This window comes from Triticum aestivum, chromosome 2B (genome assembly GCF_018294505.1).
Source record: "Triticum aestivum cultivar Chinese Spring chromosome 2B, IWGSC CS RefSeq v2.1, whole genome shotgun sequence".
In the NCBI taxonomy this organism is placed as follows: domain Eukaryota; kingdom Viridiplantae; phylum Streptophyta; class Magnoliopsida; order Poales; family Poaceae; genus Triticum; species Triticum aestivum.
The window spans coordinates 377,830-521,270 of record NC_057798.1 but is presented as its reverse complement, the minus strand read 5'-3'; the positions used below and the strand labels follow the sequence as shown (position 1 = coordinate 521,270).

The 143,441-nt window shown below is 45.6% G+C and overlaps 7 protein-coding genes, 2 long non-coding RNA genes, 2 other non-coding genes and 1 pseudogene across 16 annotated transcripts; 7 read left to right on the top strand and 5 right to left on the bottom strand.

The window, feature by feature from the left end:
- Nucleotides 1-405: 405 nt before the first annotated feature.
- LOC123039797 (eukaryotic initiation factor 4A-III homolog B-like) lies at nucleotides 406-1,784 on the top strand. Its single transcript, XM_044462802.1, has 2 exons — nucleotides 406-890; nucleotides 1,620-1,784. Exons 1-2 carry the CDS (start codon nucleotides 637-639, stop codon nucleotides 1,630-1,632), a joined length of 267 nt encoding a protein of 88 aa, XP_044318737.1. The 5' UTR covers nucleotides 406-636; the 3' UTR covers nucleotides 1,633-1,784.
- Nucleotides 1,785-3,244: 1,460 nt separating this feature from the next.
- Nucleotides 3,245-5,293, top strand: LOC123039796 (uncharacterized). 2 transcript variants are annotated; one of them, XR_006417982.1, is made up of 6 exons: nucleotides 3,245-3,553; nucleotides 3,928-3,934; nucleotides 4,026-4,090; nucleotides 4,159-4,209; nucleotides 5,084-5,182; nucleotides 5,279-5,293. It is a non-coding gene; the product is annotated as an uncharacterized lncRNA (long non-coding RNA). The 2 variants fall into 2 exon arrangements; XR_006417983.1 differs by lacking the exons at nucleotides 5,084-5,182; nucleotides 5,279-5,293 and adding an exon at nucleotides 4,919-4,992 and having other exon boundaries at nucleotides 3,246-3,553.
- LOC123047893 (small nucleolar RNA snoR35) lies at nucleotides 5,105-5,182 on the bottom strand. The gene has a single exon (XR_006423207.1). It is a non-coding gene; the product is annotated as a small nucleolar RNA snoR35 (small nucleolar RNA).
- A 34,304-nt stretch (nucleotides 5,294-39,597) lies between the features above and the next one.
- On the top strand, nucleotides 39,598-55,392 carry LOC123039795 (uncharacterized). Its single transcript, XR_006417981.1, has 3 exons — nucleotides 39,598-39,681; nucleotides 39,838-39,943; nucleotides 55,234-55,392. It is a non-coding gene; the product is annotated as an uncharacterized lncRNA (long non-coding RNA).
- A 4,160-nt stretch (nucleotides 55,393-59,552) lies between these two features.
- Nucleotides 59,553-62,024, top strand: LOC123046165 (probable RNA 3'-terminal phosphate cyclase-like protein). Its single transcript, XM_044469462.1, has 7 exons — nucleotides 59,553-59,751; nucleotides 59,830-59,971; nucleotides 60,813-61,002; nucleotides 61,080-61,261; nucleotides 61,351-61,533; nucleotides 61,616-61,675; nucleotides 61,964-62,024. Exons 1-7 carry the CDS (start codon nucleotides 59,553-59,555, stop codon nucleotides 62,022-62,024), a joined length of 1,017 nt encoding a protein of 338 aa, XP_044325397.1.
- Nucleotides 62,025-77,740: 15,716 nt separating this feature from the next.
- On the top strand, nucleotides 77,741-107,892 carry LOC123045693 (bifunctional L-3-cyanoalanine synthase/cysteine synthase, mitochondrial-like; annotated as a pseudogene).
- Nucleotides 85,452-105,068, top strand: LOC123043021 (uncharacterized). The gene is made up of 5 exons (XM_044465355.1): nucleotides 85,452-85,558; nucleotides 85,729-85,827; nucleotides 85,921-86,002; nucleotides 86,168-86,290; nucleotides 103,295-105,068. Exons 4-5 carry the CDS (start codon nucleotides 86,279-86,281, stop codon nucleotides 104,903-104,905), a joined length of 1,623 nt encoding a protein of 540 aa, XP_044321290.1. The 5' UTR covers nucleotides 85,452-85,558; nucleotides 85,729-85,827; nucleotides 85,921-86,002; nucleotides 86,168-86,278; the 3' UTR covers nucleotides 104,906-105,068.
- On the bottom strand, nucleotides 86,789-86,983 carry LOC123047688 (U2 spliceosomal RNA). The gene has a single exon (XR_006423076.1). It is a non-coding gene; the product is annotated as a U2 spliceosomal RNA (small nuclear RNA).
- On the bottom strand, nucleotides 107,723-110,541 carry LOC123043022 (mitochondrial inner membrane protease subunit 2). Its single transcript, XM_044465357.1, has 4 exons — nucleotides 110,247-110,541; nucleotides 110,042-110,114; nucleotides 109,789-109,954; nucleotides 107,723-108,193 (listed from the first exon to the last, which is right to left on the bottom strand). Exons 1-4 carry the CDS (start codon nucleotides 110,386-110,388, stop codon nucleotides 108,074-108,076), a joined length of 501 nt encoding a protein of 166 aa, XP_044321292.1. The 5' UTR covers nucleotides 110,389-110,541; the 3' UTR covers nucleotides 107,723-108,073.
- Nucleotides 110,542-112,792: 2,251 nt separating this feature from the next.
- LOC123043020 (ATG8-interacting protein 1) lies at nucleotides 112,793-117,085 on the top strand. Of its 2 annotated transcripts, none has more exons than XM_044465353.1 (3): nucleotides 112,793-113,030; nucleotides 114,008-114,713; nucleotides 116,725-117,085. In XM_044465353.1, the coding sequence occupies exons 2-3, from the start codon at nucleotides 114,019-114,021 to the stop codon at nucleotides 116,726-116,728; spliced, it is 699 nt and encodes a 232-aa protein (XP_044321288.1). In that variant the 5' UTR covers nucleotides 112,793-113,030; nucleotides 114,008-114,018; the 3' UTR covers nucleotides 116,729-117,085. The 2 variants fall into 2 exon arrangements, with proteins under 2 accessions (XP_044321288.1, XP_044321289.1); XM_044465354.1 differs by having other exon boundaries at nucleotides 112,799-113,025.
- A 464-nt stretch (nucleotides 117,086-117,549) lies between these two features.
- LOC123043018 (protein YIF1B-B) lies at nucleotides 117,550-120,314 on the bottom strand. 4 transcript variants are annotated; one of them, XM_044465350.1, is made up of 5 exons: nucleotides 120,069-120,314; nucleotides 118,716-118,894; nucleotides 118,527-118,625; nucleotides 118,279-118,430; nucleotides 117,550-118,191 (listed from the first exon to the last, which is right to left on the bottom strand). In XM_044465350.1, the coding sequence occupies exons 2-5, from the start codon at nucleotides 118,890-118,892 to the stop codon at nucleotides 117,810-117,812; spliced, it is 810 nt and encodes a 269-aa protein (XP_044321285.1). In that variant the 5' UTR covers nucleotides 118,893-118,894; nucleotides 120,069-120,314; the 3' UTR covers nucleotides 117,550-117,809. The 4 variants fall into 4 exon arrangements, with proteins under 4 accessions (XP_044321285.1, XP_044321284.1, XP_044321286.1 ...); XM_044465349.1 differs by having other exon boundaries at nucleotides 119,802-120,275; XM_044465351.1 differs by lacking the exon at nucleotides 120,069-120,314 and adding an exon at nucleotides 119,788-120,053.
- Nucleotides 120,315-136,140: 15,826 nt separating this feature from the next.
- Nucleotides 136,141-139,832, bottom strand: LOC123039794 (uncharacterized). The gene is made up of 2 exons (XM_044462801.1): nucleotides 136,779-139,832; nucleotides 136,141-136,499 (listed from the first exon to the last, which is right to left on the bottom strand). Exon 1 carries the CDS (start codon nucleotides 139,830-139,832, stop codon nucleotides 136,797-136,799), a length of 3,036 nt encoding a protein of 1,011 aa, XP_044318736.1. The 3' UTR covers nucleotides 136,141-136,499; nucleotides 136,779-136,796.
- Nucleotides 139,833-143,441: the final 3,609 nt, after the last annotated feature.

Here is a 143,441-nt window from a genome sequence, read left to right as displayed (position 1 = left end):
TTATCTGGGCTTTGGTTTGTGTACTACACGATTAGAATCCATTTTGGGCTGACTTATTAATTAAGTTGCCATTAGCTCCGGCCAATTAGCACATGTATTAGCCTGTAGTCTCTACTCCTAATCTCTCAGTTGGTAGGTCGCGTTTCGGGTTTTATTTTCGTCCCACCATTTTCGTCCGGTTTTTTTTTCGTCCTCCTCTTCCACCACGCTATTACACCTTGGTTTTTTTACATCCTTTCCCACGCATGCGCACAAAAAAACCCCCGAGTGACCCATCTGCCTTATCCCTAACCCCCTCTCGTCTCCCTCCCTAGGACGCAGCCGCCCATCGAATCAAATCTCGTCGCCGGGCTCGTCTGCCTCGCCGTGGCCGATGAATGCGTCGGCTGCGGCCATGCCCCCTCTCCAAACGGCGGCGATGACGGAGGGAGCAGCTCACGCTGGCCAGGCTCCCGACCGAACGCGTCGAGTCATCTCTCCTCGGGGCCAACCCCTCCTATTCATCGCATCTCTCCCTGACTCCGTCTCCTCCACGAGATGTAGCACCACCCCACGCCATGGACGCCCTTGCCGGCTGCATCTCTCCATGCGCCGCCACTCCTATGACACCGCCGCCCGGCAGTCTCCACCAGCACCATGACGGGCGTGGCCTCTGCACGCGCCGTCACCTCCCCTCCAGATCCGGCCGTCGTCGAGGGCATATCCATCCAGCAGTGCGCCGTCACCTCCCCTCCAGATCCAGCCGTCGTCAATGGCGTATCCATCCAGCAGCACGCCGTCATCCCAATCATCACCGTCCACGGCGTCATCGCCCAGGCCCAGTCAGGGGCCGGCAAGACCTCCATGATCTCCCTCTTCGTCTGCCAGGTCATTGAGACCAACGTCCACGAGTAAGATGCCCAGCCCTCCCCCTCTGCTACCATTGCTGGATTTGTCAGATTGATTTTTTGGGCAAAGAATCTGATTTTAGGGTTAACCTGCTATGTGTACAGGTGATTTCCACATAGCTTTTATGTATGACGGCTGGAGGACCAACTCAGACCTCGTTTGCCCCAGGGTCAGGAGGTCCAAGGCGCCACAACCAACTGCCTCTGCATCCATATGCTGGCAATTTAATTTGATTGTTAGTCTTTGACCATGAGCAAGAATCTGTCAATTAATTTGATGCTTCAGTTAACATGTAATTTGCTGAATTACTATTGGTTAAGCACCGTGCAGGTCTTTGTTTGATTGTTAGTCGGTGACAATTAGCAAGAAGTTGTAGGAGGTTAAAATCATCTGCCAATTCTCTTTTAAAAACTGCCAACTTAATTAATGAATCATGTCGAATTGTAGACGCAGTGAACAGATAATGCAAAGTTCCTGCAATGACTAATTTGAGAACTACCGGTGTTACATATTTCTAAGACTATATGTGTACACGTCTAATGCCCTTTCTGATGTTTCTCACTATCCAGATTACGCTTTTAAAAAAGTGTTTGTTATGTTTAGTGTCAATCTAGAACAAAATCTGTTTTGACTCCACTCTGGACAATCTTCAAAGAGATGCTAATTCTTCATGATTATTAACTTGACGCCTGAAATATTAATTTCGTCTGTCCTATTTTGGTTTATTTCAGTTCAGTGTGGTAATCTACAGCAATCAAGTTAACAAATCTGAAGCATTTTAGCAAGGCAACGGTGCAAGTGCTCTTTTGGTGGAAGATGAAGCTTTTGTTGGGCTTGTGATGTTTTTCTGAAGAAGACTGACGATGAACTCAAAAGACAGATATAGTACTAAATGATTCAGGACTGCTGCAGCTCTAGAAAGGATGGCACTCTTCATATTGTGATGCAACGTCATAATACTAGATTGTTTCTATTTGTTCTGATGCAACTTCTATAATTGCAGGTTGCTACTACGGGAATACCTGATGTCGCTTCATGTCAGTTATATCTTCCAATATTTACAGAAACTTCCGAAACTGGCACCAGGTCAGGACATGCTGATGATAACCTTCCAGTTTTGCTAAATCATAGTTACTTGAGTAATCTCTACTCCTAAAGTGTTCTTCGAAGGTGCTCATCATCTGTCGATACACAACACCGCAGTTATTGGTGGTTTACACAGGATAGTTTCCAGACCTTTATCGCAAGATGGACGAACTTGGCATCTCAGCCAGTACTCTGCCTCATCAACAGTTTGATGTCCATTTGCATGAAGTTAGGCCAGCATCAGAATATCCGTAGCCTTTTTGAGGAGATGAAGGTGAAGAATATTAAGCCGGATAACCTCACATGTTTCCTTCCAATGACCAGCCGTGTGGCATTGAACAAGATAAATGTTGTTGGAGAAGTTTTAGAAGAAATGCAAGAAAAGGATGTAGTTCTAGGGTGGTATGCATATAGCATGGTTTCTATCTACCTGAGTGCTGGTTTGGTTTTAAAAAACAGTCCGCTCTCAAGAAACTCGAGGGCCTTGATTTTAGAAGGTAACATAAATATCTAGATTGATCGTTCATGGTCCTGGGGCTCCTTGTTACAGTGAGGAGCGCCGTTAGGGCGTGCCCTGAATCGAGAGGAACAAGTATGTTCACTTTCTGTTCGCTTTGTGTTTGCTTTCTGTAATCTCAAAGCAGAGCAATGGTCACTGCAAATTTTATCAGAGAATGTGCAACAAAAGCACGTTCAGAAGTTCCTGTGAGCCCTAATTATTTCTTGAGAAAGCAAACTTATTTATCCTTGCTCTATTTTTTGTGTACTAAGATTGTTCGTTTGTACCCAGCATGTGTACGTGATGTGCCCTGCCGCTGTGTGTGCTTCCTGCTAATGTGTGTGCTTCCTGACGCTGTTGAGCATGCGTGTGTGTGTTCGCTGTCGCTGTTTATTAACATTGTCATGCTCTCCTTACTTTTTGCTTAACAATTCATGATCAATACTGAACATTATTTTTTGAATAGATGCCACTTGAACTTAGTTTTAGCTCTCATGTTGTTCAATGAATCGTCAAGTAATGTTTTGCATGGATTTTATAACTGACACAATGTTTCTGATTTAATGAGAGCCAACCATGCGTTCCTGGCTTCCCCGGCGATGCCAACATGGCAGGGCAGGACCCAGTGGCCATCTTCGGCGCCTTCATGGACTTCTTCAGTGCCGACCTCTGCTTCATCATCTACGGCCACGACCCCTTTGCCGTCGGCATCATCTGGCACCTCGGAATGCAAATTAAATGTGTTCATGGAGTGGGGTGTAATTGTGATTTGTGCAATGGTTTCAGAGTGGAAGGGGATGTCATTCTTGTTTAGCAGGGGCTGCAAGTTCTATCGCTATAAGCCTGACTTGCAGCGGCAACAACAGATTCAGATGTGGTAAGCTCATTCATTCATTCTCTCAGGAGAAGAGGACCAAATTGATTCAAATTTTGTGTTCTGATCTTAATGTTGCGAGGTTTGCGATCGCATGTATGGTCGGGACTGCGTGGGTCCGGCGACCAATTGTTTGCATCTCTTGCTGTATGGTGATGATGACCGGCTCCTGTTAAATCCAATACGACTGCACTTCTTCGCTTCAGGTGGCCGTGAAGCTCTGACTCCATCCTCACGACACTCAAACCTGTCTTGATGATTGCATCAGATTGCAACTCTATTATCTTTTCATACCATGATATGCGTGCATGTCTCTTCGGTTCTCAAACAAGAAATACTTTTCTTTCAGTTTGCTTTGTAGGTAACATGCAGTGTACAGTTGGTAGCAGATTATGATGCAAGTTTGTTTGTTTTCACTCCAAGCATGATTTTTATGATACATGACGCTACTCTGAGGCTGCTCCTCACTACCAGTCACAACAAGATGGAGCCCCTGGTGGTCCTCTGAAATTTGATTCTCTCGATGGCCGAGGATCGTTTTGCTATGAAGTCTGATGTACATTTTTTTAATCTCATGTAGGAAGAAGGTATCCCCCCTATACGCAGATTTCTAGCTTGCCTATGTGTTGATAAGTGCATTCGGCCAAACAATTTGCGGACCAAATAAACTTGTTGCAGATACAGAAGAACAAGGCTGCACACAAGGAGTTGCCTGAATTGCAGTGGCAGCGGTGTTGTAATATGTAATGTTTTCCATCAACTTGGTCTATATTCTATCCATAAGTCTAATGAATTGGCCCTTGTTTATCAGGAATCAAGCTTGTGAAGAAAAATTTTGTTACTTTAATGACACACACTTGCAGTAAGTCATTCAGAGATATATTCAGTACATGCCAGGTTGCCAAGCTCAGAGCCACCTGTTGTCTCCATAAATTCGCTGAAAGCAAAAATCAATTGTCCATAGTCATGTGAAACCTTCTAGAATTCTTTTTAGTATTTTGCATTGCTTGTGCATTTCTTTTTTTATCACTTCTAATAACCTCATTGATTAATTTTTCCTATCGTCATGTCAGTCCTTGCTCTAAATTTTTTGTTAATATGTTGCACTTCTTGTGCATTTCCATTTTTATCACTTCTAATAATCTCATTGACTGTTTACATCTCACCGTGTTTACCAAGAACACGAGTGATAATTTTGTTTTATAATAATACAATAGTGACAATTTTATTTTATTTTATTTTCTGACATAGTTCTCAATTAGGCTTACAAATATTTTACATTGGCAGTAGTTCTGTCATCAAGCTTATGTGTAATGTATTCCTTAGAATGGTGTTTCAGCCATTTCTATGTAGGTGGCATGTGTGATGGCACGTATTTCAGCCATATCGACTTAGGTGGCATGTGTGCTGGCGCAAGAAAAGGAAGGCCCTGAACTGAAAGGAGCAACATATATTAATGAAATGCCCTGAATTAAGTGAGAGAGAGAGAGAGAGTTCAATTTAATTTGTCTGGTTTAAATATTTATGAGTAATTTAATTTGTTTGACCTTGAGTGTTGACTTGCTTTTTAGTTGTCAACAATGTCCGTTTTGCTGAATGTACTTGCTTATCCTTCTACTGGACTACCATTGATTCACTGTGCACATACACTTTCCAATTCTGTCTGTTTACTATCTTTTGTTATTATTTGTCTTGATAACTTGATGCTTTCTTCCTTGGTAGTTTAATCTTAACAGTTCCACATCCCACATCGAACCTTCCAGACTCATCCAAGTGACCATTTGCAACATCCTTTTCCGGTCAATCTGGATTATTTCAAGGTTTTCATCACTCTGGTGAGCATATGGTGCGCTAACTCGGTTAGCGCATTGACATAGTGCAACGCCCATTGATTAAACATTTTTATCTCTTATCATTTTCTGCATTTTCAGGTCTGCACAACATTCATGGAAATTATAGTCTTCCAAAATATTCCCGGATCACTTGCAAAAAGGAATGCTGTGAAGAGTAGCGTTTCATCATCTAGGGTCCAACAACCCAGAGGGAGCATTTCTCGGAGATTTGCTGCAAACAGCCTTCCTGTTGTCATTCTCAGGTTCGAATGCCCACCTTTGTGGAGGTTTGCGGCATTGTTATTATTATACGTTCAACATCATGAATATGCATGTTAATTGGTTTGCAATCTAAGGAACAATTTTGTTGGCTTGATAAATTATAACATACTCTTGCTTTGGTTTCATGTGGAGGATGATGATTTTTACTTTTTTGGTATTATTTTTTCTTTTGCAGATTCCTCATGCACATTCAGGTGTCAGTGGTAGAGTAATGAATGTTGGTGGAGGTCAAGCATTTAGAAGTGGAATGAATATGGGTGGTACCATTCAAGGTTTATCCTCAAACTTGGCCACTAGTGGTAATCGAAATTATGTTCCTAGAAACCCAGCTTTGGGTCCACGTATTACAAACATTGTGCGCAGAAGTAACATTGGAATAAATATAAGCTCTCGTGGGTTGTCGGTGCCGATTATCTCATCACACATCGATTTTAGGGTCAATGCTGCAAGTGGAAGACTAAATGTGCAAGGATCCAACAGGATGATGAATGGCCTTATTCTGCAAGGTAGTTTAATTAACCATAGCTTGAATTTATTACTTAGTAGATTTATGTTAAGCTTCATGTTTTAGCTTGAAATACGAGTACTATTTATAGCATGTTTAACTATTGCTATTTTAGTGCTCTGTTCAGCGTGTACTTACCATATCTCCTGCTTTGAGCTGTCCCCTCACCCCTTGACTTTATCTTACCAAAAAAAGGGCATATGAAATACTTAGTGAACATACCGTATGATGAGAGATTTTCTTGGGAAACACACTAGGTAGCCTTGATGTTAGTGCTCCATAAACTATGAATGAACCATGTGGTGCTGGAGTGTACTATAGAATTCATTTTTTTAAGCTACACTATCTGAATACTTAGACATTTTTATCTATGTAAAATAAGAGCCAACTTATAGAATTTTGACCTTAAACATTGAAGTCCAACATAATATTATACTGCTGAATTTCTGTCATATCGATATTCTTCCTTTTGCAGGCATACATTGAATATATATGTTCTTGCTTTTCTTAGTGATCGTTACTGTACCTATTTTGATTTCCTAGCCGCGCCTGTTGCTCTGCTCTGATGGTGGTAGCGCAAATGTGATAGTAAATTCCATTACAATAAATATTTGTTGATTTATATGTATGGTTAGAAAATCATGCAGCTCTTTTGTGAAGAGTAGAACCTTTTATTCTATTCAGGGGTTTCTTAAAATTTGTGTTACAACATATAAGCTTGCATCTGAATCGGGGCAATGCTGTAGGTATGCCTGATGGAGCGATTGGGTTGATGCTGAAGCTGATATACTCCCCTAAGTTGCTCCAATCGGGAATGCAGATATACTTCCGTGAGTTGCTCCCCAAAACCAATCCCTTGCTCTTCTTTGCACCAATCGGACAAGAGATGCGAGCCATCCTTTTTACTGGATGTTCTCTTGATCGTTTCTTCCTATGGATTTTGTGGTTGCCAGATGTTCTCTCGCTGTGGATTGGTAAAAAGACTAACTCTTAATCAGGGCGCGCGATTTTGATGAAGGTTGTAAAACATTTTCATTGGGCATCAATTTTATTGCTGGTGCTTGTCTGGCTGTAAAATCTGCTCAATATGTATATTTTCCTTTCGTCCGTGTCCCTTTTCCGATATAATACTGAACCTTTTGGAATATCTCTGTACATAAAAAAATTGTGTTCTGTCTGCCGATTGAAATGGACCTAAATATGAATACGAACCAGTAATTGTTTTGTGTTTTTATCACCATGTACATCAATAAATTTACCGCTGCTGCTGCATCTATCTCGGTTGTTGTCGCACATCGCCATTGAGGGATCCACGTGCCTCCTGCACACTGCCCTAAAGCCCCCTTTGCCATAAACACACGTCCATTGAGTCCTCCGTACATTGGAATGCACATGTTTGAACATGATAAAAGGTAGAAGCATCAGGGAATGTACACTCTCCAGCTCTGAACTGCTCGGTAATGCAAGTTTGATCTCATTTAGCTTATCGTTGATCCTGGTGTTAGTTAACTTGTGAATTTATGTGCAGAAGTATGGCACTATCATTTAGGTTTTTAGTCCTATGTGTATGAATTAGATGATTAAATTCATACAAAATTAGGAGCATAAGAAATCTATTATTGAAATTTATGGGTGGCATTCCTATGATACCTTTTTGACTATTTGAGCCGTAATAGAATCATATGAATATGTACAATCCAAAAAAGATGCATACAAAAGAAAGACAGATGAACCATCACAAGTCACATAATCATCTGTTCCTGGTTTATGGCAAGGGGTAGTACAGACGTTAGGAGGAAGGAGAGATGAGGTCACTTTCTTAATTCGAAGCATCACAAAAGGTTAGCATTACTATTCCATGGGATAACGAATTAAGGTTAATTTCATTTTAGAGGATAAAAGCAACCCGTGGACGCACATACACTCTGACGATTTTTTTGGAAGTGTTTAACATCCCCTTGCGCTTGGCAAGTGTGCCATGTGGTGATCGAGCTAATTATCGTGGGATTGAGCACATTCGAAGGCGTTATGATCAAGTAAACACCACCACCATTAGTGAGGGTGAGAAAGAGGATAAGTGGTGATACTTTTTCTTGAGTCGTGCTTATTGGCTAAGGGTTTGGTTACATTTCTTTCTCCTGTTGCAATGCACAGAAATTATACGCTGGCTCGGCCCCTGCTCCGTCCTCTGTTGGAAATAATCATGATTAGGTGTCCCTGTCCCGTACGGATCTGTAGCGTTAGCCGAATCAGCTCTGTACTACTTAGATAGATCAAGCACTATAATAATAATAATAATAATAATAATAATAATAATAATAATAATAATGCCGACATACTATGTTTGTACCCCTAGAGATATTACAGTCATCGAATCAATCATGTCTGCCCCCAAGAAAACCATATTCGTGGACATTGTAGATGCCTTGTTATCAAACGACGATCTGCAATGTCTTATGAAGGATGATGTGTTCTTACACGATGGTGTAAGCCCAATTGCATAAAATTTGTGATTATTAATATAAAAAATATATAATATCGCGTAAAACATAGATATAATCCATACGTGGAATTGCAGGTGATAAAATGCTTACATATATTGCATGCTGGCTCACGACCATCTACGAGACAGGGCGGGTGGAAAGGTACATATTATTAGCACGTTCGTTTCTGGCCAAATATAAGATGGAGAAAGAGACATAGACCCATCAAAATATCGCCGCATCATACATCATGTTAATACTTATGTACAAAAAGATATGGTTAGTCTCGCCTCATCATCCATGCTTATCATGGTGTATTTTTTTAATTAATCCATGCGTATAATGATTTGTTATAATTTATATCTAATTACGACTACAACTTATATGATTTTTACACCAGCTATTCATTCCGATTAACATTGAGCGGAGTCATTGGCATCTGGCAGTCATCAATGCCCAAAAACGTGAGATTCAAGTATTGGACTCGCTTGGTTCTCGGATCAATCGGAGTGACCTTACTCTTACGGTAACTACTATTCTTTTTTGGTACTCTTGACATATGTTTGTTTGCCTTAACCTACTTTCCATATATAAAATAGTTACTAGGACTTGAGAATCGTTTGAAACTTGGAGAACAAAGTCTGGAGTTTAATAAAGATCATGAGTGGTCTGATCTCAATGTTACAAAATGGAATGTCGTAGAACAGTTCCTAGAGGCAAAACAAACGGATGGGTAAGCACTTGTCACAAATTGAAAATTATTTTCTTTGGTACTCATAAACATAAAAATATGATATAGTATAACATATTGATAGTAAAATGTCGCACTGTATCTATTAGTTGATTCAAGCCATGTGGGTATAATGAACACAATTTTTTTTGGAATGGTCTATTTATTTGATTCAGATGTGTCATATTCTGAAGTATTTTTTATGATATTATAGCACATCTTGTGGACTGTTTATGCTAAATTTTATGGAATATTGGACAACAGATGTATTAATAGATCAGTTCACCCAGGTATTTCCTTTTATACATTATCTCATTATTTTATTGGAATAATGTTATATCGATTTTTTGTATATCTTGCAGGAGGATATCAAGCACTTTCGACGAAAATTAGTTGTCATTTTGCTCGATTCAGAACTGAATAAGCTAAAATGATGTCCGATATACCATCAACCAGACATTAAAGACAAACGTCCTAGCCCAATCCCCAGCATGCCCACGGATCAATGTGAATTGCTTGTCGGCCTTTGCAACTATATCATGTCCATTGATGATGCCAAGTGTTTGGAGTAAGTATTATTTATCAATATGTAAGGTGCCAGTATACACTGTTGTTATTCTTACCATCCAATTATTAGAAAAGAATGGGACCGAAGCTCGACACCCTGTCCAATGGGCTTAAGTCTACAAAGCATACTTAACATGGAGCAGTCTATGGACAATGATTGTTTCCATATTGCTGTTCGTATTCTGGCATGTGACGAGGGAGTATTGTTCACAGACCCTCCAATACACTACATGGATCTACAATTTTGTGTAAGTTATCATAATTCTTCATTCAACATCATTAGTATGAACATTTTTTTAAATAGTATTTTTTTACTCGGTCCATGCTGTGGGATTCAACACGAGATCAAAAGTTTTTGCGATAAGGAAACTATTCAGAAGTTGGCAACTTTGTTTGATAGCTGGCATGGGATAGACAACAACAAAATATCGTGCAACATGGTAAGTAAGGTATTTTTTCCATTGTTTGTCATGGTTTGTTGTTGTCTGTAATACCTACCACTTGTAGATTTATCTTCCATATGAATCCATCGGTCGATACATCTTGTACGTCATCGACAAATAGGCATGTCATGTATCTATTCTGGATCATATTCATACAATACAAACGACGGAGATGAAAATTTTGAGGCACTTAGTGAAATTAAAAAGTTTTGCGAGGGAATTCAAAGAAGCACTCGAAATAAAGCAACGAGGTTGACATTCTGATATATCAAAATGCGAACGTGTATTTCCTAATGGTATTCCAACGAGCATAGACGGGTAATAAATTTATCATACAAACATTTATTTTTATTATCACCATATTTAATACAATAACAATTTAGTAAATTGCAGGGATTTGTTAGGTTTTTATGTCTTTCATTTTATGCTCTGGTGAAACGGTAAAGACCTTGTGCAACCGGTTTGTGCGGTGAGTATTGTGCGTTACACATATTTTTAAATCTTCCATGTGAAGTATTCGTCCTAACTACGTATATTGCTTTTGCAGGACGGGTATGAGTTGAGGAAGCGGTTTTTATTATACTTGCTCAAACATCGTGTGAATGAAGCTAAAGACAACTTGCCTGATATTATACGAGAATTTCTTAAGCGCATCAAGTAGATCTCAATATTCTGTAATATATTTTTATTTGGATCATTACTTTATGCGTATACGTTCTCAATTTGATATCTTGTTATGAGTTTACATTACAAGTGAATTGGACTTCAATTGTTATGCAATTGTGATCGTTTTATATTGTCTCTACCCGCGATATTTAGCATGCATTATCTTTATGTGACTTCAACAAACTATTTTAGAAGCCCGTGGCAACGCACGGGCACTCTACTAGTACTACTAGTATGCCACGTGACACATTGAGGGGGGCCGATCGTTGGGGGGCTCTAGCCCCTGCTCGCCCCCTGTCTCCGCCCCTGGATCGACCGGTTAAAGGTTTCTCCTAAGTGTTTGAGCACCCTACCTAATCCTGACACTGATGAGGACGAGGAGACGGATGTCACATATGATGGTCCGCTTCTCTCCCATTTACTTGGAGTGGTTACCGAGGTAGGATTGGATGAAGCAAGACCTGGGTCAATCTATTGTGACTTCACAGTATCTTCGTGTAAATCAAAATATCATTCATCAAAAAAGAAATAATAACCCCACGAGAAGGCGGGGAAGTCCACCCCGACCCGAGTTTTCACATGACAGACATGTTTTGTAATAGCCAAGGTTTTTCAGACTTGGCTAAACATAAACACGTCGGTGATTGTGTGCGAGAACATGGGTTGGATTTCGTGGCGATCTCCGAGGCTGGTAATGTGATTTATGTGCGCATGTCCTAGATCACTTATCTGGTGATTTTGACTTCACATGGCATAATCTATCAGCACATGGAAGGTCCAGAGAAATCTTAGTTGGGGTACAAACCACAACCATGGAGCCAGGTGAATTTCACATCAAACCACTTGTTAGCCTTTTTGACGGGTGAATTTCACATCAAATTTCACCTTCGAAACAGAGCTGATAATTTTACATGGAGCCAGGTTGCAGTAATGGTGTTGCCCAAGATGATAATAAGTCTGCTTTCCTTCGGGAATTGGTGAACCTGGCTAAGGATAACCTAAATCGAATGCTTATTGGAGGGTACTTTAATATCCTTAGGTACGAGGAAGAGAAAAATAATAACCTCTTTGACACTCACTGGCCTTTCCTATTCAATGTTATGATTGACAGTTTGAATCTTCGGGAAGCGAGTATGTCGAGGAGGCAATTCACTTGGGCCAATAGTTGTTCCATGTCGTACATACGAGAAGCTTGATACGGTACTCATGGATACCGAAATGGGAGTTAAAATTTCCTATCGTAACCGTGCGGGCCCTAGAGCGTATTAACACACTATTGGATCATGCATCCATCATTCTTGATTCTAACACTAGTAGAAAAAGGGTCAAACGTGAAGCACATTAGTGCCGGTTTGTATTAGAGCCAGCACTAATGTATACATTAGTGCCGGTTCCAACGGCTAGCCGGGCCGCTCTCATTAGTACCGGTTCGTGGCTAACCTTTAGCACCGGTTCGTGCCACGGACCGGTACTAATGAGGGTGGTGGCAGGATGTTGTCAGTCTGGGCCCCCTCCAGCACCTTTAGTACCGGTTCGTGCCACGAACCGGTACTATATGTCCTCCTGCATATAAACCCTTCGTCCAGCTTGCTCTGTTCTTCCCCCTTTCCCCTCTCCTCTCCTCTCTGTTCTTCCTCTTCCCCTCGAGCTCACCACAAATTTTGCCCAAAATTTGTCAAGATTTGAAGGCCCCCATCCATTCAAATGATCACAAAGGTTAGCAACTTTGTCCTTTCATCTCTCATTGCTAGATTAGCTCTTGCAATGCTTTATATAGTTACTAATTCGTGAGTTTAGTAATTTGGGAGGAAATATATATATATGTGCTAGTATTTGATTTATATGCAATTTGAGGTCAAAAATAACACTTAGTTTGCATATGTAGGTGTGGTTTACTTAGTGCCTTCTAAATCTCTGTCGTAACCACCGTCGATCGCCCGCACCGTCCCGTCACCGGCACCACCTTGTGGTGAGCCTCTTGTTCATGTAATTTTATATAAAAAATTGATGTTTGTGTGATTTGGATATATAGTTAATCATGTAATAATTATCTTACCCGTACGTTGTTTGTTATACATAGTGCCATGGTTTTGATATCCGTCCCCGTCGGCCCTCGTCCTTGTTATGATTCGGATGTGGTATATTCTCTTTTAAAACTATTAGTTGCATTTCGTGTTTATGACAAATTATGCCCATCAAGTTGACATAGATATTTTTATCTAGGAGGTATGTGAACCGGAAATTCCAACCGACCCTATGTCGAGAGGTTAAATTTAGTTGAAAGAGAAAACGAGTACTTGAAAGAAAAATTGAAAAGAATTGAGGGGGAGAAGATGGAATTGGAGTTGCATGTTGCCGATGTCGTCGATGATCACAAGATCAAGATGGAGAAAATGCGCTTGAAGAATAGAAAGATTAGAAAATATGCCATTGATAGTGAGGCTTGGTATCATTATGCTGTTGGATCAATTGTTACCTTAGTTGCGATCTTGATCGCATTTGTTGTTGCATTTAAATGCTTTAGCTAGAGAGTTATTTGTTTGTTGCATTTAAGTGTTGTATGAACTTTATGTATGAACTTGTATTAATTTGATCTATTCGGTGTTGTGTAATGAAGATGAGCCGGTAATGGATGTACGATGACCGATGCTCACCCCAGTTCGTTGAGGGCGTGCATACTTTTCTGCTTGCTGCTGAGGCAAACAAGCGGGCGGATGGTTTTATGCCTTGTCCATGTGGTGTCTGTAAGAATGGTCACAATTACTCTACGTCAAGAACCATTCACGTCCACCTGTTTGAGTCCGGTTTCATGCCCCACTATAATGTTTGGACCAAGCACGGAGAAAGAGGGGTTATGATGGAAGACAATGAAGAAGAAGAGGACGACGACAGCTATCCTGGCCATGGGTTCCCTGAATACGATGATACAACAATGGGGGAAGAAGCTGAGCCGGCAATGCGGGAAGAAGCTGAAGAAGAGGCATCAGATGAGCCCGTTGATGATCTAGGTCGGGCCATTGCCGATGCAAAGAGAAACTGCGCAAGTGATTTGGAGAAGAAGAAGTTGCAGCGCATGTTAGAGGATCACAAAAAATTGTTGTACCCGAATTGCGTAGGTGACAAGAAAAAGCTGGGCACCACACTAGAATTGCTGCAATGGAAGGCAGAGAATGGTGTATCTGACAAGGGATTTGGAAAGTTGCTGGTAATGATAAAGGATATGCTTCCAAAGGACAACGAATTGCCCGAGAGTATGTACGAAGCAAAGAAGGCTGTCTGCCCTCTAGGGTTAGAGGTGCAAAAGATACATGCATGCCCTAATGATTGCATCCTGTACCGCGGTGAGTATGAGGATTTGAACGCTTGCCCGGTATGTGGTGCATTGCGCTATAAGATCAGCCGCGATGAGCCTGGTGATGTCGAGGGCGAGCGCCCCAGGAAGAAGATTCCTGCCAGGGTGATGTGGTATTCTCCTATAATACCACAGTTGAAACGTTTGTTCCAAAACAAAGAGCATGCCAAGGCGATGAGATGGCACAGAGAAGACCGTAAGAAAGACGGAAAGTTGAGAGTACCCGCTGACGGGTCGCAGTGGAGAAAAATCGAAAGAAAGTACGGGAAGGAGTTTGCAGATGACGCAAGGAGCGTATGGTTTGGTCTAAGCGCAGATGGCATTAATCCTTTTGGGGAGCAGAGCAGCAACCATAGCACCTGGCCTATGACTCTATGTTTGTATAACCTTCCTCCTTGGTTGTGCATGAAGCGGAAGTTCATTATGATGCCAGTGCTCATCCAAGGCCCTAAGCAACCCGGCAACGACATTGATGTGTACCTAAGGCCATTAGTTGAAGAACTCTTACAGCTGTGGAATGGAACAGGTGTACGTGCGTGGGATGAGCACATGGGGGAAGAATTTGACCTCAAGGCGTTGCTGTTCGTGACCATCAATGATTGGCCTGCTCTCAGTAACCTTTCAGGACAGACAAACAAGGGATACCGCGGATGCACGCACTGTTTGGATGATACCGACAGTATATATTTGAATAGTTGTAAGAAGAATGTGTACCTAGGACATCGTCGATTTCTTCCGAGCAGGCATCCCGTAAGAAAGAAAGGCAAGCATTTCAAAGGTGAGGTGGATCACCGGACGAAGCCTCGCCATCGTACTGGTGCTGATGTACATGATATGGTCAAGGATTTGAAGGTGATATTTGGAAAGGGTCCTGGCGGACAACCTGTTTCGAAGGACGCGGACGGACGCGCACCCATGTGGAAGAAGAAATCTATATTTTGGGACCTGCCATATTGGAAAGACCTAGAGGTCCGCTCCGCAATCAACGTGATGCACGTCACGAAGAATCTTTGCGTGACCCTGCTTGGCTTCTTGGGCGTGTATGGGAAGACAAAAGATACACCTGAGGCACGGGAGGACCAGCAACGTATGCACGGAGAAGACGGCATACATTAGGGTCATGCAAGCTACGCTCTTACCAAAGAAGAGAAGGAAATCTTCTTTGAATGCCTGCTCAGTATTAAGGTACCGTCTGGCTTCTCGTCGAATATAAAGGGAATAATAAACATGGCAGAGGAAAAGTTCCAGAACCTAAAGTCTCATGACTGCCACGTGATTATGACGCAACTGCTTCCGGTTGCATTGAGGGGGCTTCTACCAGAAAATGTTCGATTAGCCATTGTGAAGCTATGTGCATTTCTCAATGCAATCTCTTAGAAGGTAATCGATCCAGAAATCATACCAAGGTTACAGAATGATTTGGTGCAATGTCTTGTCAGTTTCGAGTTGGTGTTCCCACCATCCTTCTTCAACATCATGACGCACGTCCTAGTTCACCTATGCGAAGAGATTAACATTTTGGGTCCTGTATTTCTACACAATATGTTCCCCTTTGAGAGGTTCATGGGAGTCTTAAAGAAATATGTTCATAACCGTGCTAGGCCAGAAGGAAGCATCTCCAAGGGCCATCAAAATGAGGAGGTCATTGAGTTTTGTATTGACTTTATTCCTGACCTTAAGCCAATTGGTGTTCCTGAATCGCGGCATAAGGGCAGACTGGATGGAAAAGGCACGCTAGGAGGGGAACAAATAATATGTATGGACGGAGATTCTCTCACTGAAGCACACTACACAGTTCTACAGAATTCCACCTTGGTGGCTCCGTATATGGATGAACACAAGAATTTGCTACGCTCCAAACACCCGGAGCGGTCTGATGAGTGGATTACACGTGAACAAACCAGGAGTTTCGCCAACTGGTTGCAGACACGTACCATGCATGCCACCTCTATTGAAGATGACCTGTACTTGCTGTCCCAGTTACCATCTTCGAATATAATGACTTTCAAAGGGTACGAGATAAATGGTAATACATTTTACACGATTGCCCAAGATAAGAAGAGCACCAACCAAAACAGTGGTGTCCGCTTTGATGCAGAAACCAAGACGGGAAAGGAAACATATTATGGTTATATACAGGACATATGGGAACTTGACTATCGACGTGGTTTAAAGGTCCCTTTGTTTCGGTGCAAATGGGTCAATATGACACGAGGCGGGGTAACGGAAGACCCGCAGTACGGAATGACAATAGTGGATCTCAACAATCTTGCGTATGCAGACGAACCATTCGTCCTAGCCAATGATGTGGCACAGGTTTTCTATGTGAAGGACATGTCTACCAAGCAAAGAAAAAGAAAAGATAAGGAAGCGAATGCATCGTACGATGAGCCAAAGCGGCACATAGTTCTTTCTGGGAAGAGAAACATCGTGGGAGTGGATGACAAGACAGACAAGTCAGAAGATTATGAAAAGTTTGATGAAATTGCTCCATTCACAGTGAATATTGACCCGAGCATCCCGTTAAATGATGAAGATTTTCCATGGTTACGGCGCAAAGGGACACACGCGAAGAAAAAGTTTCACACGCAAAGATCTGGGATGTGATCGGCTTCACTATCATCACTTTCTTTTGTGTTTCACACCCAAGAGGGAATGTCTGTAATAGTTAGGATAGTTATGTGTTTTGGCATTTGAAACGCGAAGAAATTTTATGTGCAAACAAATTCTTTTCATGCATTTACTGATTTTTTCCAGCTAAATGACCCTGAAATTGAAAAGCAATTCAAATGAACTCAGAAAAGGTTGAAAGTTGGCATGGTATCATAATTTCATACAAATAGCATGTGCAAGAAAGTAGAGAGGGTTACGGCAAAAACTGGATGCACTTCGTGTACAAAATGGACAATCACTTTCGAAGTATCAGGGTTTCCGACGAAAACTGAACTGTTACAAAGGCATTTCATTTTTTAAATAACCTAAGCATTACTAAATTGAATATAATGATAAAACACACTAATATTGAACATAAGAAAAAAGAATCACTGGAAAAACTTTTTTCAAAGTTAAGTTATTCACAAACTAGTGATTCACACAAATTTCAAATAATTCAAAATTTAAACTATTCAAATTTGAAATCTACCGGCACTAGGAGAAAGTTTGTAATTTTTTGTACCTAAAGCAAAAATATTCACAAAGAAACTCTAAATACAACAAAAAACAGCTCAAAAATAAATAAAACAAAAAAAATAAAGCAAAAAAAGCCCGCCTACTGGGCCAAAGCGGCCTGCATACGACTAGCGACACAACCTTTCACTGGGCCAGGATGCAGGCCCGCGAAGGCCCAGTAGGCCCACAAGGCGAGGAGGACATGTAGGCCCAGTAGGCCTGATTAGGAGAGGAGCTCGAGAGTGCTACCGCACTGGGGCTTATAAACCAGTGCGGTAGCCCTCGACTAGCGAGGTGGGACTAAACTTCCGCACCGCACCTGCGCCAGCGCACCCTTTTAGTACCGGGTCGTGGCACAAACCGGTACTAAAGGGGGGGCCTTTAGTACCGGTTTGTGCCACCACCCGGTACTAAAGGGGGTCGCTTCCCGCCGCTTGGCCTGGCCAAAACAGACCTTTAGTACCGGTTGGTGGCTCCAACCGGTACTAAAGGTGCCTTCTATATAACTAAACACTTCAAAATTTCGTCAGTTTCTCATCTCCCTCTGCTTCTTCTCCTCTGCACCGTCGCCTCCCCCGTCGCCGCCCCGTCCCCGTCGTCGCCGCCCCGTCCCCGTCGTCGCCACCCCGTCCCCGTCGTCGCCGCCCCGTCGCCACCCCCCGTCGCCGCCCCGGCCCGTACGTCCCTGTCCCCGTCGTCGCCGCCCCGTCGTCGCCGCGCCCGTCGCCGTCCCCATTGCCGCGCGCCCTCCGTCGCCTCTCGCCTAACCGGCCGGTGAGCGCGCACACACACACATACATTGTTAGACATTTTTCTGTTTTTTAGAAATAGTTAGAAATGTTAGAATTGTTAGATTTGCTAGAAATGTTTGAAATTGTAGAAATTTTTCTGTTTTTTAGTTATAGAAATATATAGTTATAAAAAAGTTAGAATTGTTAGAAATTTTTCTGTTTTTTAGTTATAGAAATAGTTATAAAAATTTTAGTTATATATATAGAAATGTTATAATTTTTTTCTGTTTTTTAGTTCTAAAATATTAGAAATGTTATAGAAATGTTAGTTATATATAGCATTGTTAGAAATGTTAGTTATATATATAGAAATGTTAGAAATTTTAGTTATCAAAATCCAATCATTAAAAAAATGTTACTTTTTGCGGGCATATAGCTAGTTTTTGTTCTCGACGATGCCCGGCCCGCATCCTCGCCGTCGACCCTGATCTCGTTTGGTGGCGTTCGCGTGGGCGAGTTTCGGTGCGGAGGGACCCGACCCCGCCGGAGGTGGTACGTCGCCATGTCAGGGAGGAGGACGAGCACGTCCATCGCTACATGGTTGCGTTAGAGGGCGGCAGGTTCTCCAATACGTGGCAGTATCTTCGGGGATCTCACTTCAGCTATGATCCTGTGAGGGTTCCTTCTCTTTGGGTGTCCACTGCCCGCGCCGGAGGAACCGCGAGTGTCCTAGATTCTTCTGTAGTATTCGATCTTTATTAGCTAATAGCCAGTGATGTACTATTCAATATTATATATTATTCGAGACGATGTATTCAAGATTATATCTATTATTCTGGACGATGTATTCGAGATTATATCTATTATTCTGGACGATGTATTCGAGATTATATCTATTATTCTGGACGATGTATTCGAGATTATATCTATTATTCTGGACGATGTATTCGAGATTATATCTATTATTCGAGATTTGAATACTAAATTGTTTTATATTTCTTTTGGATTAGTTAAACAAAAGCTATGGCAGACAATACCGACAGAGAGGGAGAACAGACCATGTTCGATATGATACGCAGGGCAGATGATAATCAAAATGAAGAAGATTATGACGGCTCCGAATTTCTAAACAACACCGGAGAGGGTGATATGATATTCGATCATGACGAAGTCATGAATGATTATGACGATGACGAAGAACATGATCCTGAAACAACAAACACCGACGAGGTATATATATTTATATAAGCAGGCATCTGGTGATCATCACATGTTTTAAATGACTTGAAGATATATTAACGAATCGATCTTTGTTCTTTCAGCCATCCGGATCGAGCAAATCTTCAGAAAAAAGGACGAAACGAGGCCCGAACAAAAAGTTGAAGCCGGGCGTAAAGTACAATATCGAGGCATGCGGCCCTACTGGCAAACCAATAGCGCCTAAGAAGATTGCAGACAAGTTCGTTCGTCAGTGCGGAGTTCTTGTGAAGGACCAACTCCCGATCAAACTTCAAGAATGGAGAGCGCCAGCAAAGCCACGTCCAGATGTTACTTATGTCGACAAGAATCAAAAAGATCTGCTTTGGGATACTCTCATGGAACATTTCACCCTACCAGATCATTTCACAGAAGCAGATGTGCAGAAAGTCAAAGAGGCTGCTCTTAAGATGATGGTGACTGCATTCAAGAACTACAAGAATGGTGAATGGAACAAGTACGTCAGCGGAGGAAGGAAGACTCTAGTATTCAAGGGAACACTGGAGAACCAACGTGATCATTGGGCCGATTTCATGAAATTCAAGGATTCGGAATTAGCTAAGGAACGGTCGAGAATAAACAAGAAGAATGCCGAAAAAAAGGATAAGTTCCATAAGCTGGGGCCAGGTGGCTATGCGGTGGCAATGCCTAAGTGGGATAAGTCTGAGAAAGAGATGGAAGATGCAGGTGTCACTCCGGCTACTAAGAGCTGGCCCGCCAGGGTCAGGACTTGGTTCTATGCGCATGGGGGGGAGTTGGACCGGGAGACAGGAAATGTTTCGACGAGGGCAAGTCTGAAGGGAGCCGACGATGCGATACTTGTTGCAATAGAAGAGGCACGAACGGGGGTGTTCCAGCCCAACAGAGAGAACGACGAGCTTACGCGTGCCCTGGGAAATCATGAACACCCGGGAAGAACACGAGGCAAGGGCGCTATTCCGTGGTATGAGGGGTTTTCAGACTGGAACACCGACTACAGAACCCGTGCGAGAAAGAAGATTGCGGAGGAGAAGAAGAGGAAGATGGAGGAGGAGCAGAGGAAGCGGGACTATGAACGCCTTCAAGGCCTAGAAGCAAGTCAAGCGGAATTGGCAGTCAAATTCCAGCGGCAGCAGGAGCAGATCGACTCACTTACCCATCAAAGGGGGTCTCAGCAGCTGCAGCAGCTAGCGGATGATCCAGCATTGGATAGCACCGGCCCATCCATGCCGAGAAGCAGCATGGGTTCCGTCCCGGACGACCCAATGCTGGGTAGATACCCCATGGATGACATCACGGAGAACACTAACTACGAGCTACACTACAAAATGAAGAACATATCCATGAAGGTGGCGGACGGCTGTGCTTTCACAAATCCCCCCGAGGCAACCTTCCATTGCAACCCGATTCCAGCGGGCTTTGCTCGTGTCGTGGTTGATGAGGTGCTGGACCCATATTCGGGGCTACAGCTTGACATTGCTGGAGGTGACGGCGAGCGCTTTCTCGGAGAGGCCAAACATCGTATCATCCTATGGAAAAAGGATTGCATCATCTTTCCAAGGCCACCCACACCGCGTCACCCGAGTCCTCGTCGAAGTCCGCCACCGAGTCAGCAGACTCCCGCTCCTCCAAGTCCGGCAAAGTGTCAGGACAATCCTCCTCCTCCAAGTCCGGCAAAGTGTCAGGACAATCCTCCTCCTCCAAGTCCGCCACAGCGTCAGACGTCCACTCCTCCTCCAAGTCTGGCACAACCTCAGGCCACTCCTCCTCGTCCAACTCAGTCCCGTCAGCCATCTCCGCCGCCTCAGCAATATCGAAGGCCGAGGTGCCCCGCAGCTCTGGTGCGTAGCCGTACGAGTCGAGGTAGTACAGGAAGTACAGGCGGAGGCAAGCGGTATAAATATGGTCCAAGCCTGAAGCCTCTTCCGCAGAGGTCTTATGACAAGTCCGAGGAGGAAATCACAGCCATATCGAAGGCCGAGGTGGAAGCCCATTTTGCACCGAAACCGCCACCGCCGCCAAGGGAGAAAGTGCCTGAGGAAACGATTGACCACTTCATTCGTATGGCTCAACCACCAGCTTCCAAGCCTGTTGACACAGACTATGAGCGCCACATCAGGAAGTTAAATCGAGCACGTCTACAAAGGGAGGCGAGCACATCTACATCGGGATCGAGCAAACAAGAAGCAGCTGCCAAAAAATGCGGGAAAACCATTCCCCAGCTGGGAGAACAGGCGGCGCAATCGATCCCCTCGCTTGTTGTGCCAACAACAGGTGACAGTACGCGCCCCCAATATTATTGTGGGCAAACAGTGCATGTTCCCGAGGTGGGCAATGTGGTAATAACGGAGGAGCATATAATGCAGGCTGAAGTTCTCAACATCACTGTTGGACAACTCCTCAAGATCGAGCCCATGCCTTTGCTTAGAGAGGATGAAGTAAAACGGCAATATGTCCGGGGCCAACCTTTGGTCGCGCCAGACAAGGTCAAGAACCTCCCAACGAGAATGTATGAATTGCATCAATGGTACATGAACATTACCAAGATTTCAGATCGAGTGTCCCTCATGGTGAATGTCAAGGAGGACCATTACTACCATGAGAAAGCTGGGTCCGTTGAGTATTTAGAACTGTTTCAGTTATACAATAAGGAAGCACTCGACAAATCTATCGTCAGTTGCTATTGTCTGTAAGTGATTTCTTTCTATAATTTAAGTCTCAAGCTAGCTGTAGTGATCCTTTTGAGATCAATCATTACCTGTAATTATCCTCACTATATATATTCTTTTCTATGGTATTATACAGGATGAAGATATATGAAATGAGAAAAGGTGGACGCTATGGCATTGGGTTCATTGACCCAAACACCGTTAATGAATTCACATGGAAGATAAATGAACATCATGCAAAGGAAGTAGAAAGCAGCATGCTAGAGTTCTTGAAGCGCCTCAAATACAATGAAGATATACTACTTCCTTACCACTTTGGGTGAATCACACTGTCTTGTACTACAAATTCTCTGTTTTTGCCTACTAGCTATAGCTACATGTTTTTGCTAACATATGCCCGCTTAATTAAGACATGTAAACGTGTGTGCATATGCAGATTTCACTGGGTCTTGTGTATCATTAAAGTTGACGACGGAACAGTTGAAGTACTCGACTCACTAGTCTCAAAAAACACTGACTTTAACATCTTGTATGGGATAGTCAACAGGTAATTTCAATCATTATTAACTATATATCTCGGCCTATTTAGTTCGTCATTTCATGATATGAACTATTTAATAACCCCTTTATTCATTTTCTTTGTCGGCGGGCAGGGCTTGGGCAAGATTCATCAGCGTCACGCCCGGCCCGTGGAAACAAAAGCTTGAATGGTTTCGACCCAAGGTAAGTAATTAAGTAGTACTAGCTAGCTAGCTAGCTAGCTGCCATCTCTTTAATTATCATGCTTGATTAATTTTTATCTGATCAAATTCCATTCTCGTAAAGGCCCTGAAGCAGGTGCAGGGTACTGATCTGTGTGCATTCTGCGTTTGCGAGAATATTCGCATGATGGCGTCCAAAAGGAGCAGATCTCAAAGACAGCAATGGGTACGCTTGTCAGAACACTATTCACAATTTTTACACCATTATCGATATCTAGCTAGTCACACAACTAATACACATGCATATTGATCTCCTTCTTAACAGTCAAAGAGGTGCGGGAGAAGCTCATAGAAACGGAGCGCGTAGAAGCACTTCAAGAGAAAATAGCGGGATTTTTGCTCGACCAGGTCATAAATCCGAATGGAGAATTCTATTACCCGCTACCGCCCCAATGAAAACTACTTTCAATTGTCATCGTGCTCCGAAGGCACCAATTAGACTGGCTCCGAAGGCAACATTCATATGTAGGAGAAATTGTATATATCTGTACATGTGTGTATGTGTGAATTAATTAATATGGTGGTTTAATTTGTGAGACATTGATGTGATATATATATGCATGATTGGTTCTACTAGAAATTATATATATATATATATATATATATATATATATATATATATATATATATATATATATATATATAATGTGTACAATGTGTAGTATCGTAAAATACCAGCAAACGAAAAAGAATTAAAATGGAAACACAAAATTAAATGAAAAAGAAATCATAAAACTAAAAACCCTCCAAACCTTATAGTACCGGTTGGTCTTACAAACCGGTACTAAAGGGCTCCAGGTCCCCGGAGCTGGCTCGTGCCACGTGGTCGCCCTTTAGCACCGGTTCGTGCTGAACCGGTGCTAAGGGGGGGGGGGCTTTAGTGACCGCTAATTACTGCCGGTTATGTAACCGGCACTATAGGGCCTTACGAACCGGTGCTAATGCCCGGTTCCGCACTAGTGTAAATGTACAAGCCCATCTGTTCGCCACCCTTTCAAGTTTGAATTGGGATGGCTGCACCGGGAAGGCTTTGCAGACATAATCAAGGAAGTATGGGAGAGGCCCACCGTTGGTCGTACACCTATACAGAGATGAAACTGTAAAATAAGGGCCATAAGGCAATACATCTCTTGATGGGCGAAACACACCAATGAGTTGTACAAAAAAGAAAAACAAGGCCTCTCAACTATTATTGACAACCTCGATAAATTCGTAGAAACTCGCATCTTATCTCAACAAGAGATTGAATTGAAAAAATCAATCCAATGAGAAAATTGCATGTCTTATGCATGAAGAGGAAATCAAATATTACCAAAGATCCAAAGCCGACTTCATCTTGAAGGGAGATAGAATACACGATATTTCCAATTGGTCGCCAACGTTCGGCATAGGAAGCAGTGTAATTTTAGTCTTCAACCAGACGAGGGGAGGATCAAAGGTCAGGCAGAGCTCAAAAGTTATATCACTAAATTAGTCATCGGCCATTCATGGCATTACTGTTATACTCATGTGTGTGTTAAATGAGTATCCACTATCAGTTGATGCTACAAACCGCTTTTGGTCCCATGATTGGAACCAATTGATGTTGACTTCACATGTTTATTTTAGTTGTGTTTAACCTGGCCATGATTTAGGTGTTGCTATCCTAAAGGTTGTTTACTACCGCCGTGTCTACAATATCATGCTCTAGAGGTTGCCGCTGATCATTGCGCACAATTTGCCTGTGGCGGGATTTGTGCGCGGCGGTACCATTGCTGATTAATCAGGGCTACTCCAGAAGTTGCTGAGCTTGGTGCCCTATACAATAGCCGAGCGTCATCTGTGGGGTGACATGGCAAGATTGAACTTTGAGGTGTTTAATGTTTTCATATCCTTGGAGGCAATGCAGAAGAATGACGCTAAAGGACTAATCAGGATGCTGCAAGTGATCTCTTCACACTTGCTTGGGTGGAACCTCCGCACTCCACATACCCTACACTACTAGGGAAAAGCCTAGCAGCAGCGCGGGTTTTAGGCCTATCAGTAGCGCGGGAAGGAGCGCTACTGATAAGGCGCTACAGCTAAAGCTTAGCAATAGCGCACCTAGATCCACGCTACTGCTAAATTGACTTAGTAGTAGCGCTTCTTCAGAACAGCGCTACTGGTAATTAGTAGTAGCGCTTCTCCTTTCCCGCGCTACTACTATTATTTAGTATTTTATTTCTTTTTTATTTCATGTTGTATTCATACACCTTTACACAAGTTTTCATACAACAGGAATTTAGAGGTTGTTTTTACATCATAATGAGTTATTACATCACGGGGTGAAAAAACTGTGGACTAGTTTCAAGTGGATGTCCATCCACTTGGAACTAATCCGCGGTTCTTTCACCCAATGATATAATAATATCATCATCATCATCATATCATTAACAACTTATCATCATAATACATCATTGTCATATAACACCTCCTCAAGATCATCGTTTTCATCAGTGACATCACATAGCAAATTGGTCCGTAATCACAAGTACTCCTCATTATCAACTCTAACAATTACCACATAATAAACATATTGTACCTCATAGGACCTACTACATTCGATTAAGACCTACTACATTTTCTAAGGTAAAATAGCAAAAAACAAGATAGCCCCTGACTCTCCATTATGGAGAATGGAGATCAGCCTGTCTCCAATTCTTGCGTTTTGCTGAATGTTACTTCCAAGAACCTCCTTGCGAATGTCCATACATTTCTTCCATTCTTTGATGAACATGTGTTCACCGGTTTTAGAAATCCGATATGCACAGGTGAGCTCCCTAGATTTACCCGGCAGTATGTTCAGAACTGAGAGGCGATCATTCAGAGACATCAGCTGAGGCACACAATCCATCGGGAGTTTCTATTGAAAAACATAATAATAACTTCGTAGTTAGCAATGATGTACTAGTTTTAGAAGTATGCAAAAGATGCACGGATGTCGTAATAGTAAAAAATCTTACCAGGGTATCTCCAGAGAAGTTACCGTGGTTCAACACATGCACTAGTGGCACGTATTCACCATAATTTGGAGGAGTTCGATAATAGTTATTGTAATTCTCAAGAAGAGTACAAAATGCGATCAAATGATTTTTCTCCTTATACGTTAATTCGGTGCCATCGGTGTAGTGGGTTTTATCTACCATCTTCCGCACAGTCTTTGAAGAATCAAAATAAGCTGACAATGGAAATAAGCTATCAACTATTTTGAAATAAACAATATAAATTACTTAATAACTATGTTTGAGAAACTCACATAGAGGTACAATCGGAAGCGTATCAACAAGCACCCAAATGTCCATATTGTCTTGCTCGATGTCAGGATCACCAAGATCCATGGTGACAATCATACCCTCATAAAAACCATACATTTTGCAAAGTGCTTCCCAATTTTGGCAACCAAAATGGGTTACGCTCTGAGCATTGCACAGATTTACTTCAAAATCCATATCATGATGGGTCCTTAGGTGTATTTTCTTTGTTTCAAAATTTTCATGGTCTTCAAAACCCATCCTCTTGCATGGCATGGGATAAGCTAGTCGAATTGTAAAATATGAAAATTAGACATTGAAATAGTTGAAGTCATGCTTAATTACGAAAAAAACACTTGTCGTTCTTGCGTACCGTTTCACAATCGAAGGTCTCCTCGAACTTAATGCTGAAGCCCGATCTTCGTCTAGCTCAACGAACCTATCGCACATACCTCGATCGTCATGGCACCAGCTGCGCTCCCCCGGGAGCCTGTCATCGTCCGAGTACGACATTTCCTACGTTCATAATTCAAAGATTAAACTTGTACATATTCTAGCACAAGTCATGCCAGAATTCACGAAAAAATCCGGCATGACCTTTGCTAAAAAAGAACATATCGAGCGCCTGAAATTTGCCGGAACGGAAATTAATCAACACTCCGGCAAAACATAGGCCACTCAGAGATGTAAACTAAACATGAACGGCCACTTGGGCAACCACATATCCTATTTGAGCAACAACACAAGATATACAAGTATATTTGGCTGGTCTCACCTCGATGTCGGAGGGGGTCGGTGACTGGGACGACAGCGGGGATGTCAGAGGGGGTCGGTGAAGGGGACGACGGTGGTCACCTGAAACCGTATAAGTTATCACTAATACATCCCGAATAATTGCTTAAACTAAAAAATAACAACAAATATGACATGCTCAACTACTTTTATTAATTCAACTAGTTCTTACTAAATATAAGTTTACTATAAATAGAAAAAAAACTAGTTCTTTCTAAAAAATAAAGTAGTTCAACTAGTTATATTAATTATATTACTAAAAATATATTAGTTCTATTAATTCAACTAGTTCAACTAGTTTATTAATTTACTTACTAAACTAGTTCAACTACAACTAAAGTAGTTCAACTACAACTACTATTAATCATACTGCCCTAGTTAACTAGTACCATCACTACTAGTAATTAACATCTACTACTACTAAAAATCTAGTACTAACTAAGCAACATCTAGTACTAGCTATGAACCCTAAATTAACATCTACTACTACTAAATCTAGTACTAACTAGTGGCAGGGGGTGGGGGCGACGGAGAGGTAGCTAGGGGCGGCGAGGTCGAGGGCGGTGGGAGGAGGGCTGCCGGCGGAGGAGGGAGGAGGGGCGGCCGCAGGCGGAGGGAGGAGGGCGGCGGCGGAGGAGGAAGGGGCGGCCGCAGGCGGAGGGAGGATGTGTGAGGAGGAGGGAGGAGGGACGGAAGGAGGGGAGTACCTCAGCGACGGACGGACGAAGGCGGCGGCGGCGACGCACGATGACGGTTATCGGCACGCGGGCGAGAGTGAGAGTGTGAGTGAAAGAGAGGGTCGGTCGTGCGCGTGGGGATAAGGTAGGGATAGTTGTAGCGCGTTTGCCAAAACGCGCTACAGCTAATCTGAATAGTAGTAGCGCTTTGCATATAAACCGCTACTGCTAAGTGTAACTATACAAAAATACGTCAATGCAAAAATACATTGGCCATCAATGATCTTTTTGTGTACAATCTGAATTGTCAATACGAGTCCTCTCCGGTAGGAACCGGAGAGGACTCATATTGCGGCCACAAATTTTACACATAGAGTTCAGTGAAGACCAACTGGTTGTGGTAGTTTCAGAAATAACATATTTAAGGTGGTAAACACCCTGGTCACGAAGCGAGGTGGGACTAAACTTGTGGGCTGATCTTAGCAGTAGCAGTTTTCTTCGAAGCACGCTGCTGCTAATTTCTATAGCAGTAGCGCGGTTCAGTATAGGGCGCTACTGCTATAACTAGCGGGGGGGGGGGGGGGAGGTCATGGAAATTATAGCAGTAGCGCGGTTTGTGGTGGACGCGCTACTGCTATTTTCCTTTCAGCAGCGCGTTTTGATATAACGCGCTGCTGCTAAATAGCAGTAGCGTGGTATTTTAAGGAGCGCTGCTGGTAAGATTCTGTGTATAGGCTTTTCCCTGATAGTGCTAGCTCACCAGGCAACGCCATTATACCTCGCGCCATGTTCCGGCCACCCGGTGATCCTGTGCCCTCCCTGCATCCTCCCTCACCCACTAGTAGTAGTGGCACAATAGGACAGGGGAGGGGAAGATAATATCTAGATTCAAAGAGATCAATCTTGGGAATGCAAATTTATACGAAACATCCACATTGATTTAGTTTATTAGACTACTAGCAAAACAGCCTGTGCGTTGCAACGGGAGAACAAAAAGTCGTAATCTTCAATGGCCATGACCACATTTTACTGCATCACCGAGATACACTATCACTCTCATTTTCGTGAAATCGAGAACAATTTTTGAAAACCATGAACATTTTTTTAAACACATGAGTATATCTAAAATCGTGAACATTTTTCAAATTCTTGAACATTTTTATAGATTGCGAACATTTTCTAGAATCATGATATTTTTTGAATTCGTGAACATTTTATACTATTTCAAAAATAGAATAAATTGTGAACATTTTTTAAAACATTTTCCTTGACGGGACGAACATTTCTAGAATCGACAAACATTTTTTGGAAGTTGGTGGAATATTTTTTGTAATTCACGAACATTGTTTTGTTTTACCAAACATTTCTTGAAATGCATGAACAATTTTTGAATCAGCAAACATTTTATGAATCAATAAACAATTTGCAAGTCACAAACAGTTTTTTAATATTTATAATATTTTTTAGTTCGTGAATATTACTTGAATTAAAGAAATTCTGTCCTATTCATTAACATTTTTAATACACATCTTTTCAAAAAATAACATGACAATTTTTTTTATTTCCCAAACAGTTTTTCAAAATTGCTAACATTTTCTTAATTTGCAGTTTTTTCCTAAACTCCCGAACATTTTTTTTATTCCACAAACATTTTATTTAAAATTTTGTATTTCTCTTAATTTTTGGAACTTTTTTGAAGTCCCAAATTATAAAAAGTAGAAAAAAAAGATGGAAAAGGAAAACCAAGCAAAGAACATTAGAAAACAGGCCGTCGGAGATGGACCGGCCGAAATAGGCGCGCTATGTCTTCTTTGAGCGCGCAGACCGCAGTATAGAATGTTCCTACTACATGGGCTGGCCCTTGCGGGAATTAACCTGTGTGAAATATTTTTTTATCACTTATAAGTAGCGTTGGTAGGTAATATTTCATAACTTTTGTGGATGCCCGTGCGTTGCAACTGGAGAGATATTTTTTTTGCGAGAAGCAATGGGAAAGATAATTAATGTGTCATCCAAGAAAGGGTCTCCATAATGATAAGCGACAAAGCAAGGAGTTATGATCTTCTTGCTAGACACGTTTGACACGCGAAATCTTGATAGTGATGGGGTTGGTCGGCGTGGTGGCGAGCATCGAACTCATGATTTTTTTTCTCCGGGCCCGCCTCCATCTTGGGGTTGTGCCCGCCTCCTCATTTGGTGGCTGCGCGGCGACCTTTGGGACACGGTTGCTTTGTCCACTCTATTCTACCACGGCGTAACTTGGTGGATTATTAATTGCAGCGCATAAATCCCATTTCATTAGCATAATCAGGTATGAATGTTCCTTCTTTTTACGGTTTATTCTCTTTGATTATTTTAGTGCTCAAGTGCCCATAATTTTGCTTCAATTAAACCCAAACAACATATTCTCTTTTATTGGCATGTGTCCATAATTTCTTTTATTTATAGTCAACCAAGATAAAACAAACGCGCACCGCTAACCAATGGCCAGCGCGAATATTTAAGAAAATACTATAGCATCAGATTATTATTATTTTTGTTTTTTTAACATTGAACAAAAAATGAATTGGGAAATATTCTTGGAAGCGTGAACAATTTCATAAATTCCGAAAAAATTTCATAAAATGTGAACATTTGTTTTTTGAAAATTCCATTTTTTTTGGAAAAACACGAACATAATTAGAAACATGAATAGTTTTTGTAATTCACAAACATCATTTAAAAACATGAATTTTTATAAAAACATAAAAAAAATCAAATTTTAATTTGTTTTAAGGGGAGCACTATAAACAATTTTAGAAAATATTTTTTTAGACGTAAATATTATTTTGTATTTCTGAAAATTTCACGAAAACAAGAATATTTTAAAATATAGAACATTTTATAAAGTATAATTTTTATAAAAAAATCACGAATAAATTTTCAAAACACCAACATTTTTTGAATGTTGAGAAACATTGGAAACAGGAAATTTTAAACTTTCGAACATTTTTCTAAACAGGAAGAAAATATTGGAATTCTGACAATTTATTGTATATGTAAACCGAAATAGAAATTCTGAAGAATTTTTGTAATTTTTTACTTTACACAAAAAAGAAATGTACGGAAGGAAAAAAGGAAAAAGAAATAGAAAAAATTAAAAGAAATGAGCAGAAAAAGGAAATTAGAAATAGAACGACGAAAAAGGGAAACGGGCCGGCATAGGCACCTGTGGGACGCTTGAACTATTTCTTGGTCCATGCGACAAATAAGGTCTTCCCAAATGTGTAGGCAATAATAAGTGGGTTGGCTTTGTTGGGCCGGAGCGCGCGCAGCCCAATTATGGAATTCTGGCAAACCTTTTTTTCTTTTCTAGCGGATTGACGCACAAAAGTTTAGTACCACCTTGGATAGAAAAAATAAAATTTGACGGTGAACGGATGAAAATTTTGGAGAAACACACCTTGCTTTATTAGTAGAGATAGAAGAGATAAGATATAGATATAGATATAGATAATATAAATATATTTTTATAGTTTTAGAAGGAGTACTATAGGAATACCTCCCCCATCAAAAAGAAGCTATGTACACTTTCCAATATGGTATCATGTACATGAACTTTAGTTGTGGGGCCTCTGCAATTTTCCAAAATAACAGAGCTCAAGAATCTTGTATGAGATTGCTTTTTTTAAAAGGAGGATATTGTATTAGATTGCTTCGAAGGCGTGGAAAAGGAAATATGTGTAGTTCACAGTTTACATAAAGTTTTAGAACATTGCACTTACCACCTTTATACAAGTAATGAAATGGGAGTAAAATTTAGTAACATGCAACCAGGCTATTGGCTTCACATTATTGTCACTGGCAAAAAATTATTTATTTTGCAGCGGCATGAACGCCGAGAGGTTTTCATCGACTCAGAAGTGGAGGATGCAGTCCAGCATTACAAGAAAAGTCCCCTTCTACATCTAGTCCCCTACGACCGTCTCTTTTCTCCGAGGCTGACTTACCCACACTTCACGAAGGACGATGGGAACCAGTTCATTCTGCCAGGGATCCACCTGATTGACGACGCGCATGGTTGGGGACTTTTCATGAAAGGCCTCTTCATGAGGGAAAAAATACTGTGTTGCTGCCCCGACGAATGGTGGTTGGCTTCAAAGAGTTGAATGACAGTGGAATGATCATGCCTGGTGGGGGCAAAACAGTCGTCTGTCAAAAATTGGGCGGAGAACTTCAAAGAGTATGTTGTCTTTCTCGAGGATCTTATTGACAGTTCTCAGGGTCCGGTGGCAGGGCATCTTATGCCCCCCTACTCCAGGGCATCAAGCATCTAGCAGATGAGATGCTCACCAACGAGAAGATTGTGGAGGTCCTTTGGTGGGGCGACATGGCCATATTGAATCTTGAGGTCTTCAACATTTTCATGTTCATGACAGCATTGAAGAAAATTTATACTAAACTTTTACACTCTGATTTAGTTTATTAAACTATAATATAAATATTTATTTTTTATATTTTTAGTTTAATTGTTAAATACTTACTCAATGGTAATTTTGTTGTATTATACTCTTGTATATGGGTTAAATATCCAATGTTCAAAAGTAATAATTTGCACCATGCTTCCAACATTATAAAAAATATGTGTATTTCTATTTGTGTTTGTGGATAATTTAATATCCTTAAATATTTGAACTCGGATTCCCAAAACATGCAACGTAAAAAATGTCCCAATACATTGTTGCTTGCGGATATTTAGATATAAGCAAATAGAAAATTCTAGTGTTTATGACATGTTTATGCGGATATAATATTTTTGACTAATGCATTTGGCTTTGTGTGTGGTGAGAAAACAGGGCTGGGAAGGCGGTTGCGAGAGGCTCAGAAAGTATTCCAACGATCTAACCAAAAGAATGTGGAAAAGCCATCTCCTGTCCTAACCTGAGAGATCTCTCATAGTGTATGTAGATGCTTGAAGATAGCCTTGCCGAGGAAGGAGGCATTTTTTTCCTAGACCTATATGTAGTGGGGAGTGGTTTATAATCCAGTCCTTCCAAGGCAAAGGGGGGAGTGTAGGAATTTGAATGCAAATTTCAACATAAGGCAAAAAAAAAATTTGTGCTCGTAAGTTTTTAACGCCTAGACCACCTGCCTGGTTAGGCATACACACACGATCCCACGCAACCAAGAACTTAGCCTCTGATTATCGATTTCCTCCAGAAGGCTTATGGGGAGGGAGAAGCACATCATATGCACAAGACTTTCTCCCTTCGTTTCATGTTTCATGCATGTATCATATGGAATTAACATTTACTTTAAGATCACTGGACTCGAAACAGTCCTATAGGGGGTGTACATGCACAGTAGCAAGTTTGTCATTTCCTAAGCTTTTTTTCTTATCCCATTTCATTTATCCTGCTACATGTGCATTCCATTTCCATGTCATGTTCTGATCTTATTAACATAAGTTGCATCATTCCGTGCTCCATGTAGGATTGGTGGTAGCAAACACAGCGGCGAAGTCTTGATGCTCTCAGTTGTTGCTGTTGTTCCCGCAACAGTACAGGAGTTTTCTTACAAAGATTGTGTATGTTGGTGTGTTTGTCGAAGAATAAATTCATACCGAAAAAGGCTTTCGCCCCGCTTTATAGATAAAGCAAACCGCCACAAAGCAAACAACCCCAACAGGTTCAGACACACACACCCAAGTAGCACAACAAAGTCATAAGGTACTGCTGAGGGCACAGCTCAACAAGCCCAAAGAAACAGAAAAAGAGACCGGGCGAGAGACCCACGCAGGGGACTAGTCAGGCTCCGGCGGAGGAGGCGGCGGCGGCGGCGACAGGCGGACGGCCATCGAGCGGAGGTCGGCGATGAAGGCGGAGATGGCGTCGCGCTCCAGGAGACGGCTAAGCGGCCGCCAAAGCTGCAGGAAACCCGAGAATTTGTAGAGAGCGTCAGTAGCACGACGAAGCGGAGAGCGCTCGATCACAAGCTTATTACGAACGGTCCAAAGAGTCCAGGCTAGGGTCCCAACCTCCAGCCACCTAATGTGGCGGGAGGACGGGGGGGGGGGGGGGGGACGCTTGGAGTTCAGCAAAAAGGTCGGGGAAGTTGGTGTGAGTCCAATTTCCGCCGACAAGCTCGCGAAAACAACTCCAGAGGAACTGGGCAGAGGTGCAAGAGAAGAAGATGTGATTAGAGTCCTCGGGAACGGCACAGAGGGGGCAGAGACCAGAACCCGGGCCATTACGCTTGCGGACCTCCACACCGGAGGGGATCCGTCCCCGGATCCACTGCCACATGAAGATACGGATCTTCGGAGGGAGGCGGACGTACCAAACCATTGAGAGGGGGGGAGGGGCGGCGGAGGGGGCAATGGCCGCATAGAGCGATTTGGTAGAGAATTGGCCAGACGGCTCCAAATGCCATCGAACACGGTCTTGGACGCCGTCAACCAGCGGCTCATGAAGAGCGACGCACTCAAGAAGCTCACGCCAGGAGGCGGATTCCGCAGGCCCAAATGGCCGACGGAAAGCGAGGCGCCCTAGGTCAAATAGGGCCCTATCAACAGAGATCATGGGGTCGACAGAGATAGCAAAGAGAATGGGGAAGCGAGCCGCAAAGGGGGCGTCACCGGCCCAACGGTCATACCAGAATAACGTGGAGCGGCCAGATCCTACCGAGATAGAGGAACCAATGCGGAGCACCGGGAGGAGCTGGACAAGGGACTGCCAGAACTGAGAGCCACCCGACTTCTGGCAGAAGGCAAGGGGTTGGCCGCGCAGGTATTTATTCCGGATAATGTCCAGCCAGAGGCCCCCATGTCCCTGCGAGATGCGCCACAGCCAACGGGAGAGGAGGGCTATATTCATCCGTTTGGAGCACATGATCCCCAAACCCCCCTGCTCCCTCGGCTTGCAGATGTCAGGCAAGCTGACCATGTGATACTTCTGCTTGCCATGCTCCCCAGCCCAATAGAAGCGGGACTGGATTTTGGCGATCTCCTTATGAAGAGATTCGTGAAGGCTGTAGAAACTCATAAGAAATAAGAGGAGACTGGAGAGGGAGGAGTTGATAAGAATAGTCCTGGCCGCCTTGGACAGCCACCTCCCCTGCCAAGGCTCACATCTAGTCTAGAGCTTGGTCACGGAGGGGCGAAGATCGGCGGCCAAGAGGCGCGAGTGACTGATGGGCGTCCCCAGATAGGTAGAGGGGAACGAGCCCAAGCGGCAATTGAGTCTATTGGCAATGGCCACTGACTCCTCGGGAGAGTACCCCATCACCATAACATCGCTCTTATCAAAGTTGATCTTGAGGCCCGACATCTGCTGAAAGCAAAGGAGGAGGAATTTGAGATTGGCGATGTCCATCTCCGAGCCTTCGACCATGATGATCGTGTCGTCCGCATACTGGAGGATGGAGATCCCCGCGTCCCCGGAGAGATGGGGGGCGATGCCTCGGAGGTGGCCCGCAGCTTTCGCCTTATCGAGAATGGAGGCCAAAGCGTCCACGACCATGTTGAAGAGGAACGGGGAGAAGGGGTCGCCTTGGCGCACCCCACAGAGGGTAGGGAAGAAGGGACCAATTTCGCCATTAATATTGACCGCCGTGCGACTGCAAGAGACCATTTGCATGACTCTCGTGATCCACCGGTCGTCAAATCCCTTGCGCAGAAGGACTTCCCGAAGGAAGTGCCAGCTAACCGTATCATAAGCTTTGTGAAAATCGATCTTCAGAAAGACCGCCTTCAGGTGCTTGACCCGGACCTCATGAAGAACCTCGTGCAGGACCAAGACCCCATCAAGGATGAACCGGCCCTTAATGAACGCCGACTGATTAGGGTGAGTGATCCGGTCGGCCAGCAGGGTCACCCTATTGGCGTACCCTTTGGCCAAGATCCGGAAGATCACGTTAATGACCGTAATCGGGCGGAACTGGCGAATGCCAGTCGCCCCCGGGACCTTGGGAATGAGGGAGATGGTCCCAAAGTTGAGGCGGGCCAGGTCGATCGAGCCCACGAAGAATTCCTCGAAAATGGCCATGATCTCGGGTTTGACCACGCTCCAGAAGGTTTGGAAGAAGAGAACCGGGAGGCCGTCCGGGCCCGGCGCCGAGGAGGGATTCATACCCTTGATAGCCTCCCAGACCTCTTGTTCTGAGAAGGGGGCCGTCAAGGCGGCATTGTCTTCGTTAGAGACTAGACGGTCGCCAGTCCAGCAGTCAACGGCGAGAGAGATGCCGCTCCGAGGAGCGGGGGAGAAGAGGGAGCGGTAGAAGCTATCAACATGGGCGCGAATATCTCGGGGATCCTGAAGGAGAGTGGCTCCCTCCCAAAGGGAGGAGATGGTGTTGCGTCTACGGCGCCCATTCGCGATCGCCTGGAAGTAGGCCGTATTCGCATCCCCCTTCAAGACCCAACGCTGGGCGCCCCGAATGCGCCAATAAGCTTCCTCATCAGAGTAAATCACGGAGAGCTGGTCTTCGAGGTCATAACGGGACAACCACTCGTCAGGAGAGAGACCGATCGCATCAGCCCTGAAGTCGAGGGCCTGGATCGCCGACAGGAGAGCCTTCTTCCGCTCCCTGGAGTCTCTGCCCAGGTTGGCTCCCCAACCCTTCATAAATTGGCGGGCACGCTTCGCACAGAAGTGCCACGCGTCTATGGTGGAAGGAGGGCGGGGGTGGGGATGGCCACGAGCCTCGATCCAACGAGCACTGACGGCGTCGGAGAATCCGGCCTGGGAGAGCCAGAAAGCCTCAAAACGGAACCGGGGTGGGATCGGGGGGCGCTCATCCGCGGAGGAGAGGAGCAGGGGAACGTGGTCAGACCCAATCCGGGTGATGGCACGAAGAGAGGCTAAGGGGCACCGGAGGTCCCACTCGGGGGAAACTAGGACCCTGTCCAAGACGGAGAGGGTCGGGGAGGCTTGGCGGTTGGTCCAAGTAAAACGAGCCCCAACCCGATCGAGCTCCCTGAGGGCGAGGTCGGCAATGAAGTCGTTAAACATGTCCATCCGGGCCAAATTAACATTGCCATTGTTCTTGTCTTCCGCACAACGCAACAGGTTGAAGTCCCCCCCGACAACTACGGGGAGGGAGGCGGCCGAGATTTTCCGGTGAAGTTCCTCCAGGAAGGAGGCCGACCTACTATGGTCAGCCGGACCATAGACGATGATGATCTCCCATTTGAAATTGAGAGATCTCTCAAAGACCTCCATGCTGACGAAGAATTCGCCCTGGTCCATGCTGCCCACCTCAAAGGTGGCATCCTTCACGCCTAGGAGGATGCCACCCGAGTGGCCTGCACTCCCACTAGAAGGGAGCCAGTGCCACGCAAATAGGTGAGAGCTCAGCCGGTCGAGCTCAGGGAGCGCAAAGTCCCGGCGCATGGTCTCCTGCACAGCCACTAGGTCGATGTGTTCATCTCGCATGTACTCCACTAACTGGCGGCGTCGGCCATCATGGCCGAAGCCGCGGATGTTCCAGAATAGGGCATGCATCAAGGAGCCATTGGGGGGCTGCTTGACCCCAAGACACGAGACGCGCTGAGAGCGCGGAGGACCGCCGTGCGGGAGCGGGTGCGACCCCGGATCACCAGCTCGGCCCCCGAAGGGCGGGGGGCCGTCTGCCGCGTCCGAGGAGGGGGGGAGGGGTCTCTAGGGGGCGCCTGGGCCGGGGGAGGGGGAGCCGCAAGGGCCGCTCGGGCCTCTGCCAGTTTCCCATCCAGAATCTCCCGGGCCCGAATGGCCTCAATTTGGGCGAGGGGGGGACCCACCTCCCCACGGAAGATGATCGCGGAATCAGCGGCCACTTGGGCGAGATGACCCAAAGGGACAGACTCAAGAGCAGAAAAGGAGCAAGACAAAGCAGAAGTAGAAGGGGGGCGGAGGGCGTACCTGGCTCCAAGTTGCGGGCGGCAGCGCGAAGCTCAGCCCGCTCGGAGATGGGGAGCGCCGGGCTGCCCTCGGGGTGAGCGGCGTCCAACCGGGCACTCCTGCGTCCGGCGACCACCGGGGAAGAGGCCGACCGGCCGCGGCGGGAGAAGGCGGCGGACCGAGGAGGGGGAGGCTGGGCCGCCAGGGGGGTGATGATCCGGGCCGCCACCTCCCCAGAGGGCGATGAAGGGGAGGCCACCAATCCCGGCCCAGCACAGCCGGCGGGGCTCACCGTCAAGGGGGTGGGAGCGACCCGAGGGGGGGAGATCGCACCCGAGGCCGCAGAGCAAGGCGGGGCCGAGGAGGCGTCAGGCGGCGAGGTGATGATGGAGGCTGGGGGAGGCGAGGCCGGAGGGGGGGGGGGGCGTCCGCAGGAGAAGGCGACCCACCCTTAGGGGCCGCCGGCGCGGCGAGGATGGGGCCGCCGGTCGGGACGACAGGAGCCACCTCCGGAGCCGGGGGAGAGACGGGGAAGAATAAATTCATACTAGCTCGATGTTGTGGGTGTGTGCATGCATCTGCTCAACATTTGTTTGTGGTGCGATCCTTCTTTCACATCTTACTGCCATCGACTGTTGCTGTTGCCACAATGGTGGTTCAAGGGTTTGCTTCGCAGATTGTGGTTGGTGTGTTTTCCCAAGAATAAATTTGTGGGTAACTCTCGCGACGGCGCCGGGCAGAGTACTCTGTTCCCAGCTCCACACATGATACACGAACTGAGTGGAGCTACGTATCTCGTATTCATTCATGAATTGTTGTACTAGGCCGGCCCTAGCCTGTCCATGCTTTATTCAAAGAAAAAGGTGAAAGAAGCAAAGAATTTTTTTTTCTTTTGCGAAATAAAAGAAGCAAAAATTCTATTTTTAATTTGCTCTTTGCTTGGCTCAAACATCAAGCCAAGAATCTGCGTCTTTGGAAAAAGCAAATTAACCCAAATGTACACAAGCCCTGCACTCAATATCATTTTTTCAATAAAAGGAATATATTAATATCGCGAAGATACCAATTACACCTAGCCTCTCTACCAACAAGATGTCCAAAGACATCAAGGATACACACAGCCAAAAAAGAAAATAAAAAAACAGAAGAAAAAAGATTCTGCCACAGTGACCAATCACTAGCAACAACAGCATGCACTCTGACAACCACCGAAAGACAACACCCGGATTGCAAAAAAGGTTCTCCAAAAGCAACGCCTTCAAGAATGAAACAATGCACAAGTGTTGTCACCCTGGAGAAAGTCTGAAATCACCCAAAAACAATGCCTTCAAAAAGGCCATTGCCAGGTACAACCAATAAAGGACAAACCTTGGGTTTTCACCTTGGAAATCGAGACTCGGTACTCGAGGAGTATCAGCAAAATTGCAGTCCTCCGGTGCTGCCGCCCCCGCTTGTCGAGACCGCTGTTGCAAGTCAGCAAACACCTAGCACGCAGTCTTCATCACATCCAATACACATTTCCGTCAATGCTTCAAGATCTTCAATCGCAGCCGCCATGACTTTTTCCGCCTCTATCGATGCTTTGGGAATCTTGATTTAGACTTTGGTGTGATGTTACGCTTTGGTGCGATGTTTGTTTGGTATTAGGCTCGGACATTCGGCACCCCTTCATCAAGGGAATAGGAGTAGCAACAGGTTTTGCCTGGATGGTGGCTTCAGGCATACTGATGTATTACTTTGTAAAGTCTTTGTCAATAATTAATAAAATGGCTGCATGCATCGTCTAGATGCAGAGACTGGGGGTACATCATCCTTTAAAAAAAAGATTAATTATTGTAGCATGTTAACGGGCGTACAGTCTCCAATTCAGATTTTACTACAATTTTTTCGCAGAAAGAAGAGTGGTAATATGCAGAGTTGAATGTTTTGTACAAAATGACATCATGTTTTCCTGATTTGCACCAGGAAACAATGGAATGTGATCAAAGTTGTAGGCCCTGCCCATGCTTTATTCAAAGAGAAGGAAAAGGAGGAAGAGTTAACCATCTTTGTTCTTAGGTACTTTGCTCCAGCCCCAAGCAAAGAATTAACCAGCTATGGACAGATGGATGCTTTAGCAAAAGCAAAGCCAAACACAAGCCTAGCACTACAGTCTCCAATATCCCCCATTAGCATTCCTTCATTGCTCCTCCTCCATTTCTTCTGTTGGCACAATTCTTCTGCAGTTTCCATACATTCTTGCACACATCAGTAGACATATACTAATTCTTGTGTTATTCATCATCAATCGGCACACAAGATCCTGCCGAGTAAGGTACTACTACTACTAAGATGTTTTTAATTGTTCTTCTCTAATTGCACCCACTTTAGTTTGTTTCCAAAATATAAAGTGTATTGATTATGCATCAGCTGACAGTGTTTTTCTATGCACAAACATAACCAATTCCTACTGATCTCTTACGGTAACTAGGCGCGTAATAATTCATCTGGAGGTGCAGATCGATGGGTTAGATTTCTGGATCTTCTTGTCTTTGCCGGGCCTTTATTGAAATATATCAGTCATCATGCCTCGAGAGGTATTAATTTGTCTGAATACATACACATGCATGTTATTCTCACAATGTAGAATGTGTAGTGCTTTTCTCACATGTATTGGATTGTATCTTGAATAGTAGCGTTACGTTCATGATTTGAAAAGAACCTACTCCACCGAGGCTTGCATTGCATACATGTTTAGTTAGCTACAAATTCGATACATAACCGAAAAAGGCCCGCGCCCCGCTTTATAGATAAAGCCAATGCCAAAGCCAACATCCACAAGGTTCACACAAACACAAGGTCCACACGTACACAAAGTCCAAACACAAGAAAGCAACAAGGGTTACTGCTGAGGGCACAGCTCAACAAGCCCAACACACACAGCCAAAAAGGCACACGCGCCAGGAGTGAAACATCCACTAGTCGGGCTCCGGGGGTGGCGGTGGGAGCGGAGGTGCCAGGCGGAAGGCCAACGAACGGAGGTCGGTGAGGAGTCTGTCGATGGCGTCCCGGTCCGGAGGGCGGCTAAGCGGCCGCCAGAGCTGCAAGTAACCACACATTTTAAAGATGGAGTCAGTCGCACGTCGAAGGGGCACCTTCTGAATCACAAGCCTATTGCGAACCGTCCACAAGGTCTAGGCCAGCACCCCGACGCACAGCCGTCTAATATGTCTGTAGCGAGGGGGGAGGCCTGAATTTCGGCAAGCAAGTCAGGGAAGTTGGTATTGCACCACTGTCCGCCAACCGTTTCACGGAAACAAGACCAAAGGAACTGTGTCGTGCAGCACGAGAAGAAGATGTGATTAGCATCCTCAACCGTGGCACACAGGGGGCACATTCCATCACCAGGACCATGGCGCCTGAGGACCTCCACGCCGGTCGGGAGGCGGCCGCGGATCCACTGCCACAGAAATATCCGGATCTTAAGTGGGAGGCGAATGTCCCAGATAAGGCCGAAGGGCTCCGGAGCTGACGAGGGGGCAATAGCCGCGTAGAGGGATTTGGTGGAAAAGCGGCCGGAGGGATCTAGGCGCCAGGAGATGGCATCCGGAGCGTCTGCCACGTCCATAGGCAGCAGGGCGATGTCCTAGAGGAGGTCATCCCAGGCAGCCACCTCGGCAGGTCCAAAACGGCGGCGGAACGCGAGGCCCCCTAAGTCAATAAGGGCCGCCTCGACAGAGACCCGGGGGTCAACTACAATATCGAAGAGGATGGGGAACCGGGCGGCTAGAGGGCAGTCCCCAAGCCATCTATCCAGCCAGAACAAGGTCGAGGCGCCAGAGCCCACAGAGATGGAAGTGCCTATACGCAGCACCGGAAGTAGCTGGACGACGGCCTGCCAAAACTGGGAGCCGCCCGAGCGTTGGCAGAACGCCAGAGGCTGTCCACGTAGGTACTTGTTCTGGATGATAGTTAGCCAGAGGCCTCCCTCTCCATTGGCAATGCGCCATAGCCAGCGGGTCAAGAGGGCGATGTTCATGTGCCGAGAGGACAGAATCCCAAGACCGCCCTGGTCTTTGGTTTTGCAAATATCTGGCCAGCTGACCATGTGATATTTCTTCTTGCCCTCCTCCCCCGCCCAGAAGAATCTGGACTGGTATTTGGCGATCTCCTGGTGAAGCGTCTCATGAAGGCTGTAGAAGCTCATGAGGAACCACAGGAGGCTGGCCAGCGAAGAGTTGATAAGAATCATGCGGGCCGCCTTCGACAGCCAACGCCCTTTCCAGGGCTCTACGCGATGCTGCATATGGGTCACCGTGGGGCGGAGGTCCGCCACGGTGAGGCGCGAGTCACTAATGGGGATCCCCAGATAAGTCGTGGGGAAAGAACCCAGCCGACAGTTAAGCCGATCGGCAATGGACTGAGCTTCCTCAGCGGGGTAACCGAGCACCATCACTTCGCTCTTGTCAAAGTTGATGGTAAGGCCCGACATTTGCTGGAAGCACAGAAGGAGGAACTTCAGGTTGGAAATCTCAAGGGCGGATCCCTCGACCATAACAATGGTGTCATCCGTGTATTGGAGAAGGGAGACCCCTCCCCCTCCAACAAGGTGTGGGACCAATCCTCTAATATGTCCCGCAGCCTTGGCCTTATCTAGGATGGCAGCCAGGGCATCCACAACCATGTTGAACAAGAACGGCGAGAAGGGGTCCCCCTGCCGGACCCCACAGAGGGTAGGGAAGAAGGGCCCGATGTCGCCATTGATGTTCACTGCCGTCCGGCCACAGGAGACGAGCTGCATGACGTGGTCACCCAACGGTCGTCAAAGCCCTTGCGAAGCAGGACTTCCCTCAGGAACGGCCAGTGGACCGTGTCGTAGGCTTTGTGGAAGTCCAACTTCAGGAAGACCGCCCGATGGCGCTTCAGACGGACCTCGTGGAGCACCTCGTGGAACACCAACACCCCATCTAGGATAAATCGGCCTTGAATGAAGGCGGATTGGTTCGGGTGGGTGATAGTATCCGCAAGGAGGGTCACCCTATTGGCGTATCCCTTCGCCAGGATCCTAAAAATCACATTAATCACTGTGATGGGGCGGAACTGGCGAATATCGGAGGCGCCCGGGACCTTGGGGATGAGGGTCACCACCCCATAGTTGAGGCACCCCAAATCCATGGAACCCGAGTAGAATTCCTCAAAGAGCGCCATGACCTCGAGCTTGATGGTAGGCCAGAACATCTTGAAGAAAGCTACTGGGAGACCGTCCGGTCCCGGGGCCGAGGAGGAGTTCATCCCCTTAACGGCAGCGAGGACCTCGTCCTCGCTGAAGGGGGCAACCAGAGTTGCATTGGCTGCATCCGAAACTCCTAACGCGCCCAACCAAATGTCGAGGGCGAGGCTAGCCCCACCACGCGGGGTGGGGGTAAATAAAGCCCTATAGAAGCCATCCACGTGGAGGCGGATGGCCTCGGGCCGCACTAGCTGCGCGCCTCCATCCCACAGGCAGTGGATGGAGTTGCGGCGACGCCGGCCGTTTGCGACCGCCTGGAAGTAGGCGGTGTTGGCATCGCCCTGTAGCACCCACCTCTGAGTACCCCTCACGCGCCAGTAAGCCTCCTCATCCGAGTAGATGATGGAGAGCTGATCCTCCAGGTCGTATCGAAGCAGCCACTCGTTCGAGGAGAGCCCAGTCGAGTCCGCACGCGCATCCAGAGCTTGAATAGCTATCAAGATGGACTTCTTGCGCTCTCTCAGGTCCCGGCCTAAATTAGCCCCCCAACCCTTCATGAACTGGCGGGCTAGCTTGGCACAAAAGTGCCATGAGTCGACCGCAGACATGGAGCGGTGGGGTGCCGACCTAGCGGAGACCCAGCGGGCGACGACGGCCTCCCGGAAGCCAGTCTGGTTGAGCCAGAAGAGCTCGAACCGGAACCGCAGCAGGGAGGGAGGGCGCTTGTCAGCGGTGGAGAGGAGAAGGGGGACATGGTCGGAACCAATCCGGGTAACCGCCCGGAGCGACGCCAGGGGGCATCGCAATTCCCACTCCGGGGAAACTAGGACACGATCCAGCACGGATTGTGTTGGGACAGCTTGCCGGTTGGTCCAGGTGAATCTGGCACCTGTCCGGTCAAGCTCACGGAGCCCCAGCTCCGCAATCCAATCGTTGAATAGTTGCATCCGGGGAAAATTAATCCGGGAATTATTCTTCTCCTCCGGGGATCGGATGAGATTGAAGTCACCCCCCACCAAAACAGGGAGTGGGGAGTTGGAGATCTTCAGATGCAGCTCGACAAGGAAGGCCGGGGAGCGGCGGTGATCCGCCGGTCCGTAGACAACAATGACCTCCCATTTGAAATTCAGAGCCCGCTCGAAGATCTCCATGCTAACGAAAAAATCCCCTCGGTCCATGCCGCCCACCTCAAATGTGGCATCCTTAACCCCAAGGAGGATGCCACCCGAGTGGCCTGAGGTCCCACTAGAAGGGAGCCAGTGCCACGCGAAAAGGTGGGGGCTCAGATGCTCAAGCTCTTGAAGGGTGAACTCGGATCGAAGGGTTTCTTGGATGGCTACAATGTCAATATGTTCATCCCGGATGTACTCGATGAGCTGGCGGCGACAACCGTCATGGCCGAAGCCGCGGAGGTTCCAGAAAAGGGCCCTCATCTAAACCCCCATCGGGGGGCTGCTTGACCCCAGGACACGAGAGGCGCTTTGAGCGCGAAGGGCGGCCGTGCAAGACCGAGTGCGGCCACGAATAATCCCGTCGGCCACCGGAGGAGTCGAAACCTGGGGCCGGAGCAGGCGGGCTCGAGTCTCAGCCAGCCTGCCGTCGAGGATCTCTCGGGCCCTAATGGCCTCAATCTGATCTAAGGGGGGACCGACCTCCCCCGTGAAGACGATGGCCGAGTCATTGGCCACCTTAGCGAGGTGGCCGAGGGGAGCGGCCTCGAGAGCAGAGAAGGAGCAACGAGAAGAACTGGGAAGGTCGGGGTCCGCACCTGACTCGAGGTTCCGGACCGCGGCGTGGAGCTCCGCCCGCTCGGCGACGGAAGGCGCAGGAGAGTCGCCCGGCCGCGACGCCTCCAGGCGGGCGCTGCGGCGGGAGGACGTCACCGGCGTCAAGGTGGACCGAAGCCTCCTGGCGTACGCCACCGTCGGAGGGGGGTGCGCGGAGGCCGGGGAGGCGACATCTGAAGGAAATATGCCCTAGAGGCAATAATAAAGTTATTATTTATTTCCTTATTTCATGATAAATGTTTATTATTCATGCTAGAATTGTATTAACCGGAAACATGATACATGTGTGAATACATAGACAAAACTATAGTCACTAGTATGCCTCTACTTGACTAGCTCATTAATCAAAGATGGTCATGTTTCCTGACCATAGACATGTGTTGTCATTTGATTAGTGGGATCACATCATTAGAAGAATGATGTGATTGACATGACCCATTTTGTTATCCTAGCACTTGATCGTTTAGTATACTGCTATTGCTTTCTTCATGACTTATACAAAGTTCCTGTAACTATGAGATTGTGCAACTCGCGTGTACCGGAAGAACACTTTGTGTGCTACCAAACGTCACAACGTAACTGGGTGATTATAAAGGTGCTCTACAGGTGTTTCCGAAGGTTCATGTTGAGTTGGCATAATTCGAGATTAGGATTTGTCACTCCGATTGTCGGAGAGGTATCTCTGGGCCCTCTCGGTAATACTCATCACTTAAGCCTTGCAAGCATATAACTAATGAGTTAGTTATGAGATGACGTATTACAGAACGAGTAAAGAGACTTGCCGGTAACGAGATTGAACTAGGTATTGCATACCGACGATCAAATCTCGGGCAAGTAACATACCGATGACAAAGGGAACAAAGTATGTTGTTATGCGGTTTGACCGATAAAGACCTTCGTAGAATATGTAGGAACCAATATGGGCATCCAGGTCCCGCTATTGGTTATTGACCAGAGACATGTCTCGGTCATGTCTACATTGTTCTCGAACCGTAGGGTCCGCACGCTTAAGGTTTCGATGACAATTATATCATGAGTTTATGTATTTTGATGTACCGAAGTTTGTTCGGAGTCCCGGATATGATCACGAACATGACGAGGAGTCTCAAAATGGTCGAGACATAAAGATTGATATATTGGACGGATATATTTGGACACCGAAAAGGTTCCGGAGAAGTTTGGAGCTCCGGGAGGTTACCGGAACCCCCCGGGAGGTATATGGGCCTTATTGGGCCCATGTAGGAGGAAGGAAGAAGGAGCAAGGGAAGGGGGCGCGCCCCCCCAAGCCCAATCCGAATTGGGGAGGGGGGCCGGCCCCCCCTTTCCTTTCTCCTTCCCCCTCTTCCTATTCCTACTACTAGTACTACTTCCTAATACTAGTACTCCTTCCTTCCCCCTCCAAACAAGATTAGGAAAAAGGGGGGAAACCTACTTGGAGTAGGTTTCCCCCTCCCTATGGCGCGCCCCCCCTTGGGCCGACCACCTCCTCCCTCCCTCCTTTATATACGGGGGTAGGGGGGCACCCTAGAACACACAAGTTGATCATTGATCGTTCCTTAGCCGTGTGCGGTGCCCCCCTCCACGATATTACACCTCGATCATATTGTAGCGGTGCTTAGGCGAAGCCCTGCGACAGGAGAACATCAAGATCGTCACCATGCCGTCGTGCTGACGGAACTCCCCCTCGGAGCCTCTACTGGATTGGAGATCGAGGGTGCGTCATCGAGCTGTACGCGTGTCAAGAACTCGGAGGTGCCGGAGTAACGGTGCTTGGATCGGTCGGACCGGGAGGACGTACGACTACTTCCTCTACATTGCGCAACGCTTCCGCTTCGGTCTACGAGGGTACGTAGACAACACTCTCCCCTCGTTGCTGTATCATCACCATGATCTTGCGTGTGCGTAGGAAAATTTTGAAATTACTACGTTCCCCAACAGTGGCATCCGAGCCTAGGTTTTATGCGTTGATGTTATATGCACGAGTAGAACACAAGTGAGTTGTGGACGATATAAGTCATACTGCCTACCAGCATGTCATACTTTGGTTCGGCGGTATTGTTGGATGAAGCGGCCCGGACCGACATTACACGTACGCTTACGCGAGACTGGTTCTACCGACGTGCTTTGCACACAGGTGGCTGGCGGGTGTCAGTTTCTCCAACTTTAGTTGAACCGAGTGTGACTACGCCCGGTCCTTGCGAAGGTTAAAACGGAGTCTATTTGACAAACTATCGTTGTGGTTTTGATGCGTAGGTGAGAACGGTTCTTGCTCAGCCCATAGCAGCCACGTAAAATTTGCAACAACAAAGTAGAGGACGTCTAACTTGTTTTTGCAGGGCATGTTGTGATGTGATATGGCCAAGACGTGATGCTATATTTTATTGTATGAGATGATCATGTTTTGTAACCGAAGTAATCGGCAACTGGCAGGAGCCATATGGTTGTTGCTTTATTGTATGAAATGCAAACGCCCTGTAATTGCTTTACTTTATCACTAAGCGGTAGCGATAGTCGTAGAAGCAATAGATGGCGTAAACGACAACGATACTACGATGGAGATCAAGGTGTCGCGCCGGTGACGATGGTGATCACGACGGTGCTTCGGAGATGGAGATCACAAGCACAAGATGATGGCCATATCATATCACTTATATTGATTGCATGTGATGTTTATCCTTTATGCATCTTATCTTGCTTTGATTGACGGTAGCATTTTAATATGATCTCTCACTAAAATTATCAAGTAGTGTTCTCCCTGAGTATGCACCGTTGCCAAAGTTCGTCGTGCCCAGACACCACGTGATGATCGGGTGTGATAAGCTCTACGTCCATCTACAACGGGTGCAAGCCAGTTTTGCACACGCGGAATACTCAGGTTAAACTTGACGAGCCTAGCATATGCAGATATGGCCTCGGAGCACGGAGACCGAAAGGTCGAGCGTGAATCATATAGTAGATATGATCAACATAGTGATGTTCACCATTGAAAACTACTCCATCTCACGTGATGATCGGTCATGGTTTAGTTGATTTGGATCACGTGATCACTTAGATGACTAGAGAGATGTCTGTCTAAGTGGGAGTTCTTAAGTAATATGATTAATTGAACTTTAATTTATCATGAACTTAGTCCCAGTAGTATTTTGCAAATTATGTTGTAGATCAATAGCTCGCGTTGTTGCTTTCATATGTTTATTTTGATATGTTCCTAGAGAAAACTGTGTTGAAAATGTTAGTAGCAATGTTGCAGATTTGATCCGTGATCTGAGGTTAATCCTCATTGCTGCACAGAAGAATTATGTCCTTGATGCACCGCTAGGTGACAGACCTATTGCAGGAGCAGATGCAGACGTTATGAACGTTTGGCTAGCTCAATATGATGACTACTTGATAGTTTTGTGCACCATACTTTATGGCTTAGAATCGGGACTTCAAAGATGTTTTGAACATCATGGACCATATGAGATGTTCTAGGAATTGAAGTTAATATTTCAAGCAAATACCCGAGTTGAGAGATATGAAGTCTCCAACAAGTTCTATAGCTAAAAGATGGAGGAGAATCGCTCAACTAGTGAGCACGTGCTCAGATTGTCTGGATACTTCAATCGCTTGAATCAAGTGGGAGTTAATCTTCCAGATAAGATAGTGATTGACAGAGTTCTCTAGTCACCATCACCAAGTTAGTAGAACTTTGTGATGAACTATAGTATGCAAGGGATGACGAAAACGATTCCCGAGCTCTTCGTGATGTTGAAATCGACGAACGTAGAAATCAAGAAAGAGCATCAAGTGTTGATGGTTGACAAGATCACTAGTTTCAAGAAAAGGGCAAAGGGAAAGAAAGGGGAACTTCAAGTGGAAAGACAAGCAAGTTGTCACTCCCGTGAAGAAGACCAAAGCTGGACCAAAGCCTGAAACTGAGTGGTTACACTGCAAAGGGAATGGTCACTGGAAGCGGAAATGCTCTGAATATTTGGTGGATAAGAAGGATGGCAAAGTGAACATGGGTATATTTATACAGATTTTTGATATGTGCCTTACTAGTGTTTATAGTAGCCCCTGAGTATTTGATACTTGTTCGGTTGCTAAGATTAGTAACTCGAAACAGGAGTTACAGAATAAACAGAGACTAGTTGAAGGGAAAGTGACGATGAGTGTTGGAAGTAGTTCCAAGATTGATATGATCATCATTGCTCACTCCCTATACTTTCGGGATTAGTGTTAAACCTAAATAAATGTTATTTGGCGTTTGTGTTGAGCATGAATATGATTTGATCATGTTTATTGCGATACGGTTATTCATTTGAAGTTAAAGAATAATTGTTATTCTGTTTACATGAATAAGACCTTCAATGGTTATACACCCAATGAAAATAATTTGTTGGATCTCGATCGTAGTGATACACATATTCATAATATTGATGCCAAAAGATGCAAAGTTAATAATGATAGTGCAACTTATTTGTGGCACTGCCGTTTGGGTCATATCGGTGTAAAACACATGAAGAAACTCCATAAATATGGATTTTCGGAATCACTTGGTTATGAATCATTTGATGCTTGCGAACCGTGCCTTTTGGGCAAGATGACTAAAACTCCGTTCTCCGGAACAATGGAACGAACTACTAACTTGTTGGAAATAATACATACCGATGTATGCGATCCAATGAGTATTGATGCTCGTGGCAAGTATCGTTATTTTCTGACCTTCACAAGATGATTTGAGCAGATATGGGTATATCTACTTGATGAAACATAAGTCTGAAATAGTTGAAAGGTTCAAAGAATTTCAGAGTGAAGTGGAAAAATCATCGTAACAAGAAAATAAAGTTTCTGCGATCTGATCGCGGAGACGAATATTTGAGTTACGAGTTTGGTCTTCAATTAAAACAATGTGAAATAGTTTCATAGCTCACGCCACCTGGAACACCACAACGTTATGGTGTGTCCGAACGTCGTAAACCGCACTTTATTGGATATGGTGCGATCTATGATGTTTCTTACTGATTTACCATTGTCGTTTTGGGGTTATGCATTAGAGACAGCTGCATTCACGTTGAAAGGGCACCATCTAAATCCATTGAGACGACACTATATGAACTGTGGTTTAGCAAGAAACCCAAGTTGTCGTTTCTTAAAGTTTGGGGCTGCGATGCTTATGTGAAAAAGTTTCATCCTGATAAGCTCAAACCCAAATCGGAGAAGTGCGTCTTCATAGAATACCCAAAGGAAATTGTTGGGTACACCTTCTATCACAGATCCGAAGGCAAAACATTCGTTGCTAATAATGGATCCTTTCTAGAGAAGGAGTTTCTCTCGAAAGAAGTGAGTGGGAGGAAAGTAGAACTTGATGAGGTAACTGTACCTGCTCCCTTATTGGAAAGTAGTTCATCACAGAAATCAGTTCCTGTGACAAATACACCAATTAGTGAGGAAGCTAATGATATTGATCATGAAACTTCAAATCAAGTTACTACAGAACCTCGTAGGTCTTCCAGAGTAAGATCCGCACCAGAGTGGTGTAGTAATCATGTTCTGGAAATCATGTTACTAGACCATGATGAACCTACGAACTATGAGGAAGCGATGATGAGCCCAGATTCCGCGAGATGGCTTGAGGCCATAAAATCTGAGATATGACCCATGTATGACAACAAAGTATGGACTTTGATTGACTTGCTCGATGATCAGCAAGCCATGTTAAATGAATGGATCTTCAAGAGGAAGACGGACACTGATAGTAGTGTTACTATCTACCAAGCTCGACTTGTTGCGAAAGGTTTTCAACAAGTTCAAGGTGTTGAATACGATGAGATTTTCTCACTCGTATCGATGCTTAAGTCTGTCTGAATCATGTTAGCAATTGCCACATTTTATGAAATCTGGCAAATGGATGTCAAGACTGCATTCCTTAATGAATTTATTAAAGAAGAGTTGTATATGATGCAACTAGAAGGTTTTGTCAATCCTAAAGGTGCTAACAAAATGTGCAAGCTCCAGCGATCCATCTATGAACTGGTGCAAGCATCTCGGAGTTGGAATATACGCTTTGATAATTTGATCAAAGCATATAGTTTTATACAGACTTGCGATGAAGTCTGTATTTATAATAAAGTGAGTGGGAGCACTACAGCCTTTCTGATTAGTATATGTGAGTGACATATTGTTGATCGGAAATAATGTAGAATTATTCTGCAAAGCATGAAAGGATACTTGAATAAAAGTTTTTCAAAGAAAGACCTTGGTGAAGCTGCTTACATATTAAGCATCAAGATCTATTGAGATAGATCAAGACGCTTGATAAGATTTTTCAATGAGTACATACCTTGACAAGATTTTGAAGTAGTTCAAAATGGAACAGTCAAAGAAAGAGTTCTTGCATGTGTTGCAAAGGTATGAAATTGAGTAAGACTCAAATCCCGACCACAGCAGAAAATAGAAAGAGAATGAAAAGTCATTCCCTATGCCTCAGTCATAGATTCTATAAAGTATGCTATGCTATGTACCAGACCTATTGTATACCTTGCTCTGAATTTGGCAAGGAAGTACAATAGTGATCTAGAAGTAGATCACTGGACATTGGTCAAGAATATCCTTAGTAAGAACTAAGGAGATGTTTCTCGATTATGGAGGTGATAAAAGAGTTTGTTGTAAAAGTTACATCAGTGCAAACTTTTACACCGATCCAGATGACTCCAAGTCTCAACCTGGATACATATTGAAATTGGGAGCAATTAGCTAGAGTAGCTCCGTGTAGAGCATTGTGGACATAGAATATTTGCGAAATACATACGGCTCTGAATGTGACAGACCCGTTGACTAAGCTTCTCTCACGAGCAAAACATGATCACACCTTAGTACTCTTTGGGTGTTAATCACATAGCAATGTGAACTAGATTATTGACTCTAGTAAACCCTTTGGGTGTTGGTCACATGATGATGTGAACTATGGGTGTTAATCATATACAGATATGAATATTGGTGTTAAATCACATGACGATGTGAACTAGATTATTGACTCTAGTGCAAGTGGGAGACTGAAGGAAATATGCCCTAGAGGCAATAATAAAGTTATTATTTATTTCCTTATTTCATGATAAATGTTTATTATTCATGCTAGAATTGTATTAACCGGAAACATGATACATGTGTGAATACATAGACAAAACTATAGTCACTAGTATGCCTCTACTTGACTAGCTCATTAATCAAAGATGGTCATGTTTCCTGACCATAGGCATGTGTTGTCATTTGATTAGTGGGATCACATCATTAGAAGAATGATGTGATTGACATGACCCATTTTGTTAGCCTAGCACTTGATCGTTTAGTATACTGCTATTGCTTTCTTCATGACTTATACAAAGTTCCTGTAACTATGAGATTGTGCAACTCGCGTGTACCGGAAGAACACTTTGTGTGCTACCAAACGTCACAACGTAACTGGGTGATTATAAAGGTGCTCTACAGGTGTTTCCGAAGGTTCATGTTGAGTTGGCATAATTCGAGATTAGGATTTGTCACTCCGATTGTCGGAGAGGTATCTCTGGGCCCTCTCGGTAATACTCGTCACTTAAGCCTTGCAAGCATATAACTAATGAGTTAGTTATGAGATGACGTATTACAGAACGAGTAAAGAGACTTGCCGGTAATGAGATTGAACTAGGTATTGCATACCGACGATCAAATCTCGAGCAAGTAACATACCGATGACAAAGGGAACAAAGTATGTTGTTATGCGGTTTGACCAATAAAGATCTTCGTAGAATATGTAGGAACCAATATGGGCATCCAGGTCCCGCTATTGGTTATTGACCAGAGACGTGTCTCGGTGATGTCTACATTGTTCTCGAACCGTAGGGTCCGCACGCTTAAGGTTTCGATGACAATTATATTATGAGTTTACGTATTTTGATGTACCGAAGTTTGTTCGGAGTCCCGGATATGATCACGGACATGACGAGGAGTCTCGAAATGGTCGAGACATAAAGATTGATATATTGGACGGATATATTTGGACACCGGAAAGGTTCCGGAGAAGTTTGGAGCTCCGGGAGGTTACCGGAACCCCCCGGAGGTATATGGGCCCTATTGGGCCCATGTAGGAGGAAGGGAGAAGGAGCAAGGGAAGGGGGCGCGCCCCCCAAGCCCAATCCGAATTAGGGAGGGGGGCCGGCCCCCCCTTTCCTTTCTCCTTCCCCCTCTTCCTATTCCTACTACTAGTACTACTTCCTAATACTAGTACTCCTTCCTTCCCCCTCCAAATAAGATTAGGAAAAAGGGGGGAAACCTACTTGGAGTAGGTTTCCCCCTCCCTATGGCGCGCCCCCCTTGGGCCGGCCACCTCCTCCCTCCCTCCTTTATATACGGGGGTAGGGGGGCACCCTAGAACACACAAGTTGATCATTGATCGTTCCTTAGCCGTGTGCGGTGCCCCCCTCCACGATATTACACCTCGATCATATTGTAGCGGTGCTTAGGCGAAGCCCTGCGACAGGAGAACATCAAGATCGTCACCACGCCCTCGTGCTGACGGAACTCCCCCTCGGAGCCTCTACTGGATTGGAGATCGAGGGTGCGTCATCGAGCTGTACGCGTGTCAAGAACTCGGAGGTGCCGGAGTAACGGTGCTTGGATCGGTCGGACCGGGAGGACGTATGACTACTTCCTCTACGTTGCGTCAACGCTTCCGCTTCGGTCTACGAGGGTACGTAGACAACACTCTCCCCTCGTTGTTGTATCATCACCATGATCTTGCGTGTGCTTAGGAAAATTTTGAACTTACTATGTTCCCCAACAACATCCACCGCCACCGAGGCGGCAGGGGAAGCCGGCGAGCCGACGCCAAGGGGGGCTGGGCCAGGCGGGGGCCAGCCGGCCTGCCAAGGCGGCCCACCCGGGCCACCGAGGGCAAGCGACTCTGGGCCGCGCCAGCCGTATCCATCCGAGGAGGGGGCCCCGCAGCCCGGCCCGTGGGCCGGCCCATCAGCAGCGCGGCCCGGAACGAACGCCTGGGGGTGACCCGGCGGGGCGCTAGGGTTTCCCCTAGCACCGCCGCGGAGGCCGCCGGCGGGGGCGTACGGGGGCGGCGCGGGGGAGACGGACCGGAGGAGCGACCGAGGGGAAGGGCACTGGCGGGTCGACCGGAGGGGAGGAAGGGGCGATAGGGGTTTCGGCCAGAAGGGGCCGGAGCGCGCGCGGGCAAGGATGTCGGGGGCGGGCTGGCCGGAGCGGGCGACGGCGAGGCCGAGGGAAGGCCGGCGGCGGGCGTGGACCTCCAGGAGGCGAGCGCGGGGCCCCGGTCGGCGCGGCCGGCAACACCCCAGCTGCCAGCGCGGCGCCGCCGGGGGGGGGGGGGGGGGGGGGCGCCCAGCCCCAAAGGCCGCACCTTGAGGCAACCGAGCCGGGGGGAGGAGCCGGCGCCGGCCCGACCCGCGGGCGGCCGATCCCCCACCCCTGGGGGAAGGGCCACCGGCGAGGTCAGGCGTCGGCCGCGGCGGAGCCTTGGGGGGGAACCCGCTCCCGGCACACGACGGGGCGGCCGGCCGCCAGGTCCTCGGCCTCGGCGATGTCGGCCCAGATCAACCCCGGCGAGCCGGAGGGGGCTGGCGAGGGGGGGGGCGGACACCAGCGGAGGGGCGGGGCTCGCGGGCGGGGGTGGCGGAAGGGGGGGCCGGGCGGCTACGGCGCCCGCGCCGGCGGGGGCGACGGCAGTCGCCAGAGCGCAGGAGGCCATCCGTAGTTCACTAACAGAATTCACTTCTGAAATTCGATACATACACAACCATGCAAACTTGTGGTCCATACATAGTATTAATCTGATCCATGGTTGATTAAACGTCAACAATACACAGTTTATATAGGTAATCAACTCCATATTTAGAATTTTCATTGCTATCTGCAGTAGCACAGAAGACCAATCCAAATCCTAATAGAGGATGTGGTTCTTGTTGAAATCCACATAGTATTAATTTTCTGTAGCTAGTCCTAGGTTCCGCAACGAGCTAATTCTCTTCCTCCTCACACGGTTGCACAAGCCTAAGCTAGTGTTTGTTTGGGCTGATTGTGCCGTGAAAAACTGCTGTGGGTTGGCTGTGCTGTGAAAGCTGCTTCGGTGAGAAAGTTGCGGTGGTGCAAAATGTTGTTGGGCAACTTGGCTGGCTGGTGGCTGGAAGGTGAGAAAACGTGTGAAACACCCGGTGGATAGTTGTTTGGCACACAAATATGCACACTCATTAATTTATGTATTGTATGTATCGACAGTTTGTACAATCAACAAAATTGAAATGATGCACCATACTTGATATAAACACCATTAGCGAACCACTGGCTGGAGACATTCTCACGAACATCTGTACAATTTATGTCCTAAAAATATGTTTGTGTATTTTTATTTTTATTTTGCGGAGGCCGTTGCTTGCTCCGCAATACCCCCATAAATAAATAAGATAAATATCAATGACAAGTCATGTACTGGTTCACCTTCTGAGTCAAAAGCTGCGGGATGCACCTCCCGTCCTGTTGCCTGTTGTGGAATGTGGAAAGCTAGCAGATTATCTCCTTGCACGCCTCTCCTCCTCTCTAGGTCCCATGCTACATGCCTTGCTGTTAGCCTGTATAAGTGCCGGCCATGCCTGCAGTTTAATTAATTAGTCTTGATCCTATTAATAACAAAAAAAGTAAGTGCGCCTTTTGAATGTACTACCTTCGTCCGGCGATACTTGTCGCTCAAATGAATGTATCAAGACGTATTTCAGTACTAGATACATTTGTTTGACCGACAAGTATTTCTAGACGGAGAGAGTGGTATGTTATTATAATAAAACTGCTGAAGTGAGCGACCTCAACTAATTGCTATCAACCAATGCAGTATATTGCCATTGACACCGTGGAAGAAGCTGTGCGAATGATAATCCCTTTTCTCGAGGATACGAGCAGTACTGCACACAAGGCCATCTATTTTCATGGATGGCAAGGACTGGCTGCTTCGGCGGTGCTTAGAGCCATAGCTGAAAACACTCCGCCCTCTCTGTTGAAGAAATTCAACAAGATCATCCATGTCGATTGCTCGAGGTGGAAAAGTTGAAGAGCGCTCCAGAGGACAATCGCACAAGAACTCAAGCTTCCTCAGCGGGTAATGGATATTTTTCACATGCAAGATGAAGAGGATGATTTCAGGGGGGTAGTTGAAAGCTCCAGAGCTGAGATACAAGATGTCGGGGAAGATATCCATCAAGCCTTAATACAAAATAAATGTTTAGTAGTCTTCCATAATGGGAGCGACAACATAATTGACCTGAATGACTTTGGTATTCCCCAACCTATTATAGATCGGTGGTGTACATGTAAAGTATTGTGGACATTTCGAGGAAGGCTTCGGCTCAACCCAAGAATTACCGAGAAGGTGGATGATTCACATATTTTACTTTACGACATATGGAGTAGACACGGGTGGAATTATTTGCTACATAATGAGGCTAGAGAAATGCTGGGTACACGGGTAATATTATTGATGCAGTTGAAGAGTGTTGCATGTATCTGTTGGCATTAAATTCTCAGGGAGGCAATGTTGTGGACTTTGACTGGGCCACCCATGCTTCTAACTATTGGGTCTGTGATGGGATTATAGGAGGTCAGGATGACAAAGCATGGGAGGCTGGAGCTGCTCTGCATAAACATATATGTATAGAGGATTATTCATCTAATGCACTACCCTCATTTGGTCAGAAACTAGTGACTCCTCAGAAACAGTGGATATTGGCCAGGGACAACTTTGTTGTGCATCCAGAGTCAACGTCCTTTTTCCTTGATGCAGTCGCAAGCAGATTTGATCCTCCATCATGGTTGTTACCTAATGACATGTTTCATCAAGCGGAGAATCTTCATGTGCTCAAATTATGCCACTGCACCTTCAGTTTTTCCTCCCCTCCTTTCCATTGTTGCCACAACTTAAGATTCCTCGGATTAGATAGTTGCCAGGATCAACGACTAGAAGAAGACAAAAAGGAAGATACACCAACAATGGTTTTTTGTAAGAGCCTATGGGTGATAGACATATGCAATACATATTGGGTTTTTCCTTCATCACGAGAGATAGTAGAGCAGATGGCTGCAAACATTAGGGAAGTACATATAAAAAATGGAAGGTTTTTGCACATCAATGTTGCATGGGGACAACTACAGAACCTACTCAAGCTTCGAGTAATGGACCCTACTTGGGAGACGGGTGGAAAGGATGAATTCACTGTTTTGCCCAACTTGTCAAGATCAACTAACCTCAAGGCTCTAGTTCTAAATGGTTGTTTTGGTTTGGAACATGTTGATGGACTCCCTCTATCACTTGAATCATTCAGCTTAGATATAAGACCAAGAGATGATGATTCCAAGGAAGCCAAAATAAGCCGCATCTCCTTGGCTGGCTGTGTAAGATTGTCCGACTTCACACTGTGTGGATCACTTCCAAACCTTGAGGAGTTGGACCTCTCAGGCACAAAAGTCAAGACACTTGACCTCACAACTGAGGTAGTGGAGGTCCCATGTCTCCAACGTGTCATGATGTTGGGATGTGAGCAACTCCGTGCTGTGCTTTGGCCAGAAAAAAGGATGCCCAAACTAAGTTTGCTATGCATTGACACTCGAGGAGAAGGTATCAGAAGAATGCCACCAGATTCTGAGAAGTTAAAAAAGGGTCATTGTCAAGCATATGTTGCCATGATGGACATGAAATTCATTCAGATATTGACACAGACAAGTAACATTAATATGTTTTGGAGTATTGAAACCACTAATCTTAGTCTAAACATTTGCATTTCTGCTAGTGGACAGTGGTGCAACAAAGATAAGATGGGCTCTGGTAATTGTGGGAATATATTGGGGCCATCCCTACCAAAGTCATTAATCCCCAATCAATCTTATAGCGATTTTTCTATTGACAATATAACTATTGATCATGGCTACAATAGTGCAGTGCAGTTTCAGCCTTCGACATGTCATGTGGAGATTGGTGAAGGAATTATCAACACTAGCATGGAGAGCACACAAGGAAACGAGGCTATCTATTTGTGATGAACAAGGCTGAGAGTTTGCATGTGCACGATAATTATTCCATCAACACTATCATCCCTGAATGTATAATGACCATAGAAGATGAGGAACTTGGATGGGATAGTCTGCAACAGTGTCGTGTGGAGAGATGCCCCAAGCTAGACACAGTCTTCGCCACTAACTATGATTATTTCTGCTTTATAGAACTACAGAACCTTTGGGTGGCTGATCTTCAGATGGTGTCCTGTGTTTGGAGCAGAGGAAATACTCTTAGTATCGTGGAAAACTATTCCTTCGCGAAACTACGGAGCATTCACCTATACTCATGTCCAAGGCTCAAATTTGTGCTTCCATTGCCATGGGCTGCTCAAGGCTCATATTTTCCCAACTTGGAGACCCTTCATATTGTCAGTTGTGGTGATCTCGACAAGGTATTCCTTGTAGAGCCAGAGTTCCTGACAACAATATCCATCGACCACCGAAAAGGCATGCTGGAGTTCCCAAAGCTGAAGCACATTTACCTGCATGAGCTCTACAAGCTGCAACATATATGCGAAGCCAAGATGTATGCTCCCAAACTTGAGACGGTAAGGGTCAGGGGATGCTGGGGTCTCCGGTGCCTCCCTGCCATCGGGCAAGACATCCGTCCTATTGTGGACTGCGAGAAGGATTGGTGGGAAAATCTGGAGCGGGACGGGCTGGAGGCCAGCCATGACCGTTCCCTCTATGATCCCCGCCACTCATCATATTACAAGAAGCCCCTGCCTAGATTCTCGGTGCTCTGGTGAACTGACCGTACTACCCAGGTACACCAACGCTCTTCCTATTTTTCTTTCTTTTTTCATGCACGTATCATGATATATGAGAAGTCACTATAAGATTGTTGTTGCATACAAACGTAAGAATGAAATACATACATATACGCAGAGCAGCGAAGTAGGGTAATCCATACACTCTCTCATATGTGCATTGGACGACCCATTCTCTCGATCGACTCCGCTTCCATTAAATGGTCATGTCATTCGCTCTTCTGTGTAGGTTTGGCGGTGACGTCTTATGGGAGTGGGACGTCTTGCCGCTTTCAACTGCGGCAATGGTTCAAGTCTGTGTTTACTTGCCAAGATTGTGTCGGTCTGAAGCTATGTGTGTGTGTGCGCGCGCGCGCGTGTGCGCTTGCTCGCACCTGCTTAATTATTTGTGTGTGTTTTGGTTTGATTTGTGCTTGTGATTGTGCTTGAACTAAGAAGGGTTTGGTTTGGTTTCATTTATTTCTGTCTTATTAATAATTCAGCGGCATAGCATCCATGTTTATGCTTGCTGACGTACTGAAAGTGTGAAGGGTATGAATCGACTATTAATTTATTTGTTTGGTTCCATTAATTAACTATTGTATGTCGTGTTGTCTGCATTTTGGTTCCGTCATTCCGTTAATTTATCACCGAGCCTGAGCCTGCTGGCTAAGGCTGCAATTAAGGTGTTGGCATAGCCCATAAATATATGGAGTATAAAACCCTTTAACAGTCGCGACAATAGCGCTCGCTAGTTGTGTCCACCTGTCTTTTAGGCTGGTTGTAATGGGGAGTCTCATATATTAGTATCATGCATATGATACTAGTGTATGATACTACCTCCCTAATGCATAGTATCATATATTAGTATCATGTTGTACTCTATTTATTGCCATGCATGACACAAAGTAGCATAGCATTTAATATGATACGGTATCATGATATGATACTACACCCTCTCTTTCTACATTTAATGCTATGACACCTCATCAAAATTGCTTAGTTGGCATGCATGATACTAGCTATGATACTACCATTACGACCAGCCTTACTGTGCCGAACGAAAGAGAAAAAAAAGGATGAAAACGCGTCCAGCGATGAAAACCCTAGACTATTGTTTCCCCAGATCCTGCCGCCGCACGCACTCCCTTCCGTGCTCGTCCTCCCTCCTATCCACCTCCACGCCCCTCCTTCCCCACATCCCTCTCAGAGCCGTCGCACCCCTCCTCTCTTCCGCCTCCCTCCTCCTTCCCGGATCTCCACCATAATCCCCGCCCCCGCCGCACGCACGACCAACCCCCACCCCCGGCGAGGCGAGCGAGCAGCCTACCGTCCCCGGCGCCGGCGGCAGGCGAGGATGGGCCGCAACAATTCCAGGAGGCTCTCGGGCAGCCAAGACTTCCGGCAGCGACTGGTGCTGGCGACGCTGACCTCCACCCCGATCACCATCAAGGACATCCGCGCCGGCGAGGGGGGCCTCCGCCCGCACGAGATGACCCTCCTCCGCCTCCTCAACAATGTCTCCGACGAGCACGTCATCGACGTCAACGACACAGGCAAGGGCGCGCCGGCCTGTGGCTTCTTCGATTTGGGCTGGCTGGTGGCTGACCGTGGTTGGGTTCGTTCCTGGGCAGGGACGAAGGTCGGGTACAATCCCGGGGTGGTCGTCGGCGGGAAGGACCTGGAGCACGACTGCGGGGAGCACCGCGGGATCGGCTACTTCATCGAGCCACTCCTTCTGCTCGGCCTCTTCGCCAGGTCGCCCTTGTCCGTAGAATCAGCTAGATTTCGGGGGACTGTTGTTGCACTGTGCCACCGTTAGGTCAATTGATTGCCATTTTTTCTACTCGAACTCCGGAAGCACGGTATTGGTTCAGGCAGAGGTTCTGCGATTTGGTTGTTCTAGATTCATTAGGTATCCACTCTGATGCATTGTTGGGTCCAGTTGGTTTGTTCCAATAGGTGTATGTGACTTGAGTTGACTTTGGTTGTGGATTATTTTGACAAAGGTGGTTTTACTGGGGTTTAGTCAATTGGTCAAAACTACAGTAAAACATAATAATCTTCCGATAAAACCACAGTAAAACAGCACCAGCCAAACATATCTGTAGTCTTCCAAAAACTGGAAAAATGCAGTTTTTTGAAACTATAGTATCTGTTGCCCACGCGTTGCAATACCAAGGTTTCAGAATACTACGGTATTTTAAAAACAATGCCACCAAACTAGGCCTTAACAGTTTTGCTGAATTAACTGTCACCGAGTAAGCAAACCTTGGCTCTTCCTCATGAACTCATGATCCTTGTGGCCATTTATTTCTCCTAATGAAGATGCTGTTAACATGAGGTGCTCGGTAGTATGTGTCTCAAGCTTCACAAGCTTCCATAAGCCAATATTTGCAAAGGACTAGAAAGATAAGAATACTTCTTTAGTTCTGCACAAAATTGATGACCATTGCTGTCACTGATCATAAAAAGTCTTTCACTTCTATGGAGTCTAAATTTGATGCGATGCTTGTAGGAATCACAAATTTGCCAGAAGGTTGATGGCCATCATTGTTACTGATCATACAACGTCTTTTGCTTCTGAATTAGTATGGAGTCTAAATGTGATGCCATTATTTTTAGGAATCACAAATGATACAAAGGACCCTTCTGTGGATACTTTCCGGATGGTTACGTTGCATATGCTCAAGCATTTTGGCGTTCCTCTTGAGGGAATGGAGCTCAAAATTGAAAGCCGGGGAGCTCCTCCTCATGGTGGTGGTGAAGTGCTTCTTCGAGTTCCCAATATAAACAGTACATTAAATGTGTATTGGAGTTTACTTCTGCGCACGTTTCGTGATTTCTGTTGACATTCCCCTTCTAATATCATGTATTTTTGCAGGCAGTTAATTGGGTTGATGAAGGCATGGTAAAGAGGATAAGAGGTGTAGAATTCTCCACCATAGTATCTCCACGGATTGTAAGCCGTATCCACTATGCTGCACGTGGACTCTTCAATAAGTTCATTCTAGATGTTCATATCTTCACCGATCATAGAGTTGTTTCATCTGGTGGATGTGGATTGTACATTTCCAGCTTAAAGTAGAACCTGTTGAATTTTATGTTAGTGGGTCCTGCTATTCAAAAATTTAAATGTATTCGTTTTTTGGCAGGTCAGCAGGCTATGGCGTATCTGTAGTTGCTGAGACCACAACAGGCTGTCTGATTTCTGCAGATGCTACTGTGAGTTATCCCAATGTTGATGAAATGAGTGAACAATTTGAGAAGCCTGAGCTAATGTCTCCAGAGGATCTTGGTGAGCAAGTTGCATCGATGCTGCTAGAAGAGGTGGTCTGGTATTTCATTCCAGTTTATTCCTTTCTTAGCAGGCTGGTGGCATATATATTTTTATATTTTTTATGATTATGTAAGTTGCAGGTTGATGATACTAAAGAAAAGGGGGGTTTCAGTTGAAACAATGAAGTGTATATCTGAGAGGTTAGATGACGAGGTTAGGAGATTTCAGCAGTTAGTTAAATGCTATTTACTTGAATTCAGATTGTTGTTGAAATTCCTAGCAACCTATTTTATTTCGTATTCTCTCAACTCATGTTGCTCATTCTTGATCATTCATGATTTAGAGGATATGTTGGTAATCTAAATGCTATATCTATGTAATTCTCTTATATGTGCATTTGGCTTGCACTGCCTACTCACAAACATGATAAACATGCTTGAGCGTGCCAGGGATAATTATCACCTGAAGTTACTTTGTCTATATTTCAGGTACACTCTGTCTAATGCTGAATACAGGCTCTCCCTTGAAAGAATCCTAGAATTTGTCTGATCATAAAACCGAGTGCAAGGAAAGAGATAGCACTGAATAATATAGTCACGGTGACCTCAGTTTTGGAGGATCAGTTTCGACATTATCAGAAAATGATGAATCAAATCGACTAATGGTTCAGAAAAGAGGGATGTCAAATTATTACCAGAAATATTGGTGGATTAGATAGCTTAAATGCTCAAGCAAAATAACATATTCTACAATTGCAGTCTCGCTTGGATTCTATGGAAAGGGTAACTGTCGTGGTTCTAAGTCTGACAGTAGAGTGGGGGGTAGGTATGGAGAGGCAAGGTCCTAGCTATGGAGAGGTTGTGAACACAGGCGATGTACGAGTTCAGGCCCTTCTCGGAAGAAGTAAAAGCCCTACGTCTCGGAGCCCTGAGGCGGTCGAGTGGATTATGTGTATATGTGTTACAAGAGTCGGAACCCTTCTGCCTGTGGAGGGGGGTGGCTTATATAGAGTGCGCCAGGACCCCTGCCAGCCCATGTAATGAAGGGGTTTAAGTACATTAAGTCTGGGGCGTTACTGGTAACGCCCCGCATAAAGTGCCTTAACTATCATTAAGTCTTATTCAATTACAGGCCGTTGCAGTGCGGAGTGCCTCCTGACCTTCTGGTGGTCGAGTGTATCTTCATGGTCGAGTGAGTCTCCATGGTCGAGTCCTTCCAGTCAGTCGAGTGAGTTCCTCGTTGGTCGACTGGAAGGTGATCTCTTCTTAGGGTGCCCTTGGGTAGGACATCTAGGTCAGGCCTGTGACCCTACCCTAGGTACATGAATCCATCATTAGCCCCCGAATGGATTGAGGCTTGAATGAGGAAGGAGTTGATGCTGTTCCCGATTGATTTTTGGTATACTGGCTATGCGTCGTTCGTGACCAAGATCTTCTTTGTTGATAGCGAGCAACTTTTCTTCAGTCGACTCGATCCATTCTTGCCTTTCGTCGAGTGATCTTTTAGACTTTGCCGGTCCCCGAGCGACGGATCGCAGGAGATCTCGCGTCTGACAGACTGATCTGCCGCTCGCGGATTCCACGGGATACGAAATCTGGGGAGGCGCGCGAAGCGGAACGAACCGCGGCGCTCGGACGGGACAGGACATAGACGCCTCGATTTCCGCGCCGCTTTTTCCGCCACGTATCGTGTCAATGCAACTATTTCGGGATATGATTAGGTTGTCCGGGTCCACCTGTCATCCACTCGGAAGGGATGTTATAAATGGGACCGGCGAGGGTTTCTGAACAGTGATCCATTCTTTCTCCTCTGCTCTCCTCGTCTCCGCCCAACGCACCCGCTTTCGCCTCCGCAGAGCTCTCCTTCGCGCACCTCGCAGGCAGCCATGATCAAGGAGAGGACGGCGGCGCTGGAGCGCGCAAAGAAGGCGTCAGCGGCGGAGAAGGCGCCGGCGGCGGAGAAGGCGAAGGGGAGATCCACCAGCCGCAGTGGGTCTTCATCGAGATCCCGCCTGCCGAAGGGCTGGGTCCAGGGAGATTGGATCCAGTCGACCATCACGGAGCAGGATCTCCTCGACATGGCCAATGACGGGCTGATCCCCACGGCGTCGCAAGGCTTCCAGGAACAGAGTGGCAACCTCAGCCGGAAGAGGGTGAGTGTGTGCTTCTGGCCACTCATGTCGATCGAGGATTTTCTCTTCCACCGAGTGTTTTCTTTCGTGGTTTTTTGAACTTCTTTGGAGCCCAACTCCACCACTTTACTCCGAACTCCATCGCGTATCTTGCCGCGTTTGTATCCATGTGCGAGAGCTTCTTGGGCTGTCGACCGCACTGGGGTTTGTTCAAGCACATCTTCACATGTCGTTCTCAGACTGTGAAGAAGGCGAGCCCAGGCGATGAGAGAACCCAAGTTGTCCAAATGTGCGGGGGCCTGGGAATTCAAGTGAGGAATAAAAGCACTTTCCCAGCGATGACGTTCCCCGAGTCGGTCAGGGGCTGGCAGTCGACCTGGTTCTACTGCCAGAATGAGTCGACGCCGGGGCAGTCGAGTGGGCTCCCTCCATTCACCATGAGCCGAGTGGACAGGCCCTCCTCTTTGAAGGTGGTTCCGGAGGAGAGAGCCGATGTGAAGATGTTGATGGACCGCGTGGTGCAGCTGGTTCGGGACGGCGTGACCGGCATGGACCTTCTGGAGGTTTTCCTTCGGCGGCGTATCCAGCCTCTTCAGTTCCGGAGCCATTGCATGTGGTTGTACCGCGGAACTGAAGACGAGACCCGAGTCCACCCGGAAGCAGTCAACGACGCCACGGTGGAAAGATGGATGGCAGCGGTTACTGGGAACAAGGACAATCCTCGTGGATCCAGGAGGGTTCCTCCACTCGACTGTCACAGCGTTCCTGACAAGGTATATTTGCTCTGCTTTCCATTGTATTTTTGCCGAATTTGCTTCTGTATGTTCTGCGACTTGGTCGATTGATCTCTGTCTTGACGTCTTCCAGGCCCTCACCGAGCTGTATTCGATGCCCAATGGAGCTCAGGCCCCGACTGAGGAGGGAGAAGCCAGCGGGGGCGAGAGCCAGGAGGAGTGGGAATCAGACGCTGCCGAAGATGACGACGGTGACGACGACGACGATGAGGACGAGGAAGAGGAAGTGGAAGAGGTTGCACCACCGCGCTCGGAAAGGCGGTCGAAACTTGTCCATGACCCCACGACTGAACGCGGGAAGGGGGTTGCGACTGCCTCGCAGTCGACCAAACGCCCTCGGACCGCTTCTCCGGTGCCGAGTGAAAAGGCGCCGAAGCAGTCGAAGGTGGCCCCTTCAAAGCCAGCCAAGCTCCTGCCGAAGATGAAGGTGTCCATCCCTACCATATCAGGGTAAACATGTTGCTTAAGTCTCCTTGTTTTGTATAAGCTTTATCTCTGGTTGATACTTGAGTTGGTCGACTGATTCTTTGGAACTTCAGTGCTGCAACTTCTGAGACCTCAGGCAAGGCTGACGACCATGAGATGGAGGACGCAGCAACTTCAAATCCTGGTACTATGCTCTCAATTCTGTTTTTAGTCGACTGACTCATGATTTCTAATTTTGATTCTTTTTCTGAAGCTCCATCCCATGACGTTATCACCCTTCCTGAAGATGATGATGAGGATGAAGAACCGCTGAGGCACAGGAGGGGCAGGAAGGCGTCTGCTGGTCAGGCAACCCAGGATGCGACGGCGCCCGAGACTGTGGTCACGGAGGGGGAGAACGCCACTCGACACACCGTGTCTTTCGCGGTGCCGTTGACGAGTGCTCGTCCCACTTCGTCGAGTGCTGCCCAATCTTCGCTCTTCACAACACATCACGTCCCAGAGGACCAAGCCAGTGCTGCTAAGGAGGCGATACGCCAAGCGGGGATCATGATGGAGCAGGTGAAGATCATCCGGGATGCAAGCCAAGCAGCTTACGACGCTAGCTCCGCCCTTCAGAGCAATGTTCAGGTTAGTCGACCACCGCCTGTCCTGTTAGGATATGCTATCAAAACTTTTTCTTTCTGAAATCCATAGCAATCACCCAGTGGGTGTGTTGATAAAAAACTCCGTGTTAGCGGGGGCACGCTGAGTGCACCCGCTGGGTGTAGTCCCCAAGGCTAAGGTCGACTGCTGGCAGTCGGTCTTAGGCTTTATAAGTAAAGGCTTTTCGTCATTCGACTGGATCGAATGGATTTCTGAAACCGGTGGGGGCACGCTGAGTGCACCCACTGGGTGTAGTCCCCGAGACTGTGGTCGACTGCTGGCAGTCGACTACAGTCTGAAGAGCACGTCTTTTTTTTGGAAAGTCGACTGGTCGACTCTGTCTTGAACAGAATTAGTGGGGGCACGCTGAGTGCACCCACTGGGTGTAGTCCCCGAGACTACGGTCGAATGCTTGCTTTCGACTGTAGTCTTAGAAACGTGTGATTTTCTCTTATCCACTCGGAAGTGAATTATCTTTGATGTTTTGTCGATTGGTTCTTCGTAGAAATCCTGTGACCTTGCGGCTCGCTATACCGAACTGGAGCAGAAGCACATTCAGCTCGAGCTGGATCTGAAGCTGGTGCAGGAGAATCTGACGAAGGCGAAGGAGGAGACCAAAGGTATGTTCGGTGAGACCTCAACGACTCTTCTTTCCTTCCATTTGTTTCAAAATCTGACTTTGCTGTAACTTGCAGACAAGGTGAGAGAGGCCCAGAGGAAGAAGGACCTTGAGCTAGATGAGAAGATCAAGCTTGCTGACGAGAAGTTGGCTTCAGTCGCCAAGCTTGAACAGGAAAATACCAATCTGAAAGCTGCTCTGACAATTGCCACCAAGGAAGTCGACCGACTGAAAACTGACAAGACTACCTTGACCGAGAAGATCAACCAGTTGATTGGGAAGAAGAATGACCTGGAAGGCTTCCTGGGTGGTCTTGCCAAGAAATTGTTCCTCATGCTCGAAGGTAATCCTTTGCACTCGACCAACATTTTCAACTGTGATGCTTCCATTCGACCATTGTCTTGATTCGGCGTTTTGTCCTTGCAGAATTCTGTCAAAACTTTGAAGAAGAGACTAGCCAGCTGGAGCCGAACCTTGACCCTGTCAATTCTCCGGTGAATGACGAAGTTGCCATGAATGTCTTCCGACTGGAGTCCCGTGTTGCAGCTGTCGTGGACTATCTTGCAAGGCTGAAGGCCGCCACTTCTCGCATCGACTCGACGCTTTGGCCCGGGGCGACACTTCAGAATGACCTCGAGTCGTTGATGGCTCGACTAAACGCGGTCCCCGACCGTGTGCAAGAGTGGAAGAAGTCCTCGGCCCGGTGTGGCGCAGACGTTGCTCTGTGTCTGGCCCGAGTCCACTGCAAGGACGCGCGAGAGGAGAAGCTGGCGGCTCTCCGAGTCGCCAACACCAAGAAACACGACTTCAGGTCCTTCATGGAAACTTTCATCGCTGCTGCTACCCGGATCGCAGACGGGATCGACCTCGATGAGTTCGTTGCTCCTTCCAGCCCTCCACAGGAGGGGTAAAAAACTTTCTTTAAGCCCAACACTTTAAATTTGCCTCGGTATGCCGAGTGGAACTGTAACCGATAAACCTTAGCAGGCTTAATGCCTGAGCACTCTCGGTTCCTTTAGGTATCGACCTAAATTTGGATTTGATGTTTGGATATGACTGCTCTTGGCTCGGATTGTTCTTTGCAGGTTCACAGCAAGATGTCCACCGCAATCGACTCATTCCTTAGGCGAGCACTGGGCTGTAGCTAAGCCTCCGAGTGAGAGGTTTGCTCTTCACTCGGTAGGATTTTTCATAACTTAGGCGAGCGCTGGGCTGCAGCTAAGCCTCCGAGTGAGAGGTTTGCTCTTCACTCGGTAGGATTTTTTATAACTTAGGCGAGCGCTGGGCTGCAGCTAAGCCCCCGAGTGAGAGGTTTGCTCTTCACTCGGTAGGATTTTTTATAACTTAGGCGAGCGCTGGGCTGCAGCTAAGCCCCCGAGTGAGAGGTTTGCTCTTCACTCGGTAGGATTTTTCATAACTTAGGCGAGCGCTGGGCTGCAGCTAAGCCCCCGAGTGAGAGGTTTGCTCTTCACTCGGTAGGATTTTTTAATAACTTAGGCGAGCGCTGGGCTGCAGCTAAGCCTCCGAGTGAGAGGTTTGCTCTTCACTCGGTAGGATTTTTTATAACTTAGGCGAGCGCTGGGCTGCAGCTAAGCCCCCGAGTGAGAGGTTTGCTCTTCACTCGGTAGGATTTTTTATAACTTAGGCGAGCGCTGGGCTGCAGCTAAGCCCCCGAGTGAGAGGTTTGCTCTTCACTCGGTAGGATTTTTCATAACTTAGGCGAGCGCTGGGCTGCAGCTAAGCCCCCGAGTGAGAGGTTTGCTCTTCACTCGGTAGGATTTTTCATAACTTAGGCGAGCGCTGGGCTGCAGCTAAGCCCCCGAGTGAGAGGTTTGCTCTTCACTCGGTAGGATTTTTTCATAACTTAGGCGAGCGCTGGGCTGCAGCTAGCCCCCGAGTGAGAGTTTGCTCTTCACTCGTAGGATTTTTCATAACTTAGGCGAGCACTGGGCTGCAGCTAAGCCTCCGAGTGAGAGGTTTGCTCTTCACTCGGTAGGATTTTAATAACTTAGGCGAGCACTGGGCTGCAGCTAAGCCCCCGAGTGAGAGTCTGGCTTCCACTCGGTAGGATTTTTATAACTTAGGCGAGCGCTGGCTGCAGCTAAGCCTCCGAGTGAGAGGTTTGCTCTTCACTCGGTAGGATTTTTATAACTTAGGCGAAACGGATTCGCGGCTAAGCCTCCGAGTGGAAGTCTGGCTTACCACTCGGTAGGATTTTTATAACTTAGGCGAAACGGATTCGCGGCTAAGCCTCCGAGTGGAAGTCTGGCTTACCACTCGGTAGGATTTTTATAACTTAGGCGAAACGGATTCGCGGCTAAGCCACCCACTGGGGGAAAGAGCGACAAAAATTGTGGAGAATTATGGCACTATTATTTCGAACCCATGAACTACAGAAGTATTTTATTACAACTCATCCGAGTGGAAAACTTTAAGTGTAAAACGGGCGGAGCAGATCCGCGTTCCAAGCTCGGGGCTCTTCGATGTTGTGTTCGACGTTGTAGAGACGGTATGCCCCGTTGTGGAGAACTTTGGTAATGATGAAGGGTCCTTCCCAAGAAGGAGCGAGCTTATGCCGTTTCTGCTGATCCACTCGGAGAACTAGATCTCCTTCTTGGAAGGCTCGACCCCTCACATTTTTGGCGTGAAAGCGACGCAAGTCCTGTTGATAGATGGTCGATCGGATCAGAGCCATCTCCCTTTCTTCCTCTAGAAGATCGACTGCGTCCTGACGTGCTTGCTCAGCTTCTGCTTCGTTGTAGAGTTCAACTCGAGGAGCGTTGTGAAGAAGATCACTCGGCAAGACTGCTTCAGCTCCATAGACCAAAAAGAATGGAGTTCTTCCGGTCGACCGATTGGGTGTGGTCTGCAAACCCCAAAGCACCGAAGGGAGTTCGTCGACCCATGCTCCAGCCGCGTGCTTGAGATCACGCATCAGTCGGGGTTTTAAACCCTTGAGGATTAAGCCATTGGCTCGCTCCGCTTGTCCATTCGACTGTGGATGAGCGACCGAAGCGTAGTCGACTCGTGTGCCTTGAGCGTTGCAGAAACCCTTGAATTCTTCCGAGTCAAAGTTCGACCCATTATCCGTAATGATGCTGTGCGGGACCCCATATCTGAACGTCAGCTCCCTGATGAAGGTAACTGCAGTACCGGCGTCAAGATTCTTGATTGGTTTAGCCTCAATCCACTTCGTGAACTTGTCGACTGCGACCAGTACGTGCGTGAAACCACTTCGACCTGTTCTCAAGGGACCGACCATGTCCAACCCCCATACTGCGAACGGCCAGACGAGCGGAATGGTCTTCAGAGCTGACGCGGGCTTGTGTGACATATTGGAGTAGAACTGACACCCTTCGCACTTGTCCACTATTTCCTTTGCCATCTCATTCGCCCTTGGCCAGTAAAATCCAGCTCGGTATGCTTTGGCTACAATGGTCCGGGAGGACGCATGGTGACCACAGGTCCCCGAGTGGATATCATTGAGAATGATTCGACCTTCTTCTGGCGTTACGCATTTTTGACCAACCCCAGTCGGGCTTTCTCTATACAGCTGTCCTTTGATAACGGTAAAGGCTTTGGATCGACGGACGATCTGCCGAGCCTCTTCCTCATCCTCTGGGAGCTCTTTTCTTAGAATATACGCGATGTATGGAACTGTCCAGTCGGGAATGACCACTAAGACCTCCATGACCAAATCGACCACCGCTGGGATCTCAACCTCAGTCGGATCTGTGGCACTCTTGGGCTGTGGAGCTTCCTCTGTAAAGGGATCCTCTTTAACTGACGGAGTGTGTATATGCTCCAAAACACACCACTCGGAATGGCTTCTCTTTTGGAACCTATCTTTGCCAGATCATCTGCTGCTTGATTTTTCAGTCGGGGGATGTGATGGAGCTCCAACCCCTCGAACTTCTTTTCCAGCTTCCTCACTGCATTACAGTATCCAGTCATGGCTGGGCTTCTCACGTCCCACTCCTTCATCACCTGGTTGACCACTAAATCTGAATCGCCATAAACCATCAGGCGACGGACGCCGAGTGAGATGGCCATGCGTAATCCATATAAAAGGGCCTCATACTCTGCCTCATTGTTGGAGGAATCAAAGTGAATCTGGAGCACATACTTAAGCTTATCTCCTCTGGGGGAAACTAGAACAACCCCAGCACCAGAACCATTCAGCATCTTAGAGCCATCGAAGAACATGGTCCAATGCTCCGAGTGAACTTCAGTCGGCTGCTGTTGTTCAATCCACTCGGCGAGGAAATCTGCTATTGCTTGGGACTTAATGGCTTTCTTTGCCTCAAACTTGATATCAAGGGGAAGAAGTTCAATCGCCCATTTCGCCACTCGACCAGTTGCATCTCTGTTGTGCAGAATCTCTGATAGTGGGGCGTCGCTGACGACTGTGACAGAATGATCAGAGAAATAATGAGCAACCTTCTTCGTGGTCATGTATATTCCATACACAAGCTTCTGATAATGAGGATATCTCTGCTTGGACGGAGTTAAGACTTCAGACAAATAATACACCGGGCGCTGAACTTTAAAGGCTTTTCCTTCTTCTTCCCGCTCGACCGTAAGTACTGTACTGACGACTTGTCCTGTGGCTGCGATATAGAGCAACAGAGGCTCTTTGCTGACTGGAGCAGCAAGCACCGGCTGGGTGGAGAGCAGAGCTTTTAGCTCGGCAAACGCTGCATCAGCTTCTGGAGTCCACTCGAACTTGTCTGCTTTCTTCATCAGTCGGTAAAGTGGCAATGCCTTTTCACCGAGTCGTGAGATGAATCGACTTAATGCGGCCAAGCATCCAGTAAGCTTCTGGACATCGTGCACTCGCACAGGGCGTTTCATTCGGAGAATAGTGCCGATCTTCTCTGGATTAGCGTCGATCCCTCGCTCGGAAACGAGAAAACCGAGTAACTTTCCACCAGGAACTCCGAATGTGCACTTTGATGGATTGAGCTTGATATCATACCTTCTGAGGTTGGCAAATGTTTCGGCGAGGTCGGTAATCAGGTCGGAACCTTTTCGCGACTTAACGACGATATCATCCATATACGCTTCCACATTCCGACTGATTTGAGTGAGAAGACACTTCTGAATCATTCGCATAAATGTGGCTCCGGCATTCTTGAGGCCGAATGGCATGGTGATATAGCAGAAGCACCCGAATGGAGTGATGAAAGCTGTTTTTATTTCGTCGGGTCCATACAGACGGATCTGATGATACCCGGAATATGCGTCTAGAAAAGACAATCTCTCACATCCCGCGGTCGAGTCAACAATTTGATCTATGCGAGGGAGAGGAAAATGATCTTTCGGGCAGGCCCGATTGATATGCTTGAAGTCAATGCACATGCGGAGTGAGTTGTCCTTTTTGGGAACCATGACGACATTAGCGAGCCACTCGGAGTGGTATATCTCTCGGATAAATCCTGCCGCCAACAGTCGAGCCACTTCCTCACCAATGGCTTTTCTCTTCTGGACGGCGGACCGCCGAAGATGCTCTTTGACTGGTTTTGCTGATTTGTCGACTCTGAGGCGGTGCTCAGCCAGTCCCCTGGGAACACCCGGCATGTCAGCTGGCTTCCATGCAAAAATGTCCCAGTTCTCACGGAGGAACTGGATGAGCGCTTCTTCCTATTTCGGGTCGAGTGTCGTGGAGATGTGGGTCGGGGCTGCATTGGGGTCGGTCGGGTGAATGTGAACAGGCTTCGTCTCACCAGACGACTGAAATGCAGATTCTGTGGCTGGTTTCTTGGATCGCAACAAATCACTCGGATCTGCGTTCTGCTTGTATTCTTCGAACTCGACCGCTGTCACCTGGGAATCGGCAATCTTCGAGCCCTTCTGAAAGCACTCTTCTGCCTTTTTCCGATCGCCAGTGACAGTGATCACTCCTTTGGGACCTGGCATTTTCAGTTTGAGGTACACGTAACATGGTCGAGCCATGAACCGTGCATAGGCGGGCCTCCCCAAAATGGCGTGGTACGCGCTCTGAAAATCCACAACCTCAAAGGTCAACTTTTCCTTGCGAAAATGCTTTGAGTCGCCAAAAACCACGTCCAGAGCTATTTGGCCGAGTGAGTCGGCTTTCTTCCCTGGTATGACTCCGTGGAAACTCATGTTGCTGGTGCTCAGTCGGGACATCGGGATGCCCATTCCTTTCAGTGTGTCTGCATACAACAAGTTCAGCCCACTACCACCGTCCATCAGCACTTTCGTCAGTCGAGTGCCTTCGACAACTGGATCGACCACCAACGCTTGCCTCCCAGGGGTGGCAATATGAGTCGGGTGATCAGATTGGTCGAATGTGATGGGTGTTTGGGACCATCTCAGATAACTTGGTTTTGCTGGGGCAACCATGTTCACCTCACGGTTAATGACTTTCAGTCGACTCTTGCTTTCCACATCCGCGAAGATCATCAGAGTAGAGTTGATATGCGGATATTCTTCCTCACTGTCCTCTTTGTCTCCGGCCTTGTCTGACTCTTTCTCCTTGTCCTTAGACTGTTTTCCCTGAAACTGCTGGATCAGGAGTCGACACTGGCGAGTGGTGTGCTTTGGGTAAATGATGTTGCCCTCTTCATCTTTCTTCGTGTGGATGTGGCATGGCATATCCATCACGTCGTTTCCTTCTTTATCCTTTACTTTCTTGGGATTCCAGGATCCTTTTGGCTTCCCTTTGAACTTTCCCTGAGTCACGGCCAGGGCCTCTCCAGGAGCTGCTGGCTCGGCTTTCCGCTTCTGTTTCCGACTGGAATTTCCCTTCTCCGACTGACTTGGCTTATGCTTGCCACTTCGGAGTCGGTCCTCTTCCTCGCCATTGGCGTACTTGGTAGCAATCTCCATCATTCGACTCAGGGTCATGTCCCCGGTTCGACCAAACTTCAGACTCAATTCCCTGTTCTTGACGCCATCTTTGAAGGCGCAAACTGCTTGATGATCAGACACATTTTCCACAGTATGGTGCAGAGTGATCCACCTCTGAATGTACTCCCTGAGAGTCTCATTGGTCTTCTGCACACAAACTTGCAGCTCTGTCAAACCAGCTGGTCGCTTGCAAGTTCCTTCAAAAGTTCTGACGAACACTCGGGACAAATCTTCCCAAGTGTAAATACTGCTAGGAGGTAACTGATTCAACCACGCTCTGGCTGAACCTTCCAGCATGAGGGGCAAATGCTTCATGGCCACCTCGTCATTCCCACCACCAATCTGAACAGCCACTCGGTAATCCTCAAGCCAAGTGTCAGGCTTGGACTCCCCAGTGAATTTGCTGACTCCTGTTGCCAACCTGAAATTGGGGGGAATCATTGCGGCTCTGATAGCCCTGCTAAAACACTCTGGACCAGAAACATGCACTCGACTGCTCGTGGGTACATCTCTCTCGGGTCCACCTCGATGGGCTCTGCTCCGGTCGACCAAGCCTTGCACGATAATGGATCGCGCGTCGAAGCCTGGTTCCCTGGGGTCGACTGGAACTCTTCGCCCCGCACTGAACTGACGCTTGTCGTCCTGCCGCCGAGGAGCGTAAGACCTTTCCCTCGGAGGAGAAACGGGTACTCGACGCCTGTCATCCCGGTCGTGTCGGTCTCCATACTGATCTCGCTGGTTGTCGCGCCCTTCTCGCCGCGGAGGCGATCTGGGACTGTGAGCCGACTGAACCGAATTCGCAGCGACGGATCGACTGTGAATTCTGTTGCGCGACTGCGACACGGCTGAGTTCTGGTCCCCTGCTGCTCGGAGCAAATCTCTGATCTGCATCAAGCCTCTCCCAGCTTCCGACTGTGAAGGCTGGATGGACTCTGCTATACGGGTTGCAGCTGCTAAATTCTGAATTGGCGTGCGGTATACCTGAGTCGGCGGGAAGAGTCGACGTCGACTGGCTTCGGGGACTCGTTGCCGCGCGCGCTCGTCGAGTGCTCGCTGAAGGTTCTCCAGACGAGCGCGTTCAGCCACATTGGCCAAACGTACCTCCTCCAAGGCGCGAGCCTCGGGGGTTCCTCCCACGATGGGAGTATGCAGGGCATCCATGTTCCTGCGGCGAAGCTCTTCTCTCTGCAGAGAGTCGAGTGTCTCGGGCTGGTACTCTTTGTGGTCCTGTGCGGGGTCACCTCCACCGCCCGCTCCGCCATCATGGGCGAAGCCGGGAGGGCTGCGGGGCCCGTCGACCATGAGAATTTCCGCCGCTGGGTCACTGCTGTCGCATTCGGATGCAGTCTCTACGGAGCCAGTCGACAGATCGAACAGGCCGTAGAGAGACTCGTCGGGCTCGATTGCCGCAACTTGCGCGATGGCCGACTGGCGGGCCACCGCATGCTTCACCCACCGCTGAAGCCTCGACCGACCAGAGCGCTTGCGCTGGTGGGAGACCGGACGGGTGGCCGATAAAGGAGTCGACCGATAAGGGGCCGACGGTTGCCGCAGCAGAACGCCGCGGACACATGCACGGAAATGCGTCGCACCGCGGACGGGGAGCGCATCGACGTCGAGTGGAGCCTCCTGGAGCCACGCGGAGTCGTCGGCGATAAAGGTGAGAGCGCCGAGACGGATCTCGCGCCCCTCGACCAAAACTCCAGCAGTCATCATGACGAAAGTACTCGGAAATACTGCAACTTCTCCACAAAATCGCTAAGACACCTGCCCCACGGTGGGCGCCAACTGTCGTGGTTCTAAGTCTGACAGTAGAGTGGGGGGTAGGTATGGAGAGGCAAGGTCCTAGCTATGGAGAGGTTGTGAACACAGGCGATGTACGAGTTCAGGCCCTTCTCGGAAGAAGTAAAAGCCCTACGTCTCGGAGCCCTGAGGCGGTCGAGTGGATTATGTGTATATGTGTTACAAGAGTCGGAACCCTTCTGCCTGTGGAGGGGGGTGGCTTATATAGAGTGCGCCAGGACCCCTGCCAGCCCACGTAATGAAGGGGTTTAAGTACATTAAGTCTGGGGCGTTACTGGTAACGCCCCGCATAAAGTGCCTTAACTATCATTAAGTCTTATTCAATTACAGGCCGTTGCAGTGCGGAGTGCCTTCTGACCTTCTGGTGGTCGAGTGCATCTTCATGGTCGAGTGAATCTCCATGGTCGAGTCCTTCTGATCAGTCGAGTGAGTTCCCCGTTGGTCGACTGGAAGGTGATCTCTTCTTAGGGTGCCCTTGGGTAGGACATCTAGGTCAGGCCTATGACCCTACCCTAGGTACATGAATCCATCAGTAACATTTATCTCATACCTAATTTTCAATTTAAGATGATTATTATTCCAACTATTTCACTATCTCTCTCCTACCTCAGGATACTCCATTTCAAAATGTCTGTGTATGGAGAAAATCAGTAGTGCGGTTATTGTGCTTACTCCATTCTATACCCCTGCCAATTCGTTGGGAATGGTTAAATGGTTATATAAATAAACTTATTGGGTACAGATAGCATGGTCATTACAAACTAGCTGGATGTTTTACGGTTCTTGAGACTGTAAGTTAATAGTTATTCTATTTATAGGGTTGAGTCTTTTAGAGATGGTAATGTCCTCTTTTGACTAAATTGAGCAATGTAATCTCATCTATATACAGAAGGACCGGCTGTCAATAATTCTCATTTGCAAAAATAGATGCTCTGGCTATTTCAACTTCCGCATTCTATATTATGATATATTTAAATGCTGGAATGCTTCAAAGTGTAGTGTGGACATATTTAGTTAAAATTAATTAGTAAGACTTTTTGATTGTGCCACATTAACAAATATAAATGCATAAATAAATAACATAAGCCTTGTATGCTTCTTTGCGTGGAGCACACCGGCAACGTTTTTTGGGGTACTTAACTGTTTCAATAATTTCATGGTTTCTAGATTTATACACATTAACTAATCTTTTTCTGTAGGCATCTCTAGAACAGAAGAATGATTCTCTTATAAAGCTAAAATATATAAGCTTCAAAGCAATCTAAGAATGTTAAGACAAGCTTATCCGTCACAGAGGGAAATTGTATGCTGCACCTGTTCTCACTTCTTACCGATGTGTCTCACATGGGCACACACATATTAGGTTTCATATATACTTATGTTCTTTTCAGATTGCAGGAATTTCAGTCTTTTAGCACTGGTGTTCTTTCTTTCCCTTCATTAGATTTCGGTTAGGGAAGGAAGCACAAAATATTGTCCAGAACAAATCCAAGTGAGTTTACTAAATGCTAACCACATTCTTGCAATTCATAAGTCACAACCATATCAAGAAGTATTTTACACTTTCACTTTGATTTCTTTTTGGGCTACAAGCATGCTCACCAAATGCTCGTGAAACTGTTAGAGCAAGGGAGTGTATATACTCGAGCATAAAGCATCCTGTCACTCTGTGCTATCTTCGGGTAATAATTTGATTGTGATTTTGGTTCTCCTATATAGATTGTCCCAGGGTGGATCATTGTATTATTGGCTGTTGTAGGGCTGTCGCTCCTCTCTGTGCAGTGAGATGGACCATGATTTTGCTTTACATATGCTTCTTAGGTATGTAGGAGCAAAGGGCTCAACTCATTTTGCTTGCTATGATTGCCACTAAAAAATCTCTTTGTAATTAATTTTTGGCTTATAATTATGCCTGTCATTTCTGAATTCATGTTGTGACTGCAATAAAGGTCTCTTATATGAATGTCAGATGTCATTTCTTCATGTTGTGACTATTCTTGCCTTGTTAGCTGAGATCTATGACTATTAGTCATTTCTAAAGATCAGGACCCAACCAGCCACTCTAATGTAAGCGCCGGATATTGGGATGTGTGAAGAGCCCAACATGCATAACCAAGCTTAGATTAGGAACCCAACTAGCCGCCCCATTTACAAGATAAGAGCGCACAATTCCGCCTACTGTCATAAAGGAACGTTAACAAGCACGACAACTTGATTAGTGCGCACAATCCCGCATCAAGAGGCGCCACCAGGTGGCGCCCCAGCCACTAGTTTGCATTATTGCTGGTGTGATATCAATATATATAGCTGCAATGCAACCAACCGTTTGACATGCTGCATTTGTAAAGTGATTTGCGTTATCCTTTCTTCTGCTGATGTATACACCATGCAAATGCATACACACAATCCGTATCATATCAACTTCAATTTTCAGGAATCTTGTACCATCAACTCACTCTGCACTGCACTGCCTCGCCTTACCCACGCAGAGTACTGTATGCTAGAGGTATAATATCTCTGCTCGGATTCTACGTTGCCACAGATCCTACGCACGACTAATCTTGGTTGACCTGCACGCCATGGAGGCAAATATTTTGCACAAAACACCCACGAATTGTTTTCTCTACATGTTTAGTGCTCCTCGCTCTTTTGACTTTTACGGCTATGCACTCACTTGCACCACCTCTCAAGGTCGGTGATGCCCCACTACAGAGCTCTATGTCAGCTTTTCCTTCCAACATGACCAACTAAAGTTAACTCTCATATTGTTGTGCCCGGTTCCGACACCGTCTAGCAAAAAACGAACCTCATTCAGTTACAATGGAGAAACCAAAACAAGCATGTAAAATAAAATAAGAAAATCACCAACCTATTTACTTTCCATCAGATTTTGTGAAGGAAAGAAGAACTCCGCCTCTTTTTCCAATTTTTATTAATATGTACGAATGTTGTATGATCCAGGTCGGCAATCTCCATGATTGAAGATGCAGGGAAGAAGGGATTGATCACCCCGGGCAAGGTCAGTCATCTCACCCTCTCGGATAAATCCACAACTGCATTAGGTAGGTAGTAAAGAGTACGAGTGTACGACTAGGCTACTAGCTCACATGAGGGTGAACCGAATACATATGCTTGTGTGCATCAAATCTTCAGAAGCACACATGATGGACCTGTGAAGAAACCTTGGCACATCCCTCCCCAGCTGCCTCCTATGTATTCATTCAATCCTGTCGGGTCTTGTTCTTCTCCTCATTCAATCTTGTTGGACTAACTTATTAACTAGATACATCGGCTTTATATATGAAGCATTGGCATCTCGGTTATCAATTTGGCTCCAACCCCATGCAAAGAAGCAGATCCACTTTTCTCATAAAGCAAAACAACCCTGCCATACTTTATTCTGATGGATAATGACGGCGCCTTCGGTATCGTTCTCCCTCCTAGGGGCATCGTTCTGGAGTAAGTATTGGCTGGAGGGAACAAGAGGAGGAGCGGTGTTACATCTACCGCAAGGCCCACAACAGATCTTCGTGGCATGGCGCTGCGGAGTTTCGGCGGCGGTCGCGTGTGGATGGATACGTGCAGGATGGTGGCGTTGTCAAGTGTTGTGGTGGCGTCGAGGGCAAGCCTGGCAAGGTCAATGCCTACCTTCTATAGAGATGGATCGGTAGAAGACGGCGGGCAACGGGCTCTAAGAGTGTGCCGGATAGTGTGTGCCCCAAACCCAGCAACGCGGCTTGGTTGGGGCCTTCGGCTTTTGATGTTAGGCTTTGGTGTTATATCTGTTTGGTATTCGACTCGACAATTGGCACCCCTTCATCGAGTGGATAGGAGTAGTGATCGATGTTGCCAAGATGGTGTCTTCAGACTATCTGATGTATCATCTTGTAATGTCTTTGTGAATAATTAATAAAATAGTTGCATCCTCCGTTGCTCATGCAGAGGCCGGGGGTCATCCTCCTTTTCTAAAAAGATCTCTCTGTTGCATGTTGAAATGACTTCCGAGCAATCCGATTCAAGCATGATATTTGAGCATCCCAGCTGATCCACATAGCCATTGTTTCAGCAGTTCAACATTGCCATTGTTTCAGCAGTAGGGGCATCTCGCACCTGACTGAAGAGTGTCGTTGAGCTTGCAAGTGCTTGCCCATGGTGATCCCGAAGAATAGCCGCAGTTGCTCCCCTTTCGTTGTCCATGAAACATGCATCAACGTTCACCTTATACTCGTTCTGTTCTGGTTTTGCCCACTTAACTTGAGGAACCTCAGCAGTCTTCTTTGCTCCAGCAAAGTTCATCGTTATTGCATGTATGGAGAGGGCAGATTTCGGTGGGCTCGCCACACCTTCACCCTTCACAAACTGCCTCCGTTGCCACCATATATACCAAGCCCCCACCAATATCTACTCATGGATGCGACTCTGAGTTAGTTGCACAAGATGTTGCCGTTTATCTCTAAGGATATTCTCGAGGATGATCACTAGTGCAGAATCGGGCATTAGCACCGGTTCGTAAGGCCCTATAGTGTCGGTTACATAATCGGCACTAATTTGTGGTCACTAAAGGCCCCCCCCCCCCCCTTTAGTACCGGTTCAGCACGAACCGGTGCTAAAGGGCAACCACGTGGCACGAGCCAGCTCCGGGGGCCTGGAGCCCTTTAGTACCGGTTGGTAACACCAACCGGTACTATAAGATTTGGTGGATTTTTAGTTTTATGATTTCTTTTTCATTTAATTTTGTGTTTCCATTTTAATTCTTTTTCGTTTGCTGGTATTTTACGATACTACACATTGTACACGTTATGCATCATACATCATGCATGCTTTGTTTATCAACGCTGCTGCTATGTTCATTGCACCCGCAGATATAACATGCTCATGCATGCTTTGCATCATTACATCATCATATATATATAATAACAAGTCCTACTAATCATGCATCATCATACAACTTCTACTCGTTATTAATAATAAGTCATACGATCATCATCCTCATATATAGTCATCGAACCCAACCCTACATAATTGTTCTTAGCACATGATCATCAGTATCAGGTAGGACCTAAACACCCTTAAGGTAAAATAGCATAAAACAATATAGACCCTGACTCTCCATTATGAAGAATGGCGATCATCCTGTCTCCAATTCTTGCCTTTCGCTGCTTATTGCTTCCAAGAAGCTCCTTACGACTGTCCATACATTTTTTCCATTCTTTGATTGTTATGTCTCCACTTCTTTTAGAAACCCGGTATGGACAGTTGAGATTCGTAGGACGACCTGGTCGTATGTTCAAAACATGAAGGCTACCACGCGTATACATCAGATGAGGCACACAATCATTCGGGATTATCTGTTGAAAAACATAATAATAACTTTGTAGTTAGCAATGATGTACTAGTTTTAGAAGTGGGCAAAAAGATGCACGGATGTTGTAATAGTAAAAAATAATCTTACCAGGGTATCTCCATGGTAGTTACCGTAGTTCAACACGTGCACTAGTGGCACGTATTGACCATAATGTTGAGGAGTTTGATTGTAGATATTGTAATTCTCAAGATCAGTACAAAATCCGACCAGATGATTTTTCTCTTGATAAGTTAATTCGGAGCCTTCAGTGTAGTACGTTCTGTCTACCATCTTCCGCACATTCTTTGAAGAATGAAAATAAGCTGTCAATGGAGATAAGTTGTCAACATTATATTTTGAAATAAACAATATAAATTACTTAATAACTATGTTTAGCTCACATGAGGGAAGAACTGGAGGTGTATCCACAAAGACCCAAATCGAAGGTGTCTCTTGCTCGATTGTAGGATCACCAAGATCCATGGTGACAAGCATACCCTCATCAAGACCATACATCTTGCAAAATGCATCCCAATTTTTGCAACCAAAATGGGTTACACTCTGAGCATTGTACAGCTTTACTTGAAAATCCACACCATGTTCGGTACTTAGGATAATTTTTTTGGTTTCGAAATTTTCATGGTCTTCAAAACCCATCCTCTCCAAGACATAGCGTCTTGCAAAGCATGGGATAAGCTAGTCGAATTGGAAAAGATGAAAAATACACGTTAAAATAGTTGAAGTCGTGCTTAATTACGAAAAAAACTATTGTCGTCGTTGCGTACCGTATGAACATCGCAGGTCTCCTCGAGCTTAATGCTGAAGCGCCGATCTTCGTCCAGCTCAATGAACCTGTCGCAGATACCTCGGTCGTCGTGGCACCAGTCGCACTCCCCCGGGCGGTTTTCGTCGTCCGATGAGTACGACATTTCCGGCCTACGTTCATAATTTAGTTTTATTAATTAAGTCAACTATCTAGTTCAACTACTAAGCACTTACTATAAATAAATAAGTAGTACTTACTAAAAACAAACTACTTCTATATATAGTAAAATAAATTAGTTTATTAAATCTACTAGCTAGTTCAACTATATATAAACTACTTCTTCTTTTTTTCCTTTTTCTAAATACTATGAACAAAAATTCTATGAACAAAATTAATTACACAATCTAAATATCACCAAAAAAATCTATTAACAATAATATCACCAAACATGCATATTCAATAATAATATCACCAAAAAATCTATTAACAGAAAAAAATCTATTAACAGAAAAAAAATCTATTAACAGAAAAATCTATTAATTCAACTAGTTCAACTAAGCATTTACTAAAAATAAACTACTTATATTAATTCAACTAGTTCAACTAATTAGGCATTTACTAAAAATAAACTAGTTCTATATATTAATTCAACAAGTTCAACTAAGCATCTTCTAAAAATAAACTAGTTCTATATATTAATTCAACTAGTTCAACTAATTAAGCATTATATTTACTAAAAATAAACAAGTTATTATATTAATTCATCGATGATAACATTTTTAACATTCTAAAAATAAACTAGATAGTTCTAATTCATCTAAACATTATTTATAGAAAACAGAAAATAAGTAAAAAAAAATATATGTGTGTGTGTGTATATATATACGTCTGTGTGTACGTGTGCGTGTGTTTGTGTGTACGTGTCTGTGTGTATGTGTGTGTCTGCGTGTGTGTGTGTAGTGTGTGTGTGTGTGTATGTGTACGTGTATGCGTGTGTACGTATATAGGGCGCGTACGGGTGGCGCGAGGCAGCGACGACGGGCGGCGGGGGCCGGGGACGGCGATGAGACAGGCGGCGACGGCCGGGGACGGCGACGAGATCGCCGGCGGCGGCGATATATATGGCAACGAGACGGGCGGCGGGCCGGGGGCGCGCGGCGACGACGACGGGCGGCGGGGGCGGCGACGACGACGACGACGAGCGTCGGGGGCGGCGAGGGCGACGGCGGGGGCGACGAGCGGCGGGGCCGGCGAGGGCGAGGGCGAGGGCGTCGTCGGAGAGATCGAGAAAAGTGGAACGAAGTGGCGACGATAACTGATTTTTCGTAAGTGCCATATATATAGGGGGAGCCTTTATTACCGGTTGGAGCCACCAACCGATACTAAAGGCGGCGGGAAACGAGGGCCTTTAGTACCGGTTGGTGGCTCCAACCGGTACTAAAGGGCACACATTAGTACCGGTTGGAGCCACCAACCGGTACTAAAGGCCGTGCGTTGCCACCCGCGGTGCGCTATGTTTAGTCCCACCTCGCCGAGCGAAGGGCAACCGCACTGGTTTATAAACCCAGCCGCGGCTGCCCTTTCGAACTCCTCTATATAGCAGGCTTCTGGGCCTAACTAAGGCGCGCTGCCCGGTGAGCCTCCTGGCCCTTCTGGGCCTGCATTTGCACACCCTAGGACTGGTAGGCTCACCGGGCAGCGCCCCAACATTTTTTTTAAATTTTTTTTCTTTTCTGCATTATTTATTTTCTTCTATTTATTTTTGAGTAATTTTTTTATATAGTTATTTATTTTCTGCTTTATTTTTTTTCTTTTATTTATTTCTGAGTAGTTTTTATGCCGTATTTAGTTTCTTTGTGAATATTTTTGCTTTATATTAGTTTTTTTCTTTTCTGCATTATTTATTTTTTTCTATTTATGTTTGAGTAATTTTTTTATATAGTTATTTCTTTTCTGCTTTATTTTTTTCTTCTATTTATTTCTGAGTAGTTTTTTTGCCGTATTTAGTTTCTTTGTGAATATTTTTGCTTTATATTAGTTTTTTTCTTTTCTGCATTATTTATTTTCTTCTATTTATTTTTGAGTAATTTTTTATATAGTTATTTCTTTTCTGCTTTATTTTTCTTCTTCTTCTTCTTCTTCTTCTTCTTCTTCTTCTTCTTCCTCTTCCTCTTCTTATTCTTCTTCTCCTTCTCCTTCTCCTTCTCCTCCTTCTTCTTCTTCTTCCTCTTCCTCTTCTTATTCTCCTTCTCCTTCTCCTTCTCCTTCTTCTTCTTCTTCTTCTTCTCCTCCTTCTCCTTCCTCTTCTTATTCTTCTTCTTCTCCTTCTTCTTCCTCCTTCTTCTTCCTCTCCTTCTTCTTCCTCCTCCTTCTTCTTCCTCTTCTTCTTCTTCTTCTCCTTCTTCTTCCTCTTCTCCTTCTTCTCCTTCTTCCTCCTCCTCTTCTTCTTCTTCTTCTTCCTCTTCTTCTTCTTCTTCTCCTCCTTCCTTTTGCCATAACAGAAGAAGTCCGGAGTTGTAATAAGTTATTAAAAATAAAAAAGAGGTGCAATGCTCGTTAATTTGCTTCAAGCCTTTTGGAATAGTGTAAACTGCACTGCGCGTAGCTCCGTGCAATCTACCATATTCCTAAAGGCTTGAAGCTAAGCAACGTGAGCATTGAGCCTCTTTTTCATCGTCTCTGTACCCAGCGCTTATAAACCGCTCCTACTCCCTCTCTCTTGGCGAGGTGGGACTAAAAAACAGCTTACCCTTTAGTACCGGTTGGAGCCACCAACCGGTACTAAAGGTGGTGCGCTGCCTGCACAAAATTTAATTAGTGTCATTTAGCTCAAAACAAATCATTAAATGCATGAAAAATATCAAATGAAGGCAGAAATGGTTGAAAGTTGATGGCGTCGCTTTGAATGATGCATACTGAATGCACAAAAAGTCTGGAGTTGTAATAAGTTTAAAAAATGAAATGTCTTTGTAACAGATGAGTTTAATTTCGTAGAAACCTGAATACTTCGAAAGAGATTGTCCAGTTTGTAAACGAAGTGCATCCAGTTTTTGCCGTAACCCTCTCTACTTTTTTTTGAACAATCTATGTGGGTGAAATGATGATACCATGCCAAGTTTCAACTTTTTCAGAGTTCATTTGTAGTGCTTTTCAATTTCCAGGTCATTTAGTTCTCAAAACAAATCATTGAATGCATGAAAAATAGCAAATGAAGGCAGAAATGGTTGAAAGTTGATGGCGTCGCTTTGAATGGTGCATACTGAACGCACAAAAAGTCTGAAGTTGTAATAAGTTTTAAAAAATGAAATGTCTTTGTAACAGATGAGTTTAATTTCGTCAGAAACCTGAATACTTCGAAAGAGATTGTCCAGTTTGTAAACGAAGTGCATCCATTTTTTGCCGTAACCCTCTCTACTTTTTTGAACAATCTATGTGGGTGAAATGATGATAACATCAAAAATACTTTGAAATGCCTTTGTAACAGATGAGTTTAATTTCGTCAGAAACCTGAATACTTCGAAAGAGATTGTCCAGTTTGTAAACGAAGTGCATCCATTTTTTGCCGTAACCCTCTCTACTTTTTTGAACAATCTATGTGGGTGAAATGATGATAACATCAAAAATACTTTGATCATCAATGATCTTTGTGTGTACAATCTGAATTGTCAATATGAGTCATCAACGATTTATAAACCGATGAAGACTCATATTGCGGCCACAAATTCTACACATAGAGTTCAATGAAGACCAAGTGCTTGTGATAGTTTGAGAAATAACATATTTAAGGTGGTAAAAGGCTTGTTATGGGAGCGAGGTGGGACTAAAAACAGCTTGCCATAGCCTCATTAGTACCGGTTCGTGGTACGAACCGGCACTAAATGGTGAAGGTGGGGCCATAGCCTGACCGCAGGCTGACACATCCCCTTTAGTACCGGTTCGTGGCATGAACCGGTACTAAAGGTTCGCCACGAACCGGTGCTATTGTACACATTAGTGCCGGCTCTAATACAAACCGGCACTATTGGGCTTTACGTATGACCCTTTTTCTACTAGTGGATACTGCCAGATCGGTCTTCTTCTTCTGCAACTTCAACTATCTCACGAATTCCCATAGCCCCCCAAACAGCTCTAGCTCGGTTACAAGTGAACATAAGATGCTTCAAATCTTCAGCTCCTTTTTTACAAACCGGACATTGTCCCGAGACCGGGATATGTCGGTTTGCGAGTACTGCCATACCCGGTTTCATCCCATGTAGCACCTTACAGCCAAAAAATTTCACTTTGCTAGGAACATTCAGTTTCCAGAGAATCTCCCAAACAGGATCCATTGACACGTCGCCTTTCTTAATTACCAGTGAGCTGTTGGCGTTGTACTAGTCATGATTTGCATTAGGAATCTGGTCCAAGGTCGCTTTGCTTTATTCAATTCAAAGAGAAAGGAAAAGCTAGGAGGAATCCATCTTTGCTTTTTTGCTTTGCTCAAACAGCAAGCAAAGAACCTGCAGCTAGCTTTGGGAAAAGCAAATTAAGCCAAGCGTACCTACACAAGCCCTGCACTGCAACTAGTTAGCCACAATTGCCCTCCAGTATCCCCATTCATTCCTTCATTGCTCCTCCTTCGTATTACCTCTTCAATTTCTTCTGGCCCGATGAAGCGGTGTCTGCACCTGCAAATTTAGGTACTATTAACACTAATACAACATATATATGAGTAATTCTTCTTCTATATATATCTATCTTGTGTCGATTGCTTGCTACTAGAAGTATATTATGCACCAACTGACAATGTTTATTCATGCATGCACAAACATAACTAATCCCTGCGCTCTTCTTGTGACTACGTATGTAGGTGATATCAGCTAGCAAAATAAAAATAATTCATCTGGATGTGCAGATCGATCTATGGGGTAGATTGGCATCTGGAGCTTCCCTAGTCAGGCCAGGCATGGTGGCTCTTCAATATCCCCCCATTCATTCCTTCATTGATCTTTCTACATATCACCTCATGTTAACATCTGTTGTACCACTACCCATTTTCCAGTAAACTGCCGACAGAAATACATATATACTATATACCAATTCTTCTATCATTCGTCATCAGCACACAAAATCGGTGTGTCAAGGTGCGTACTACTGCTAGTACTGTATGATTTTAAATATTCTTATCTAATTGCTAGCTGTCTAATTTGTTTCCAAAAATAGAAGTGCATTGATGATGCGTCGACCGACCATGATTGTTCATCCACAAAACCTAACTAACTCCTACGCGCTCTGCTGATAACTACCAGGTGTTAACAAAATAATCAGAAAAACCATCAGGAGGTGCAGCTAGCTAGATGGGTTAGATTAACATCTCGAGCTTCGTATCTTACCGGGACTTCATTGAAATATTAGTCATCATGCCGCGGAAGGTATGTTTTCACCTATACCTGCATGCAATTCTCACAATCTAGCTAGACTGGTGCTACTATTTCAATTCTTGTGGTAGAATAGCTCTACACATGGCTCTTGTTGAAAATAGAGCCGAGTTAGCTCAGTGGCAGGAGTTCATGTTGTTGAACATGCCCGTGCATTTGTTTATTTTTGGAGAGGTCTCACTCGTACCAAACAGCGGAAAGTTAAGGGAGGTATTATCCCCCCCTTTAGCCCCGTTTTTTAGGAGTTAGCATGGAGTTACTATCACCAATGAATGAAAGATAAGCAAGCTTCGCTGACTAACGGCGAGTGGGCTCTGGATGTTGTACCGGGGAGGTCCTATATGACGCCCCTGCGTCAAATTGCTGGTGTTCCGCACAGAGCCTCCACTTGGCGGGCTTTCTGGGCCGTTTTCTGTTTCTACTGTTTCACGAGCGAGCAGATAACTCAGTGTTTCTGTTCGCTTCTTTCTGGGGTTTTTCGTCTATTTAAATGGGGGGTGTGGCTGTTCCAAGCAGCAGTGCAACGCTTGAACGACGCATAAGAACCATCCATTTAGCAAGCTACATAGATAGATTCTTCCCATAAAAAAAATTAATATCATGTGGATCCAAAGATTCAGGTATCAAATATTAAACTGATAAGAACAGATACTACACTGATCTTAGCCAACAGATCGAGAAAGGTATTCGTCTGTTTGAATAGAGAACTGTTTCTTTATGAACAAAACTATTCTGCAGTAGTAAACTGTTCTGCAGTTCTAAATTGTACCTCTTTCTTCTGTTTGAAAGGAAAACATAGACTGTGAAGTGTGCAGTGCAAAAGAACCTTCTGTTTCAAAAGATAAAATTCTTTACAACTGATACTATCTCTGTAGTTCATTAATCTAAGCAGGAAAGTATCACTAGAGCACAAAAAATTCCGTTGAATAAGTACAGGGGCCAGTATGAAAACATATTTATCATTGACATGGATTAAACTTGAGGAAACATTTGTCAATGGAACTCTTTCTTCCAGTCGAAATTTGTTGTTGGCAGTGGAGTTGTGCTTGAAGTTGAAAATAATAATAGCGATTAAAACATGCAGAGTAAAAGAAAACGATGGTTAGTGGGGAAAGATCTTTCTCATTTTTGTGAAAACAAAATGATTAGATTACAAATACCACTAGTTAGCTTGCGATTCCGAGGCGTCCCCACTGCAACCCTGCCGAGTCCTCTCCTAGCCAGATCCCCTCGCCGCCGCCGTCGCTAGCCTACCTGACAGCGGCGGCAGGCCCCTCTCGCGCGCAGCCCCACCTCTCCTCCATCTCCGTCCAGCCCAGATCGATCTGCCCTGCTTCAGGTCCGCCTCCAGGATCCTCATAGCTTGGCTTCCTTAGCAGTGGATCCCGGCCACGTGAGCAGCGATCCCGGCCACGTAGGCGGTGCTGTGTGACCCCAATGAGGCTTTGTTCGGTTAATCCTCTCCCCAAGAGGATTGGAGGGGATTCGCAAGGATTGATTTGTATTTTGACTTAGAAGAGGTTTAAATCCCCCTCAAACCCCTTCAATCCACTCGGATTCATGCACAACCGAACAAGGCCTGAAGCGGTGTTTCCCCCCCTTTTTTGGCCTAGTGGTCCTCGTCCGTCCTTCTCACCGATCTGCTGCTGCCGGTCACCTTCTATCTGGCCGCTAACGAGTTCTGGATTTCTCCACTGACGGTCTTCATGGCTTGGCAAAGTGCTCCTAGACCTCTGATTGGGAGAGGATCCAGTCCGGCGCGTCCACAATCATCAGCCCGTGGGGTTTCAAGGCGTGTGTTGGGAAGCTCCGCTATCAGTCGACGTCATGGGACATGTCGAAGTTGCAGTTTCCATGGTGTTGGCAGAGGCGAGGAATGTCAACATAGCTAAGATTGGAAAACCAGATGGTAACGGCTGAGGTGAGATCCTGGACGCGATGAATACATTGCTTCACGGACTGCCGTGTGGTTTTGGCTGCGAGACTTTTCCTGTCCAAACCGCATGCACGGTGCCCGTGAGCCTGGTGATCGGTGATTTGCAACAGCAGCATAGGCAAGTGGGGGCGGCACCACTGGAGGACCTCAACTTTCGTGGTGATCCTTGAGTACCGCGTCGTGATTTTCAGGGTAAAAACCACTAGTGCAGAACTGGCCTTTAGTGCCGGTTCGTAACGGCCTTTAGTGCCGGTTCACCAACCGGCACTAAAGAGTGTGGACTAAAGGTCCCCCCCTTAGTACCGGTTCGTCACGAACCGGCGCTAAAGAGCCACCATGTGGCACGAGCCAGGCCCGGGTGCGTGTAGGACATTAGTACCGGTTGGGAACACCAATCGGTACTAAATGTTTGAGAGGGTTTTGGCTTTATTTTCCATTTAATTCTTTTTTGTTTGATGGTATTTCATGATACTACAAATTGTACACGTTATGCATGTATATAAATAGATTTTCTCGTACGTAGAACCGCATATATATAATATATATCATCGAATGTCTCATAACCAACACCATTAACTATTCACACATACACATGTATATACATATACAATTTCTCCTACATGTTGACTTGGTGCCTTCGGAGCACGATGACAAGTGGTTCATGGGGCGGTAGCGGGTAATGGTATTCTCCTTTGGGATCTATGACCCGGTCGAGCAAAAATCCGGCTATTTCCTCTTGAAGTGCTAGTATGTGGTCCGCTGGTAGGAGCTTATCCCGCACCTCTCTGAACTGTTAAGAAGGAGATCAATATGCATGTGTATTAGTTGTGTTACAAGATATTGATAATGGTGTGAATAGTGTTCTGACAAACGTATCCAGTCCTGTCTTTGAGATCTGCTCCTTTCGGACGCCATCATGCGAATGTTCTCACAAACATAGAATGCACACAGATCATTCCCCGGCGCCTGCTTCAGGGCCTTTACGAGAATGAAATTGAATCAGATAATGATTAATCAAGCATGATAATTAATTAATGGTATTGAAACAAGAATTAAAGAGATGGTAGCTAGCTAGTACTACTTAATTACTTACCTTTGGTCGATGCCAAAACAACTTTTTTGGCCATTTGCCTGGAGTCACCTTGATGAACTTTGCCCAAGCCCTGCCCGCCAGCAAAGAAAATTAATAAAGGGGTTATTAAATAATTCATATCAGGAAATGACGAACTGATAATAGGCCGAGATATAGTTAATAATGATTGAAATTACCTGTTGACTATCCCGTTCATGATGGTGTAGTCTTTATCTTCTTTAAGTAGTGAGTCCAGTACTTCAACTGTTGCTTTGTCAACTTTAATGTCTAACAAGATCCAGTAGAAACTGCATGCGCACACGTTTGCATGTCTTAATTAAGCGGGCATGTGCATAAAATTAATCAACTATCGTAAACCATATACACTTAATTATTAACATCTAGCTAGCTAGTAAGCAAAACCAGAATTTGTATTAACTCACAGGAAGTTGTAAGGAAGTAGTATATCTTCATTGGTATTGAGGCGCTTCAAGAACTGTAGCATGCTTTCCTCTACACTTGCTTGAGAAGTTGGACGAGGATGAGGGCCGACGGGGACGGATATCAAAATCATGGCACTATGTATAACAAACAACGTGCGAGTAAGATAATTATACGAGTAACTATATGTCCAAATCACACAAACATCAATTTGGTAATGTAAAACATTCATGAACAAGAGCCTCACCACAAGGTGGTGCCGACGACGGGACGGTGCGGGCGATCGACGGTGGTTATGACGGAGATTTAGAAGGCACTAAGTAAACCACACCTACATATGCAAACTAAGTGTTATTTTTACCTCAAATTGCATATAAATCAAATACTAGCACATATAATTCCTCCCACATTAATCACTATACAAAGCATTGCAAGAGCTAATCTAGCAATGAGAGTTGAAAGGACAAAGTTGCTAACCTTTGTGATCATTTGAATGGATGGGGGCCTTCAAATCTTGACAAATTTTGGGCAAAATTTGTGAGGAGCTCGAGGAAGAGAGGGGAAGAACAGAGGAAGTGAGGGGAAAGGGGAAGAACACAGCGAGCTCGGGTGGACGAAGGGTTTATGTACGTCGACCTTTAGTACCGGTTCGTGCCACGAACCGGTACTAAAGGTGTTGGACGGGCCCCAGACTGACAACATCCTGCCACCACTCTCTTTAGTACCGGTTCGTGGCACAAACCGGTGCTAAAGGTTCGCCATGAACCGGTACTAATGAGAGCGGCCGGCTAGCCGTTGGAACCGGCACTAATGGACACATTAGTGCCGGCTCAAAATCAAACCGGCACTAATGTGTCTCAGATTTTCCCCTTTTTCTACTAGTGACCCAAGGTCTAGCCTTTATTGGTTGAACCTGGCAATGGTCTTGTTGAAGACAATGTTTTGGGAAATCGGACTTTCTCCAGAATGAAAACCTAAGATCTTCGATCGGGCGACGACAACCCTTGTGCATTGTTTCCTTCTTGGAGGCGTTGCTTATGGATAACTATTTTTGTAGTCCGGGTGTTGTCTTTGGTAGTGGTTAAGTGTTGTTGCTACGAGTGATTGATCACTGTGGCAAGGTCTTTTTTCTCCCTTTATTTTCTTTTTTGGCTGTGTGCATCCTTGATGTCTTCAAACATTTCGTTGGTGCGGAGCCCGAGTGTAATTGGTATCTTCGTGATATTAATATATTCCCTTTATCAAAAAAAATACCACTAGTTACTTGCTTATAAAAAAGATTTGGATAGATAAATTATTAAGAAAAATATGCGGAAATGCATGTTCCTTTTTAAGAAAACATTAACCATTTAGGTGAAAACAGTTTCACTATCTGATGGTATTTAGTAAAAAAAACTGTTGATCTTGATATTACCTAAACTCATGTGTTGATGCCGTACAAATTTGATTAGCCTTGAAAGGATCACTTGAATATTTTGAAACCCTGTTGAACAATGTGATTACAGGAAATTATTTTCACCGTTCAATACAAACAACAGATTACGAGGAAGTAGTATATCTCTCATGTTTATAATTTGTATTAAACTGGAATTTCTCTCATGCACCGTTTAATACAAAGAACAAGGTGTAAGGAACTAGTATTTCTCTCACCAGAACCAGCCTTGTAGCGTACCGAAACTATCTATTGTAGCGAACCTAAATTGGTTGCTGGGGTGAACGTTATTTTTAATATTAAATTTCTAAAAATGCCAACATTTCTTGAATTTCTGAACAAAGTTTTGTAGACAAGAACATTTGAACATGTGAACAAAAAAATGAGAAAGCGGAAAAAATGAACACCAATTTTTTTGGAAAAACATAAAACATTTTTTCTATTTGTGAACAAATTATGAAATACTGAACAAATTATGTAACTGTGAACATTTTTCAAATGTGCACAAATATTAGAAAAGTGGAACATTTTAGGATATTCGGAACAAAAAGCTGAAACAGCAAACATTTTTTTAATTTGTGAACAAAAAATTAAAATGAAACATTTCATGAAATTCCGGATTATAATTTCAAACGCAAACAACTATTGAAATTCTTGAAAATTTTCTGAAAAACGAATTTTTTTAATTTCTGCTCAAAATTTGAAATCACTGATAAATGGACATTTCATGAAATTCCAAATAAAAAATTGAAATAACCAGAATATTTATAAAATTCTTGAACATTTTTCAATTTCTGACAAAAAATTGAAACTATGAATATTCCTTAATATTTATAAATTTATGTTCATGAAATTCTGAACAAAAAATTGAAATCATGAGATTTTTCTAAAATTCTTGAACATTTTAAGAAATGCGAACATTTTTTTAATTTCTGACCAAAATTTGAAATTGTGAACACTCCTTAACAGTTTTCAATTGGTGATATTTTTTTAAAAAAATAAACATATTTGGATTCCTGAACATGTTTTGAACTTGTGAACATATTTTCAAATTCATGTACATTTTTTGATACACGAATATTTTTTTATTTTTGATTTTTTTAAAGGGAACTGTTTTAAAAAATATGAACAAAATTTAAAAGTTTGAATAAATATATTAAAAATAAAATCAACTTGAAAAAGGAAAACGGAAAAAAAAGGAAAAAAGAAACAAAAAGACAAAAGACAAAAGGAACAAAAAAGATAAAATAGGTAAACAAATAAAGAAAAAATGAAAATTAAATCAAAACAAAAACGGCAAACCAGATATAATCGTTAAGGAACCTTCTAGAAGGTTCCTAAAACCAGAAAAAAGCAGAGTTGAAACTTCTCAAAACCAGGATTTGTGTACACCCTAAACATCTAGCATGGGCTGGCCCACTATGATCGGTTCGCCGGTCGCTAGTTCTGAGGAACCGCGACATCTTGACGCAATGTGGGTCCGTTAGGGAATTCCGTTGAACCCGACTTGGGACATGTTTCCCTTGTTGAGTTCATGCTGCTCCGGGACTGGATGCAAATGGTGTTGCTGCAGGACAGGAGTGCGAACGTGGTGCACTGGGCTTGGGAGTAATCTGGCGAATTCTCAGCAGGGTCGGCATATGCGACAAAATTTGCGGGGAGAGAAGTTCCACCGAAGTTCAGCTGGGAGTCCAAGGCTCCTATGGTTTTTCGGTTCTTCTCCTGGCTAGCTCTGAGGAACTGGTGCTGGACCTCAGACCGTCTCGCTCGATGTGGTTTTCCCCATCAGCCGTTTGTCCTTTGTGCGCTCAAGAAATCGAGTCCATTGAGCATTTGTTGATTAGCTGTGTTTTGTCGAGGATGGTTTGGAGCTGGGTGATGCGGGTGGCATGCAGGCAGGACTGGATGCCAATGGTGGGGGAGCACTTGCTAGCGTGGTGCACAAGCTCTTCTCAGGGGGCAAGGGAGAAGGAGCTTCGTGCAATCATCCACCTCGTGTTTTGGGATCTATGGAAGCACAGGAATGAGGTGATGTTCAATTAATAGAGGCCTTCAGCTTCGGAGGTGCTTCGCAAGGTGGAAGTAGAGTGGATTACTTGGCATAACACTTGTCTCCTTCGCACAGACAACAGTGCTTGTGCCAGTTTGTGGTTGCAGTGGAATGTAGCAACAATAGACTACGGTCGCTTTGGTTTTTTTTTTTAGGGGTAAGCCAAAATTTTATTACTCAAAGACCACAATGGGTGGGATACAACTTGGATCATGGGGTTGGCCTAACCAGAGATGGCGCCTCGGACCAAGACTAAGTGAGTATTTGGCTAGTTTGTGTGCGTCAACATTAGCCGCACGACCTTCAAAATAAAAATTACATTGAAACGTAGATGCTCTAATATTAATCTTTTGAATGATAGACCCACTCCTTCCTCTACCTCCACATGAAATATCAGCCACCGTTTGTTTGGAGTCAGAAGCAATGACAAAGTTGTGGATATTTAGATCTTCCGCCAGTGCCAACGCCTCCCGGCACGCAATTGCTTCAAGGATTGTTGGGTCCTCCAGACCAGCAACCACCAGCGCTGAGCTGCCGAGGTAACTGCCTTGCTCATCCCTGCATACTGCAGCAGCTGCGCCACCCTTCCTCGCTCTAACTCCCGCATCTACCTGGATCTTTGCAAAACCAGCAGGGGAGCCTTGGGGCGAGTCATTCGTGTATGCCCTGTTGGTGGAGCTACACTTGTCGCCGCCGGGCTTCTCATGGCGATCATGTTAAGTTCGTCAATGAACCGCCTAACAAATGAATTAGTTACTTGTGGCGATTGGAAAATTCCTTCATGAATAGCCTTGCGACGCGCCGCCCAAATCGCCCGGAGTGTGACCGCTAGTAAAACAAACTGATCATGAGGTAGTGATTGCATGAAGGTGAAAAGCCACTGCTTGGCGTTGGATTCAGTGTTCGATACCAGGCTTTGTGCTAGCTCCTCATCAACTAGTGCCCACACACATCTCGAACTAGTGCAGTTTACCAGAGAGTGTCTCCATGAATCAGGAGAACCACACAATCCGCACTGAGCATTATCAGCCATGTGTCTATGTGCCCGAACGTCCTCCATAGGCAGAGACTGCTTCGATAAGCGCCAGAGGAACATCCTCACCTTAGCCGGGACCTGTGTCTTCCACAATGTTTTCCATGCTCCTTCCTCGACCGCCGTGTTTGAGGTACCAGCCCTGCCTTCAAGCCAAGCCTCCCTTCGCTGTCTTGTTGCTACCAGCATACGGTAAGATGATTTGACAGTGAAGTTTCCACTTGATTCAAAGTTCCAGCTCCAAAAGTCCTGAAAATTGCATGTGCACAATGGGATCCCCAGGATGATGCTTGCGTCCATAGGCATGAACACTTGGTTGATTAGCTGGTTGTTCCACGTAGCACTTGTGTGGTCGATGAGTTCCGCCACCATAATCGGTGGGTTAGAGTGAATGCTTCCATATGGACGTAGCATCTCATCTCTTGGCAGCCACGGATCCTCCCAAATGCGAGTAGATTGACCATTACCAATTCGGCGGATGAGCCCCTGCTTAAGTGTATCCCTGCCTTCGATAATTGCTCGCCATATCTGACTTGGATGGTTGCCCAAATTCGCCTCGAGGATCGTGGTTCCTGGAAAATATATGCTCTTCAACAGGCGGGCACTCAAGGATTCTGGATCTTGGAGAAGTCTCCATGCCTGTCGCACCAGCATCGCCATGTTGAAGAGTTCAAAATCTTTGAAACCTAGGCCTCCCATTCCCTTCGGTTGTGTCATGCTCTTCCAGGATACCCAATGAGGTTTTCTTTTGCCTTCTTTGCTTCCCCACCAAAACCTTCTAATGAGCATGTTGAGATGCTTACATAAACCCCTTGGGAGTTTAAAACAGGACATGGAGAACACCGGTATTGACTGAGCCACCGATTTGATTAAAACCTCCTTGTCGGCCGATGACATGGTATTTTCCACCCATCCCTGCACTTTGCTCCATATCCGGTCCTTGAGGTATTTAAAAGCCCCATTCTTCAAACTTCCAATGTCTGAAGGCATCCCCAGGTACTTCTCATTTAGTGTTTCATTGGTTACATTGAGTAGGCCTTTTATCTCACAATATGGTTGGGCCTCATTGCCTCTTCTTCTCTAAGACATGTACGCAAACACAAAACCACGGCCCAGCGTAGCAAAGCAAACAGAGCAATGTCCATGCGAACACAAATAACGGCCCAACGTAGCAAAGCAAACGGACCAATGTACGTTTTGTTATCCGTCATGACCGATATTCAGCCCAAATATAAATTGGGTTTGTGTCCGCGTGGACATGCCACAGATGCCCGCGTTCTCGAGTAAACTGTCCAAAAAAAAGAAAAACACCACAATTGCATTTGTCGCTGCAAAAAACCACTGTTTACAGAAAAGTTTGCCAAAAACACCAATTTTGAGTAATCCGCTTGCCGTAAGCACTAAACGCTCGATCGAATATGTTTTGACTTCGTAAATCTCAAGATGATATGCCTTCTCAGTCTCTCGGAGGTGCTCATAGGGGTAGGGTGTGCGTGTGTGCGTTCATAGGGGTGAGTGTATGCGCGTGTATATGAACGCTTGTGTCTGTACTGATGCTCAAAAAAAAAAAAGAATGTGTTTTGACAGAAAAACTGACAGGTGGGACCTGCTGTCAAAATGATGATGTGGGACATGGAAAACGGAAAGAGGAGACATAATTTCTCTCTTCCTCCACTTTCCCAGACATTTCATGGAACACCTTCCTGGCGGTGTGAGGGACGACGATGCCACCGAGGAGGCGAGCGGGGCGGGGCAGCTGCTTCTCAACGCTGGCTTACTGTTGCGCGTGATGCCGCGAGCTGTCGAGCTCCCTCATGCCTGCACCCCGGCCCTGCGCGCCCGCGCCCCGGTCGGATCTGGCAAGGCCGAGATCCCGTACCTGGGGCCTGCGTGCCCGCGCTCCGGCCGGCTCTAGTGACGCCACCAACCAGGAGGCACCTTTGCTATCGAGAGCCTTGGCGGGAGCCACAAGCCGTGGCCGAGGGTCACCGGAGATGGCCGGTTGGCACGCGCGGCATGCGTCAAATGGCGTGCTACGAGGCACCAGCCACGCCGGGGTTGAGCGGCACGACGACGTCCAGGTCGAAGGCAAGACGTCGCAGGGGAGGGATGCGCGCCAAGGGCGTTGCTGTGTCGTGGACCGCCATGACCTACAGGCTTTCATGTCGTACTAGACGAACGAATTAGAGGGGGTACCTACTAGGGCACCGCTGCATCATGGACCGCCATCGCGGCTTCCTATTCCTCCTGCATCCGGAGGAGCAGAGGCACCAGCTTCCTAGCACGCCTGCGGTGCTCAAGCCATGGAGTGCGTCTCATGCGAGGTTGGAGGAGCTCAGGGAGGGAGGAGGTGAACGGTGTTGGAGGCGGAGCTGGCGCCCGGCTCACTGAAGGCCATCAGCCCTGACAGTGGGCCCCACCTATTATATTCCGTTTAGTTCTTTCGGCAAATGAATTACACAAAATCGGTGTTTTCGGCAAAACTTTTATGAAAACGGTGGTTTTTTGCACTCACAGCCGCAATTATGGTGGTTTTTTTTTAATTTACTCTGCGCTCTCCTCCCCTGACCCGTTTCTCGGTGGCACAAACGCCAGTCCCCTCCATCCCACTGCATTTTGACCTTTCCGTCCTCGTCGTCCTTGCCACCGCCACCGCCACCCCCCCTTCCCCCCGCCCCCCTCACAAACACGCACACCACCACCCCTGACGGGCCCCACACCACCGCCACCGATGCCACTACCGCTGGAGTTGTTCCCACTTCTTAGCACAGGCGGTGTGCTTCGCGTCCTGCACCCTACGCTCCCTTCAATCAGGGTCGTTTCCACCATTGCCCCTACTCCCGCTACCTGGTAGGACGGGGGTCTTCACCGGCCAAGACTCGCCCACGCTCGTTGATGGTGTCCTGGACTAGGAGGTTGCTACGTCTTGAGCTTGCGTTGGTTTTCCTTGAAGAGAAAAGGGTGATGCAGCAATAGTAGCATAAGTATTTCCCCTAGTTTTTGAGAACCAAGGTATCAATCCAGTAGGAGGCTCCTCAAAAGTCCCACGCATCTACACAAACAAACAAGAACTCGCAACCAACGCAATAAAGGGGTTGTCAATCCCTTCACGGCCACTTGCGAAAGTGAGATCTGATAGAGATAATAAGATAAGATAAATATATTTTTGGTATTTTATAATATAGATTGGAAAAGTAAAGATGCAAATAAAAATAGATTGAAAGCTTATATGATAAAAGATAGACCCGGGGGCCATAGGTTTCACTAGTGGCTTCTCTCAAGATAGCATAAGTATTACGGTGGGTGAACAAATTACTGTCGAGCAATTGATAGAAAAGCGAATAATTATGAGATTATCTAGGCATGATCATGTATATAGGCACCACGTCTGTGACAAATAGACTGACTCCTGCCTGCATCTACTACTATTACTCCACACATCGACCGCTATCCAACATGTATCTAGAGTTTAAGTTCATAAAGAACAGAGTAACGCATTAAGAAAGATGACATGATGTAGAGGGATAAACTCATGCAATATGATATAAACCCCATCTTTTCATCCTCGATGGCAACAATACAATACGTGCCTTGCTGCCCCTGCTGTCACTGGGAAAGGACACCGCAAGATTGAACCCAAAGCTAAGCACTTCTCCCATTGCAAGAAAGATCAATCTAGTAGGCCAAACCAAACTGATAATTCAAAGAGACTTGCAAAGATAACTTAATCACACATAAAAGAATTCAGAGGAGATTCAAATATTTCTCATAGATAAACTTGATCATAAACCCACAATTCATCGGATCTCGACAAACACACGGCAAAAAGAGTTACATCGAATAGATCTTCAAGAAGATCAAGGAGAACATGGTGTTGAGATCCAAAGAGAGAGAAGAAGCCATCTAGCTAATAACTATGGACCCGGAGGTCTGTGGTAAACTACTCACAACTCATCGGAGAGGCTATGGTGTTGATGTAGAAACCCTCTGTGGTTGATTCCCCCTCCGACGAAGCACCGGCGAAGGCTCCCAGATGGGATCTCGCGGATACAAAAGGTTACGGTGGTGGAAATAGTTTTTCGTGGTCGCCCCTGATGTTCTCGGGGTACGTGGGTATATATATAGGAGGAAGAAGTAGGTCGGTGGACACCCGAAGGGCCCACGAGATAGGGGCGCGCCCAGTAGGGGGGCGCCCTCCACCCTCGTGGCCTCCTCGATTGTTTCTTGACTTGCACTCCAAGTCCTCTGGATCACGTTTGTTCCAAAAAGATCGCTCCCGAAGGTTTCATTCCGTTTGGACTCCGTTTGATATTCCTTTTCTTCGAAACACTGAAATAGGCAAAAAAAACAGCAATACAGGCTGGGCCTCCTGTTAGTAGGTTAGTCTCAAAAATGATATAAAAGTGTAAAGTAAAGCCCATAAATACCCAAAACAGGTAATATAATAGCATGGAACAATCAAAAATTATAGATATGTTGGAGACGTATCAGAGATACTCACCACGTTGTCTCCCGGCCAGATGGGCCGGGCCGAGGACCCCCATGGCGGTTCACTGGTGGGTCATATCTAGAAGACCCATTGCGTATACATGGAAGCTTCCCGAGGATATGGTCCATACTTCAAGATTATGTCAACTACACCACGATCTGCCATATACGAGTAGCAAACATATATGTAAGCCTAGACCACATGGTACCTTTATAAACTAGGGGATAGGGCCCATATAAGATCATAGACAATCTCGTGGTACACAAACTTGTATTTTGTTCTTCATCCACAATCAATACAAATAAAAGCAGGACACAGGGTATTGTCTCTTCAAGAGAGCCCGAGACTGGATACAACCACATGTCTATTATTACCATCCTAGCCTATGAGCTCGGAACCCCTACCCGAGATTCAAAGAAATCGACTGCATCATTGGCGGCCCATGCATGTCCCTGCTGATAGTCACGTAACTCCGATGGGAATCTGCATAGGTGAGCAGATCGGTTCCGGCTTGACCTTTCTGCCGGGCCAGATCTTCGCCTTTCTGTCGGACCTCTCAGTGACTAAACCATCCACCTAGGCCAAGTCGATAACCTCGCTCCTAATCAAGTCATGAGATTTGGCAACTTGAAGTACGCCGCAGATTCCCGAGGGAAACTGAACTTCTCATGCTGGGAGTCAGACCATGTCGAGGACCAACAACTCACGCCCGTACCAACGCCGATGTCGATCAGGCTCAAGGCGGGTACGTGAATGGTACGTCCTAGACCCGACGAAACAGCTCGGGTGCCAGGCCATGGACTTGGCTCCGCAGGAACACCCCGGATCCATGTCAGATCGGTGAAGCAGGCATGCATGTTAGGGTGACCAATATCACTTCAAATCGAACAATTCAACCAAGTCATTTGCTAAGGCACCTATGAAAGCACCTACATATCAAGTAAGTACAGTTACAGAAGGACATGTATATACCCTTTTTTGGAAAAGGAGGATTTCCCCAGGCTTTGCATCAGAATGATGCAATGCAGCCATATTATTAAAAATGGTCTCAAGTACAAAGTTTGGTACAATATCTCAAGGTCTCAAAATGAACATGAAACAAGCAAAACTCTCCACAACCGGCATTTTTAGGACAGTAAAATTGAGCCTAATCCCAGCCCTCTCACGTCATTAGCGATCCGATCTAGCCCCCAAGTCATTTTTGGTCGTTGGATTTGCTTTGTTATTGCACGATTTACCACTAAGTGGGATTGTAGGTATCCCATGCTACTGTCTCCAAATGGTTGCATCCAATAGCCATATGCTCCTTGGCATCCGCATGACTGAGTGACGACCACATACGGATCCAACCAGTTGCCCTTTATATGACCTGCAAAAAAATTATGACATTGTGCCTGCTAAAAATCACATCATTCCGGCAGTTTCAGATAGCCCAAATTAATGCACACATCCCAACTCGAATATGCGCCGCTATTTTAGAATCTACCCCATTTAGCCACATTCCAAATAACGTGGCTATGCTATCCGGGGGTTTGACATTGAATATAACTTGTATTGTATGCCAAAGTAGCCTGGCAAGTGGGCATTTGATAAAAAGATATTGGATAGTTTCATTCTGACCACAAAAACAGAAACGCTACTACCCTCCCATTATGCTTTGCCAATTTATCTTTAGTCAAAATCACTTCCTTGTGCATATACCACATAAATACCTTATACCCTTGTTTATTTACAACCAAATTATTATGCATAATCACTGTAGCATAATCTAGAAATGGTATGACTTAGGCTTGTATTTTACCCTGCAATTTTCCTAATCAATTTGGAAGAAACTTTAACCTTAAAACAGAACATTAAAGTCGGAAGATCCTAATATAAATGTCACACTAAATAAGGAAATAGAAGAATAGCACAAGAGAATAGGAACAAACGGCTTTCATTGTTGTTGTATCCTGAGAATGTATATAAACATCTAAATCTAGAGAGTGAGCAGCTCATGCGGTACAACCGACAATAGAAACAACAAACTATGAACAATTAATTACTCCCTCCGTTTCATATGTAACGTGTACATTTATTTATTTTGAAAATTCAAACTTTATAGACTTCAACCAACTTTATAGAGAAAACTATTTCTATCTACAATACCAAATATATAAAATATGAAACTACATCTTATGATGATTCTAATGATATATGTTTGACATTCTAGATGTAAATGTTTTTCTTCACAAACTTGGTCAAAGTTTGTGAGGTTTGACTTTTCAAAGAATCTATATGCACTACGTTATGAAACGGAGGGACTAAAATGAATCATATTCAAATAAGTCAGGAAATAGTGAAATATCTTACATAACCATGTAAAAGTGGTACCTCGGGCAGGTCTTCTGCCCACTACTCTATGTATCTCATAGGAGCAATGCTACATCCACGTAAAGATCTACAAATGTTTACGTGCTGGAGTGACTTGGCAACGTTTAATTGGATTAAGGGGGAGGGTGAGGCCAACCCCTCCTGAAATTCAGAGGGGGGGGGGGGGGGGGGGGGGAGATGTTTAGATTAGTTGGAAAGTTTTGTAACATATGTAAGCCTTTGTAGGTGTAGGATTTTCGTACCTCATAGAGTTAATCCCGTGCCCGTCTTGCATGTAAGCGTGTGCATGTAGGATATGTAAGCCTAGTCTGTTTGGGTTTAGGTCTAGCCTGGTAATAATATATATACATGAACACCCCCTGTAACGCTGACCATAGTCGGTTTGGGATACGTAAGCCTAGTTGTTTTGGGTTCAGAAAAGAGGAGAAGAGAAATATGAAAGGCTCGATATGAGCATTTGGCCATAAAAGAGTTTTTTCCATCGATCGCCAAGTCACCGAAGTAAATCGAGTTATCGCTAGGTCAAGCCAGCTTCACATACGGTTGTTTCTGGTCTAGTTTTGCACGTATGTGTGTCTTGCTCCTTGGTGAGTTGATCTAGCGCTATAAAGCCCACACTCTATGCTAGTTACTATACTTGTCATTCTTTCGTATGCATACCTTCTACATTTTGAGGTGCACATAACAACAATTAGTGGAATGCACATGAGAAGCATTTATATTCATTCAGAGAACATAAGAACACATCAACAGAAATTAGCTATAGAGCTGCATCAAAGGGAAAAACATAAAGCTTATAGTGAACGCTGACCATAGTAGTTCCGTTTACTCTATTGACAACATCTGCTCCAAAAATTAGTTACTTAATAAATAGTATTATGGTGGACATTATACTGTTATTACCAAGCTGTAGTAATAGAAAAGGCTTTGCCTAACTTATGAAATAGTGCAAGTATGAAATCATATTTCAACAAATGGTTATTCATTAGCTCATGCCATACCAATGACTAAAATGCCGATATACTTAACGAGCATGGCAAAGACTGCAAGCCTCGATATTTAGGGGAAATTTTGCCAATATTGTTCTGAATTGCCAAAAAAATTCACAATTCTCAACTGGGGAAGAAGAAGCACCATCCTTGTGCCAATCTACTGGTACTGCAGTGCTGCTATAACCGTATGCTTGAGTGCTGCTTCCACCACCATCAACGTCGTGTGTGCTGCTGCTAACCGCTCTCCTCGGGAATAGGTCAAAGCGCAAGAGCCCAGCACACTGTGATGATTGGATGGAATTGGGATCACGAATGAAAGCCTGACAAATCAATTATGGCATTCATCAGTGTTGACAATATATGGATCATGAACCAATAGAGATACAACTACAAAATTGTTCCAGTTCCAGGAACCTATAGATATACAACTACAAATTTGTTCCATGAACCAAGAATTCTAAGCAAGGATAATCAACATCAGGGAGATCTGAAGCACAGAGGAGAGGGAGTGAAGAAGTGATGCGAGATCGACGAGGAGAGGAACTAGGGAGGCGGTGGGTGGGTCTACCAGCGGAGAAAGGATGACGGCGCTCATGGCGATAACTCCACTCCTCCTACGCGGCCAGCCCTGTTTATGATGCTTCCTTCGGGTGGAGAAGGTGGGGCCAGTCCGGCCGCAACGTGCAACTGAGATGAGCAGGGGATAGGGAGGACGGAATCTGCAGGAGGAAGGAGGGTATGAGAGGAGGACGGGGTGGTGGCTCGGAAGGGCGGGGGGCGAGTGCACAAGAAAAGGGATGGCTGGGATTCGTCGGGGAAGCCGGAAAGAATGGCCCGAACATGGGAAACTCCCTAGCTCCAACAAATTTAAGTTTTAGATTCTCACCATAAAATCCTTTTAACATTTGTGTTCCCTCCTCTCCCAGCTGATAACACATTGGGTCTCCCCACACTGGCTAACAATACCACTGCTTGTCAGTCCCATTAACACACAAACACTCAAATTATGGTTGTGGTTTACTGTGAGCCTATATGAGTGCCGACACACACAACTTAATTGACTAGTGTTGACCATAATACTAGCAATACAAAAAATCAGGTGCACCTTTTGCATCTATTTACTAAACAGAAAACGCGAAACTGAGGGACCTCAACTAATCAGCATCAACTAATTATGCAGGAGATATATGCGGGCAACATCGAACAAGCGGTGCGAAGGATAATCCCTTCTTTGGAGGATATGAGCAATACTGCACACAAGGCCATCTATTTTGATGCATGGCATGGGCTTGCTGCTTCTGCGGTGCTTAGAGCCATAGCTGAAGACCCTCCGCCATCTTTGCTAAAGAAATTCGACAAGATCATCCACGTTGATTGCTCCAGTTGGAAAAGCCAAAGAGCACTCCAGAAGACAATCGCACAAGAACTGAAGCTTCCTCATTGGGTAATGGATATTTTTGATAGGCAAGATGAGGAAGATGATTTCAGAGGAGTAGATGAAGGCTCAAGAGCTGAAATAGGATTCGTTGGGAGAGAGATCTTTCAAGTCCTTATGGGCCATAGATGTTTAGTGGTCTTTCATAATGGAAGCAATGATATGATTAATTTAAGTGGTTTTGGCATTCCTCAAGGAGAATTTTTTGAAACCAAAGTATTGTGGACATTTCGAGGAAGGCTTCGGCTCAACCCACGAATTAGTGAGAAGGTGGATAGTTCACATCTTTTTCTTTATGATCACTCGATGGGTCACGGTTGGAATTATTTGCTGCAAAATGAGGCTAGAGAAATTGCTAGGCACATAAATAAGCTTCCTGAAGTACTTGAAGAGTGTTGCCTGTATCTACTGGTATTAAATTCTCAAGGAGGTAATGTCATGGACTACGACTGGGCCACCCATGCTTCGAGCTATTGGGTATGTGATGGGATTATAAAGGGAGGTCAGTCGGACGAAGCATGGGAGGTTGCGGCTGCTCTGCATCAATACATACATATAGAGGATTATTCATCTAATGAAATTCCCTCTTTTGGTCATAAACTGAAGACTCCTTGGAAACCGCGGATATTGGTCAAGGACAACTTTGTTGTGCATCAAAATTCAACTTCTTTTTTTATTTCTGCTGTTGCAAGTGATTCCGATCCTCCATTAAGGCCCTTACCTAATGGCTTGTTTCATTTGTCGGACAAACTTTGTGTTCTCAAGTTATGCCGATGCAGCTTCAGTTTTTCTTTACCTCCTTTCGGTGGTTGCCGCAGCTTAAGGTTCCTCGGATTAGATAGCTGCAAGAATCAACAAGTATTAGTAGAAGGGAAGCAAGATAGACCACCAATGGAATTTTTTCAGAGCTTATGGGTTCTAAGCATATGTCACACTGATTGGGAGTTGGATTTGTCAGCACACATCACAGAGCATATGCATGTAAACATTAGGGAGGTGCATATAAAGAAAGGAAGGGTTTGGTCCCGCGGTTTTCCATGGAGAAAATTGCAGAACCTTCGTAAGCTTCGACTGATTGAGCCTACATCACCTTGGCATACAGGTGAAATGGATGAATTTACAGGTATGGTGAACATGGAATTCCTTGACCTATCAAGCAATAGCACAATACAAGGTTTGCCAAGTCTCTCAAAAGCAGCTAGCCTTAAGACTCTGGTACTAGATGGTTGCATTGGTTTGGAGCAGGTTGAAAGTCTCCCTCCATCACTTGAATCATTCAGCTTAGATGCAGGACCAAGAAATGATGATTACAAGGCAGCCAAAATAAGCCGCATCTCAATTGCTGGAGTACAGTAGGTTTAACACCAATATAAATAAAGAATGAGTTCATTACAGTGCCTTGATGTGGTGTTTTGTTTTCTTTCGCTAACGGAGCTCACGAGTTTTCTGTTAAGTTTTGTGTTGTGAAGTTTTCAAGTTTTGGGTAAAGATTCGATGGACTATGGAATAAGGAGTGGCAAGAGCCTAAGCTTGGGGATGCCCAAGGCACCCCAAGGTAATATTCAAGGATAACCAAGCAACTAAGCTTGAGGATGCCCCGGATGGCATCTCCTCTTTCGTCTTCGTTCATCGGTGACTTTACTTGGAGCTATATTTTTATTCACCACATGATATGTGTTTTGCTTGGAGCGTCATTTTATTTTCTTTAGCTTTGCTTGCTGTTTGAATAAAGTACCAAGATCTGAAATACTTAAATGTTATATTTTTCACATGAGAGAGAGTCTTCACATAGTTGCATAATTATCTGACTACTCATTGATCTTCACTTATATCTTTCGGAGTTGTTTGTCGTTTGCTCTAGTGCTTCACTTATATCTTTTACAAAATCATGAATATATTTGGAATGGTGAATATTTTTCAAATTCTAGAACATTTTTACAGATTTCGAACATTTTCTAAAATCATGAATATTTTTTGAATTCATGAACATTTTCTGCTATTCAAAAACAAATAGAATTTGTGAAAAAAATTGTTGAATATAGGCAAACATTTCTAGAATCGATGTGCACTTTTTTGGAAATTGGTGCAACAATTTATGAAATTCATGATTTTTTTATTTAGCGAACATTTTTTTAAATGCATGATCATTTTTGAATCAGTGAGCATTTTACGAATCAATAAAATATTTTCTAAGTCATGAACAGTTTTTGAAATTTTAAGATAATTTTCAATTCATGAACATCTTTTGAATTGGTGAACTTTTGTTCAATTTCATTAACATTTTTCAATACATGAGCTTTTTCCAAAAATCATGAATTTTTTATTTCATGTAAATTTGTTTCCAGAATTGTCAACATTTTTTAAAATAGCAAACATTTTTTGAATCAACAAAAATTTATAAATTATTTTAAAATTTATTTTAAAATTTAAATTTTTTGAAAAAAAATCGAAACTGTTTTGCAGTCCCATATTATTTAAAGTAAAAAAACAAAGACCAAAAAGGAAACAATAAATGAAAAAAATGAAATTTAAAAACAGGTCGTCCGGACATGGTCTGGCCCAAACATGCGCGCTGTGTATAAAAGGTTCCTACTACATGGGTCGGTCCAGGCGGGGATTTCACTGTGTGAAATGTTTTTTTATTACTTATAGATGGTATCAGCGGGTAATATTTTATAACTTTAGGGACAATTTCGGTGACGTACCGCCAGAAGCAATAGCCCTTTTATTATTAGGTATAGAGGTATAGAGGTATAGCCTACGCCCGGCAACATGGGCATCAGCCTGGCGTTCATGGCGGTGCTCAAAGGGTACGAGCTCGTGCTGACGATGCCATCATAAACCAGCCTGGAGAGGAGGGTGGTGATGAATGCCTTCGGCACGCAGCTCGTGCTCACCGACCCGGCAAAAGGGGATTGGGGGGGGGGGGGGGGGGGGCACCGTGAGGAAGGCCACCCAGCTCTATGAGAACTATCCTAGCGCCTTCATGCTCCAGCAGTTTGAGAACCCTGCCAACGTCCAATTGCACTATGAGACCACCGGTCCGGAGATATGGGCAGGTCGACATCTTCGTCATGGGGATCGGCAGTGGCGGTACCGCCACGGGGGTCGGCAAGTACCTCAAGGAGAAGAACCCCAATGCCAAGATCTTTGGAGTTGAACCTGCTGAAGCAAATGTTGTGAATGGTGGCAAGCCAGGTAGGCTATCGGGTTTCTTCCTTTATTTCATACTAGAAGACTACATATCCATTTTTTTTAGTTAGTTTGCTAAAGTGAACCTAACTGCAGGGCCTCACCTCATCACTGGAAATGGAGTGGGATTTAAGCCAGATATTTTGGACATGGACATAATGGATTAGGTTCTAGAGGTAAGGAATCAAAATGGCTTTATGTTGGTTTGGTAGAATAAATTCTGTAATTTTTACTGAATCCATGCATGTAAAAATTAACAGGTGAAAGGTGAGGATGCCGTAAAGATGGCGCAACAGTTGGCATTGCAAGAGGGCCTGTTGGTAATAAGTAAAGTAAATAAATTAACTGCTCCCTAGAGAAAAGAAAAGGAATGGTTATATTGGCTCATGTGAGTGAAACTCTCCCGGCTAATTGTGCTTAAGTTGCTAAATTTTCTCAGGTGGGGATATCATCACCTGAGAAAATTGCTGCCACTGTGTTGCTAATTTGGCTCTTTGAACTCGCAAAGAGGCCAGAAAAAAAGGCCACACATACCCATCTCTGTTAAACTGTTACACAAAAAATATGTTAATAGCCAGTGTCAGTGGACTAACTTAACTTGGAACCATATATAGAATGCACACATTATAAATTCATTGGCATACCATGCTGCAAGTGCTGGTTGTGTGTAGCTCATTTGTAATTGTAATTCTTCAGTCTGTTCCTCATGTTGACCTCTTCCTCATGGCTTTGACTGGTGACTTACATTTCATCTTATTTGCAGCTCTCTTGGTCAGCAGTCGAAATGGTGAAAAAAGGACTTTACCTATGTGGAGATATATGAAGTACATTTGTGAGTTGTGGGCATCAGTTTTTGCCAAAGTCAAACAACCTTTGTTCTCACCACAAAACCACGTGGAGTAGAACAAGTAGCTCCATATCCTTTGTTTTGTAAGAACCCTCAAGATGTCAACTTACATCTGCTTGTACTTCAATTTGTTCTGGGCGGACTGAAACGACCAAAGACATCTCATTCAATTTGCTGGGGCCGATGCCCAGCCTCCGGTACCATGGAATCAGGGGACGCCCTCCCACCACTGCTGCTCCTGTTCCGGAACTGAATGATTCAGCAGCAGCAGCAGCAGCAGCAGTGGGCGGGGTTAGTTAACTGAATGGATCAAGTCTTATACAGCCAAGGTTACATAAGAAACTATCTATTGTTGTGCTACATCCGCAAGGCGGAGGAGCGCAATGTCTTCCTCCTCCTGCCACATTGTTTGTTACATGATCATGTCCTGCAACAACCAACAAAAAACTGCGGGACAAAGCAAACCAGCAAGGAAGAGAGATGGACTAGAGATTTCGCTGCGGCATGACCCTTCCTTCCGGCGGCACCCTCTTGTCGACGCGGCCCATCTTGCTGGGTGGCCACACCACGTGCGTCACCCTCCCCTGCACCAGACCAAGCGGCACCTGCGTGCACCACACCACAAAAGGATAATAATAAATATGTTCATCATTCATTGCCAGGACTATGTACGGCTGATTGCCTAGAACGAAAATCATTTTGCCATGCCATAGTGTGCCAACACGTCATGAGTGTTATGATAAGCCCGGTGCCGCAAGATGTTTTTGTCTAGACTCTGTCATGAAAAAGGATATCAAACTTAACAGTATATGGTCAGATAGCAAACGGTCAAGAAGCTGGTGTCGTGGGATGTTTCTTGTGTAGATTCTTTTATGAGGACACCAAAATCAGTATATGGTCAGATAGCAAACGGTCAGGACTACGGCTGATATGCAGCATCTGCTGCTGATAGCAAACGGTCAGGACTCTGGCTGATATGCAGCATCTGCTGCTGATAGCAAACAGGCAGGTATGTTTTCTGCTCTGTTTTCCGACCCAAAATTGTGCAACCCAGGAAATCAAACGTTTCCCTGACTTAACATCAGCCACAAATGTAAGTTGCCCTAGCATGTGTGCTGGTGGTTGCTAAACCAAAAATACCAAAAGACAAACCAGCATTCTGGATCTGAATGAATTTCAAACTGCAGGTGGACTGTATGTAGTCCATGAACAATGACAGTAACCAAATGAACAGGACACCATAACAGAATAAGAAATAGCACCAACACAAGTGCAATACGTTTTCCTTTTAGCACATTATTACAAACTGCAGCTAGATAAAAAGCGGAAGATATAAACAGAGGAATACAACAAGGATGCATAACAAGATGTAAGATGGCAATGCAACATAAAGACACTCAGAACAAAGGAGCGGCTTCATGTTGGCTTGGTTTCATGTATAAATCTGAACCACAATGGATGATATTTGGGTCTCAGTGCAATAGATTGGACCGAGGCCTATGCCCTTGCCATCCAAAACCGAGAGGGGTTTGACTTGGTTCGTGTCAGGTGCTAATAATGCCATGTAGCTAAACAATATGAAGATAAGGCAGTTTTTTTTTTCTAAAAACAAATCCAGGTGAGGAGATGAGCTGTAGTTATAGAGCAGATTTTCACCACCAGCTGCTACCGATACAGAAGTATGTTTTTGTGCTCTATTTTAAATTTTTAACCACCTAAATTTTGCAACCTCAAGTTATCAATCATTTTCCTGATCCAACATCAGCCACAAATACGAATTACGGTTCAGCACTGCCAGCAGCAGCAGCAACTGGCAGCACTAGACATTACAAGGAAGTATGAACACTGATCGATGCCATCAGTGACCAATATATGGACAAGTGCCTACGGTGATACTAGACCGCAGTTTCATCTACCAAGATGACCCAAAAGAAATACTGAATGTTCAAGGGAGTGCTATATATCAATCTTTTTTATCTGACCAAATGATTAAGCTAGCAGCAGCATTGGTAAGCACAGCGCATCACAAAGGAACCACTTTCGCATCGTCTTTAATAAAATCATGAACACTGGTTATGATGACACCAGTCACCACTATTATGCGGTTGAGCGCACGGTGATACTGATATTATCGCAGATTTGTCTGACCAGATGCCGCGGAGGAAATTTCAAAGGGGGAAGAGGAGAATGTGTTTCTTACAGGGCCGTAGGATCTCGAGTCCCAGCTGGCGGTGCCATTGTCCCCTTCCACCCAGCAGTGGCCCTCCGGGATCTGCCGGATCTCCTCCTTGTCCGGGACGCTGATCCAGTCGCCGGGCAGCCCAATCAGCCTCTTGATCGTCCTGCTCCGGTGGTCCGCCGGCGACCTGCATCAACCGTCTGTCAAGATTCAGTATCTGCAACCCACCCAGCGAAATCACAGAATTCAGAAAAGCATGAGCGAGGTTTCTTACACGAAGACTACGACCTCGCCGCGGGAGTAGTCGTAGAGGGGGCTCCGCTTCACCAGCGCGTACTCCCGCCCGTCTGCCGGCGTCACTCCGGCGGTCAGAAATCGATTAGGAATCCAGTCCGGTGGTGGGTTGTGTCGTGTGTGCGCGTGGACGGGGAGGGCGCGGGGGGGGGGGGGGGGGGGGGGGGGGGGGGGGGGGGGCTTACCTGCTGTGGTGCCGTCGAAGGTGGGGCGCATGGAGCCGCCGTGGACGGCGGCGACGGAGAAGTAGCGGTCGGAGACGGTGATGCCGATGAGGGAGCCGCCGATGCACGCCTTCACCACCGGCCTCAGCGCCGCCCACGCCATGCCCGGAGCGAGCCACGATCTCCCTCCCTCCCACGCCGCTGAGACGCGGCTGCTCGCCGTCAAGGGTGAGGAGGCGACGGCGGCGGCGGCGGCGGCGGGGTCGGAGCGGCGAGGAGTACGGAGCAGTAGTATTCTGCAGCAAGGAAAAAACCCTCCTTTGTTTCTTGTCTTTGTCTTTTCCTCTTTTTTTCCTTTATTCATTTATTTACCGAGTTTCTTACAACTCTTTCGTGTAGAACAATTTTTTAAGGGGCAGGCTTTATCACCTTTTTACATTTTCCTAATAATAACGTACTCTAATTTATAAAATTCCCCAAAAAGTTAACATTTGTCCAATAATGTGTCTTTGACTTAAAAAAATTTCAAATTTTAACAAAGGTTCTTCGGAAATACAAAGCATCCCAGACATAATAGAAATTACATTGAGAGCTATGTATCATCGAACGACAATTGACGTCGCCAAAATGAGCCGCTGGCAAGCCGTTGTCGCCACTCTCATACCCGAGTCGGTCCGACCTTATCAATAACATTCCGGAAGCCCCTAAGGACCAACGGTCGTCGTGGTAGAACCTTTGAATCGTTCGGAAGAATCTGACATCAAATCTTGTCGGTGTGTACGCACGACGAGAACCTAACTTTGTCGCCTCGAGGACCTAGCAAGAATCTATTCGTTCCAACGAACGGACTTGAGGAGGATCAAAACCTTGAAGACTGGCTCGAATCTACTATCGGAGCCAAGGCACTAGGATTCCCATTCCCTCCATTGGTTGCCGAAGTGGATGTAGAAGGGAGCCGCTCTATGAACTGGCTTGCGAAGATCAAGGGGTCCTAGTCGCCTTTGAGAGGGAAAGAAAGACACATGTAAATTGTAATGAATCTCAGTAAAAAAAACTTCTTGGCATGACACATGTCGCGGATGTATCGGTTTTCAACCAGCTTTCCTCATAAACTCTCTTTTTATATTGAAAAATCAAAGCAATTCTCTCTTTTTTTTATCGAAAAGTCGAAAGCTCCTACCGACTGCTCGGGAAAAAAATCCGCGCTCTTCTTTTCATATAGAGTTTTAGGGTCGACTATATATAACCCTGAGATGTAAAATATAAAACTAAATGTAATAACACAACATGTTGAGTAAATTAGGGAAACTCTACGATGGGCTCCCTTGAAGGTGGCAATGCAGATGAACCCGGGAGGTGGGCGGTGTGGACCAGATTTTGTCCCAATCTGGGCATGGTCTGGATCACGTGGTCGCTCCTGTTGTGCGGTTGTCCGCCTGCAGTTGGTGTGGTAGCTGCCGATGGCATTGGCGGCCATGACTATGCAGATGGAGGATGATGACTCAGCGCCACGTGTTCGCGGTCATGCCGGGATGGAAGATGGGTTGTGTGTTTTCATTTGTGCGGGCTATTGGTGGTCCATGGCATTCTAGCTATGACGGCGGCGGCGGCATTATCGATGCTGGGAGCATCGTTTACGGAGACATGGCTTGGAGGTCAAGTGTTGCATTTCCTTTGGTGCTCGTTGCTGCCATAGCTAGGTTGATCTTCAGTTGGCGCTACGTACGCCATCGTTGGTAGAGCGTATAAGACAATGCATTCCTCGAGACTGGCCAAGCCCCGTTGGACCTCTCTAGGCACTCATGGGGTGGATGGTGCGTTGGTTAGGAGGGGAGTCAAATGGTGTGTTGGTAGCTTTGTCTTTTGGTTTTAGGGTAGACACCTTGTGCTGGTTGTAGTGTGTGTGATGGATTTTCTTCGGACTTGCTCTAGCATGGAGTTTATACTACGCTTGTTGTTTGCGACGAGGGTAGGTTTTTTTCTATCATTTGTTTCTACCTTGTATAAAAATATGGTACGGCGGCCAGGCCTACTATCTCTCTCTAGGAAAAGAAGAGTGAGGGATTGATTGGATTCTATTTCATGGTGACCTACTTACATGTGGGTGGTTATAGGGAGGGAGGGGTGATGCGCTGGTAGTGTGGGCCCCGGACGTCAGCCAGGTACGTACAACGCAACTAGCTTCCTTCCCCACCCTCTTGTCGTCGGGGTGATGCATCGGCAAAGAATCTGACACCAAATCTTGTCGTCGTGTACGCACGACGAGAACCTAACTTCGTTGCCCTGAGGACCTGGCAAGAATCTATTCATTCCGACGGACGAAATTGAGGACGGTCGAAACATCCAGGATTGACTATATATAACTTAGGGAGGTACAAAATATGAGAGTAAATGTAACAAAACGCCATGATATGGTACTCTCGGGAAAAAAAAGAAAAAAGAAGTAGGGGTTGATTGGATTCTATTTGTTGGTGACCTACTTACATGTGGGGGCCCCCTGGTGGGTGGTTATTATAGGGGAGGGGGGTGTGGGTCCATGGGGACATCCTGGTGTGGGCCCGAGACGTCAGCCTCGTACGTACAGCGCAGTTGGCTTCCTTCCCCACCCATCTCTCTCTCTCTCTCTCTCTCTCTGCTCTGCTCTTGTGATTGAGAGAGAGAAAAGAAAAAAAAGATGGCAGTTTGATCTCATCTCCTCCTCCTCCTCCTCCACCGCCGCACGCCACCCCCATCCCCATCCCCACCGGAGCCGACTGCGGCGGAGCGGAGCGCACCGGAGATCTTCCTTCTTTCCTTGTCGGTAAGGTAAGCCCTCGGTCGGATCGGGTCGGATCGACCCCCCTCCTTCTCCTCCATCTCCTCTGGTGTGGTCTGGTTGTGCTTGTGCGCCGCGGATGGATCTGATCCACACACCCACCCACCCACGTCTCCTCCGCGACCAAGAAAGAAATCCCTTCCTTCCTTCCTTCCTTCCTTCCCTGAGTATGTATGTATGATTGATTGATTGATTCGGATGTGCTGAGGTCCGTCGTAGCCTGATGCAATAACTATGTGCCATTCTTTCTTTCTTTCTTTCTTTTCTCCTCCCTCCCTGAGTCCCTCTGTATGTATCTATCTATCTATCTATGTCCGCTCTCTGGTTTGGTTTGCTAAGAGTCATAGATGATGAGGGGAGGGGATTCATACAAAGTCTTAGTCTTTTTTACTTATCTGTTTCTTTCTACTCCCTCCCTTCTAAAATAGATAAAAGCTTTGTTTGGGGAAAGAAATGGATATCTCTGTTTGCTTGATAGAATAGATTATTAATCCCTGCTTTCCTTTTTCTTTTCTGCCTACTCATGCCTCTGCCTCTGCCTCTGCCTCTGCTTGCCTGTCTCTCATGTTTACTTACATGATGATGATGATGATGATGATGATGATGATGATGATGATGCGGTCACCCATTCTCCCTCCCCACCTCTGCTCTGCTCTTGTACCACCCATCAAATTCCTCTTCTCTTTAACGATATGATGATGATATTGCTCTTCCTACATTTTGGGTGGTTTGGATCAATGTATGCTCACTCTCATAGCCATGTCCTCCTTACCCTCTAATTAAATAGCCATGCTTTCTTTTACTGCACGTCACAGATGAGCGGGCAGGGCTTGATTCACCCTACTTGCTGCTCTATCATGCAACTGACTGACTATCTGTCTGTCTGTCTGTATGACATTTACGTGATGCCGTCGATTATCCAACATTCTGTCCGTTATGCTGAAGCTGCTCATCTGCAAATAACCAGGTTCTGTGGCCATGTCTGACAGCGAGAAAGAGGTGCCAGTGGAAGTGGAAGAAGGCGCCACCCGCGGGGCCGACTGGGAGGTCGTCACGCTCACCGCGTCCACCTACGCCGCCGCGCCCAGCGGGCCAGAAGGAGCAGCAGAGGGCAAGAGGCTCGGCGACGGCAACGACGGCCGCGCCTCGTCCACCACGCTGCTCATGTCGGACCACTTCGTGTTCCCACCCAGCGAGCACGAGAACCTGCCCATAGAGACCGCCCTGCTCGACCCGCCTCAGGAGAGCACCAGCGTGGACGACGCCGGCTTCAAGAACGTCGGTGGGGGCTACGATGATGGGTCCGAGACGGTCAAGTACTATGACGAGGGGAAGAGCCTGTCGGTGCATGATGCCGAGATGATGATGGGTGACGTGGCTGAGTTCCACGCCCAAGATGACGGACGCGGTTACGTTGTCCATGATGATGATGATGACTCCCAGGACAAGTCTGATGCGCCTCTGGACAGCAGCAGCAGCAAGGGCCGTGGCTCTGGTGCCCCCTGCCAGTGCTGGTTGAAGAAGCACATGTCATGCCTGTATGACCAGGCCAAGGAGACCAATCATCTCTGGGGTGCGGTTGTCGTGGCTGCCCTGGTTGGCCTTGTCATCTTGTGGCGCAAAGACAAGTTGCACATGAGCTGCCTTAAATGGCGCTCTCGCTCGGCAGTCAGGTATGTACACATTGAGCTATTGTCTCTTTTCAACTATGATTCATATTTCTATGGTCGACTCAATATTGTATTGCATGTTTTGGAAATAATATCCAGTCTATCTCTTTCCGTACTTAGCAGTGTACATTACAGTTGTTGAATATGGTCAGTAGTGTGCGTGTTAGTTGCTTGCTCTGTTGCTTTACTCTGTCCTCAGCACGTGCTCAGCTTACTGTTTCTTTCTGCAGTACTAGACAAATCCATTTTGTGCAGTAAGCTACTCTTTTCTGATTTTCCTTACTCAATTATGTGCCTGAAAACTCATTGAACTCCCTGTTACACCTCCTGATCTTTTATCATGGCCCTGCACCTCTCCCCACTGTTAGAACATCACGTGCACATGCTTCCTGAAATTACGTATGTGCATTGATATCTTTTCTTTGTTAATAAGTTAGTGGGGCGTAACTATTGATGGTATTTTAGAGATATAATGGGGCATGATTAAAATTGAGCAGTACAAGAATTGTTTGAATAGTTCATTAGTTATGAAATCGTGAGATGTCATGTTGGTTTTGATATGGATTATGTATTAAATATCCACACCAGCCACTGATTTTGCTTCATTTGGCATGAACTGTATGTACACTGCTAAATACTGATTATGTATTAAATAGTATAGATAACGAGTTGATTTTTTGCTGCTATTTTTATTGATGTTCATTATTGCATAAAGAACAGCAAATTGGATTTGAGTCAGATTTCACTTTGGCTTAGTATGAATTATGAAGTAGTGACTATTAAATATTCCAACCTATCATTTTAAGTATTGTCACTGATGTGCATATTACTGTTGCTTTGAGCAGTACTAGCAGTACCCCCTGTTACATCTCCTGGGCAGTTTTTTCCTTTATCATGGCCCAGCATCTCCCCCAGTTAGCAGGGCGTAGTTTTTGTTTAAATGTTATAGAGGTGTTGTGTGGCATGTTTAAAATGAGCAGGAGAAGAACTGTTGGGATAGCTGACTACTTACGAAATTGTGACTTGTGAGATGCAGCTTTGGTTTCAGTATGAATTACGTATTAAATATTTTTCACACCACCCACTGATTTTGCTTCATTTAGCATGACCTTAGTATGGATAATGAGGTAACTTTTCAGTTGCTATTTTTACCCACGTTCAGTATTGCATAGCAGACAGCAAAAATCCATCCGTTTACAGCAAAGTAGGATTTGACCCAGATTTCGCTTTGGTTCAGTATGAACTACGAAACAGTGACTGTTAAATATTCACACCAATCACTGATTTTTCTGAACTTGGAACGAACTTAGTACGGATAATGAGATTTTCTTTTTGGTTGCTACCTTTTGAAGTTGGTATGGATACCATCCTTTTACAGTTTATTATATGGTACATAAAGTGGTATTCTTACCCATTTTTTATGATGTGAGTGGTTAGTCTGCGTAAAAGTGGTGGATGCTATTTCAGCACCTTAGATATCAAGATAGTTTACACCGGCAGTGTGCCAAGTTTCTCTCTTTTGCAACATTAGGATACCCAGTTCTCATCTCTATCTGATTCAACATGTTTGCTGTCACGTTTATATTTACAGTGGAATACTCCGTAATATCATTTCTTAAACTTGTATGCAGTCAGTAAATTGGTTCTTGTCATTAACATTGTGAACATATCATCGTCAGTATCATATGAGAACCTTCTTGTATTAACATTTTTGTATCTCATCATCATTTAGTTTGTTTACACGTCTTCTATGTGCGAAACATACAGTTCACCTAGGTTCTTAACCTGTAACAGCGTCCTAACTGTTCAGACTGTTTGCTTTAACAAGCTATCTAGTAAAAAGCTTGATAGTGATAGGTATATTACCTTCTTTCTCATGTTTCTATTATATTAGCGCACACTGATATTGTCTTGATGACAAAATATATATCAGAGACGATAATTCCTGATATCCGCTGCCTTCTGTGAATCGTTATGTTTTTGTTGCTGACTGAGGTTCTGTTCTGTTGTTCAGTTAATGATCCAATCCGAATTCCTGGACTGGTGGGTCTGTTTGTGGTCTTCTTCGTCGATACAATCTCTGACGAGTCTTCGCAGATCGCCCTGGAAGTCATTATAACCAAGAAGAAGATGGCCATGCCAATATGATTCGTGACAATGACGAAAGGGGTCTCTAGTTGTAATAATATCAAGTTTGACAGGGTATTTTCTTGTTGCCAGGCTTGTGAGATGCCAAAGTTTCTTATTGCTCTTGTACCCATAGTCGTCGTACCTTTGCACTGTTTAATACGAACGGCGCGCCCTTTCAAGTTTCTACTACTACATTTTGATGACGAATGGCTGTTGGAATGTGCAACTGCATGATGTGAAATTCATGATAACCGTGTTTGTTGCCGTGCTTGTGAATGAATTCAGCTGGGAACCTATTTTGCTTTTGTGTTCTCAACAAAGCTGGGTTTCCTATTTTGCTTTTGCACTTGTTCACTTGTTGCTAATGCATTTCATACATTGCCAGTGTCTCGTTTTTTCTGCACGGATAGTTATCACGCGTAAATCTGGATACTTCACCAAAAATCCAAAGAAAATCAGTTATAAGCAAAATACATATTTGTTTGTCTTGTTTTGAGAAAAACTGTTAGGCCAAATCTCTTTTTAGGTTCAAAAAATCAGATACTATGTAATAATAACAGAAATAATATGCATACTTCTGTGGTGAATTTTCTGACAGTATATACGAGCTGACTGTCTTTATCATCGAAAATCCATATACTTTCACTGAATGAACATTCAAACAATGCCAGTTAAGTAGGATGAGTGAACTAGGGTAGATCCAACAACATACAAAGAAACATATATAACATAAACAATAAGTATAAATATAAATATACTTGAGACTATTCCAACAAACATCCTACAGATGGTGCCCAACTGCAAAATTCACAACTTTATACAAAACCAAACACAAAAACCCTGTCAACAAAACATATGTGATGATGCTCAGAGAGCCTGCACAAGCTACTGGATGTGCTATACTGAATGCGCCTAAGCTTCACAGGTGGCTGCTTTTTTTCTAGTGCCAAGATTACAGACAAGACTATCTCATGCGCCTATGCTGCCGAGCCAGAAGAAGAGGGGGAACTGCACGATGGCCATGAAGAGCAGGAAGTAGTGCTGCCGCGTCGAGTGCCTCTCGCTGCCCCGCATCTCCGTGAAGATGACCCGCTTCATCGTCCTCACCAGGAAGATCCCCATGCACAGGCTCATCCACGGCATCATCACGTAGTATGAGTAGGCCCACAGGAGCCGGGCGACGATGGCCAGGGAGAGCCCCGCAAACAGGTACCCGCTGTAGGCTACCAGGTCGAGCAGCGGCACCTCGCCACCGCCCATCGAGTAGAGGAGGCCTTTTAAGAAGACAATCTGTAGGCCCCATCCGATCAGCCCTCTTGTGAACTGAAGGTTTATGGCTTCTGGAGTGAACCTGCATATCGATATCAAGTGCGTTAGGAACCCCAGGTTTGAAGTGTCACTGTTTCGCGTGGCTGGAGAAGGTAAGAAGAAAACTCACTTCCCCATGAAGCCTAGTGTGAAGCCTGCGAGAATAATGAAGGTACCGAACGCCATGAAAGGGATGTACAGATCTGGCGCATTTATGTCGTACATTGGAGGTTTGTATGACAAACGGCCACCAACAGGCTCACTTATCCGAGTCCAGTGCCCCTGAAATGCCATTGCAACCATTTGATTTCAGTACACCAGATATATAGACAGACGAACCCAATACATATCCAGTGTAGATGGGAAATACAAACATACCCTGTGAAGGAACGGGAACAGTATGACTTTCAACTTGTTCCTGACATACTGATCATTCACATGGAAGTAGTACTGTGGGTTGGAGAAGTATCTACTGATCTGCAAGAGTAGAGCCAATAAATAATTTAGAGATAGTACGTGAATGATTTGAAACACCAGGGGGATCAAGGTTCTTTGGAGGCTCCTTACATTGCTCTGCATGAATTCTGAACTGGAGCCGAAGAACTTCTCCCCATATACTCCTAACCCAGTTTTAATCAGACCCGAGCTTGCGCCATACAATGGGTTGTCATAGGGACCAGGCTGAGGGTTTGGTGGGGGCATCTGCATCCCGGGAGGATGAGGATTTCTGTAGTTATCATACATGGCTGCAAAGAAGAAGCAGAGTTAAAAATAAATGCAATGCCAATTGAACTGAAGTAAAATGTCAAGACAGCATTATTATTAAATTAAAGCATAACATAACATAAGGTGCAACCGTGCAAAACCAACAGGTACATGATGAGACAAGGGGGAACAGAGTTTATCTTGGATACTTGCAGGCAGGGTAGTAATTTCGACTACTTAAGCACTACTAGTCATGCCATTCAAATAATTCCTAGAAATTTTCAACAGAACACATCACACAAGAGATCAACATAGCATCTTAATTGTTGTACCATATGTAGTGTAAACAAGTGAAAATTTCTAAAGATGACAGAGAAATTGTACAGAACATCTGGTATAATATCTGCTTATTGATGTGTATGAGTAAAGACGAGGAAATAGCAAGCAGTTGAGTTGGTAAAGGATATGCAAGCTGAGAACCATCATTCCTAGATGCCAGTTATAGTAGTACACCTAGCCTAGCTAGCATTATGTTGTTTTCTTTCTTTGCGTCTGCTGCTAAATACATACATACATACATACATACATACATGCACATGGTACAAGTCTGAATATCTATGTAATTCTGCAAGCACCTCAGTCAGTAACTGCCATGAAACAAGAGGGGCAAGAAGATTATCCTCTAGTCTACCTGTGATCCATGGAGGCAGTAGGAAAGGAAATCGGCTAGAAGAGAAGAGAAGAGAAGAGAAGAAGAAGAGGCAAAATCTGTATGTGCTCTAATAAAGTGTGCAGCAGATTGGATCCAACCTAACCTAACCTAACCTAACAAGACAGGCAGAGGCACTAATAGTAATAGTAATAATAATAATAATACTGGTTAAGCAGAGGGAGGGGGAACAAAGAAAAGAAAGAATCGTGGACCGAAACTAACAAGGAAAGAAATACCCGAAATCCAATCGAATCCAATCCAATCCAATCGCGTCGTGCAACAAAGGTACGCCGATCGATCGACGAGGTAGGTAACAGGGAGGGGGCAGGCTAAGAAGGTTGTATATTTATTTATGAAGAGATCTATCCGCGGGCGGACGGACGGACGGGCGGGCGGGGAGAAGGAGGAGGCTTTCTTTCTTTCGGATCCGATTCGCCCTTGTTCTTCTGGCAAGCAAAGCAAAGCACAAGGGGGAATCGGAATAGGAGAACGGCGAGACTCACTCTTGTCTTCCTCTCCTCTCCTCTCCTCTCCTCTTCACGGGATGGGGGAACGGCGCTCGGGCGGGCGGAGAGGAGGATGAGGCGGGGCCGGCGGCTGCCGGCGAGAAGAGGCGATGTGGACAGAGGAGGCGGTGGGAAAGGACAAGGGAGGACGCGGTTACCTCCAAACCAAACCAAGGAGAGGGATGGAGGGAGGGAGGAAAAAGGAGCCCACTTTGCTTGCACTTGCTTTACTTTACTTTCTCCAAACCAACTTTACTTACTTGGATTGGAACACGCCCTCCCTCCTTACTTTACTTTCAGTTTGAATTTGATTTGATTTGATTTCATTTCATTTCAACCAAATCTCTCTCAACCTACACTACTTGACTCTAGAATACTTTGTTTATCTTCCATTACAATCATACACCAGAAACTTGTATTGGGATATATATTATACAGGATGCTTCATAGATCCCAACTAAAATATTTAAGAAGACTAAATTTTGCACAAACACAAATGGGAAATACACATCATATAACTTTTTTTTTCATATTGTTAGCGAATTATTATTGTTGAACAACGGATGTTTAAGCCACATGCAAGAGAATGAAACAACACAATTTCACTTGATTAAGTATACTAATTAAACTAAGTGATATATACAAATAATGTTTGATAAACTACATAAAAGTGTAAAACTTAATTTGATAAACTACATAAAAGTGTAAAAGTTTGGTATAAATAACCTGAAACCCCTACTCCCGCCCGTTCCGCTTCAGCACCATGGCGATCACCTTCTCGAGGGTGGCCGCCACTTAATTGCGCACCATGTATCCGCGCACCAAAGCCTGAAACCGCACCACTGACTTCAACGCGCGCCTTGCCTTCTTCGCTCACGGCTCACGGCCCAGACACCTGGTTTGCTAATGAGCTACCCCTGACCAGGGCAGCTCATCAAAGTAGGTAGGCACTGTAGCAACTGCCTTCTGTAGCAGTTCTTAGATAATCTTCAGTTTCTTAATTAAATTTCAGTTTAGTCTTCAAGATCATAATATCCAACATTCTCAGAGTAGGTAGGCATTGTAGCAACCGCCTTCTATAGCAGTTCTTAGATAATCTTTAATTTCTTAATTAAACTTCAGTTTAATCTTTAAGATCAACATTCTCCCCCTTGGTCGTAAGGCTAAACTTTATAAGCTCACTTTTCAACAAAGTAATGATTTTAACGCCCGCCGTGCCTTCTTCGTCTCGAAGATCAAGACAGGACAGGGTTAAGCTGGCAGGACAGGGTTAAGCTGGCAAGAACAAGAACATGATGTTACCAAAAACTCTCCAGTGATCTATATGGCTTGCACGTCATGTCCTGCTCCTCTCTCCAGTGATCTATATGGCTTCTCCATCCTCAGTGTCGCGGTCTGTAGATCGAGCTCATGGCCATGGTGGTTTGTGGGGAACGTTGGCTGGCTCGAGGCATCCTCGCCGACGGCGGTTGGAGGCATCGGACCATGCTTCATTCCTCACAAACCGGTCCATGGCGTCCACATATGTTCAATTTGTAGCTCCGTTGTGAGTCGCCCTACTACCGCCCCGTTGGTCGCGTGCGTGTGTCCAGCGTGTTCCTGTCATTGCGTAGGGTCGATTTCACCCTTTGGTTGCCGCGTTTAGATGCCATTTCGACGCGTGTGTGTTCGTCGCCGCCGCCACTGCCTTCCATCGTCGTCCGGGGTTGTTAGATGCATGCGCGCGTGAGGGATCTTTGTGCGCACCCGCCCGTGTCCTCCGCCGTGCCTATTGGCCACCGGAGCCCCTCCGGCGAGCCCTCCTCCGTCTCTGCCTCGCCGCCGGCCGCTTGCTCTGTTTGCTCTGTTCTGCCACGTTTTTCCATAGCACAAGCTAGATTTGCATCATCTAAATCCTGTGCTCATCCCGTTTTTGTTTTGTGTTTGTCGCAGTCCGGCAAGTGCCGCTTCTTCGAGTTCCAGGCGGCGTACATCAGGAGGCTGTCCGTTCAGCAAATCTCGCGGGCTCGGGCGCAAGCTGGTCTGCCGCCACCATATCATGCTCACTCGGTGTTCGCTAGTAACCGACGAGCGCAAGATTGTCATGTTTTAGTACTAGTGTAAGTACTTTCGACGACGAATCTGATGTAACCGATGCTTAGTGTATGAAAGGATTGGGACCCATGATGCCGTACTTAAATATGATGGTCAATGTTGCTAATTGTGCCATGCACGTAGAAGATATTGACGCCCATGCACCACGCGCACACGTACGTCTACCCCGTGGTCCTAGCGCACCCGATGCGTCCTGCGCTTGCCCATACACGAGCCGGTCGCATCCAGTGCACCACCGCGGCTTATTTGCCCTACACTATACCTCGCATGATTATACGATATGCATCACACAATTTCAGATTCATCTATTCAACCAACACAAAGTACTTCAAAGAGTGCCCCAAAGTTTCTACCGGAGAGTCAAGATGAAAACGTGTGCCAACCCCTATGCATAGGTTCATGGGCGGAACCCGCAAGTTGATCACCAAAACATACATCAAGTGGATCACGTGATATCCCATTGTCACCACAGATAAGCACGGCAATACATACATCAAGTGTTTTTAAATCATTAAAGACTCAATCCGACAAGATAACTTCAAAGGGAAATCTCAATCCATTACAAGAGAGTAGAGGGGGAGAAACATCATAAGATCCAACTATAATAGCAAAGCTCGCGATACATCAAGATCGTGCCATAGAGAGAACACGAGAGAGAGAGAGAGAGAGAGAGAGAGAGAGAGAGAGATCAAACACATAGCTACTGGTACATACCCTCAGCCCCGAGGGTCAACTACTCCCTCCTCGTCATGGAGAGCGCCGGAATGATGAAGATGGCCACCGATGAGGGATCCCTTCTCCGGCAGGGTGCCGGAACGGGCTCCCGAGAGGTTTTTGATGGCTACAGAGGCTTGCGGCGGCAGAACTCCCGAGCTATCTCCGTCTTTGATGGTTTTAGGGTATATGGGAATATATAGGCGAAAGAAGTCGGTCGGGGGAGGCTTGAGGGGCCCACGAGACAGGGGGCGCGCCCTCCTACCTCCCGGCCTCCTCGAAGCTTCCCTGGCTTGTACTCCAAGTCTGCTGGATCATGTTCGTTCCAAAAATCACGCTCCCGCCGTTTGATATTCCTTTTCTTCGAAACACTGAAATAGGCAATAAAACAGCAATATGGGTTGGGCCTCTGGTTAATAGGTTAGTCCCAAAAGTAATATAAAAGTGTATAATAAAGCCCATAAACATTCAAAACAGATAATAATATAGCATGAATGCTTCATAAATTATAGATACGTTGGAGACGTATCACCCGCGCCGACGCAGCCGCTCGTCGAACGCCTTCAGGCGCCCCAGCACGTCGTCGAACAACAGCGTCTCCAGGTTGCAGAACTGCTCCATCCTGGCGACCGCCGCGTACAGGCGATCGGGGACACGGTCCAACAGCTTCTTCACCATTGCTGCGTCCTCCAGCGTCGATCTGAGCCCTGCAAAGCGCGCCGCCATGCCGCTGATCTTCCCCGCGAACGCGTCCAGCGACTCGTCGCTCGCCATGCGCAGGAGCTCAAACTCCCCCCGGAGCGTGCCGCGCCGCGCCACGCGCACACGGTCCGTGCCGACGAAAAGCGCCTTGAGGCTGGCCCATATCTCCGCCGTCGTCTTCTTCGCAGCCCCCTAGAGCAGAAGGTCGTCGGCGAGCGCCCGGAGCAAATAAGCCCTCGCCGGCTTATCTTTCTTGGCGATCACCGCCGACGCCGCGTCCTCCGGCAGCACCACCGCCTCCCACAGCCCTGCGGCATCAAGGTCCGCCTCCACCTTGATGGCCTAGGTACTGTAGTTGTCCCCCGTGAGCACAGGCGCTGGATGCGACACCGCGCCGCCCGATCCGCCGGCGTACGGGACGATCGATATCGCCGGCGCGCCCTGATCACCACGAGGCTCTGATACCAACTGTTGGAACCTCCAGTCCCTCACCTCGCTCCTCCTAGCTCTCTCTGTCGCCGTGGATCAAACCAAGGAAGAAGAAGATCAGAGGAAGAAGAGGGACACGGGTACACGGTGGTTTTTCCCGGCGCAACAAGGCCAATTTCCCTGAGCTCGAACTCAGCACACACACCACACCGTTACAATGATCACCGCGGTGACGCTTATACCCTGGCAACACCGGGCCACGACCCGCACTCCCTTGCCCACTACGCCACCTGGTTCGGCCCGCTCAGCGCGCGTGCACGACACGCTCCCGCGCGCTCTCCGCGCCCAGCCCTCAACAAACCAGCGTGGTCGCCGCGTCCCTGATCTCTAACGACTACTCCACGCATGCACTCGTGCGGTGTTCTCCCACATGGACACGCCCATGCACCACGCGCATACGTACGTCTACCCCGCGGTCCTGGCGCACCCGATGCGTCCTGTTCGCGCCCATACACGAGCCGGTCGCATCCAGTGCACCACCGCGGCTTATTTGCCCTACATCCTGATCCAAGTGGTCTTTGAGATGCGCGAGAAGGGCCTGGCAGGCATCCAGCTTGTGAAGACGTGGATGGAGAGGAATATATACCTCCTCTTGGTTCTGGGACGTCTTCTATGTTTGAATATAGAGGCCTAGGTGACCCAAATTGCTTACTCCAGATAGGGAGCTCTCCGAGAGTGAGGTCACTGAGGTGGAAGCCCGCATGCATTTGGACACCGGCCTCCCCCTCTGGGAGATACACATAGGCCGGGGTCACCCTTAGGCCTTTTAGCCTGGCGAACCGGCGCTCACTAGTAGGGAATAAAGTTGTGGCTTCCCTTATGTTTATTTTTGGCCGGCTTGTGACACGATGGGGACTCCTCACGGATCCTTTTTAACCGTGCACAACCCCACAGGCATTCCTCGACCTTGTCTCAAATCCTCCTCGGCCCCAAGGGCCTACCGCGCGCGGTGCAGTATGTCGTTCAGCACGTGCGTGTTACTGAGGCAAGCTATGGACCTACCGCAACCGGGGCTCTGAGCGGTGAGAGCCCTAAGGGCCATCCCGGCGCTGAGTTAGCGGAGGTCGCAGCAGAGGGGGCGGAAACAGGAAGAGACCAGTAGAGGGGGCGGAAAATGGGTATGCTACATCCGGTGTTTGCTCTTGGTACATGATGCGGGTGCATCAACGGTGACCCCGGCTCTAGATGGTGGGGCATGAGGGCATTTCTCATTGTCGAGTTTGTAGATGTGAGTAGTGACTCGGGTTGTTTGATGCATATTCTTGTCAGACCTTTGTTGAATAATTTAGTAAAGATGGTTATGTGTTTCAATGGATGCAGAGGCCGGGGTTTCACCTCCTTTGTGGAAAAAAAAATGGAGGAGGAGAAACGAATACGCATCAATGGGGATACTAGAGGGCAATGTGGCTCACTAGTTCTGCAGACATGGAGTGCAGGTCTTGTGTATGTACGTTTGGCTTCATTTGCTTTTGCTTGGGCTTCTTTCGAGTAGGGCGTTGAATAAAGCAAAGAGCAAATTAAAGTTGGAACTGTCCCCGTTCTATATATGCTTCTTTCTTTGAATAAAGCATGGACAAATCATGAGCGAATACGAGATACGTACTGCATGCGTAGAGCTAAAAGATCCAAGCCTTGAAAACCAAGTCAGGCAGCGCCACTTTGTCGTCTTTGTCGTTGCCCTTTAGCTCATCGTCGCGGCATCGGGACTGGGCTGGACCAAGTACTCCCTCCGTAAAAATATATATAAGGTCATTTAGATCACTACTTTTGAGTGAGCATGTTTACTGAGATAAAAGAAAAAACTTGGCGTGGCCTAGCAAGGTACTGTCCAGGATGCCCCGGAAGTTGTTACAGGATACGGGAAAGATAGAATCCAACAGTTCTGGACAGACTGCTATAAATAAGGATTCAGTTGTGAGAAATAAATAAAAAAATACTCAGTTGTTATATAATCAATCGATGTACATCACACCAAGCCAGCCATGCATACATACATTTTCAGTCCAGCATACGTACACATGCTGCTAGCTGTACTGAATCTGAATCTGAACTTATCATTTAGGTTACTTCGTGCCACAGTGATCATTTGGGTCAAATTGAACTGGTGAACTGGTGATCATCATTGGAACTGCTTGCGCCTTCCGCATAAAACATGGAGGAAGTGTAGACACTAGAACTTGCATGCTACACCCTCAACATCGTCGACTATGCCCATCACGTTAGCACAGATTTCATCATCACCAACCATGAAGACGATGCTTCTTTTCTCGAGATTTCGTCTTTCCCAAAGGGCTATTGTTCCTCACCAACCAACAATGACTTATTTGGAAAACACCTCTCAAAATTACATGAATTTCTGTTCCAACACACATAAACGACTTTTCCCAAATGTAGACACAATTCTTAAAAATGGTGAATATGTCTTTTCATATTATTATTTTATAGAAAAAAGATGAACATTTATTTTTATATTTTAATAAAATGTCTACACCTGCTTGACGATTCCTGCATCAAGATGGGGAAACCTATTTGGCGACCAACGCGCCAAATAGGGAGGAAACATACATAACCCCTGTAGCCGGCCCATGTGGAGGAGGGACGCCCCTGTTTTTCTCTTCTTCTTCTTTTTTTTGGTTTTTGTCCTTTTTTCTGTTTTGGCATTCCAAATAAATTCGGGATTTCACAAGTTCCCAATTTCAAAAATAGCGAAATTAGAAATTAAAAAGTTTGAAAATTCATAAAATGTTCATGTTTTGTAATATGTTCGGGTGATCATAAAATGTTTGTGCTTTTGAACAACCAAATGTTCACAAGTTCAAAAAATATCCGTGATTTTCCATAAAAAAACTGTGGAAATCAAATAATGTGCAAATTTCAAATTAAAATATCCGAAATATTCATCGACTACAAAATGTTTGCCGATTCAAAAAAATGTGGATGAGTTTGAATAAAATGTCAAAAAATTAAAATAATTGTTCACGAATTTGTAAAAGATGTACACAATTTCAAAACATGTTCTTGAATTTGTAAAAAAAAGGTTCACAAATTCAAAATATTGTTCATGATTTCCAGAAAGTTCACTATTTCAATGAATTTTTACTAATTTTAAATATGTTTGCAAAATGAAAAGTAAAAAAGAGAGAGAAAATATAAATAAATGAAAACTAAAAATAATGGAAAACCTAACATGGGAAATACAAAAGGAGAAAATGAAATGAAAAGATAAAAATCTAAAAAGATAAAATAAAGAGTAACTAGAAGGAAAAATATATCAAAAAAAGAAAAACCTGGTTCAGGGCAGGTTCCCAAAACCGGAGGAAAAAAAACTAGACTGGACAAGCGCACAAGGGGGTATGCGCTAGGTCCCTATACAGCTACATACGCGCTAAATAAGAACCGCCGTCAAGTTGTCCCTATTTCACACAGGGTGTCAAGCGAGGCAAGGTGAGATGTGCTGGAACATTTAAGGTATCGTACGTTCTATGGATTCTGGTTTTAGGAACCTTGTATGTTCTGGTTCATATCCGGTCTTTTACCGGTTTTGGAAACCTTCTAGAATGTGCCAGACTAGTTTATTGTGAGTTTTTTTATATTTTACTCTTTACTGGTTCTTTTTGTTTTTTTTTTCATATGATTTTTTTGAAATTTTCATGTCTTCTCGAAATTTTCTGAAATTTCACAATTTTTTAGAATGCCAAAATGTTATGAATTTCAAATAATGTTTTCTTTAAAATGTGATTCCAAAAAAATGTTAGAATTTGAAAAATGTTCAATAAGGTCAGAAATAGATTTCTTCTAAAAAAATCGAATTTCAAAAACAAGTTCCCATTTGAAAAAGTGCTTACTTCTAAATAATATAGTTTTTTAAAACCAAGTGAAGAAACTGACCGAAAACCAAAAAACTAGCATACTACAGTGTCCGGCCCAATCAGGATGCGCCCTATGAAAAGTGGTATGTTTGTGTGTAGGTAGGGTTTCTCGAAGGCTGCCACCGCGAGGAAAATTTTGGTCCCCTCGCCTCTGGCTGCCATCCTGGCGCTAAGAGGCGGGGGCCCTGGGATCTTCCAGAGTTTTATGTTCTTGGTCATCATCATAGGCTTGCAAGAATAAAACTACTCTCATTCTTTTGGTGGTGCCATGAAGTTACAGAGTTTTGTGTCCTCACAGGTCTGATTATTTGGTTCTGATGAGTTTATGTTTGTGTGCCAAGCTTTTTTTGTTGATCATGATTCGACGACCTACACTTCTAGGGGATCATCCCCGGCCCAGGTACGTTCATCGATCAAAGCTTCCCATCTTTTCGGTGGACGACTTAAGGCGCTTACAAAAACCTTTATTGGTAATGTTCATGAGGGTGATAGAGGGACGACATTGTTGTTCCAGTCTAATTGCAGCCTTTATACCAAAACCTTTGAAGTATTTCTTCTAGAAGAGATTGATACCATGAAGAAGGTGTTTCCAAAGAATTTCATTGAAATTCTTAGTCATAGGAGTTACTTTGTATTTTCTTGGATCTTAAAACCAAATCAGTGTACCTATTATTGTTATAAGTATGAATAAAATTACGGACGTTTCTTAATAGGAAAAATATTTGTGTGTAGGTGCGAAACCTTGAGCTGGCACTGATCCTTGTAATTTTGGTCGTTGGGCCAATCTTTAGGCACTTCTCCAAGAGGCAAAAGCCCAGGCCATTGAAACAACCAGAACTTGACCGATCCCAACAATGTTCACTGGTTGGTTGGTATATATAGCTATGATCGAATCTGCATGCAACATTAGAGCTAGCCATATATTCAGTGAAGTTCAGATAAGACACATTAAACTAGCTTAAGTGGTTATTAGTTATTTCAGCACCAGCTTCTAGATATTAGCTCATGGATCCATGGAGGCCATCGTGTCTGCGCAGGTCGCCAGCCAATTCTTCAACATGAACAAGGTGGGTGAAGGCTTGAAAAACTGAATACCATCAAGCAATACAATTTTCCAAGTTCACATATATAACCAAGATATATATGTGACATATCATTGTAACAGTTCAATGACTAACAAAGCACGCTAACTCTTTTTGATCTTGTGGATGGCCAATGGAAAAGCACTACAAATAAAACCGCGCAACAACACATGCGACTGCTTCTAGTGTTAATTAATCCTAACAGAAGGGAAGAGCATACAGGCTGACATACTCGATTGCAGAAGATATGCACCGAGCTGTCAATGGGGAGAGTTTGCCCATTTACAACTATACTATCTTAGATTCAGTTGGTAATACCCCCTTCATTTCGTCAAAAAGCCAAGGGATGCACCGCGGACATGATATTGTGTCTGTGGGCATTGGCCCCCCTACCCCGAATGATGCTCCTTCTAATTACATGCCCTGATGAATTCTGTAAGAATTACAGAGTTTATTCTACCAAAAGGATAATAAGCCCAGTGTGACCTCAAGCACCTTTTCCATTATATCCATGTCCAGAATATCTGGCTTAAATCCAACTCCATTTCCAGTGATAAGGTGAGGCCCTCAAGTTACTAGGTTCAGTTAGCAGCATGAGAAGGAAAGACATCTAGTATGAAATGTTGTTGGATTTTGTGGATTTCTCTTCTCTAGCCAGGAAGCTAAGGGGGGAAGCTAGGGATTTCTGGAAGAACCTTATCTCCCGATTCATTCCTCCTTGTCTCAGTATATACAAACTACATTTACATTTTAACCCTTCTCACTTTCCTATTTGCAACTAACTCCTCACAACACTCCCCCTCAAGATGGGGTGAAAATGTCTAAGAGCCCCATCTTGCCACACAACTTAAAGAAGGATACAACACTCACGCCCTTTGTTAATACATCAGCAAGTTGGTCTCCAGTTTTAACAAAACCTACTTGAAGTACTCCCTCATCAAGTTTCTCCTTAATAAAATGTCTATCAATTTCGATATGTTTTGTTCTATCATGCTGAACCGGATTGTTGACAATGTTGATTGCGGCTTGATTATCACAATGGAGCCTGAGTGGTCCTCCTTTAAACAACCGAAGTTCAGTTAATAATAATCGAAGCCATAACAACTCACATAGCCCTGAAGCCATGGATCACAGCTCTGCTTCTGCCGTGGATCTGGCGACAACACTTTGCTTCTTACTCCTCCAACTGACTAAATTTCCTCCCAAGAAGATGCAATAACCTGAAGTGGATCTCCTGTCATCCAAGCACCCAGCCCAATCAGCGTCTGTGTATCCCTCAACTTCTAGATGCCCATGGTTGGAAAGGAGAATTCCTTTTCCAGGACAACCTTTGAGATACCGCAGAATTCTATTTACTGCATCTAGATGACCTGATCGAGGATCATGCATATATCTGCTCACCAGGCTCACGGCATATGCAATGTCTGGTCTAGTATGGGATAGATAAATTAAACGTCCCACAAGTCTCTGGTATCTCCCCCTATCAACAGGTTCTCCTGAATTGGCTGTAATACGAAGGTTTGGTTCAATTAGTGTGGCAGATGGTTTACTGTCAAGCATCCTAGTTTTAGCGAGAAGATCAAGCACATATTTCCTTTGAGAGAGATATATACCTTGAGCTCCATAAGCTACTTCTATTCCCAGGAAGAAGTGGAGGAAGCCAAGGTCTTTGACTTCAAATGATTTCGCCAACATTTTCTTCAAGTTCTTTATCTCCACATCATCATTCCCTGTGATCACAATGTCATCAACATATATGACCAATACGACAGTTTTATTTCCGTGGTGCTTAAAGAAAAGGGTATGGTCAGCATTGCTCTGTCGAAAACCCAAAGTGCAGACTTCCTTGCGAAATCTCCCAAACCAAGCCCTTGGTGACTGTTTAAGTCCATAAAGTGATTTCTTCAATCTACACACTTTACCCATTGTCTCAGGCCCACTGAACCCTGGTGGAATCTCCATATAAACTTCTTCTTTCAAATCTCCATGAAGAAATGCATTCTTCACATCTAGCTGAAACAACTTCCACTTGTTATTTGCTGCCACCGAGATTAAAGCTCTGATGGTGTTCATCTTTGCAACTGGGGCGAAGGTTTCATCATAGTCCACTCCATATGTCTGGCTATAACCTTTCGCCACAAGTCTTGCCTTATATCTATCTACTTTCCCTTCGGGTGCATGTTTTATGGTAAACACCCATTTGCAACCTACCACTTTCTTGTTACAAGGAAGTGGAGTAATTACCCATGTATTATTCTTGTCGAGAGCAGACATCTCCTCAAGCATTGCTTCCCTCCACTTTGGGTTTAATTTTGCCTCCTGCCAGTCCCGTGGTAAGGGTTCTGCAGAATCCAGCGCTGCAATAAAGGACTTGTAAGAAGGACCAACAATGTCATAAGAGACAGTTGGAGACATTATAAGGATCCAATTTAGAGGGCAATTTTCTGGCACTAGCTCGTGGTTGCTTTCTATAAGCTATTGGGACATCAAGGTCATCATATTGAGAAGAGATGTTACCACTGTCCAAGGAAGGTCCAGTATCACTAGTTTGAACTTGAGTATTATCTTGTTGGTCAGCCTCCTTCTCTTGCTCACCATGTTGCCCATAAGCCTCGGGCTCAGGTTCCAACACTTGCGTCCTTTCCTCCTCAATACGACATCTTCGTGTATACACCTGAATCCCCCTTTCCTCATTTGGTTTTGGCCACCGGAATGCTTCACTTGATGTATCATACTGCTGCTCATGTCTTCGTTCTTGCTCTGTTTCCACTGTAATTACCCCAACTATCATCTTTCTTGATGTTGCATCATCTTCCTCTTCCTTATCTCCCCCTGTCTCACAATCTGCATCTAAATTTTCATTAGCAAACAAATCAGGGAAGACATCAGTTAAATCCGTCGGTTCACCATAGAATGGTTCCTGCTCCCTAAATACCACATCCATACTCACAAACATTCTCCTTTCAGATGGACACCAACATTTATATCCCTTCTGCTTACCAGAGTACCCCACGAATACACACTTTAACGCCTTTGGATCTAGCTTGCCAACAATGGTCTGTAATCCTTCACAAAACAAACACACCCAAAGACCTTAGGTGGAACCACATATTTTGTTTCACCCGTTAGACACTCTAACGGTGTTTTATAACCAAGTACCCTGGATGGCATTCTATTCATCAAGTAAGCAGCTGTCATTACAGCTTCACCCCACAAAAACTTAGGAACATTCATAGATATCATTATGCAACGAGTGATTTCCAGAAGATGTCTATTCTTCCTTTCTGCCAAACCATTCTGCTCTGAAGTACCTGGACAAGTTGTCTGATGAATAATCCCAAAACTGGATAAGTACTCATTAAATTCCTTGTTCACATACTCTGTGCCATTATCAGTACGAAATGTTTTCACACAAGCATTATATTGCGTTCTGATCATATTATGAAAATCAACAAAGCATTCAAACACATCGTTCTTGTTCTTCAACACATAAACCCAAGTCACTCTAGTACAACAGTCAATAAAGATAACAAACGAGCGATATCCATTTAAAGATGAAACTCCACTAGGACCCCACACATCAGAATGTATAACTTGAAGTGGCGTGTCACTTCTATTATCAGACGATGTATAGGAGCTATGTGTTTGTTTACCATATTGACAAGCGTCACATACTAGACTCCCCTGGTTAACTTTACTATAAAGAGCAGGATAAAGCCTACCAAGGGTGACAAAAGACATATGTCCTAGCCTGCGGTGGTGAAGAAGGAATTCGTCAAGTGGTGAAAGGGACGCAACAGCTGCAACCACAGGTGGCACATTATTATCCAGATAATACAGTCCATCATGCATGATCCCCGTCCCAAGTCTTATTCCAGTCCCAAGTTCCTGAAACAAGCACCATGATGGAAAGAAGATAGCAACACAATTAAGTTCATTTGTGATGCAACTGATGGATAGCAGATTTATTGGGAACGAGGGAACATGCAAAACAGATGACAAAGACATATCAGTGCTACACATAATTGTTCTGATCCCATAATGGTTTGGGAGGAGCCATCAGCTAATTTAACGGTTTTCTTATTTAAATCAGGAGTATAGTCAATAAAATTTCTGTAGGAACCAGCCATATGTCTAGATGCACCTAAATCTAATAACCATGGTGCATCAATAGACTTATCTATCACAGTGTGAGAGTTGTTACCACCGAAATTTGCTAAGGCAGCAGAGGTAGGCGCTTCAACAGTTGTCTTGTCACCTAGAGAAAGCCCCTTGAATTGGCACCACTTCTCCCAATCCTCAGCAGTCATCTCAACACTCATAGTTTGGGTGGTATTTTCAGTGATCACCGACGTGTTTGCTTTAGCAGCAGGGCGTGTACCTCGCCCACGGTAGCCTCGTCCTTCAAGCCCACGGCCACGACCTCTTCCACGCCAGTCCTGCCCTCTTCCTCTGCCGCCTCCCATTAACTCAGGGCATGAAAACTTCAAATGTCCTGGCTGACCGCACTCGAAGCATTTCTTCTCAGTTGTATTTGATCCCGACCTTTGATAATTTCCACCCTCTGCTGCATAGAGTGCTGATCGCCGCTGCATGATACCTTGCATCACTGACCCGGCTGCCTCTAATTTCAATCTGGTTTCCTCACTAATGATAGCTGATATTGCCTGCTCCAGTGTAGGAAGCTTTCTGCTACCATACAGTGCAGCCCTCCTGTTTTCATACTTAGAATGAAGTCCATTTAGGAAGTCCCTCACACGTCTCTTTTCCGTCCACTTGTTAAATTTCTCAATACACTTACCACACTCCGTATCAATTGGATCAAAGTAATCAATCTCACTCCACAATCTCTTCAATTCGGACACATAATTCACAACTGATTTGTCACCCTGACTCAACCCCTGCAGCTCCTTCTGAATTTTACAAGCAAGCATCTCATTACCGACTCCAGAATATGTACCTTTCAGTAGCCGCCAAATTTATGACGCCTCCTTAATCCTTTCCACCTGCTTAGCAATTTGAGGTGAGACTGAACTCAGGAGCCATGCTCTCACCAATGTGTTGGTCATCTTCCACTTCTGGCCTTCCTTGGAGTTCTCGTCAGCTGGTTTTTCAATTGCCCCATGCATATAGCCCTCTAGACTTCTTGAGACCAGAATTGTCTCTGCGTGCTCTGCCCAACTTGCATAGGTTTCAGACCCATCTAACTTCACCAGGGGCATTTGCAATGGATGAACCTCTTCCTTGACCTCTGCTTCTGGTTTTGAACTCCCTCCTTGCTTGCTCATAGCCTCGAACAACAATCTGTATTTATCATCCATGGCTTGCAACACCGCTGCAAGCTCCCCTGCCGTGACTCCTGATGGAGCGGCATCCTTGTCACCCATCGTTGCAAACCTCTCCTTGATGTGCTGCTCTGACCTGGTCTTCAGCAGCCCAGAAATCCTCTTGCTTCAGGACCAAGCACACTTGTGACCTTTGGTGCTTCTTTCTCTGTTGCAACACAACAACAGCTCCTGCCTCCTCCTGGACACAAATCTTTCCCAGCAACACCACGCAACCACCTCCAGGGAACACTCTCCTACACCTCTGCTTGGCACCTCCAGCCTGCTTCCACACCTACAGTTCTGCTCGCCTCAAAATCAGTGGATCTCCATCAACTGCTGCCCCAACCGAACACAATCCGTGCGCTGGCTCTCTCTGCCGGCGACACCCTTGCCGAGGCCTCCGATTTCGAGAAGCCTGCACAAGGCTACAAGCAGGAGCACCACTCCCAGGTCGCACAGCCACCAGCTTCAACTCCAACCCGCTGCACCGCCTCACACCCTGGCCGCAGCTCCTTCTTCTATTCGCTCCAGTCCACCACCAGAAGCACTCCTCTTCTCTCCTCGCCCACAGCAAGGAGCGCCACCATTCCCTTGGTCGCCGGCGGCGGCTACAGCACCTGCTCTGACACCATGTTGTTGGATTTTGTGGATTTCTCTTCTCTAGCCAGGAAGCTAAGGGGGGAAGCTAGGGATTTCTGGAAGAATCTTATCTCCCGATTCATTCCTCCTTGTCTCAGTATATACAAACTACATTTACATTTTAACCCTTCTCACTTTCCTATTTGCAACTAACTCCTCACAACATGAAAAATGTAGAATCAGGAGAGGTGTACCTCGTCTTCCAGCTCTTTTCTCTCCTCTTTCCTGTGTGTCCTTGTGTGTGTGGTGGCTCTGGCTCAAGGACTTGGACGAGCTCCTCTTCTTTAGGTTAGTCAGCCACTATGGGCCTGGGCCACTTGGGCCAGAAATACATGGGCCATGAGCCCCTTATCCGACAGAAAAGAAGAGGGGGACATTGATAGCCCACCTGGCTGGCCACCATTCAGAACATTCGCGTCGGCAGGTTCAACTCCATAGATCTTTGTGTTGGGGTTCTTCTCCTTGAGGTACTTGCCGACTTCGGTGATGGTACCGCCGCTGCTGATGCCCATGACGAAGATGTCGACCTGCTCAAGCGTGTCCTCCCATATCTCGGGCAGGGCCGGTCCTGAGATTCCGGGGGCTCAGGGCGAAACTATAACCCTGGCCCTTTAATATATATACAAAAATAATAATTAATGTGTGCATTATGTTTAAATGGAATGTTACCAAAAAACACTAAAATGCATCTAAATGGATATTAGTATACTTTATACATACTACCTTCATTTTTCTTTCTAATATTTCTAGATGCATAATTTTTTGGATGAGATGAATGTGATGAAAATTTAGCAATTCAAAAACTAGTACAAAGTTAAAAATCTACTGGAGAAACTCAGTAAAATCTTATGGCTTATCAGGTCGAACACACAAAAGATGAATATCATATAATATAGGTCAAACAATGTCCAATTGATCAATTATCAACCGCTTATCGGTACTATGGAGACCCAACCCAATATTGGATCATTAATAACAGGAGCAGGAGATGCATACTAGGCGCTAGCGATCAGGTTAAGAACAAGTTAGGCTAGCGATCAGGTACAGCTAGCTAGGGACAGCGATCAGAAAGATGCAGATTGTGTGTGAAAATAGGAAGACGGAGATCGATTGCAAATTAAGAAAGGAGATTGAGATGGATCTCTCTAGGTAATGGAACCAAATAAATAAATACGTACTCAGTTGATATATAAACCATTCCATGTACTACATCACACCAAGCCTTGCATTCTCAGTCCAGCATACGTACTGAATCTGAATAACAGCACACATTGCAAACTCGGATCTGAGCGGCATACTCAGGCAGCACACACATGAGCAGAAAACCAACAATGACACATAAGTCTTGAGAACGGAGACACACACAAAGAGATGATTAAGCATGCAGGTGCGGCATCAAGCAAGCAAGCTAGCTAGTACCACTTTATTCTTGAGGAAGGAAACACACATGCATCCTCGCTTGCAGTGTGAAGGGTGGGAAGCAGCAAGACGCCGGCCATCGTTCCATCAAACCTACACAACACACGGAATGCCAAAACAGATGAATCGATCACCGAATGCATAAAGGAGTAGATCAAACAATTTGCTTGCTTGCTATACACATACACATACAGGAGGAGCAGGATTGACTAGACTGTTGCTTTCTCGACAAATGTGTGTATGTATTATATTCGTGGTTATTCGGATATTACATAGCACAAATGCACAAGGTGTGTCTACAATTGTTACCAAATACGGCATGTGAACTAAAAGAGATATATAAAAACAAAGGAAACACTTGCGGATGCGTACCTGAACAGCGTGTTCAGCTTACCAGAGAACTGAGCCTCTAGGCAGGGGCTTCTTGTAATACGCCGAGTGGCGCGGCTCAAAGAGGGAAGGGTCGTGGCCGGCTTCCAGTCCGTCCCACTCTAACTTCTCCCACCAGTCCTTCTCACAGTCCACGACAGGACGGCTGTCACGACCGATAGCCGGGAGGCGCCTAAGACCCCAACACCCCCTTACCACGATGGCTGCAAGCTTGGGAGCAAACATCTTGGCCTCGCATATATATTGCAGCTTGAGGAGTTGATGCAGGTAGATACGCTTCAGGTTTGGGAACTCCAATGCACCTTTACAATGGCTTGTAGCTATTCTTGCCAATATCTCTGGCTCCACGGGGAACACCTGCTTTAGATCACCACAGAAGGTGATGTGGAGGATCTCCAAGCTTCTCAAGATGTATAACCTGGACCACTGGAGGACAAACGTGAGCCTCGGGCAGGAGAACAGGTGTATGCTCTGCAGTTTCGCAAAGGAAAGATTGTCTTGAAAATTCGACACCCTTTGTTTGCTCCAAATGCAATGGGCCGATAGGAGATCAGCCGCCCAAAACTCCAATAGTTCTTCAAATTTGCAATATCCCCAGACAATATTGAAGAGGGTATGCATCTTGGGGCATCTCACCACATGACAAGATTTCAGATTTTGCCATGTAAGTACATTACTTTCTATGGACATCATATGTTCAGGGATGACAGTGGTGATGGAAGAATTGTCGTGCACATCCAACGACTTGGCCTTGTTCATTGCAAAGATGATAGCTTGCATGCCTTGTATGCTATCGACACAAGTGTTGCTAATTCCATCACCAATCTCCACATGGTAGGTCGATGACTGAAATTGCGATGCACGGTTGTAGTCATGATCTATAGTTATGTTGTCAGTACCTGCATCAATGTAGGGGTTGTGAGAAGAATTGGACATTAATGGCTTTTCTAGGGCTGGCCCCAAATTTTCCCCACTGTTATCAGAGTCCATATTCTTCTTATTGCGCCACTGTCCACTTGCAGATATGCAGAGATTTAGTTTGAACGTAGTATCAATGTTCGTGTTCCAAAACATATTGGAACTTCTTAACACCAATAACTGAATGAATTTCATGTCCATCATGGCAACATATGCTTGGCAATGTCCTTTCTTTAACTTGTCAAATTTCGGTGGTATTCTTCTAATCTCTTCTCCCCGGGTGTCAATGCATAGCAAACTTAGCTGAGGCATACCCTCTTCAGGCCAAAGGACAGCACATAATTGCTCACATCCCAACAGCATGACTCGCTGGAGACATGGGACCTGCACCACTTGAGTTGTAAGGTTAAGTGTCTTGACTCCTGTGCCTGAGAGGTCCAGCTCCTCAAGGTTTGGAAGTGATCCACGTAGTGTGAAGTTGGACAATCTTGCGCAACCAGCCATAGAGATGCAACTTATTTTGGCGTCCTTGGATTGAAGTTCTACCACTCCTACATCCAAGCTGAATGATTCAAGTAACGGAGGCAGTGCTTCTGGTCCAAGGTGCTCCAACCCAACACAACCATCTAGAACCAAGGTCTTGAGGCTAGTTGCTTTTGATAGGCTTGGCAAAACTTGTAGTGTAGTATTCCCAGAAAGGTCGAGGAATTCCATCTTCACTGTATCTGTAAATTCATCCTCTTCTCCTGTCTGCCAAGGCCTTGTAGGCTCAATCACTAGAAGCTTACGAAGGTTCTGCAGTTTTCGCCATGAAAAATTGTGGCACCAAATCCTTCCTTTCTTTATATGTACCTCCCTAATGTTTGCAGCCATCTGATGTGTTATGTATGTTGCTAAATCCAACTCCCAATCTGTGTCGCATATGTCTAGTACCCATAGGCTCTGAAACAATTCCATTGTTGGTCTATCTTGCTTCTCATCTTCTTCTACTTGTTGATCCTTGCAGCCATCTAATCCAAGGAACCTTAAGGTGTGGCAACAACCGAATGGAGGTGAAGAAAAACTGAAGGTGCAGCGGCATAACTTGAGCACACAAAGTTTGTCCGATTGATGAAACATGCCATTAGGTAATGGTCTTAATGGAGAATCAGATCCGCTTGTTACTGCTGGGAGGAAAAATGATGTGGACTCTGGAGGCACAACAGAGTTGTCCTTGGCCAATATCCACCGTTTCAGAGGAGTCTCCAACTCATGACCAAAAAAGGGCAGTGCATTAGATGAATAATCATCTGTATGTATCTGTCGATGCAGAGCAGCAGCAACCTCCCATGCTTCGTCACCCTGACCTCCCTGTATAATCCCATCGCAGACCCAATAGCTAGAAGCATGGGTGGCCCAATTGTAGTCCATAATGTTGCCTCCCTGAGAATTTAATGATAGCAGATACAAGCAACACTCTGTAGCTACTTCCTCAACCTTATCATTGTACCCAACTATTTCTCTAGCTTCGTGTTGCAACACATCGTTCCACGTAAAAGCACTATCATCACAAGATATGAAAAGATGTGAATTATCCACCTTCTCACTAATTCCTGGATTGAGCCGAAGCCTTCCTCGGAATGTCCACAATACTTTACCAACAAACGGGAACCATCGTTCCTGCTTGGGAATGCCAAAATCATTCAAGTCAATTGTGTTGTCGCTCCCATTATGGAAGACCACCAAACATTTGTGGTCTTGTAAGGCGTGATGGATCTCTGCCCCAACATCTTCTACCTCAGCTTTTGAGCCCTGATCTATCCCAGCAAAATCATCTTGTTCATCTTGCCTATCAAAAATATCCATTATCTGTTGAGGAAGGTTCAGTTCTTGTGCGATTGTCCTCTGGAGTGCTCTTCGGCTTTTCCACCTCGAGCAATCAACGTGGATTATCTTGTTGAATTTCTTTAGCAGAGATGGCGGAGGGTCTTCAGCTATGGCTCTAAGCACCGCAGAAGCAGCCAACCCATGCCATCCACCAAAATAGATGGTCTTGTGTGCAGTATTGCTCGTATCCTCTAGGTAAGGGATTATCTCTTCCACCGCCACTTCGACGTTGTGCGCATAAATCATCTGCATTAGTTGATATAGCAATTAGTTAAGGTTGCTAAAGTTAGCAATTTTTGTCCAGTAACAAAAATGCAAGAGCTGTGTGGGTCAACAGTGACTAATTAAATTGTCTGAGTGTTTGTGTGTTAATTGTGTTAGACAATGTTACACCACGATCCAGGAGGAGGTGTTCGGCTGGTACTAGGGATAGAGATAGATCTTGGTTGTTAGTTTAAACATATTACAATTGTAACCATCTCTATCTCCTTCTCCTCTTCTCCAAGTAATCTCATCCGAGATTCCCTCTCTGTAACGATCTTCTGATCGCCCTCCTGTACCGATCGTTGGGGTCGCGTCCCCCTCTCCATATAACGTGAACCACGTCCCTCGAGAGAGGTAATACATTTTTCGCTATGGCACATGGTAGTCAGAGCCTTCCTTTTCCCATCTGAAGCTTCTGTCGAATCCATCTAAGCCTAGCCATGTCTTCCTCCTCCGCCTCCGGTGCCTTCTCCTCAAACCTCAATAGTCAGGTCACGGAGAAGCTGTCCCGCACGAACTACGTGCTATGGCGAACGCAGATCACCCCCAACTGCGTGGCGCCGGCGTCTACGGCTACGTCGACGGCACCACACCGGAGCCGGCGAAGCTCCTCATCACCACCAAAGAAGGCAAGGAGACTTCATCACCCAACCCTCTCCACCCTCTCTGGGTCCGGGAGGACCAGCAGGTCCTTGGCTTCCTGCTGGTTAACCTCACAAAGGAGGTTCTGGTGACGGTGACCACGGTCACCACGGCGAGCGCGCTCTGGACGACGCTCGCTGCCATGTTCTCGTCGCACTCGGCGAGCCGCATCAACAACATCCGCACCTCCCTCATCAACGCGCAGAAGGGTAATCTCTCGGTTGCCTCTTACTTTGCTGCCATGCGAGGTTTTGCAGATGAACTAGCCGCGGCGGGCAAGGCCATCCAGGATGACAAACTAGTCTCCTACATCATCCACGGGCTAGACGCCGATTACCAGCCTCTGGTGTCTGCTCTCGACGCTTGTGTGACCCCCGTCACACTCGATGGACTCTACGCCATGCTCTCCAACTTCGACCAGCGCGTGGCCCATTACCACGGGTCCGGCGGCGGCGGCTTCAAATCTTCCGCCAACATGGTGTCGCGTGGGCGGGGTGGCGGCTCCCGTTCACGTGGCCCTCCTCGCAACAAAGGACGGTCTGGTGGCGGCGGCGGTAGTGACCGCGGCTCTTCTCCTCAGCGCGCGGGCGGCAGAGGCCGCGGCCGTCGCGGTCGTGGCAACGGCAACAGAACGCGCCCCGACACTCCCCGATGCCAAATCTGCGGGAAACCTGGCCACACAGCAAAGGATTGCTGGTACAGGTATGATGAGGATGATCATGATTCCCAGGACGATGACAAGGTTGCTGCGGCGGCTGATGGGTCCTACGGCGTCGACACAAATTGGTACGCCGACAGTGGGGCCACGAACCACATCACCAATGAACTCGAGAAGGTGACCATGAAAGAAAAATAACGCGGCAAGGATCAAATCCACACTGCTAGCGGAGAAGGTATGAGTATATGTCATGTTGGTCACTCAATATTTCGTACCCCTAGACGTAAACTACATCTTAGAAATTTTTTGCATGTCCCTAGTGCACATAAAAATCTTCTGTCTGTTCATCGAATTGCCATCGATAATCATGTTTTTCTCGAGTTTCACCCTTATTTCTTTTTGATCAAGGATCAAGCAACGAGGGAAATACTCTATCGAGGTAGATGTGTTCGAGGGCTCTATCCGTTGATTCCAGAGTTTAGAAGATTCAATAAACAAGCTTGTGGTGCTATCAAGCTTACGTCCACACGATGGCACGATCGTTTAGGACATGCCTCCTTTCCTTTAGTTGAAAAGTTGCTTAGGAAAAATAAGCTCCCGTTTGTTGGTGAGCGTCATGTTGAAACAATTTGTGATTCATGTCAACAAGCAAAAAGTCATCAATTACCATACCCTGTTTCTACTAGTGTTTCTACCAAACCTCTCCAACTTATTTTTTCTGATGTTTGGGGTCCAGCCCCACACTCTGTTGGTAGACATACGTATTATGTCAGTTTTATTGATGACTACAGTAAATTCTCTTGGATCTATCTTCTCAAACGAAGATCAGATGTGTTTCAAGTTTCCCAAAACTTCCAAGCTCTTGTTGAACGCAAGTTTGATAGCAAAATAATCGCTGTCCAATCAGACTGGGGGGGGGGGAGTACGAAAAGTTGAACTCCTTCTTCCAAAACCTTGGTATCTCTCACCACGTATCATGTCCACATGCTCACCAACAAAACGGCTCAGCTGAACGCAAGCATAGACACATCGTAGAGGTCGGCCTTGCTCTTTTGGCAGGAGCCTCCATGCCTCTCAAGTTTTGGGATGAAGCATTCCTCACTGCCGTAGATCTCTTTTGGCAGGAGCCCCCAGTCGTGTCATTCATAATGAAACTCCGGTAGAACGCCTCCTTCACACAAAACCAGACTACAAGTCTCTTCGCGTGTTTGGGTGTGCATGTTGGCCAAATCTCTGTCCCTACAACAATCGCAAACTCATGTTTCGATCAAAACATTGCATCTTCCTAGGATATAGCGCCCAACATAAAGGTGTCAAATGTCTAGATGTCTCCACTGGTCGCGTTTACATCTCACGTGACGTCGTCTTTGATGAAACCAAATTCCCATTTGCTGACCTTCACCCCAATGCTGGCGCTCTTCTTCGCAAAGAAATCCTCCTTTTGCCTTCCCATCTCACTAGTTTTGATCAAGGGGGGCAAAATATTGATGATCAATTAGTGACTAACTCATCTAATGATCTGCATGAGCTTTGTATTGATGATACAGGAGAAATTCGTGAAGAAATTGCTGCTGAAAAAAATTCAGATGGACCATATCTTATGTGTCCCACCAGAGGAGACAGATTCTCCTCGGGATCCGCCCAGGAGCAGCGAATCAGATCAGCTCCGGGATTGGAGCCCAACGCAGGCACAGGCGAGCGTGCGGTCTCCCCTGATTCCCGCAGTGCCGGCCCCATGAGCGACACGCGGGCCTCGTTCGCTGGCTGCGCTGGCTTCCCTGCTCCACGCCAATAGCCGTCCTCCACTTGGCCGGCTCCAAATGGCCCAGGCGCTGCGCGCTACTCCATCCAACCGGTGACGTACAAGAGGCGCACAGGTACGTGGTCAAGGGAGGGCGCGGGGCCTAGCGTGGGCCCGACCGCCTCTGGCGCGGCCCCTGGTGCGGAAAACCGCGCGGATCCAGGCGCAGATCCGACCGGCGCAGAAACTCAAGTGGATATGGCAGCTGCGGGATCTTCTGTGGCTGCTTCAGGTGTCCCGCCTCGTGTTTCAACCACAGAAAATCCAACGCTGCTGGGTGGCGCTGCTGCTACTGCTGCCAAATCCTCATTGGGTTCTGGTCCAGCCAATGATTTGGGGACTACAGGATCCTCTATGGCAGCAGATATGAGTGCTCAGCAGCCACGTCGCACACGTCTTCAACAAGGGAAAATTCAACCTATCAACTACAAGCATATGTCCAAGTATGGTATGGTATGTTCCACAGGTGAACCAGATGAACCTAACACCCTTGAAG

Bases quoted from the DNA above. Each gene is read 5' to 3' on its own strand.
- LOC123039794 (XM_044462801.1), bottom strand. From the start codon at position 139,832: ATGCAGATGATTTATGCGCACAACGTCGAAGTGGCGGTGGAAGAGATA.
- LOC123043020 (XM_044465353.1), top strand. From the start codon at position 114,019: ATGTCTGACAGCGAGAAAGAGGTGCCAGTGGAAGTGGAAGAAGGCGCC.
- LOC123043022 (XM_044465357.1), bottom strand. From the start codon at position 110,388: ATGGCGTGGGCGGCGCTGAGGCCGGTGGTGAAGGCGTGCATCGGCGGC. The intron at 110,115-110,246 runs GTAAGCCCCCCC...TGACGCCGGCAG, and splicing joins CTTCGACGGCACCACAGCAG to ACGGGCGGGAGTACGCGCTG. The intron at 109,955-110,041 runs GTAAGAAACCTC...CGGTTGATGCAG, and splicing joins GGCGAGGTCGTAGTCTTCGT to GTCGCCGGCGGACCACCGGA.
- LOC123043018 (XM_044465350.1), bottom strand. From the start codon at position 118,892: ATGTATGATAACTACAGAAATCCTCATCCTCCCGGGATGCAGATGCCC. The intron at 118,626-118,715 runs GTAAGGAGCCTC...CTACTCTTGCAG, and splicing joins CAGAATTCATGCAGAGCAAT to ATCAGTAGATACTTCTCCAA. The intron at 118,192-118,278 runs GTGAGTTTTCTT...ATCGATATGCAG, and splicing joins ACACTAGGCTTCATGGGGAA to GTTCACTCCAGAAGCCATAA.
- LOC123039797 (XM_044462802.1), top strand. From the start codon at position 637: ATGACGGGCGTGGCCTCTGCACGCGCCGTCACCTCCCCTCCAGATCCG.
- LOC123046165 (XM_044469462.1), top strand. From the start codon at position 59,553: ATGGGCCGCAACAATTCCAGGAGGCTCTCGGGCAGCCAAGACTTCCGG. The intron at 61,003-61,079 runs GTGTATTGGAGT...GTATTTTTGCAG, and splicing joins ATATAAACAGTACATTAAAT to GCAGTTAATTGGGTTGATGA. The intron at 61,534-61,615 runs GTATTTCATTCC...TGTAAGTTGCAG, and splicing joins CTGCTAGAAGAGGTGGTCTG to GTTGATGATACTAAAGAAAA.